At 39.4% G+C, this 143,515-nt stretch overlaps 12 protein-coding genes across 16 annotated transcripts; 8 read left to right on the forward strand and 4 right to left on the reverse strand.

Annotated features, from left to right (window-relative positions):
• The first annotated feature begins 69 nt into the window (after positions 1–69).
• LOC144707110 (putative transcriptional regulator tpeD) lies at positions 70–756 on the forward strand. Its single transcript, XM_078580231.1, has one exon. The coding sequence runs from the start codon at positions 70–72 to the stop codon at positions 754–756; it is 687 nt and encodes a 228-aa protein (XP_078436357.1).
• A 3,453-nt stretch (positions 757–4,209) lies between these two features.
• On the forward strand, positions 4,210–5,425 carry LOC144706515 (protein RETICULATA-RELATED 3, chloroplastic-like). The gene has a single exon (XM_078579505.1). It carries the CDS (start codon positions 4,315–4,317, stop codon positions 5,272–5,274), a length of 960 nt encoding a protein of 319 aa, XP_078435631.1. The 5' UTR covers positions 4,210–4,314; the 3' UTR covers positions 5,275–5,425.
• A 19,588-nt stretch (positions 5,426–25,013) lies between these two features.
• Positions 25,014–29,156, forward strand: LOC144706456 (ADP-ribosylation factor 1-like). The gene is made up of 7 exons (XM_078579414.1): positions 25,014–25,116; positions 25,868–26,025; positions 26,751–26,821; positions 26,922–27,041; positions 28,524–28,642; positions 28,727–28,808; positions 28,878–29,156. The coding sequence occupies exons 2-7, from the start codon at positions 25,878–25,880 to the stop codon at positions 28,881–28,883; spliced, it is 546 nt and encodes a 181-aa protein (XP_078435540.1). The 5' UTR covers positions 25,014–25,116; positions 25,868–25,877; the 3' UTR covers positions 28,884–29,156.
• LOC144706454 (EAP30/Vps36 family protein) lies at positions 28,420–32,857 on the reverse strand. Its single transcript, XM_078579413.1, has 8 exons — positions 32,119–32,857; positions 31,344–31,547; positions 30,643–30,736; positions 30,474–30,531; positions 29,458–29,527; positions 29,246–29,381; positions 29,090–29,174; positions 28,420–29,010 (listed from the first exon to the last, which is right to left on the reverse strand). Exons 1-8 carry the CDS (start codon positions 32,722–32,724, stop codon positions 28,962–28,964), a joined length of 1,302 nt encoding a protein of 433 aa, XP_078435539.1. The 5' UTR covers positions 32,725–32,857; the 3' UTR covers positions 28,420–28,961.
• Positions 32,858–38,008: 5,151 nt separating this feature from the next.
• On the forward strand, positions 38,009–40,546 carry LOC144706444 (Cyclophilin-like peptidyl-prolyl cis-trans isomerase family protein). Its single transcript, XM_078579399.1, has 7 exons — positions 38,009–38,241; positions 38,830–38,853; positions 39,351–39,438; positions 39,543–39,635; positions 39,873–39,905; positions 40,196–40,252; positions 40,347–40,546. The coding sequence occupies exons 1-7, from the start codon at positions 38,063–38,065 to the stop codon at positions 40,455–40,457; spliced, it is 585 nt and encodes a 194-aa protein (XP_078435525.1). The 5' UTR covers positions 38,009–38,062; the 3' UTR covers positions 40,458–40,546.
• LOC144706443 (CDPK-related kinase 1-like) lies at positions 40,471–44,723 on the reverse strand. The gene is made up of 11 exons (XM_078579398.1): positions 44,049–44,723; positions 43,830–43,960; positions 43,276–43,317; positions 43,091–43,199; positions 42,925–43,003; positions 42,420–42,716; positions 41,871–41,983; positions 41,692–41,799; positions 41,549–41,611; positions 41,303–41,470; positions 40,471–40,710 (listed from the first exon to the last, which is right to left on the reverse strand). The coding sequence occupies exons 1-11, from the start codon at positions 44,484–44,486 to the stop codon at positions 40,579–40,581; spliced, it is 1,680 nt and encodes a 559-aa protein (XP_078435524.1). The 5' UTR covers positions 44,487–44,723; the 3' UTR covers positions 40,471–40,578.
• A 4,867-nt stretch (positions 44,724–49,590) lies between these two features.
• LOC144707017 (Holliday junction resolvase MOC1, chloroplastic-like) lies at positions 49,591–53,642 on the forward strand. 3 transcript variants are annotated; one of them, XR_013582384.1, is made up of 7 exons: positions 49,591–50,034; positions 50,185–50,290; positions 51,304–51,356; positions 51,759–51,890; positions 52,381–52,453; positions 52,555–53,030; positions 53,179–53,642. XR_013582384.1 is itself a non-coding variant. In XM_078580128.1 (6 exons), exons 1-6 carry the CDS (start codon positions 49,648–49,650, stop codon positions 52,611–52,613), a joined length of 810 nt encoding a protein of 269 aa, XP_078436254.1. In that variant the 5' UTR covers positions 49,591–49,647; the 3' UTR covers positions 52,614–53,642. The 3 variants fall into 3 exon arrangements, 2 of the variants coding, with proteins under 2 accessions (XP_078436254.1, XP_078436255.1); XM_078580128.1 differs by having other exon boundaries at positions 52,555–53,642; XM_078580129.1 differs by lacking the exon at positions 51,759–51,890 and having other exon boundaries at positions 52,555–53,642.
• A 17,879-nt stretch (positions 53,643–71,521) lies between these two features.
• Positions 71,522–76,668, forward strand: LOC144706999 (Putative methyltransferase family protein). The gene is made up of 8 exons (XM_078580112.1): positions 71,522–71,616; positions 71,686–71,753; positions 73,718–73,837; positions 73,906–73,979; positions 74,584–74,641; positions 74,966–75,067; positions 75,159–75,267; positions 76,444–76,668. Exons 1-8 carry the CDS (start codon positions 71,537–71,539, stop codon positions 76,562–76,564), a joined length of 732 nt encoding a protein of 243 aa, XP_078436238.1. The 5' UTR covers positions 71,522–71,536; the 3' UTR covers positions 76,565–76,668.
• A 16,311-nt stretch (positions 76,669–92,979) lies between these two features.
• LOC144706286 (pentatricopeptide repeat-containing protein At1g11290, chloroplastic-like) lies at positions 92,980–95,200 on the forward strand. The gene is made up of 2 exons (XM_078579162.1): positions 92,980–93,998; positions 94,074–95,200. The coding sequence occupies exons 1-2, from the start codon at positions 93,470–93,472 to the stop codon at positions 95,099–95,101; spliced, it is 1,557 nt and encodes a 518-aa protein (XP_078435288.1). The 5' UTR covers positions 92,980–93,469; the 3' UTR covers positions 95,102–95,200.
• Positions 95,201–95,215: 15 nt separating this feature from the next.
• LOC144706285 (pentatricopeptide repeat-containing protein At1g18485-like) lies at positions 95,216–98,471 on the reverse strand. The gene has a single exon (XM_078579161.1). The coding sequence runs from the start codon at positions 97,691–97,693 to the stop codon at positions 95,351–95,353; it is 2,343 nt and encodes a 780-aa protein (XP_078435287.1). The 5' UTR covers positions 97,694–98,471; the 3' UTR covers positions 95,216–95,350.
• A 17-nt stretch (positions 98,472–98,488) lies between these two features.
• LOC144706287 (transcription factor GAMYB-like) lies at positions 98,489–102,102 on the forward strand. Of its 3 annotated transcripts, none has more exons than XM_078579165.1 (4): positions 98,489–99,210; positions 100,134–100,505; positions 100,670–101,480; positions 101,704–102,102. In XM_078579165.1, exons 2-4 carry the CDS (start codon positions 100,137–100,139, stop codon positions 101,907–101,909), a joined length of 1,386 nt encoding a protein of 461 aa, XP_078435291.1. In that variant the 5' UTR covers positions 98,489–99,210; positions 100,134–100,136; the 3' UTR covers positions 101,910–102,102. The 3 variants fall into 3 exon arrangements, with proteins under 3 accessions (XP_078435291.1, XP_078435290.1, XP_078435289.1); XM_078579164.1 differs by lacking the exon at positions 98,489–99,210 and adding an exon at positions 99,234–99,560 and having other exon boundaries at positions 101,728–102,102; XM_078579163.1 differs by lacking the exon at positions 98,489–99,210 and adding an exon at positions 99,239–99,560.
• A 31,840-nt stretch (positions 102,103–133,942) lies between these two features.
• Positions 133,943–135,475, reverse strand: LOC144706798 (sphinganine C4-monooxygenase 1-like). The gene is made up of 2 exons (XM_078579854.1): positions 135,083–135,475; positions 133,943–134,581 (listed from the first exon to the last, which is right to left on the reverse strand). The coding sequence occupies exons 1-2, from the start codon at positions 135,287–135,289 to the stop codon at positions 134,039–134,041; spliced, it is 750 nt and encodes a 249-aa protein (XP_078435980.1). The 5' UTR covers positions 135,290–135,475; the 3' UTR covers positions 133,943–134,038.
• Positions 135,476–143,515: the final 8,040 nt, after the last annotated feature.

Below are 143,515 nucleotides of genomic sequence, written 5' to 3' on the forward strand. Positions count from 1 at the left end.
CCATCGGTGGCCAACATCTTCGATCGTCAAGGTACTGAAAAATTGTACTTCAGTGGTCGCTCGCTTGAGATGACAAAAGAAGAGCTTGTACGCTTCATCTGTCAGTCCGCCCCACCGTGGAACATAGTATGTAAGAAATATTTCATCCGACTGCTTCGATTCATCGCACAAGAGGAGATTTCCATTCCATCGACCAAAGCTGTGAAAGAAAAAGCTTTCAAGCTTTATGTAGAGTTGAAGAGCTGCATTCGTGACCGACTGCAGAGTGTTGATAGAGTGTCCATCACTTTGGATTGTTGGACTTCTGCGAATCGAATATCATTTATTGGACTCACCGTTCACTGGATCGACACAGATTGGAAATTGTGTGAATGTGTCCTCGCTATACGCCAGTTGGAGGGATCCCACACTGGGGAGTGCTTGAGCGAGATTGTCTTGGAGGTTTTGGCAGAATTTAAGCTGAGTGAGAAGCTTTGCGCTATTACGACAGACAATGCTTCGAATAACACAACAATGATGGCGATATTGGAACGAGAGTTGCGGCCAGTGAATGCCCGTTTCACCGCAAAGAGGCATGTCCTATGTATTGCACACGTGATCAATTTAGTTATGCAGGCTGGATTGAAGGCACTCAATGTCATCGATGATGGCCCCCAGTCAAGTTTCATTAACGAAGTAGATCTCACAAGCCTTGAAGATGTGATGGATATAGAGGAACATGAGCCTCCTGCTATTTCCTTGGGGGATGTTGTTTGACGCCTAAGGGAGGTGGTGATTGCTATACGAGGATCGACGAGGCAAGAGGCGAAGTACTTTACGTATTACATCCAACTGAATTTGTCTAACGCGAGGAGGATCCCGATAGATTGTCCTACAAGGTGGTGTTCCACTTATAAAATGCTATGGGGGTGCATGGAAGAAAACTGTGATCGATATGATGATGTCCACCACTCTTCGAAAACAAGCCTTACTTGATGCAGAATGGGATCTAGTGCAAAAATTTGTCGATTTACTCAAACCACTCCAGCTTGGTACTTCTATTGCTATCCAAAGCAAGGCACCAACGTCAAATGAGGCTATAGTCATTATTAAGGGATTGATGAGACATCTTGAGCGAATCAGGGTGGGCGTATCAAACTCCTCCATGCTTACAGTTGGTCATGCTATCTCCGCTAGGCAAAGGAACGCCTTATCTAGTGTGTGCTCTGCTATGCGGGCTAAGCTAGATAAGTATGTATCTGTACTATCACGTAATGAAGCTTTCACTATCGCCTCCCTACTTGATCCATCTATGAAGCTTCGCTTGGTTGATCCACAAGCTAAGAATGAGGTTCTATCCACCGTCCGCAGTATCATGGAGACACATTCCGTATCTAGGAACCCCGACAGCCGACGCACCGAACCAAGTGCTCTAACAACGACGAGTGATTACATACAAATGGAACTTGAAGAAATACTCGATATGTCTGAGCTACCACAAAGAGTTGACCCGATCGCAGAGCTCGACGTATATGCAACGGCCCCCCCAGCATTTGGTACGGCGGTATTGCATTGGTGGAAGACGACAGGTATCATACAATTCGCATTCTTTATATTAAACATCTCATGCTGCACTTATTGAATTTCTAAATAATTTTACCCCCAAAACAGGTCAGCTTTCTTACCCCACGTTAGCACTGGTGGCGAAAGAATTCCTAGCAGATCAAGCAACGAGTGCCGCGTGTGAGCACCTATTCTCAGAGGGTCGTCGAGTAATCAACTCCAGGCGATCGAGGCTAACGGCGGAGAGCATTGAAGTCTTAATGATGTTGAAGAGTTGGTACAGCAACGACGACCTGCAAACAGATGAGGACGAAGACGGTGATGAAGATGATGGGCCATTTAACATTCGTCTGAATGCACCGAAAAGTTAGACTCTGTCCTAGCTCATTGAGTGTTGTAGATAAAGTGATGACAAATTATTTTATTCTCCAATATGCAGATTAGTGGTCCACCATTAGCGAGGGGTTTTGCACTAGCGAGGTACGAACTTGTCCACTCTCTCCCTCTCCTTTTATCTTCCACTCACCCTCTCCCACCCTTCTCCATATCCCTCCCTCCTTGATTTATCTATCTATCGCTCTCAGTTCTCCCCCTCTAATTTTGACTTCGTCTCTCTCACTCACCCTCTCCCAATTCTTCACTCTTCCACTCACACACTCCTTCTCTCTTACTCTCCGTCTCACTATCTCACTGTCACTCTCCCTCTCGCCGTCTCCCTCACTCTCTACTTCTCCATTTTTTTTGTCTTCACACTCTTCCTTACGCTTCCACTCTCCCTCTCCTTCTCTCGTCCACCTACTCTCCCCTCTCCATATCCCTCCCTCCTTAAATTATCTATCTATCGCTCTCAGTTCTCCCCCTCTAATTTTGACTTCGTCTCTCTCACTCACCCTCTCCCAATTTTTCACTCTTCCACTCACACCCTCCCTCTCCCTTTCAATCTCCTTCTCTCTTACTCTCCGTCTCTCTATCTCACTGTCACTCTCCCTCTACTTTTCCATTTTTTTGTCTTCACACTCTTCCTTACGCTTCCACTCTCCCTCTCCTTCTCATTCACTCACTCTCCCCTCTCCATATCGCTCCCTCCTTAAATTATCTATCCACCGCTCTCAGTTCTCTCCCTCTAATTGTGACTTCCTCTCTCTCACTCACCCTCTCCCACTTCTTAAAACTCTTCGACTCACGCTCTCCCTCTCTCCTAAAATGCATATGTTCTATCATTCGCATCTCTCTGTATATGTGTTCTTCTATTTTTTACTCTATATCTACAGAGGAGTCGAAGACACTGACGTTTGGGGAAGCAGGGATAATAGCTTAGAGAGGAGACGAGGTGTGCGCAAAGATGGAAGAACTTGTCGAGGAATGGGATGCAGCCAGAGAGGTGGGCGCAAAGATGGAAGAGCTTGACCAAGCTGCTACAGTACCTGAGGATGAATTCGGTGGGGAGCTGGAACAGTTTATCTAGATCGCTTTCCATTTCTCTTTTTGCGTTGAACCCCTAATGTCTTTTGTTGAAAGTGGATCCTTGTCCTTTTCCCCAATTAGACATTTTGCGGCAAGAATTGTATTCTCTATCCTTGCAGTTGCCTCAAATTTTCCCATTCGTCGAACTCCAACTTGTAGAACTTAATTTGAAAAAAGCTGCCCCTTTATATATAATAGATTATTATGCTCGTTTCTTTATCATTTTAGACATTTAAACTCTCAATTTATATCTTTAATTGATTTATCTCTTATTTTAAAGGTATAATACCTTTCCTACTAAAATCTCTATTCATCTTATACTAACATTAATTAAAATTTCTCCTCGCTCATTTTATCTTTTCAAATTTGCCAACATCCTAGTCAACTATTTCATCAAGATAACAAACACAACCTAATAAGCTCTCCATTTAAATATATAATATTTTTTATTATTTTTAATATATAATTTTCTAAGGGCAGAGCAAAATTTTCCCAAAATTGTGTCATTTTACACAATTTACGACCAATAAATGCAATCTTTAACTTCATTTGCGAATTTTTGTTCATTTTGTGTGAATTTGTTCGGTTGTGCGAATTTGTTCGGTTTGTGCAAATTTGTTCGCTTTGTGCAAATTTGTTCAGTTGTGCGAATTTGTTCTGTTGGTGCGAATTTGTTCGGTTTGTGCGAATTGTTCGGATTGTGCAAATTTGTGCGATTTGTGCAAATTTGTGCAAATTGTGCGAAATGTTCGAACATTTGTTCAAATTTTCGCACATAAAGAGAACAGGACAACGAACAGTCCATTGTGCAGTTCGTTTGTGCGAATTTTTTGTTCGTTTTAAACGAACAGAACAGAACGACCATGTCTACTTGTAAGTCCTCTGCTGTGTGTGAATTAGGAAGTAGTGAAATTTTTTATGGCAACTATTTTGACAATGTATTTTGACAGCAAATATTTTCGACACAGCAGAATCACAGCAAACATTTTGACAGTGTGTATTTAAAATGACACAACAGAATTAGAAACTAGAAAGCAGTGAAATCTTTTTCTTCAACGAATGCTTATACCAATGCACACTATCTCTCTCTCTCTAGAAATCCACGCAGAAAATATCCTTGATCAGCAAATATTATATTAGGGAAGGAAAAATATAAAAATCGAAGAAATTCCAACCTATTTAAACCCCTTCTTAAAGCAACCGTCGACAGCGATCGTCCATTCACTGACGCAGGCGCCGGGTCGAAGCTCAGCCGAGAAGACGAGGAAGAAGAGGAAGAAGAAGGAGAAGAAGAAGAAGATCTCTGCCATGGCCGATCTTCTCCACCTTCGAAGCCTTCTTCCCCCGCCTCAACTCTTCCACCCTCTCCCCTCCCTCCGATCCACCTCCGCGATCTTCTCCCGCTTTCAAACGACCCCGATCGGCCACCTCCGATCCAAACCCCGATCCCCGATCCGATCCCTCGCTAGCGGCGGCGCCGGCGGCGGAGACGGCGGCGGAAGAAGCCTCGGCGGCGGTGGAAGCGGCGGAGACGGCGCGGACGAGGGCCGAGCTCCGGCATTCTCCCCGATCGCGGCCCTGATCGAGGGTTGGAAATCTAGGGTTTCCGCCGATCCCCAATTCCCCTTCAAGCTCCTAATGGAGGAGCTCGTCGGCGTCACGGCCTGCGTTCTCGGGGACATGACCTCTCGCCCCAACTTCGGCCTCAACGAGCTCGACTTCGTCTTCTCCACGCTGGTGGTTGGCTGCATCCTCAATTTCGCCCTCATGTACCTCCTCGCACCGACTGCCGCTTCGTCTTCCTCTGCCCTTCCTGGGTTCTTCGCCAATTCCCCTTCTGGGCACATGTTCGAGCCGGGGGCCTACTCCTTGATCGATCGGGCCGGGACTTTCGTCTACAAAGGCGTGGTCTTCGCCGGCGTCGGCTTCGCGGCGGGGCTGACCGGCACCGCCATCTCCAATGGCTTGATTGCTCTGCGCAAGAAGCTTGATCCGGCCTTTAAGACCCCCAACAAGCCCCCCCCCACGCTGCTGAATTCCCTCACTTGGGCTGCTCATATGGGAGTTAGCAGCAATCTGCGCTACCAGTCGTTGAATGGGCTCGAGTTCGTCTTGGACAAGGTGATGCCGGCGACGCTGTTCAAGGTGACTGTGCTGTCTCTTCGCAGCTTGAACAATGTTCTTGGTGGGTTTTCGTTTGGCGTTCTGGCGAGGTTGACTGGTGCCCAGAAACCTGGGAAGGAAGTGGAATCAAAGGCCGTTGAATGAGTTCGTCCGGGTCGGTGAGTAAATCCTAGATTAATTTGTTTTCTTTGTGTTCTTCTGATGTGGTCCATGTGTGGAAAGCGAGGGGGATGGTGATGTGGATGGATTTAAATGGTAGAAATCTCTTCGAATAATGGCTAATTGTTTTTCATGATGGGGTGATGTCTGATTATTTTTTTGTTCATGTAGTGGGTTGTGCTGAACTGATGTTTTTTAGAGATGAAATTCTGTTTTTAGTATTCAATAGCTAGTCAATTTATCAAAGAAGATCGACCAGGAAATGGTGGATGATTTCCAGCAAGTCAATCCCCCAATTCCCTCTCTCTTTTTTTTTTTTTTTGCTTTCGCTGGATTGCCATGTTTTTCTTGTTTCCTGGCTTTGTTGATGTTTTTCGATTTTTGAGTTGTTTTTTTTCATTGCTGGAGTATCTCAGCATCGTCTATTATGTTCTGATGATACAGTAAAACTGTGGAAATTGAGGCAGTGCCTGATTGGATTGTTCAGCTCAATTGATTTAATGGGCAGAATGGATTGATTCGGTCGATCATTTATTGGCCTTATTGATCTAATTGATCAGACTGGATCAGTTTGATCACAATCAGGGCTAAAGGTAATGTGGATGCATCTGAATCTTAGAAGTACTTCTCTCACTGTCTGTTTGTTTTTCATGCATGGTTGGGTAATATCTAATTCGATTTAATCGATTAAAATTTTTGGGTCAGATATGTTCTGATCCCAGACCCTTACTGATAATGTTGTTGCATTTGAATATATTTTTTTGAAAAAAGATTTAATCCATTAACTGTCTGTCTCTCATTGTCTGTTTTTCATGCATGGCTGGGTAATATCCAATTCGATTAATTGATGCTGAACAAATTCCGTGTCAATGAAAAATATTAGTCTGCGATGAATCTTTGTGTTATATTTTCCTACTTTCAAATATCACGAAGCTTCAAGTTATAAAGATGCTCCCACAAAAAACTAACATTGTACAATGTTGCAATTGAAGGTGCTCATTTAATATTATTTGCATAACCAACCTCTGCTAAATGACATTGATGTGTTTTGATGAATGATGGCTTACAGTTTCTTTCTACTAGTAAATGGATTAATTGATCACATATCTAGGTATTTGAATATCCAGTCAACTCAAGGATCAAGCGTGGAGGATTTAGTAAACTTTGTGAATGGATATAGATTGAAGATGAAGAATTAATAAATTAAGATTCTATACAAGGGCTGAACTTTACCAATTCTTTAATGGTCACAGTATATAAGTTTAACGTCACACTTAATGCATGAGAAAGTTACAATGTGACCCATTTAAGTTGTTTATTAATACTGTTAAAAACCTTCATCTTTCGAGTATTGGAATGGCTATACATTGAACGATTTGGGCCCTAATGGATTAATGTGTTTAACTTTATGAGCTCCAATATATGAGCTCCAATTTTAATCCTACATTAAAATTTATGAGCTCCAATGCTCTCTAGAAAATTCAAACTAATAACAAGATTGACAAATTTTATACTGCATTGGTGCTCTTGGGAATGAAGCTAAGTGTTTCATGGTGTAGTTTAAGCAAGACAACAGAAGAATAAGTTGATCGAAAGTCTGAAAAATTGAAACAGCCAAAAAATGTGGAAAAGAATGGTTACATCTATTTCCAGTTCTATCCAAAATTAAAGCTAAAAATTATGCCAAGTCAAAGAGAAATAATTTACCACATGTTGCTAGATAAATCATAAATGTTACAGATTTGTGGTTCTATATGTTGAACTCCAAACAACAAGCCCTTTCTGTTAAAGCATTATTCAATAGACAATTTCTTGCGCTCAACCGGTTTTTTTATCACAGCTCTCGAATAAGTAAAATCTCTTGCTCGGGCGTGGCATATAATTTTACGCATGGTTCGAAAAGCGAACAAGGTGTTTAGTATTTATAAAAATACGTTCCTCTGAATATAATTTAAATGGTCCAGGTTTGTGTTCTTGAGGTCAATGGTGATGTGGCTACAATTATTTATGGCTCGGTACCCCATGATTATACTCAGCTTTGGCTGAGTTAACTCAAGTGATTCTGCTCCTCGTTCAGCTTCTATGACCAGCTGTTAGACCCCTAACTAGGCGACTTCCTTGTCCAAAGGCCTGCGTGCTTATTGGGAGGGCTTGTTTGCGAATAGACTCACGATTTGTAATGACCGAGTCCTATTTAGTGTGCTACGATGCACTAAGGGTGGTGACACCCAACCTGACCTTCTAGGCCATTGGCCCCGTAGTGGTGATACACTTCGGATGATGCGTGTGCCTGTTTGCGCTTAGGCGGGATGGATCAGGCGAGGCCCGCGCGTGTTTGGCGCACGGGCTGACAAGGACGCGAGCGTGTGGGCACCAACGCCACGTGCGGGCGCCAAGCGCCACGCGCGAGCACGGGACCCGTAGGCCGAGCGGCAGTGCCGTGGCGCAGCGCGAAGAGATGTGCAGGAAGCCGCGCCCAGCAGCCGTGCGGGCATCGCGCGCATCGCGTGTGCGGGGCCTGGGGGGGAGATATCCCGCCAGGAGACTAAGGCATTGGCTCATAGTGAGCACGAGGTGGCATGGGCGTGTGGCGCCCCCGCGGGTAGCGCTGGGCAAGCTGTGCTCGGCTTGAGGCACCGAATGCGGCGGTGTCGTGCAGTCTGCGCATGATATGTGTCAACGTGGGTGCTGGTGGCGTGTGTGATCGCCATGCCCGCGGACGCGCGGCTCTTGGCACGGGGCACATTTAAAGCAACAGGGTTGGCGAGCGCATGCACGCGCAGTAGTAGGCCTCAAGGCATGAAGGCGATGCTACAAGGGCGCAAGGTACCTCATCTCGTTACTTCGGTATCAACCCTGGTCTTCCCCCATGTAATGTTCATGACTATGATGTAACTTTTACGATACGAATGCAATGAGACTGTTCCCCTCTAGGGGTTGCGTCCCCTCCCTTTCCTCTAACCCCTTCTATGCATACTTAAACTACTGCACGACAATTTCATCGCGAGAGATCAAGGCTGCTCAATCTTCTGCTCCAAGCACTAAGGCCGGCATGCATCAGATTTGAGCATTTGTCCTAGCTCGGGATTTGACCGCGTGACACCAGCTGTAAGGCCCCAAAGTATGCCGCATTCCTGCACAAAGGCCTGCATGCTAACTGGGGAGACACGTCCCTATATTGCACTCATGATTGGAGACTGTGTCCTTAAGTGCATTACTACAACACACCGCGCGTGGTGACACTCTACCATGATCTTTAATGCCATTGCCTTTATGGTGCGCGTGCTTGTCGACGCTCAAGCACGGCGAATCAAGGTAGGCCCACGCATGCGGGCGGCCGAGAGCGCGCGTAGGCACTTGGCGCCGCGTGCGCAATTGGGACATGCAGGCAAGGCAGCAGTGTCGCGGCGCTGCGCGTGGAGTTGTGGGGGAAGACCGCGCGGCTGCGCACGCACCGCTTGGGCTGAATGTGCGGGGTGCAAGGCAGGAAACATTCCACCTAGAGTAAGGTATTGGCGCACAGAGGGCGCTAAGACGTTGATGCCGAGCATCGTCAAAGCGTCGTCCGGTCGTCACCGAGGGTAGCGACTCGGTATCAATGAAAGAACTCTATCGGACCAGGGGGGAGAGCGTCGTCCGATACTGATGATAAACAGATATGATATATGACGGAATGCGAAAGATCTATATGTGGTACGTGCAAGTGCCGACTCGCAGGTGTGTGCCGTTCCCGGGGTTCAACGGGGTCGCCCAGGGAGGGATAGACCAGGCTTCGCGAACCTTGTCCGAGGGGTCGAGGATGACTACGTGGTCGAATGGGAATGTCCCGTAGTGATGCTCACATGGGACGGGTGAACTCGACTCACACTGAACAGGTAAGACTCTCAACTGGTTCTTCGTCATTTTCTCAATCTGTCCCTCTCACCTACGTTAACCCGAGCGCGGTGGAGGCAATTCGAAAGCGTACTGAAAAAGATAAGAGACGAAAAGAGCAGGTTGGGGGTACCTTTCGTCGCATCCGGCGACACCTATTTTGGTAGCACCACTAAGGGCAGTATCGGAGGGTGGTGGCAATGCGACGGTTAGGGCTGGTGCCGGTGAAGAGTTGACGAGCGCGGTTGGCGTAGTCGTGGCTGCGCGGGCCGGCATCACGGGCTTGGCGTCTCGGGTGCGGCGCGATGCTGTGGGGCACGGCGACGCGGGTTGCGGCGGCGTGGAGCGAGGCAACGAGGGGCGCGGTGAGACTACAAAGAAAATGAAAAGGAAAATGTTTTGGGCCCAACAAAAGGGAGGGAGGCGAAAGTATCCTCATACCGGAATTTCCCCTCGCTACGACGGGATTATGAAGAAGGGAATTATGAGAGAAAGCACGAAATGTAAAAACGCAAAACGGATAAAAATGGTAATCAAGACTGAAGATGGCGCGACATTACCCGGAGTATTTGAATCCGGGTGTGCGCGTCGTCACCTTAGCTTGCCGTGCGGGCTGGACATGAAGCAGTGGTAGAGTCGATGACGATGCAGACTCCTTGAGCGATGATCCTGCGGTCTCGGGCTGTGTCGCGCCATCAGACGGCTACAGGCGCTTGGCACTCCCACGGGTAGTGATGGGTGCGCTATGCCCTGTTTGAGGTGCCGAACACAGTGGCGTCGCGCGGACCAGGTGAGACAGGTGTCAGTGCAGGTGCTAGTGGTGCATGGGGCATCAAGGCTGGGATGACCCGGCAGATGGCCGGGCGCCATTCCCATGGGCATGGAGCACCCAAACCCGGGGGCGCGCGTACAGCGGCAAGACCGATGAGCGCAGGCAGAGCAGCGGGCCCCAAGGTGCAGGAGCAACACTACCAAGGCGCGTGATGCATCATCTTGTTACTTCAGTGTCTTCCCTCGTCTCATCCATGTACATCCATGTACATCCATGACTATGATGTAACCTCTTTAATATAGAATGCAATGTCCCTATTCTTGTATGGGGCTGCATCCTTACCTCTCCTAACCCCTTCTAAGCGTACTGAAGCTATTGTGAAGACTTCCGCTGCAATAAAGCAAGGCTGTTCAGTGTTCTTCTCCAAGCAATGAAGCCGGCACGAGATTTGAGCATTGTTCCTAGCTCGGGATTTGAGCGTGCGACACCAACTCCAAGATCCACTATGTCTCATGTTGTGCATGTGAGGGCTCATAAGTGGATACTAATTTGGTAATTTGGTAAGCCAGATATTTCTAAAATGATATTTTAATCTTTTATTTTTACATTCTATCTTTAATAAATCATTTCTTTACAAAATACATTGTGAAACATTTCAAAAACTTTCCTGGAAATCTAGGAAATCATAACAGCTCAATGGAAATACTAAAATAAATTTTACTTTTTATTTTTTATGCATGATATACTCATTGAACCATCTAGAAATATTACGAATTAATGTTTTTTATGCATGATATTGAAGTATCCAGATAGAATAACACTATCTAGTCATACTTCTTTAAAAAAAATTATCTTATTGTATTAATATGATGAATAGGGTTGATCTCGCAGCCATTAGTGTGCATAAATTGAGGGAAGATAGCGGATTATTCGTAATAGACAGAGTTTATTGAATGATATTATATCCTTACAAATCCTTGAGTCATATTATACATAACTATAAATCTTAGAAGTAGTCCTCATACAAAGAACACCAAATGCGTCATGTAGATGGAAAGTTGTACTTTGGCTATGACTTATGAGTTCTTATTCATAGAATTCCAAATCATCTTAGCTTGATTACAATAAGTTTAAAAAGATGATTGAGTGGTCAAGAGGGGATTTTTCCATGTTTAGATTAAGGGGAGACATCAATGAAGATGGTGCAATAAAGTCATTCGCAATACAAATGGAACATTCAAAAAGAGTTATTTCGTGATATATCTAAATGCATCAATAATAACTCGGATGGCCGAATGGGGTTTGAGAACCAACCATACCTAAGTCCCCTTAGGAGTGTCAAGAGGATGAAGGACTATATGTGTATGATAACCAATGACAATAAGGTTACGTGAGAGAGTTAATATACTCATTTATGCTTCTTGAGGATGAGGTGTATATTATGACATGGGCAAGCAACTCAACCTTTCAATTTGATTAAATCAATCCTTTGTAAGTTGATCTATATGTTGATATAGATAATTGATAATTTTGATCAATACATATTAGTGGGTCATTGGTGTTATTAAATATACACTTACACAGGCTTATAGGGTCAAACGTAATTTTTTGCAAAATATCAAAAGATGTACTAATCAACCTTAAGATTAAGCTAGATAGGAGAAACTCCCAAAAAACATTCAATTAAGCTAGATATATGTAAATTATGAGGAAATTAACGTAAATTTATGTGTATATCTAGTTAATAACACATTTGATATCTTGTTCCATATTCATTAATGGTACATATTCATCAATGCATGTGTGATGCTTATGATGAATTTTATGAATAGATGCAATGATTAAGTCAATTATGATGAGATCATAACATTGAGATCACGAGACTTGGCATGTGTTCTAAATATTTCTATTCAAAGGATACTCGAGATGGACTTAGAAGTATCTACATAGAATACCATTATTTAGCCTCATTTATGTGCTGATAATAGCTGATCACACAGCTATTAGTGTGGAGACATTAAGGACAGATAGCGGGTGCTCTTTAGTAGAAAGAGTCCACTAAATTCATACGTATGAATCCCAAAATTATATTTTACCAAGCTTTCAATCATGTTGATTCACATTATGATTCTTTTTGTAGTCCTTTGACATAAGACACCAAATACATCTTGTGGATGGAGATTTGTGCTTTGACTATGACCTACAACTTCCTATTCATATAAATCCAAAAAAATATTAGCTTGGATGTGATAATGATTGAATAGCCAAAATGGGATTGTCCGCCCTAGGTATGAGAGGAAACAAATCAAGAGATGATGTTATAAAGTCCTTAGATGACTTATTAGGGTTTGAGAGTTTACCAATCTATGTCATCCAATGAGATATTATATGTACATGATAATCGATGAAAGGATGGTTCCATGAGTATCAAATGCACTACTTGATATCTCCTACAGCATGAGGTGGAGCTTCACATCCCACAGTCCGATGACTCAACCTATTTATTAGGTTAAATTGAGCTTTAATTAATTAATCTACATGATAATCTAGATAATTTTTAATATATCAATTTATTAAGTTGTTGGAGTTGTTAACTAGACTGATGCATGGGCCTAGAGAGTCACATGTAAATAGTCTTCTAGGCATCAAAGATATAATAAAATTTTAGGTTTTTCTTGAAAATTTTCCATTAAGTAAAAGTAATAAAAGATTCTGAACGATATGCATCCAAGCCAGAATTATTTTGGTGGTCAACCCTTCTTCTCCCTTATTCCTTTAGCTCCACTCCACACGTGATGCAATCAGAATGATATAATCATGACGGAGCTGTGATAAGGGGGCTTGGTAAGATGGAGGAGGAGATTTGACATGCTTGGGAACACATGTATAGATTTAGAAGTTGGACACATGAATAACTCAACACGACTCACTCTAGGAACAATGAAATTGCATATTATATTTATGCATGTATGACTTGATCATTCGATTTGACAATGACTTTAAAATTCTATTCTCAGTCATCCAACACCTGAATTTTCAATGCTTTATCTCAATCACAGCCCTATAACCAAAAATCATTCCCTCCTGATGCAATCAAATGATAATGGTGGATAAATATTGGGTCTCATCAATATAAAGGAAGAGATTCTTCGTGCCAAGGATCATGCATATACATCTAGGGTCACGATAATTCAACATTTCTATTGTATAAAAAATCCAAAAAATCTCTCAAATTTTTAAATATTCTAGAAAATTAAAATGAATAATCTTGATTAATATTTGAATTAGTTTTCACTAATTTTTTTGTACTGGACCATGATTGGTGCTTAATAAAAAATATATATTTATATGTATATTTAGCAAATCAAAATCTGGTTTGTCATTCTTCAAAGCAACGAATGAAAGATAATCATGTAAAATTTGGGCATCCTAGTAGGGAATGGAAGGTTTTGTTGTTTAATACTTGTGTAGTAAAGAATTATTATTGTTTTGTTGGATGTGGTTCTTGATAATGTGTAAGAGCACAATGTTCCAAACATATTAAAGATAAAAATATTTGAAGGATATTTGTATAGTCTCAACATAAAGAAAGTGTAAAATATGTATAGTCTTTGTTTAACGAAACATAAAATACTTCTATTTGTGAGATCACTATTTTTTCTTATTATCAATATGATTAATAGTAACGCAAAATCTTACAGCATTTCATCATTCATGCAATGATAATACCCATCAATGACCTAACTATAAAAGATAATACATTTTTCTCCAATTTATTAACTGATAATATTCATAAAAGCAAAATCCAAGGTAATGAGTGGTACATGAAGTTTTACTCCTATATGATGGGGATTGGCTACATCAAGTGTGAGTTTGATTGTTGTGTTTACTCAAAGAGGCACGATGATGGGTTGTGCATTACTTTGATTCTCCATGTGGATGATATAGTCATTTCTTAAAAGAACTTACATTAGATTTAAAGGTTGAAAGCACTCCTAGGAAAGGATTTTTTTTGACATGAACCGTCTTGGAGCTACAAGAAAGATTCTTGGTATGGAGATCCATAGGGACCGAGAGAGGTCACTTATGGTTGACTCACAAGATCTATCTTGAGAACATTATTGACCTCTTTGTCTTGTCTCATACTAAAGTAGCAAGTAATCCTGCATATCATTTCAAGCAATCTAAACCTCTGTTTGCAAATAATGAAGATGATTTAGCTAAATTGAGGTGAATTCTTTATGCTAGTTTACTTGGATCTTTATGTATGATATGTTCTGTACAAGGCTAGATATTGCTCATGTAGTTGGAGTAGTGAGCAGATTTATGAGCAACTCTAGGAAGGAGCATTGGAATGTGGCGGAGTGGATTCCTTAATATCTAAAGGGCTTAGTGAGCATGGGAGTTCTCTTTGAGAACCAAAGCCCTGTATCAGCAATGGGCTTCATTGATTCTGATTTTTCAAGTGGTTTACATCATTTATCTATGAAAGGATATTTGAAAGGATATCTGATAGCTGGAAGTCAACATAATAATCTATTGTTGCTGTCTAGAACCAAGGCAAAGTACATGGCAGCTACAAAAGCACCAAAGGAGGCCTTGGGGTGGAAGTGATTGACGAAGATGCTAGGATCCTTCAAAATGAGGTTCCTTTATTGTATGACAGTTATAGTGCTATACACTAGCGAAGAGTCAGGTGTACCATGTGAGCTCAAAACATTTTGACGTGTAGTATCACTTGATTTGAGAGCTATTGAATTCAAGAGAGATTTCTCTTCAAAATGTGAAAATGGATTAGAATGCAGCAGAAATGTTGATGAGGTAGTCACAATGGAGAAGTTTCACCGGTGCTTTGTCATCGGTGCTTGCATTAAAGATACCTTGATGGAGTCAGAGAAACTACATGAAGATAGGGTGACGTGCACTTGGGCTGGTGTGTCTACCAAGGTGGAGATTGTTCGAATGTGTCAAACCCCCCAGTCCTATGTTACGAGGTTGAGAGGGCTGACATATCACTTGAAACATCTAGTTACAAATCCTAGAAAATATGTTTGTGCCTACTTTCTAGGATCACACCTAATTTTTAGGAGGCTACAAAGGCCATTGGTTGTGCCCATAGAAGGTAACCCATTTCTCTTGATTTAAAAAATATCTCCTTCTGTATTCCTTCCTCTCTATCTATCTATCTCTTTATTGGTGTGAAGGATGTTCTCTCGGTGGTAACAACATGGGAACATGACAAGGCTGACTATGATGTCTCAGGTGTTTTCCTCATATCAGTGTTTTGATAATCCTCGTTATATTGTGAATTCCTTCACATCTAAATATGCTGCTGTGAGTGTTTATTCCCAACACTAGGCTTTCACCATATGTCATAACTTCACCAAACTTCTATGCTCACCAGCATATATCCAGATCATCTCCGTCACAACAAGGGATGATAAATCTATGTCACTAGCCTCATTCAACACTCGGTGATGTGTGCCCACCACCATTTTTTACATCTAGTGGCAATATTTTCTTCATATGCTCTAATGCACTCGCGTCCCCACTAGATTTAAGTGTTGACTAAGGTATTTAAATAGAAATAATTAGGATGTCTTACTGTAAAGTTTGGATAAATTAGAATAATTTAAATAAATACTTTCTCAGCTTCCCATAATTATTTTAAATCAATTTTAATAGTTTTTTATTTCCTTAAATTATATTCAATTACTAAAATTAATGTATATATACATCTGAAAAAAATAAATACTTTCTCTACATGGATTTGACGCTTTCTCGCCTTATGCTTGTAAGAAAAATCTAGATATTATTACATATCTAAATTTAATAGTTTGCTTGCATAAAGCTGAAACCTAGAATGACATTTTTAACCCGCATTTATGGTTCATGAATGGTTTGATAGGCGATCACATGTTCTGCTAGGAGTGTCACACAATTGAGGGATTATAGATATCCATAAAATGAACACTGAAAAGGTGCATTAAAGGGTTATGAATCCGAAGTACCTTCTAGAGCATGTAGTATAGCTTGGCACCTCACATTTTGGTTACTCGACCTATTAATGGGGTTTGATCTATATAAATAAAAATTTATTTAGAAAATTTATATAGTTAATGAATTAGGTTAGCCAATATAGAGGTATTGGGCTTTGTGGCTCATTAACTAGACTTGTAAAGGGGTATAGTGGGTCACACACAAAGTTTATTGGATGTTCAAGAATATACTTATGTTATCAGATTTTTATGAAACAATCAACCTAAGTATAAAAGAATGGATGGCCCAAAAAAATGCCAATTTCTGTTATTGTTTATGCACCCTCTGTGATGGAAATATATGTGGCCGGCAAGCTAATCACACTTTCCACTCATCCATTATTCAACAATATGATGTATTTATTATGATATATGTGTGATGCTTTTAATGAAGTCCATGAATATATGATCCGACCAAATAAATTATGATGAGATTGTAATATGAAGATCACTAGTCTTTAAGCATTTTTTATAAATATTCCTATTCAAAGGATACTCAAGAAGGACATTCAAGTATCCAAACAGAATAACACTATCTAGTCTCATTCATATAATCAATATGGTCGGTCCCATAGCCATTAGTGTAGAAATATTAAGGATAGTTGTAGACCCTCTTTAGAATAAAGAGTCCACTAAATTGATCCATACAAATCCCTAAATGGTATTATTTTTTCCATAGAAACCAAATACATATTTTAGAAGAACTGTAATACTTTGATTGTGGCCTATGAGTTCCTAATCATGAAAGTCTAAACAGTCGTAGTTTGTGTGCAGTAACAAGTTCACAAAGACAATGGAGTGAATAAAATGGGATTGTCAGCCCTCTATATAAGAGGTGACAGCTTAAGGTAGTGGAGTATTAGAGAATAGTTCTCAGATGATTTAGGATGCATCAATACAAACTCAAATTACTGATTAGGGTTTGATAGTTGACCATATACTAAGTTTTCCTAAAAGCATCAAGTAGATTTGGAGATATACCTACATGTTAACTATATGATGATATAGTTAAAAACGTTTGAAGGTAAATGAAGGTTCCTTGACCATTGGAGTCATTAACTAGACTGATGCATGGGTGTAGAGGGTCACACGTAAATTGTCTTTAGAAAATTTATGAGTTTTTATGAAAAATACCCACTTAGTATTAAAAGGGAAGGCCCTGACCTAAATTTAACCAAACCAGAATTGTTAAGGCTCTTCCTCATGTTATCCCTTCTCCCCATATCTCCTATCGGTTCTCTATGTAATCGAATGGCGTAAAGAGGACAAGGAAGTGTGAAAAACACTCGTCAAGGTGAAGGAGGAGATTTGATGTGTTGAGGATTGTGTGGATATGTCTAGAGACTGCACACTTAAGCAGTTGAACACATCTCACTCAAGGATCCAAGAAATCATGGACACAATCTGTGTCGAGGTGATTTGATCAATATTTTTGTTGATGTCATTTTGATTACGTTCAAAGTCTTTTGCTGCAGGAATCCACTTTGTTCCATCCTAATCAAGGTCATATAACTTAATAATTTTCATTCTTTTTTGTAAACCCTTATCTCCTTGTCTTATTCTAACAATGAGAAGATCACCACGTAGTGATGCCACACTCATACAATAGAGAAGATGAGGAGATTCAATGTGTCAAGGACCTCATGGATATGTTCACGGGCTGGAGCCTTGTGTGTCTCATGATGGCTCATGAGAGGAACCATAAGGACACATTAAACTAGGATTATGTTTTTTGTTTAGTTCCAAAAGTCCACTATTATTTATTTCAAATTATTCTACATATATCATCTTCGGAAAGTCCACCTGTGAGTCTAGATACTAGATGAATGGAAGAGGTTCCCTAAAGAATCCATTAGCACATACTAGATGAATGTTAGTCTATCACCGCTCCACATGATAAGACATATTTATAATTCAGATAAATTGTAATCATGGATATGGATAACACTTATTTATTAAGTTATATTACACATGATATAATTAAATTAGTTTTAAAATATTTTTATTTATATATTTAACTCTTTTAATGAAAAATGAAATGTAAAATGTCACATAAAACATTAATTTTAATTAGTAGTCCAAAAAAATATTCCACTAAGCTTCATGATACTTCACATAAAAAATGTAGCTTGAATTTCAAATGTCAAGTGGGGTAAAGGGATCTTCAATATGTTGAATTTCAACACGTATGACTTCTCATAGACTTTTTAACCATAACCATATATTATTTATGCATCATTAAATATTTAATACATTTGGCCCTGGAAAATATAATACAACGAGAATAGATAATAATTGGGTTAATTCTGAATTTATGCACTTTTCTTGGGTAATTTCCAATAAAAAATGAGGAATAATGAGAAAACTAATCACAAAAGAGTCAAAAGATTGATTTTTAATTCACTTCCTTTGAGCCAATGAAAAATTCAAGGCTACATAAATTCAGTAATAGCCTCAAAACCATGAAAACTTAGCTTCGCTAACATTTAATAAACTTGATATATTTGTTAAGATATAGATACTATATCATAGAAGGTTCATGATGATAGAAGGGCATTTTTTAAGCTTTACTTAAGAGTACAGTGAAAATTTGATTGCTTTGGATAAAAATATTTTTGATACAAAATCAAAAGAATACTGCATATGAAAAAAATCAGCAAATAGATCAACATGGATGAAAAATAACATAATTTATTGTCCTCTAATTCATTACACCTCCTCCTTGATGTCTTTGTAATTGATGACACCTCTTCCCTTTTAAAATGTGGAGAGTAGGAAAGATATGAGCATTTATAGGAAATTTGATTAGTCATTGCATTTAAATATTTGCCAATTTAGAATCCTGCTACATGTTGCAAATTACTCCAAAAGATATATTTTCACATGAGAGGAAATAAAGCTTCGTAATCAAATTTGAGTGATGATACTAAAATGATATTAAGGTGCAAGATAAATGAAAAAAAATTGATAAGGTAAAGACAATAACTAAAATCAAGAATATTCAGAATTTATTTCTCTTTAGAGAAGATTAAATTTATCAATTATGATCTAGTGCTTGAAATAATATCCTATCAAATGAATATGTTACAACAGCTCTCATTCCTTTTTAATGCATATAGAATTTTCCAAAATACTATTTAATCTTTTCAATAAACCATGTAACTTCAGGAATATAGACTCATACATCAATGTTATAAAATTAAAATATATAAAACATATTCTAAAGTAGATGTGATAGTAAAATTAGTTCAAGTTAGTTTATATTTGTCTTTATTTTTTGCAAACATGAAGTGGAAAACTTTGATTAATGTAGCTTTAAGTTTATAAAATAATTATAGACTTATCCCATGTATGATTGTGTGTCTTGGAAACCTCTCTAGTTTGTATTAAAGAATGAGATAGCGTTTGTATTAAAGAATGAATTCCAAGAATGAGTGTGCTTCCCTTTAGCTATACGGTTCGCCTAATCAAATACTAGTTAAGAGAATGGACCGATAATGGTGCTGATAATATGGTTAACTAATAACGACACATCATTAATAATTTAATAGGCCGATATTTATATATTTATTTGCATTATTTTTTTTATATACACATGTTATTTGCCTAAAATGATTACATCTATTTTTAGAATGATTATTTGAATTTTTGAAATTTTAAATATTTTAGGGATTTTTCTGATGGATATTATGTGGTCGTCAAGCCAATCACACTACCATGTTTATTTAAGTTCATTGAATAAAATATTTACGTTCATTATTATTTCATGTGATGTTTATAATGAAGTCCATGAATATGTGCAACGACTTAGTGAATTATGATGAGATCATAATACAGTGATCACTAGTCTTTAAACATGTACTCTAAATATTCCTATTCGATGGATAGTCGAGACGGACATTGAATTATCCAGATAGAATAGCACTAGCTGATCCTACTTATACGATAAGTATAGCTGATCATGTGGCTATTAATGTGGTGACACTAATGATAGATAGTGGGTGCTCTTTGGAGAAAGAGTTCACTGAATTGATCCGTATGAATCCCAGAATGGTATTATACCTAAACGTCAATCAGGTTGATTCAAGTCACGGTTGTATAAGTAATCCACTGACATGAGACACCAAGGACATCTCGTGAGTGGACGACTACATTTTGACTATGACTTACGAGCCTCTAATCATGGGATTCAAATAAGTTATAGATCAGATGTAGTAAGAAGCTTAAAGAGATGATTTAGTGGTCAAGATGGAATCATTCGCACTCGGTATACGAGGAGATTGACTCGAGGAAGACGATGCAAAAAAAATCCCTGGCCAGGGTAGTGAGGATATTGGAGAAGGCGTTCTCCAATGATCCACGTTACGCATTAGTACTAATCGAATGACGAATTAGGGTTTGACGATAAACCATACCCTAATTCATTCGAGAGTCTCATGCTGATAATGGATTATGCATATACGGTAACCGATGACGGAGGTGTAGCTTGGCACCCCACGGGCTGGAAACTTAACCTATCGATTGGGTTAAATAGATCTTTATTTAATTAATCTATATGTTGATACAGTTAATTAATAAGGTTGGTCAATAAATGTTATTGGGCCACTAAAGTTATTAACTAGAATGATACATGGGCCTTGAGGGTCACACACACAAGGTCATAAGGGCATTGGTAGATATATTTTACTTTGTAGGGTTTTTTGAGAAAAACCTTAAGTGAAATATAAAGAGGGAAAGGGGTCTCATTTTTAAGCACCCATGCAAACCTGATTTGAGAGCCCCTCCCATTCTCCACTCATCCAAGGAAGAGTGTCTTCATGGTGAGGAGATCTTCAAGATTTTCAAGAAGAGATGAAGAAGAAGACGTGGAGATCCAAGCCCCGAGTGATCACATGGATACTTCTAGAGGCCAGACACATGAAGGCCTTCAGAATGATCTCAGAATGACAAAGTCAAGGGTGGAACGAGTTCCCCAAAAGGTACTTTCAATGTTTTGTTTTAAAGATCGATTGTGAATCGATCGACACCCTTCCGCATCCATGGAAACTTGTTTTCCATGGACGAACTAAGGCACCAACCCAACATTTTCAACATCATAATTTTTGAGTCAGAATAAGGTTTCCCTAATTTTTTTACATTCATTTGTGAAGATTTAGTTTTGAAGTCAGAATATATACTTATTCATATTTTTTGGCTTCATATTTAATTTTATATGAATTGCTAATTGATGGTGGATGTTGTCTAGGACGTCGTCCGGTCGGCACTGAGTATGATGGCTCGGTACCGATAATGGATGATGGTATCGAACGTGGACATTGTCGTTGTCTCGACAGGTCAACCCTAATGGGTTGATGTGGCTACAATGTAATGAATGAATATCCTACGTGTCGTACGTGCAGGCTCCGACTCGAGGGAGGCGCCGAGCTCCAAGCTTGGACAGGGTCCCCGAGTGATGGCGACTGTGGCCTCTCGAACCTCGTCGGAGCGATGAAGGCGCCTACGGCCAAACGGAGTCAATCCGTGGGGCTTGCATGTAACAGACGGTCTCGTCTTTACCAGTAAGACACTCAAATATGCCGTAGTTTTCTCTCAAAACCTCTCTTGCCTACCTAGCCCGAGCGCAGTGGAGTCAAGACAAAATTTTACAGCAAGAGATAATTAAACGAGCGACAGGAGAGGTCACCGTACCTCGTCGGCATGGCTTGTGGTGCAGAGTTTGTCAACGATCGGCGGCAGTCGAAGCGGGTGGGACAAAGAGGCACTAGAGAGCGGATGGCGGCTAGATGAGCAAATGATGATGTTGGAGCGATGGTAAAGGTCGGAGGAGGAGAGGACGACGAGAGCGGCAGCGGTCACGGCTCCAACCAGAACTGGTCGTGATCGGCGTTGTGGTGGTTGCATGACGCCAGCACGATGGATAGTTACAACGAGCGAGCGGCAACGAGATGATTTTGCCTTCATAGCAGAATACCTGCCCGTTAGCGCGACGGCTGGCGGGGTGGTGTGGTCAACCGACATGCCCGCACAATGCTCGGGAAGGTTAGCCCCAACTGTAATGGGTTGACCGGTGTAGTGCGAACAGGTAGGAAGGCCCAATTTCAAGAGGGTTGGGTCAAACACCTAGCGGAGGAGTTCACTGAGGCAGAACTCAACAACTCAGGTGACCTCAACATCAGTGGGTGTGCCAATCACGGTGGTGTCCCACGAGGCAGGCGATAACGGGCGGCCAATCGACTGAGAAGGGGGCTGGGTTGAAGGCCCATCAGAATTCACCAGCGTTGTCGTAGGAGGGATGTTGCTGGCACAGCAATTCTTTATCCTTGTCTCGGCCGATTGAGTTACTGTGCAGTGGAGATAAGGACCCAGCTTCCAATTATGGCTTCTTGCCTGGTCGACTGATCCCGAACACTCCTTTTTGGAGTAATCCTGGCACAGGAGCTTGGTGCCTGAAATTCTCCGGCAGAATCTAAAGTTGTCATCCGCAATTCTATCGCTTGGCCACCGAGCGTGGTTAAACGACGTCTGATTTTCCCGACGTCCGTTGACTCTGCTGAATCAAAGGGGGGTTGTGGGGGCCGCAGTCGATCTTGAACCAGCGATGGGGCTTGGTGGTGGGAAGCAAGCCACTAGGGAGACCTGCTGATTCCCATTCTGTTCGATCTCACACTATACAGAGGAATTTCCATTTCACCAATGTGAGGTTCGTTGATCTACTGTAACTCGAATTGCTTGCCCATCGAGGGGCCAATGCTTCCACCCTGCGTTTGAGAGGCAAGACAACCTACAGGCAGATCGAATTTTGCTCCCAATCCTTCTCGTTTCCTCTTCTCCCCTCCCTTTCTGATATCTCTTCTCTGAAGAAGGGGGAGACCAGAAATCAAACGAACGACGATTCTTCTTCTTCTTGTTCCTGGTCTGAGGACCTAGGGCGCCCCCCTCTTCCCTTATAAAGGGGACGAGGTCAAATGGGCCCCTGAGTGGGTCAACAAGGGGGAAAGTCTGATCCATTAGAGGGCCCTTATAGAATGGGCCCCCATTACAAAGAAAAAAGGGGAAATCAAAATTATAAAAACAAAAGGGAAAGGGGAATGGACTAGGGGGCCCCTTCCCGTGACGACGAGCGCGTCACGAATGCGACGAAAAAAAAATGACGAATATGATAAAAACACTAAATACGACTAAGAAACGACAAAAATCAAAAGGCGATAACAAGCATCTTCATCCGATCTTCAATGACGTTGACGGGCTGCGCGGACGGCCTTGTCGATGAACCTTGATGGCGTGCACCATCACTAATGTATTAACGGGTTTTATTTCTACTGAGCCATGTGTTGCCATCTATCAAGGCATGACGCAAGTCATCTATTGATGATAGGATGTGTGAATCAAAGCCAATCATTGCATTTTGTGCAATGCTAAAAGACAAAAATCTGAAAAGTGAATTGACAGCGCTGGAGAGGATGAGGAGAGAGAGAGATCTTTATTTTCAATGAACGACAAGGAATTGTCTAATTTTGGGGCTTGATATCTGACAATCCAAAAGGTCGATCAAGCTGCAATCTTGAGGGTAGCTTTACCTTTATCTCATCTATCCATATGTATAGTTGGATCTATAAATTTAACCCCAGATATATGTAAAAATATATATAAACTCACTTCCACCCATAGAGGCAAATTGAAAGAAATGAAGTTTTGAAGGTCCATCAAGGGCTTTTTTGGTGTGTTGAGTGCTTGGAGAAAGCCAACAGACAAGAGGAGAGCCTTATCTATATCAGGAAATTTCCCTAATCCTGGCAGAATGTAGGGACCTAAGGTTAGTCCCTTGCCTTTCAGTGATTTGTCTCCATCACATGCACTAGTTAGATCAATACCAAATTCTCATCACCATCCAAGATCATACGTCATCACCCATTATTGTCTATCATCTACGTTACACATCATCTACGTCGCAACGATCTCATCTTGAGTTTTATCCTCCATTTACCTCATAAACCCAAAACCACTAGCTTCATCCATCTCATTTATCACTCATCTCTAATATCCACCATCTTCCCCTTATGTCTTTGCCTCTCTTACTCCATCACTTCCACTCATTTTATTCATGTCATCTCACCTATGTTTCTTCTTACGTATCATTGTACCGTAGAGAAATATTTCCATCTCAGCTCACCATTTGCATCGCATCACTATCTCTTACCTTATATGTACCAGTTCTAGTCATATCTGAATCACTATCTAGATATAGATAAGTCCCTAATATCTGTTGCCCGTGGAGATGACCCATACTCATCACTAGCTAGGATTCTTTTGTGAGTAGTGGTTTATAATTTTTTATTGATTAAACTAAAATCAACGACGACATAATTTTTACCCTAAATTTGAGTTTTCATTAACACAAACTAGTCAAACCGTCATCCATTATTGATATCTGTTACTTGATAAAATCATATCAACACTCTCAAATACTTCTCCAAATACTAATAATGATAAATATATGAATAAAGGTACTGATAATATGTAAACACAAGCCAATCAATCCGTTATCAATATCTGATACATAATAAAATCACATCACCACTGTTAAATAATGATAGCAATAATAGACAGATAAGGGCGCTGATAATATGGTAAACAGAAGCCAGTCAAACCATTATGTGTATTTGATATAGAATCAAATCGTATCAGCACTGTCATCCTACTCTGCCTCATAAATGATATGGAAGTGAGGATGTTATCATAATTCGTAAGATTATGATAACAAAATTATTGGTAACAAAATCAATTTTTGGATGATGGATAGATACATTAGGATGACCGTGATTGATAGATACATTCACAAAATACAATTTTAGGGCCAATTTTCTCTTAAGCAGAAATTTCTGACGTCATTTTTATCTTTTTTCATCGCCAAATATATCGATTTGTATGTGATCACTTATGCCACGTGTCAAGTTTTTGTTGGGTGCCGTCATGCCACGTGGTCCACATTTTTGTAACCGCCTACTCTATAAAAGCCGACCCTCTCCTTTTGAAATGGTCTTTACAGTTTCTGATCTATTTTTCGAGTTTTTGGGCTTTTGCCGCTCTGTTCGTCGATCGGTCTTCCTCTCTCTGCGCGTCAAGCAACGGCGTTCCATCGATACGGTAACTGACATTGTTTATTAGATGCATTTTGATGGTTGAAAATGTGATCCACATCTCACGGTCTGCAGGCTGGTCTTCATTCACGAAATTTTAGATCTTGAATGTTTATTGGTGAATCCGTATCATATGTAACACTCTGAATGGTCGGCGTGATTATTTCTTTGGAGATCCTATTTCTTATCTAGTTTTTCGGCCTCTAACTTGGTTTGGATCCGTTATTGAATTACTATCTCTTTTGTTGGATTTTGACTAAATTCTTATTAATCTTGCCGGCATATTTTATTCTTAGTTGCGTCGGATGATCGAATCTGTCGTCCGTATCTCGTAGGGTAGTAAGTTGATATTTACGGTGGAGCTTATTCTTAGTTGTCTTTGATGATCGAATCTGTAGTCAACAACTCGCGGCATTGTAGTTGTCTTTGATTGATACTGCCATCGTAGTTTATTCTCTGTGGTCCACATCTCACGGTGAGCGATCGGGCATGCATTCGTGAGTTTTTAGATCTTGGATGTTTATTGGTGAATCCGCAACCGATCTAGCGCTTTTACAGATCTGTGTGATAACTTTTACAGATCTTGGTAAAGCCTCTCACTAGGTTTGGATTATTTTCTCATCTGTTGGATTTTGATGGAAATTAGGATTAGTATCATCATTTATGTGGATTGTTATATTTGCTTTACCTTACGCTGCCGAAACAAGAATTGTTAGTCTCGCCGGTGACGAATTTGATTTTTTGATGTATATTCATAGGTCAAAAAAGATGGGACTGACGTTCACAAAGCTCTTCAGTCGGCTTTTTGCCAAGAAGGAGATGAGGATTCTGATGGTTGGCCTGGATGCCGCCGGGAAGACGACCATTCTTTACAAGCTCAAGCTTGGAGAGATAGTCACCACTATTCCCACCATTGGTCAGTTCTCTTCATCTGATGATCGATTTTAATCTTGATTGGTAACTTCGATTTTTACAACTTCTGATCTGCATCGTGGGAAGAGAAGTTGAACGTCGTGTTAATGATATATGGTGCTCTTATTGTCCTTCAACCAGATCCGTCATTTCCGTTTAAAGATAATATAAAGCCCTTGAACTTGAAACACCTTAATAAGTGATATTCTGGGGAAAGAAGGCAGAAGCTATGTTTGCAACTCCATTCTAGAACGTGTTTCATCCTCCCATTATGCTTTTATAATCTCTACCTTTTAAGATATAGCTAATATTTTGCATGTCCAGACCACAGGAGATTATGATGGATCTATCTTATTCAGAGAGTCCCATCATAAACAGAAAACAGTTATAACCGTTTCTCGGATCAGTGAGGGTCCCATCAAGGAATCCACTGGTGGTAGGTTTTCCTTTAAGACAGGAGCCATTGGTTATTTCTCTCTTCCTACTTCCTGCTACTCTTTCTTCTGGAACCCTCCTCAATTTCAACAGATATCTTTTGGGTATCATATCAGATACATGCTCATTAAAACCATGTTGTTGTATATCAAATCTATTGGCATACCAGTCGTTTGTAATGAGGGTAGAATTCTCGTTATTTAAGTTGTGATGGTGGATGTTATAAATATGATTTCAGATTCAGGAGTCATGTCTATTTCTTTATTATGAGGGTGGTTGATTTGTGGCCTCCAGGTTTTAATGTCGAGACAGTGGAATACAAGAACATCAGCTTCACCGTGTGGGACGTTGGGGGCCAGGACAAGGTGCTTTTCCCTATCAATTTTTAATATAAATTTCTTATCCTGGACTTTATTCTCTTGAGCACAATGACAAAGGCATGTTGGTTTCTCTGTAAATTGGCAGATCCGCCCACTCTGGAGGCACTACTTTCAGAACACACAGGGTCTTATCTTTGTGGTGGACAGCAATGACAGGGAGCGTGTAGTTGAGGCGAAGGAGGAGCTTCACCGCATGCTCAATGAGGTGATCCAATCTTGTCCTCTCTTCTCTGTCCATTGCTACTTAGTAGTAGTAGTAATAGTGTTTGGCACAGGTCTTGGTCGGGTTTCTAGTAGACCCAAAGGAAAGTAGATTAGACCCTTGATCTGGCTTTTTGGTCAGTTTTAATTAGTCGAATGGACCCTCTTTAGACAGACGCGACCTGTGGTCTATCCATCTTTCAACATGTTCCCTTGGTCAGATGGGCTAAGTATGGGGTTAGGCATGTCCGGAAAGAGATAATGTGCAGCATTGACGATGGTGTTGACAAGTGGTTGACATTTTATTGATGATGGTGTCAACAAGTACGATCCTAATCATTGTCATCATCAGTGACAGTTGACGACTTCGACATTTACGGGTTGATAATTTTTTTACTTAAAATTAGCACCAACAACAGTTGACTTTGTCAGTATCAACCTCCGTTGATATTGACAATGATGGGGTACCATGGACGGCATCAAATGTCCGTTGTACCCCGTCATTGTCAAATTCAACCATCATTTTGTTCGCATCAAGTGCAAATCAACTCTCTATCATTCAAAATAGGGTCTTTGATGTTGACATCGATGCTATAGTTAGACGTGTTGAATCCTAGGTCAGTGATCCTATCCCTATTCTTATCATCCTGCTTATAGAGCTGGGACGCGCACGGGACGGTTTTTTCGTCCCCGAACGAAAAAACCGTCCTGTCCGGGGGCAAAGACGAATTCTGGGACAAAAATTCGCCCTGGGGACCACCTGACGGGACAGTTTTCGTCCCGTGGGACGAAAAAATCGTCCGTCCGGAGGTCTCCCGACGACAGACGGATGAATCTGGACGGAAAACCACGGGATTCACATCCGACGGTTGAGATGTTGCCACGTGGCTCACGAGGAGAATTTATAATATATTATAATATATTATAATATATTAAAAATATATAATGTATTTTTTCGTCCGGGACAAATTTCGGGACGAAAATTCGTCTGGGAGGACTGGACGGGACGAAAAATTGTCCCGGGATTATTGGACGGGACGGTTTTTTTGTCCGCGGAAGAAAAACCCTCCCATCCTTCGTCCCTACGCTAACATGGGACGTAGGACGGGATGAATTTCGTCCCGAACCGTCCACGTCCCGTCCCGTCCACGTCCCTGCAGTATATTCCTGCTCTTTTAAAAAGATTCCCAAAAATTTCCTCTATATGCTACACCAGGTCCCCAATATTCCATCTGACAGGGTTGGAGCATTCAGTTGACCAAATCTGGTCCACAATCATCGAAGCCCATTATCTGAATAGGACTGCTGTCCAACCATTGGGTCAAATCAATCTTCTTGTTTGATCTGATCAGATAATTTGATCAGATTTAAGACAACTTGGCTGACTAAAAAACAATTGACCCCCAAAGTCTATACTAGACAAGATTTTCGTCACTCATGTCAATAAATAAAAATTCCCCTCAATATTCCAACCACATCAAATCAGGACGAGCTTCGAGATGCAGTACTGCTCGTATTCGCCAACAAGCAAGATCTCCCCAACGCCATGAACGCGGCCGAGATCACGGACAAGCTCGGCCTCCATTCACTGCGCCAGCGACACTGGTAAGAGCAACCCCTTCTCTCGTGGCCTTCCACGATGCCAGCGCATCTAGACGTTGACTCGTCCATTCCGTTGGCTTTTGTCAGGTACATCCAGAGCACGTGCGCCACGTCCGGGGAGGGCCTCTACGAGGGTCTGGACTGGCTCTCTAGCAACATTGCCAGCAAGGTAACTTATCTCACCCAGAAACCCACTTTGAGAAGGCTGTCTCTGATGTTTACTGTTTCTTATTTTCAGGCTTAGAACAGGAGAGAATATCAGAGACAATGCTGCCCCAGATATGATAAGCCCAAATTTATCATCATCATAGTTCTCTAGTCATCAATTAACTGCTGAGGCCCAAATCTTCATCAGCCCCTGCCCCTCAGTCCTGCAAAACAACCATCATCATCATCATTATCATTGTCATCATCATCATCATCATCATCATTATCAGCATTGTAGTTCACGTGAACATGCAGCTGGGATCGATCTCTCTGAATAGGTTGACGTAGAAGCGGAACCCCTCGGGGCTGACGTCCCGGCACAAAAGCCCTGCCAAATAACAGATTAAGTGGAACATAATTACGTTGCGGTTAATCATACGTGATTGATTGGCGATGTACCCTCGTTTTCGGCGGCGAGAAGGTACTCATTGGCGAGTGCCGGAGCCACGCCCAGCGTCATGGCCGCATCGCTCGGGCTCAAGCCGCGCCGCAGGGCATCGGCACTCAGCGCCAGAGATTTAATCCTCTCAAAAACCTGGGCAAATCTTCTTAGTAATTGAAAATGTTTGAAGACAGAAAAAAGGGAAAAAAAATATGTGAAAATAATATACCTCCTTGTCGCTGTGGAACTTATCCTGTATCACCATCACATCGCTGTCAAACTTTCTCAGCATTACAGGGCTGTTCAGAATCAGAATTAACCCATGGTTTTTTAGAATACATGCGATCATAAATAGGAAATAACAAAAGAATTTATGGCTAAAAGAATAGAGAGACAGGATTAGTAAAGAATTAATGCCCAAAAGTAGAGAGAGAGGCTCTTTAAAGAATTATGGCCAAAAGTAGAGAAAGAGAGACTTTGTAAAGAATTATAGTCAAAATTAGAGAGAAAGTCGGACAGACTGACAGAGGGAGAGAGAGAGAGAGAGAGGCTTAGTATAGAGTTTACAGCCAAATGAAGGGAGAAAGACAGAGAGAGAGAGAGATAGGCTTAGTAGTGAGAGAAAGAGGCTTAGTAAAGAGAGAGAGAGAGAGAGATAGGCTTAGTAGTGAGAGAAAGAGGCTTAGAAAAGAGAGAGAGAGAGATAGGCTTAGTAATGAGAGAGAGAAGCTTAGTAGAGCTTAGTAAAGAGAGAGAGAGAGATAGGCTTAGTAATGAGAGAGAGAGAAGCTTAGTAGAGCTTAGTAAAGAGAGAGAGAGAGAGAGAGAGAGAGAGAGATAGGCTTAGCAGAGAGAGACAGAGAGAGGCTTAGTACAGAGTGAGAGAGAGGCTTAATAGAGAGACAGAGGCTTAGTACAGAGCGAAAGAGGCTTAATGGAGAGAGCAAGGATTAGTCGAGAGAGATAGAAGCTTAATAGAGAGAGAAAAGCTCTGTAGAGAGAGAGGCTTAATAAAGAGAGAAAGGCTTAGTAGAGAGAGAGGCTTAGTAAAGGGAGAAAGGCTTAGTAGAGAGAGAGGCTTAAAGAGATTGAAAAGTTTAATAGAGAGAAAAAGGCTTAGTAGAGAGATAGTGAGAGGGAGGGAGGGATAGGGAGGGAAAGGCTTAGTACTGAGAGAGAGGCTTAGTAGAGAGAGATAGACTTGGTAGAGAGAGAGAGAAATAGAAGGCTTTTGGCGAGGCATACACATCAATCTTTTCCCAAAGCCTACAAGCTTGAAGAAGATCCTCTGGGGAGATGAGCTCTGCTCGCAAAAGGCAGAAAAAAAACAAAGATTTGGATAAATAATAAGTTGACATCTTGAACGCAGATTGAGATGTAAGCTAATGATTAAAGTTCTTTAGGAAATAATTACCCGTTCCCCTGGCACGATTGAACAGACAGTAAACGTCTATTAGAGCAATCATCCCTCCAGATTTCTTTAAAGGGAGCTGTACAAAGTCTGCCAACTGCAAGCAGGGTGTGAATTTCTAACTCTCAAAGTAAATGGAGAAAAAATCTCCCGAGTAGAAAGTTAGGGCTAAACTAAATCAGAAACAGGGTTTGAAGAGCTTAAATGCTATATAAACCTCATTGATCCTCTCAAAAAGTTAAATTTTACTTCTCAAAAAAGCCTAGGAATATGATTCACATCGATGCAGGATTTAATAATGCATGTTTTGATTTACATTCTTCTTCATCTGAATCTGAAATGACTCTGTTGCAAGAATCTGAAGATGAACTGAATTTCATCTGAAGATGACTTGACTTTGTAAAATTTAAGAAGGTGAATTAAATTCTTGAAATTCATCCGAAATTGAATTTAATTTGTAAAATTTTTCTAAAGATGAATCGACATCTTAACCAAGAGTCATATATGGGTGAAAATTAGTAAGATAAAGAATCATGAAGTTACGGTTCTGTGGTCATTATTTGTTTGCATAGTAAGTTTAGAAAGAAGAAGATAAATCACCTCCACGCTAAAGCACAGAGGAAATCATCGAAGATCAAAACAAAATCTAATAGAAATTGGTTCGCCACCTGAATTTTCTTTCTTTAAGAAGAGATAAGTTTTACCTGCCGAGACAGTTCTTGGTGATATAAAGCACCAGCTGTTTCTTTTGTCACGGGTGACACGATTCCGACGCTCAAAAACCAGTCTTGAATTTCTTGTTTAGAGCCAAACTCATCATCATTCACTGGGTTTGCCTGAGTATTTGCGCCCATCAAGAGTGTTGATCTCATTCTCCCAGCCAATTCTACCATCTCCTTTGCCTTTCTCTGTAAAAATAACTCTTATGTCTAATAACTGACAAAGAAGAACCATTTCACGAACCTTGACAGGTGGTATGCTATCAGATTACAGAAAATAGATAAATGCGTTTCAATAAATTTGAACCTTTTCCTGCAACAAAGTGTCACCGAAAACTAATGACTTCAACAGGATATTTCAAAACTCAAGTCGACCAATTTATATATTTATCCATCAACCATATCTATCCGCTCTGCTAACTATCCCTCTAGCTACTATTTATCTTCGTTGAATGCCCATATCCATCGACGAGTAAATCATTTAATATATTTTTTACTACACCAATCGATCTATCTCTCTATCCATCAACCAATCTATATACCTACATATCAACTAATCTATCTGCACATTATTCCATAATATTCATCTATCTCTCCATCAGTCAATCCATCAAATACACCAATGTAGATCATAATTAGCACAAACAAATACAACCAACAAAAATTCCACCATTTCAATTCCTGTCCTACCTCCACTTCCACAATTCTAAAAACCCACCAAATTTAACAGCGGATGACTAAGAAAAACACCAAAATGTACCATCAAAGCGTTCAAGTCCTGGAAAGCCTCCTGCAAGCTCTTGTCTGTACTCTCCCACTTCTCCTGTTCCTTTCTAATAATCCCAGAAACACCCACAACACGATTCGTAGTCCCCAAAGAATTCGAATTCCCCCCTCCCCTGCCATCCCCCAAATCTTTATCTCCACGCTTGGGCACAATCTCCCAAGATCTTGATCTCAGCACCTCCATTAGCCTTCCGTAGAAGGAATCAGACTCGTTTTTATCCCTTAAAACGATGATAATCGTCTCAGTCCTGGGACCGGCCTCCCCAATTCTTCCTGCAGCCGAGGCTTTAACCAGAACGATGATTCTCTGGCTGTGAAACATACTTCTGATGGATTTCTTCGCGGGATAAGCTTCAATTATGGAATCGAGGGGGAGATAGCAGCCGTAGATTGATGATCCGTCGACCCAGATGAGACGGTGGGTGGTGAGAGAGAGGAGGCCTGAACGGAGCGGCGCGAGGTCTGGCTTCTCTTCTACTTCGAGATCTACTTTGCGGACGAGGGCTCGTTCGATCTCGCCATGGATTAAGGTTGGGCGGCCGGAACTGGTCAGGGAGGCCGCCGGCAGCCACGATTCCATCGTCTTTCTGATTCAAAGAGAGAATTTTTCCAACGCAGAGCAAGTTTTCTTCCGAATTGAAGAAGACCCAGATGGAAACTTGGTCAATTCATAGGTTTCTCTTGAGAGGAGAAGATCGATCGATTCCGCTTTAAGTTTCTTAGCTGGTTTGCTAAGTTTCTTCACTACATATTAATAGTGCACGATCGTCCGGGACGTGGACGAAGGACGGGACGGGACTAATACCGTCCCGTCCTACGTCACCATTTTCAGAAGTTTGTCCAAATCATTCCGTCCAGAGTTCCTACCGTCCCGAAAATTTTCATCTACGTCCTGTCCAAGACATGCCCGTCACATCCCAAATATTTTCGTCCACGTCCCGTCCCGTCCAAGACATTCTCGCCCCATCCCATCCCAAATATTTGCGGCCACGTCTGTCCTGTCCAAAAACCGTCCCGTCCTAGACATTCTCGCCCCGTCCCACATCCGAGACGAGGCAGTGCATTAGGCCACTCAGAATTTGACACGTGGCACAGCCACATGTCAAATTCCAGATGGAGCTCTCAGGTGGATACATGACTCCCGCAGGATGCAGAAACCGTCCCATCTGCCGTCCAAGGCCTCGGACAGGACAGTTACTTCGTCCATGGATGAAACAATCGTCCCGTCGGGGGACGGGGACAAAGAACTGAGCGAACGGTTCTTCGTCCCATCAATTGTCCGAACTCCTGGACAGGACGATTTTTTTGTCCACCATCCTGTCCACTTCTGTGCAATATAACTACATAAATTCACAGGTTGATAGTTCATACCAAACATGATTACTTGTTTAAATCAAAGGTTGCTCTTCCAAGCAGAGAGTTACTCTACTCTTGCCACTAGAAAAGCAGTTCACTTGTTTTATATTTGTTATCTTTTTGCATAGCTTTAGTTTTAGATTTGCTATGATTAGAAGCAGATGATCCTAATTTTAGTCAAGTTTAGTTTATGTTGGGAAAAACCTCAAAGGAAACTTGGTCTATTCATTAGTCCAGTTGGGAAGAGAATCATTCTAATCTTTGTATACCTTTAGTTTTAGATTTGTTATGATTAGATGCATATGATACAAATTTTAGTTAAGTTTGGTTCATGTTGGGAAAAACCTCAGTGGAAACTTGGTCCGTTCATTAATCCAATTGGAAAGAGAAAATCACTCAAATCTGCCCTGATCTCCAGATATGCTTACTGTGATGAGAATTTTTATCATCAAATGAGTTCCCTAGTGTCAGCACTCAGAAGATAATCTATTGAAGTTTGGTTTTGTTATGCTAATTACTTAAACATTTTTGTAAAGTCTTAGAATCCATGAAGCATTGTTGTCGCTTTGGAACATTAATATCTAAATTGGCCTCAGACCATCAAAGTAATTTTAAACTCATAATTTATTAATATGAAATTTCTTGTATATGTGATTCCGAGGTTACTAACAAGAAATTCCAGCTACAAATTTTTACTGTCTTTATGTAACTTTTTGGGTGGAGTGGATTCTGGGTCTGTTATGGTCAGGATCGAAAAGATATAGAATAAATTATTAAATTTCCCTAAATCACCCACATATTGAAATTCTTGGAATGGCATAAATGTAGAAAATTTGTCTTTAATCTCGTTTGTCTAATTGGTTATATAGTTGAGCTATGATTCTAAGTGTGTGATATGATTAGAAATATTCAATTTATCTGGTTTCCATTAGTAAAAAAAAACAAAACTTTTGTCAGATATCTTACTCCACATCGATTCTTCTCTGTGTTCAAGGCATTGGATCTAACCAGACTTTCTTCCTTACATTTACAACATATGTGGACATGCATTTACTTAAATGATTTTGATCTCAGCTTCCCAACGAGAAAAAAACATGCTCTTAATATTCCCTTTCAAAAGAAACAAATCTTCATCAGAGTGTACCATCAGGTCAGAAAGTTGGAAAGGATTATACTAAAAGACATGAATTTCTCATGCTCTTGAAGTAAATGGGCCATCATGGTCATCTCAACTCAATGGAAGATATTATAAGTTCCTTTAGGGTAGTCTGGAATGTATAAGACTTTTATTTTAGAAACATAACAGATTGAAATATGTTGCGCTTATATTAGCAACACATGCATACAGATTAGTGTCCTGAAATCATACATAATTAACCAACGAAATATCTATCTTGTCACATAATTTTACAAGCCCCCAAAAAATGATCAATCATGACATAATTATGTTTCTCTAACATACTTTTGTCATAATTCCAAAATAAATAATATAAGGATGCATTTTTAATGTTAGGTTAGACACATATCATCAACCATAATGCCTTAATAAATCTGAGCCGTAAAAAATCCTCGAAGAAATCATCCCCGAATGCACATCATGCAGTAAAATCAATCACATAAACCTTGCGGGCAATGTAGAACATGAAAGCTTCAAAAACCTGCGCAATAATAGGTGCACTGTATTTTCATAATGTACTGTTAATATAAAAGTGGCATGTAAAAATCAGTTTAAAACATGCACTTGGTAAGGTTCTATCCAATCAATGAGAGAAAATCATCACGCCTCTCATATAAAATATTAGTCAATAGAACATATTTATCAAGAACCATTTTTAAAATATTTTTATTTAAACCCCCTTTCATCTTGGCTTATAATTGGACCATAATATGGCTCAATTATAAGCCAAATTTTGGGTTTAATTATTCCATTTGAGGCTGTAATATAGGAAAAAAATATAATTTGTTATTTATTCGTAGATTTTCAATAAGGGTCAAATCCACATGATTTATGTATTTTACAGGAAGCAAATTCACGAAAAATAAAGGCAAACTAGTGAGAACTAATTTAACTGGTAAATACATATTTTATTATTTGAAAAAAATATCTTATTAATTAAATAGAATTTTAGGAAGTTTAAAGAAATATTTTTGATCAGAATATCTTAATGACAGATATGAATGGTGTTCCAGGACTCAACAAACTATAGAGTAATGGAGTTAGCCATTGCATGAGACAAAGTAGAATCATTGTAAATTTTCCAGCAGGAAGAATCTTTGGATGTGTCTGATTAGTGAATTATGATGATACCATAATGGTAAGAAATTATATTTAAAATTTTATAATAAACATTCCTACTAATAGGTTATTAAGAAAGGACACAGAAATATCTGAATAAAATATCACTATCTATTCCCGCACATCTCATGAGGATGGTTGATCATGTAACCATTTATATGGATGCATTATGGCTAAATAGGGAAGGATATTTACAAAAAGATTTAACTGAATTTATTCAGACGAGCTCTGGATAATATTATTTCAAACTCTCGATCAGGACAACTCACATCCCGGTTGTGTAAGTTATCCTTGGATTTGAGACAATAAAGACGGTTGTGTTTTGACTATGACCTAAAAGTCTATAACCGTGGGACTAAAAAAGCATGGCTTTTATGCAACAACAAGCCCACAAAGGTAGTTGAATAACTACTTTATACGGAATAATAATTAGCTTATAACATGAACGTAGATATTCAAGGAAAAAAATAGAATTGAATAGCTAATGGATACAACCTAATAATATGCTTACACCACAGGCGTAGATATTCAAGGAAAAAGGTAGAATTAAATATCTAATTTATAAGACCTAATAATAAGCTTATACTGTAAATACTGTTCACCTGGAAGATATTCCTCCTATATCCAATATCTGGATAAAATCGGGGTGGATTCAGATACCAGAAATCGGATATTGACAGATGTCAAATATCCAACCAATACTGGATATCGGGAAGGATATCATAGACATCCGGATATGGCAGATGCCAGGACTGGATATTGAATCACATGTTCAGATATTGGATATCGAAATCTGAACCAAAATAGGTATGTGGATAACGATATCTGATACCCAGATAGTGGTTTTTTAAAAAGTGCACATATTATCCCATATGGAAAGCATATTAATTTTACAAAGTATAAATACCTCTGAAAATATTTGTGTTGAAAAAAAACTTGCACTCTAGTTTTTGTGACCACTATATTTATGATGGGCCCATAATAGGCTGAGTGATTCGTATTGTTGGGCCCATTTTGTACTGGGCCAGAGTAAGTACAAAATATTAAGTAAAATATTAATTGAAAACCTTTAAGAAAATTAATAATTGCTCAAACATACTGTTTCTAGCTCCCAATATCTTAAATTCACATTATTAATTATTTAAATTAATTTATATTCATATAGAAAAAAACTGATATCCAATGCTAGTATTGGATATCAAGATGAATACCCGTATGAGATATTGGTACTGCAGCAACCGATATTCGACATTGTCATCCAGTATCCGGATATCAGATGTCATCTGTCCAGATATTGTCCTCCAATATCGGGATTGGGAGGAGCTAACACTAACCACAACATTAATTATCCACATTTTACTGATCTAAATTTATTTAAATAAAACTTTGTATTTCTTAGGAATTTGTGTTTGTATGTATAGTGCAGGGAAGCGGAGGGGACGGTTTTTTCATCTGAGGACGAATAAGTCATCATGTTTGCAAGGTTGGACGAAAAAAGGGACGGACATTCGTCCCAAAACAAATGGGCGGGATAGTTTTCCTCCGCTCGGACGAAATACCGTACCGCCCACATCCCTGCACTGATTTCGGACGTCGGACTGGACAATCTTCATCCCGTCAATACTAGTGCAGGGACGCAAACGGGGCAGTTTTTTCCTTCTAGGTTAAAAAAATCGTCCTGTCCGCAAGGTTGGACGAAAAAAGGGCAGAAATTCGTGCCGAGAGGTACGGACTTGACGGTTTTCGTCCACTCAGACGAAAAAAACTGTCCCATCCTTGTCCTTGCAGTGATTTAGGATGTCAGACGGGAGGATCTTCATCCCATCCATCGTCCACGTCCCGGACGATCCGGAACTATACTAGTGCAGGGATGCAGACGGGATGGTATTTTTCGTCGATTGACGAAAAAATCATCCCTTCTGCAAGGTTGGACGAAAACGGGGACGCAAATTTGTCCCGAGACTAAAAAACCGGATCGTTCAGTTTTTCGTCAACTCGGACAAAAAAATGTCACGTCCAGAGGTCTCGGACGAAAAAACCGTCCCGTCCGCGTCCCTGCACTGATTTTGGACGTCAGAAAAGACTATCATCGTCCCGTCCCGGCCGATCTGGAACTATATTAATGTGTATATTATTTGTATATACAAATAATAAATACAAATAATATACACATTATGTATTAATTGTAGGCTCAAGGAGGGTTCTTAATGTGTGGAAAGTTGGGTTTTTGAATGCTGACGTTCTTCTCCACTGTGGGTTTTTGCTGATGGCTGGAGCGAACAGCGCGAGCGCCCCCGCAGCGGCGACGATTGATTGGCATTTGCGGCCCCCAAATCCGAAGAACCCAATCGTGTTCTTCGACGTCACCATTGGATCCATTCCTGCTGGCAGGATCAAGATGGAGCTTTTCGCCGACATCACTCCCAAAACCGCCGAGAATTTCAGGTATAAACATGGACTTTTCCTGGGTTTCTTGTAAATTGAAGACTTCATTGTTTCGCTCTGATTGTGCTGTTACCATTGATTAGTGTGTTAAGAGAAAGTCGTTTCTTTTAGTGCTTTCTTGGGGTATTCCTGCAATCGTGTTCTTAGTGATATTGAACCCTAGAGTTCTTTCATTTTTATTTTATTTTATGTTTCTTCCCTGATATATGTCCTCGTTCATCTGCATGAATTGTGAAAATAAAGTTATGCCGAGAGCAAGAACTAAGGAAAAACTGATGGATTGCAAGTGATTTATAAGTCATGGTTTCGGCTCGATCAAAGTTTTCTGTTAAAATATTGTCTCCGATGATTCTTACGATTAGTTTTAGCCAGAGAATCACGGTGTACGGAGGGAAAGAAGTTAAAAAAGAAATGTTATATTAATTTGGTTTTTAAGTGAAGCCTAATTTCTAGTTTCTACTCGATCAAAGTTTTCAGTAAAAATGTTTTGATTTAGATAATTTATTGATTTTCCTACGCGGTTCCTGTTGTTTTGATATTGTATTATTTTATTTTTAATTGACACCCTTTTGGCTGCTTATTGCGCAGGCAGCTTTGCACAGGTGAATTCAGGTGAATGAGCGACCTTGATCTCGAATTCTGTTATTTTAATGCATATTCATCATATCTGTAATCATCAGTAGCTGTTTATTTTTTAGCAAAGGCAGTTATTGCTTGATGCGCGTTTGTTGTTTTCGATTAATTGTTTTTTGTTCATTTTTTCTATTTCATGGCTTCCTAACTCAATCGAAATTGTCAATGTTATTATCGCAAACATTCCCTCCACCCTTCTCCAAAGTGCAAATTTTGGTTTGGTTTCCCAAAATTCAAATGCTAAAACATAACGGTGAAAACCTTAAACCCTAAACCTTAAACCACAAACCCTGCATCCCAAACTGTGAAACTGAGACCAAAAAGTTTAAAAGCCTAAACACTGAACACTTGAAACGTGAACATAATCAAAATTAATTTTGTCCATATCTAGTATTTGTCCTTAATCATATATCACTATAAATTTATTCATATTTTTCTCCCAAATTAATTGTTATTGATCGATAATTTTCTTACAGAAAAGCTGGGGTGCCTGTAGGCTACAAAAATTGTCAATTTCATAGGGTGATCAAGGAGTTCATGATTCAGGGTGGGGACTTCGTCAAGGTTTGCATGCAATCTAAAATTTAAACCCAAATACAATCTCATTTCTCTTAAAAAGATAAACCAAATGATTGCTATTATGTATTTTTTTGGACGCTGATGTGCAGGGAGATGGCAGTGGCTGCGTCTGCATTTACGGAAGCAAGTTTGAAGATGAAAATTTCATCGCCAAGCACACTGGTCCTGGATTATTATCCATGGTAAACTAGTACCCTCCTGTCACATTGCTGAGCCTATACTGATGCGTAGTTTGCAGATTTACCGCATTTATTTCATAATAAAATTGGAAATTTCTTCCACGTGAGAACAATTTAACCCATATTTTCGTGTGAAATTTAACCTCAGAACCAGTTTTCTTTTGTTCTGTTGTTTTCTTGAATGGAAATGCTTTTTTGTTCTCTTATTAACCGGATATATACTTTGTATACGGTTTGCAGGCTAACAGTGGGCCAAATTCAAATGGATGCCAGGTACGATTTATCATTTCATCATCGATGTCGTTACTATCCTCACCATCTTCATTCATCATTGCCCTGTCTCTTCATCATCATCATCAAGATCATCATCCATTGTCAACATCATCCTCGATATGATCATATGTCACTATGACAATGATCATCATCATCATCATCCTCTTCATCATCATAATCATAGTAATTATGATGATAGTCTTCATCATGAGTTGTTTACTCACAATGATAAAGAATGCTATGACGATTTGATCGCAATGCGAGATTGATTCACTCCCCCCATTGCACAGTTCTTCATCTCCTGCGCCAAATGCGATTGGCTGGACAACAAACACGTAGTGTTCGGGGTGAGCATGCTCACTCAAACTTAGCCTCGTAATTTATTTCTTAATTTTAAGTCCTACAAACCGAGAAGAATTTGACGTGGCATTCATTCCACAGAGGGTGCTTGGGGACGGGCTGCTCGTCATGCGGAAAATCGAGAACGTCGCCACTGGGCCCAATAACCGGCCCAAACTCGCCTGCGTTATATCTGAATGTGGCGAAATGTAAGACCAGAAAAAGCTCAGTGCCAACTCTACTACTTTCTCTCTCTAGAATAAATTATTGACCGTTCCAGTAATTCATGAACATTTCCTGTACATTGTTGACCGCATGGAGCCCAAAGTCAACGCTAGACTTTCGGCCGGGCCGATAGTCCGTGGACCAATCGGACAAAGCCGAGGAAGCTGAGCTTCCCATCCGAGTGCCTGATCCAGTCTTGCAGGACGACGTGGACGGGCGCCGACGGGCTCAGGCCGAGCTCCTGCATGTCAATGGAGTAGATCACATAAGGCTCGTGCACAGCATTTTAGTTAGTCATCAAGTAGCAGTTATAGTGCAGGGACGCGGATGGGACGATTTTTTCGTCCCGGGACGAAAAATCGATCCGTCCCATGATATGGACGAATTTTGGGTCGAAAAACCATCCGTCAAGAGGTCTCAGACGATGGACGGAAACCCGCCATATTCACATCCGACGGATGAGATGTTACCATGTGACCTTGCTATGACAATTTGCATCAAAGTCCCTGTATTTTTATGTGCGTGCAAACGGACGCCGCCAAGAAATAACTGTAAATATGTATCAATGCTGACGAAAATTCATCCCGGGAGACTGGACGGGACGAAAATCCGTCCCGGTATGATTGGACGGGACGAAGGACAGGATGGTTTTTTGTCCAGCGATAAAAAAAAACATCCCGTCCATTGTCCACGTCTAGGACGATCCAGAACTATAGCAGCAGTTCAGTTGTAAACCCTAGAGTAAATCTCAATTGCTGTTCAGAGGTCAGGACGGATGACTGATGATGGATCGTCATCTGTTCATGAGTCTTTTGGGCAGTGTGGAGGCTTACCGAGGCGAGTTCTTCGATCATGATGGGCCGATTCCCATCTTTCTCGAAGAGATCGTACGCTTGCCGAGCCCGCTGATCCCAACCGTTGGATCCTTCCAACAAAAGAACACTGATAGCCGCGGCTGCAAACTCCTCAAAATGCATCTGTCTGTAGTGGAGTGCGCTGACCTGGCAGGAAGGCGTTGACCAAGAAATTACTAAGAAAATTAAAGTAATATTTTCGAGAGAAGGTGAAATACAAAATACCGTGTCTGCAAAATCGAGTACCCTCGAGTCCTTCATCGCCTCAGTAGAGTTCTTCATCATCGCCTGCGGAATAAGAATATTAAAAAATATACATACGACTGAAAATAATTTTTAAAAAGGAAAAAGAGATAAAAACGCCTCACGGATTTGAAACTCTGCATCGAAATGTATCCTTTTTTGTTGGGGCCGAGGATCGAAAATTGCTCCCGCAAGTAAGAAATCTCGTGCGGCATCAGGGTTTTTGCAAGAGCCTGCCAGACATTCAGGGAAGAACTTTATAAAATATCAAAATAAATAATTTTTTTTAAAAAAAGAATTGCACCCGCAAGGCAGCTTTCCGGAGGGCAGTTGTGCATATGAAAGACTTGACGAGCTTAAAAATGGAGATATCGAGCTGGACTATGGCGTCAGGGGAGCCGCAAATCCAAGGATGGCCTGGAATTATACAAGAACACGGTCAAATTCTGAAAAAGGAAAATTAATAAAACGACGGAGCTTATAGAGACCCTGGAATTATCACGATCAAATTCTAAAATAATTTTTTTGAAGAACAAAAAAGACAAAATAATAAAATGGGGGAGCTTACAGATAGCCCGGAATTATACAAGAACACGGTCAAATTCTAAAAAAGGATTTGTTTTTGAAGAATAAAAAAAAGAAAAATTAATAAAATGGAGGAGCTTACAGAGACCCTGGAATTATCACGATCAAATTCTAAAAAGAATTTTTTTTGAAGAACAAAGAAGAAAAATTAATAAAATGGGGGAGCTTACAGAGAGCCCGGAATTATACAAGAACACGGTCAAACTCCAAAAAAAAATTTGTTTTTGAAGAATAAAAAAAGAAAAATTAATAAAACGGAGGAGCTTACAGAGAGCCTGGGCTGCTGTCATTCTCTTGCGATAATCTTTGTTAAGCAATCTCTTCACAAAATCTCTGGCTTCAGGGGAGAGAGTAGGCCAGGGCTCCTCATCAAAGCTGGGATCCGCCTTGAGAACAACACGGAAGATTGCGGATTCGGTTCGGGCCCAAAAGGGGCGGCTCCCACAAAGAAGAATGTACGCGATCACGCCGATGCTCCACATGTCAGCTTCTGTGCCGTAGGATCGGTGGAGCACCTCCGGCGCCACGTAATAAGCGCTCCCCACTATGTCGTTCAGTCTCTCGTCTGCGCCAACCATTCACCCGAAAATAAGTCAAACTGGTCTCGGTCTCTCCAGACCCGAAAACCAAAGAGCGGGAGCAGAGGACGAGCAAAAGGCACGAGTTTACGAGCGGGCGCGAGGAGCAGTAGCATTGCAAAGATGAATCAAACGATGAAAGGTTACGAAGTAAACAATGGTGCTCAAAGTCAACAAATCAGAAAATTGACCAACCGGGCCGCACGTAGTCTGACAAGCCAAAGTCGATGACTTTCAGAGGCGCCTTCTCATCCTTGTTTGTGAAAAGAAAATTCTGCAGACAGCGGGGAATTTTCTCAAATTTTTTTTTGAATTGATTTAAACCCTGTAAAAACCTAGAATTTTAATTAATAATTTTCACCTCAGGCTTTAGATCTCGGTGGACCACACCCTGAAGGTGACAGAATGATACCACGTTCAGGATTTGGATGATGACCGCCTTGGCATCTTCCTCGTTGTACTTTCCTCCCCTGAACGAAGAAGTTGGTGCAATCGTGGCCGTAGAAATCAATCTGAACGGTTCAGTGTAGAGAGAGAAGGGGGTACCTGGCGATGATCCTGTCCAAGAGCTCGCCTCCTTTACATAGCCTGAGGATGAGGAACAATTAACACGGATTTTGGGATCATGGTATAATTTGCAGATATGGGTTGATGAATAAGATGAACCGATTAAGGTTAATGTGATATGTCCAGAGTCGGCTAGCAGAAATTGTCAAGGTTTTGAGATTTAGATGAACGGATTAAGATTAAGATTAAGGTGGTATTTCCAGAGACGGCTAGAAGAAAATTGTCAAAGTTTTGAGATCAAATGAACCGACTAAGATTAAGATCACGGTAGAATCTCTAGAGACGGGTTGATAACAAAAATGCAAAGTTTTGGGATTCGATGAACAAAATAAGCTTACGGTAAGATATTTCAAAAGTGTCAAAGTTTTGAGACTAGATTAACAGATTAAGAAAAAAAAGTAAGAATTTCAGCAAAGAAAATTCAAAATTTTGAGGTCCGAATATCAAATTTAGCTCAAGAAGCAATTTTCTTCTGGATCACCGAAAGACCGAGCAGGTGAAAAGCACAGAAAAACGAAGAAGAAGAGGCTCACTCCATGACGATGTAGACGTTGTCCTCATCCTCGCATGCATCGTAGAACTCCACCAAATTCTTATGCCCGGAGAGAGCTCGAAGCATCTTCACTTCCCGCCTCACATCCTCGATAGCGATCGCCGTCGTCATCTGCCAATATCGATCAAGGGACAAGATCAGATCAAGAAAACCTTGAAAAATCGGGCAAATTCGCGACCTAGGGTTTCCGATTCCGCACCTTCGATTTGGGGATAACCTTGACGGCAACCTCCTTGCCCTTGATCTCCCCCTTCTTGGCCACAGCAGAGGAAGTATAGCCAAAATGCCCTCTCCCGACCTCTTCCCGGAGCTCGTACTTGGCGAAGAAGTTCTTCGAGAAGCCGAAGCTCTTGTCCAGCCCTACCGATCCCTCCGCAGCGCCATTCGGCTTAACCGAGACGTGGCGGCGAGCGATCAACGCCTTGATGTGCTTCGCCGGCGATGGCGGGGGGAATGGCCGCTTCAAGATCCGCAATGGCGTCGAGGTCGCGGGAGAGCTCTTCCGGGAGATCCAGAGAGGGCTCGGACTGTAGAACGGGAACTTGGATTGCTTCGGCGTGCTCGAAATCGGGGGCGCTTCCTCCGAATTAGGGTTCTCCGGCCGCTCCTCGCTAGGTTTTCCATGGCAAATCCCCATCGAAAATCTTCACAGAAGCTCGCCCCCGCCCCTCCAATCTCTCTACATCGACGGAATTTCTTCAAATCTTCCCCCTTGCGGAGACCGCCCTCGAAGAACACCAAGAACACGACGAACACGAAGAAGAAGAAGAAGCTATGGCGAGCGCACAGGAGTCGCGAGGAAGACGAAAGGGAAAAAGAGAAAGGCGCGCTCTTTCTACTCCTCTATAGCGTGGGTTAGAGAGAGAAAGCGATGGTCCTTCGCCCGCCTGCTGAAATTAAAAATGAGAGAGAGGCGCCAAGTACTTTCTCTCTCTAGCAAAGAGCGAGAAAGAAGAGAGAGAAACAAGAGAGAGAAAGAGAGGAGGGTTGACCAGCTGAGCCACCTCGCCTAGGCTTTCCTCAGCTGAAGAGAGAGAAACTCGAGGTGGACAGTTGACAGTGAGCAGGAGAGATAGAGAGAGAAAGAAGAGAAAGCGATGGTCCCTTCGCCCGCCAGCTGAAATTAAAAATGAGAGAGAGGCGCCAAGCACTTTCTCTCTCTAACGATGAGCTTCTCCTCTATTCACCGGCGAGATAGAGATAGAGCGAGAAATAAGAGAGAGAAACTAGAGAGAGAAAGAGAGGGGAGGGTTGACCAGCTCGGCTACCTTGCCTAGGCTTTCCTCCTCCTGCTAAAGAGAGAGAAACTCGAGGTGGAGTGGTGGACAGTGAGCAGAAGTTAGAGAGAGAGAGAGAGGAAAAGATAGAGAGAGAGAGAGAGAGAAAGAGGAGATAGAGAGAGAAAGAGCGTGGTTGTGATGGCTTCCCACTGTGCGAGCCTCATGGCTAATCAATTCCACGGAATCTCTGCAGCCGCTTTCAATGGAGTGGCCCCCGCCCGCTCCCGATCAGACGCTAGAGAGAGAATCTAGAGAGAGAATCTAGAGATAGAGAGAATGGCTGCAAAGCTGAGTGAGAGATTGGTGTTCCGAGCAACCTATCATCCTCGCTGCGTCGAAAGATACCAGGAGAGAGAAAATTTCCGTCTTTCTCGAGAGAACGACGAAACCCAGATCAGATTTTAGAGAGAAAAAACTAGAGATAGAGAGAGAATGGCTGCAAAGCCGAGAAAGAGATAGGAGTTCGGAACGACCTTTTGTACCCAGTGCATCGAAAGTTTTAAGAGAGAGAAAATTTCCCCGGATCAGATTTTAGGGAGAGAAACTAGAGATAGAGAGAGAACAAGCTGGACGACTCAGACTGAGATAGTGTTCGGAGCAACCTACTCCCCGGTGCGTCTGTCAAAGCTTTCAAGAGAGAGAAAATTTCCGTCCTTTCCGATGGAGTGATGAAACCCGGATTAGGTTTATAGAGAGAGAAACTAGAGATAGAGAGAGAATAGTCTGAGAGACTTAGATGTAGAAGGCTTTTAAAGAGAGAGAGAGAGAAGAGACTTGTCTTCCCCAGTTGAGCAAACCCGGATATGAGGCTAGTGAGAGAGAGAGAGAGAATAGTCCGAAAGACTTAGATATAGAAGGGTTTTTAGAGAGAGAGAGAATAGTCCGAAAGAGTTAGATATAGAAAGGTTTTTAGAGAGAGAGAGAATAGTCCGAAAGACTTAGATATAGAAGGGTTTTTAGAGAGAGAGAGAGGAGACTTCTGCCTTTCCCTGTTGAGCAAACCCAGATCAGAGGCTAGAGAGAGAGAGAGAAGGCTTCTGTCTTGCCCTATTGGGCAAACTCGGATCGGAGGCTAGAGAGAGAGAATAGTCCGAGAGACTTAGATATGGAAGGGTTTTTAGAGAGAGAGAGGAGACTCCTCACTCCTGTCTTCCCTTGTTGAACAAACCTAGATCAGAGTCTAGAGAGAGAGATAGATAGTCCGAGAGACATAGATGTAGAAGGCTTTTTAGAGAGAGAGAGAGGAGACTTCTGTCTTCCCCTGTTGAAAAAACCCAGATCAGAGGCTAGAGAGAGAGAGAATAGTCGGAGAGACTTAGATATAGAAGGCTTTTTAGAGAGAGAGAGGAGACTTCTGTCTTCCCCTGTTGAAAAAACCCAGATCAGAGGCTAGAGAGAGAGAGAGAATAGTCGGAGAGACTTAGATATAGAAGGCTTTTTAGAGAGAGAGGAGACTTCTGCTTTCCCCTGTCGAGAAAACCCAGATCAGAGGCTAGAGAGAGAGAGAGAAGGCTTCTGTCTTGCCCTATTGAGCAAACCCAGATCAGAGGCTAGAGATAGAGAGAGAATAGTCTGCGAGACTTAGATATAGAAGGCTCTTTAGAGAGAGAGAGAGAGAGAGAGAGAGAGAGAGAGAGAGAGGAGAGAGACTTATGTCTTCCTTGTTGAGCAAACCCAGTTGAGAGGCTAGAGAGAGAAACTAGAGATAAAGAGAGAGAGAACAGGCTGCCAGATTCAGCAAGACCACTGTCCCTCGATGAGCGAGAAGGCGCCCGTATTCTCTGATTCGTCAGAGCTGAGAAGAAGATGAAGAAATGTCACACGTATGAATGACGCGTGGCAGCCAAATAGTGGCTACAAAAGTCAAAGTCTTGACGATAGCCGAACAACCCAAATATTATATTTTTCTTCAAATAAGACCCGTCTGGGTTGGGTTGTTAAAATTAATTAATGAGTTTTATCAGAAGAAGACAAAGTCCAGTTCCCTATGGACAGCCATTATTTATGGAAAGATAAGTTGAAGCTGAATAATGGGACCTTTATGAACCAAGGACATGATTTTGTACGAATACCGCTTTAAATTCTCCATGGTGCCAAATTAAAATTTTAAAAAATATTGGTCCCCTATTTACGGACGGTTGTCTATATATATCTACATATTTATATTTATAGGATTTTAACTTGACTACCATCTGATGATTTTCATTACTACAGTTTTTTGGAAAAATAATATCTCTTTCGTTTTCTCTGAGATCAGCTAGGGTTGGAGGAAAAAGACGTCATTACTGTGCCATCTATGTTTGGATTTGGATGGATGACAACGGAGACGACCATGAAGGGTTTAAGGGTTGATGATTGTCCTATGATGATAACGTACATAGAGAGTCTGATAATTATGACGTGATCATGTCTTTCCTCTATATCTATGTCTCTTAAGATCTCTCTAACTGTCTATGTCCATCTCTACACTATTTATCTTTTTATATCCCTCTATGCCTAGATATCTATCTAGCAGTACCTAATCTCTTTATATAAAACCTCTAATGTGCTGTCTCCATGTCTATATCTTCTACATCTATTATATCACTATGTCATGTATACTGCTAGCGTTATAATGAAATTAGGTTGACTTTTTTTGTTGAGTAATTAACGTTGATTTTTACCTATCCATACTGTATCACCAAAATGATGGGTTTTCCCGGTCCAAACCAATCAGTTTTGATGTGATTATGAACCAACTTACCTGAAAAAATTATTTATAAACCGAGTTTGTCCCTCCTCACACGACATTAACTATGTTACCTCACCAAACCAAATTTTAGTTTAGGTTTAGAAAACCAATCTCAAAGTTTTGAATTGGCCCCTTTTATGCTCTTAATGGGGGTCCGCATCACTTTTGGCTGATGTTTGATCGGAACAAAGGCCCATTCAGTTTATGGTTATCGAGTGAGGATGATTTACTTTTTGTTTTCTAATTACTACTCTTCTCTGTTCGTTCACGCCCGTCCCAAAAATGGAATTTCCATGGACGCGGATGGGATGGTAATTTTGTCCATGGACGAAAAAATCGCCTTGTCAGGGAGTTTCAGACGAATGACGGGATGACTAATCATCCAGCAGTCTCTGAACATGATGATTTTTTCATCCATGGGTGAAATAACCATCCAGTCTCGAGCCTTGGACGGTGTACATGACAGTTTCAGTGTCTCGTGGGAATCAAGCATCCACCTGAGAGCTCCAGCTGGAATTTGATTGTGTCGTGCCAGGTGTCAAATTCCGAGTGGCCTAATGCTAACGCATGGTTTCATATGCAATGCTTCGTCCCGGACGTGGGATGGGCCGATTTTTGGACAGGACGGGACGTAGGCGAAAATATTTGAGACGTAACGAGAATGTCTTAGACGGGTGGTTTTCGGATGGGATGGGACGATTTGGACAAAGTTTTTAAAAATTGGGATATAGGATGGGACGATCTTCGTCCTGTCCCATCCTTCGTCTCTGTCCTGGATGATCGTGCACTATAGAAATAACCCCCATCGCCGATCTTCATCCGTCCCGTACTCGTCCTTGACGTGTCGTTCCCTACTCAGACCGTCCGAGGTTACGACGGGCTACGGACAAATATAGTGCAGGGACGCGGACAAGGCAGTGTTTTTGTCTCAGGACGACAAAATCATCCCGTCCCGGAGGTTGGATGAAAATCGGCACGGAAATTCGTCCCGAGACGAATAGACGGGACGGTTTTTGTCCACTCTGACAAAAAACCCATCCCATCAGCATTCCTGCACAGATTCGAGATGTCCGGGATGTGGACAATGTCAGACGGGATGCCTTCGTCCTGTCCCGTCCATCGTCCATGGACAATCTGGAACTATACTCGGTAGTGCAGGGACGCGGACGGGACGGTTTTTTTGTCCATGTATGAAAAAACCGTCCCGTCAGCGAGGTTGGACGAAAACCAGGACGGAAATTCATCCTGAGATGAACAGATGGGACGGTCTTTGTGCACTCGGACGAAAAAACCGCCCCGTCCATATCCCTGCACTGATTCTGAACGTCAGGCGGGACAATTTTCGTCCCGTCCCGTACATTTGTCCACATCCCGCACGATCCGGAACTATACTCGGTAGTGCAGCGAAGCAGACGGGACGGTTTTTTTCTCCCAGGATGAAAAATCGTCCTGTCCTGGACAAAAACCGGGACGGAAATTCGTCCCAAGACAAACAGACGGGACGGTTTTTTCGTCCACGGACGAAAAATCGTCCCGTCCGTGTCACAGATTCCGGACGTCGGACGGGACGGTATTCGTCCCGTTCCGTCAATCGTCCACGTCCCCGAACGATCCGGAACTAAGGGACAAAGTTGCTGCTCCGTCCCGTCCCGTCCATGATAAACATTTTTAAAACCATACTTTCTTATTGAAATATACATAAATAAGTGTAGATTCGTACTGTCCCTTGTTCTTCTTCTCGTTCAGAGGAGTTTGCTCTTCGACGGAGCTCGAGAAGGCTCTCTTCAATGGCGAATCTCCGAGTAGTGCCGGAGATGGTCCCTCTTCAGCAGAGCAGACGCTTGGTGAGCAGAGCGTCTTCCATCTTTCACCGCAGATTCATCGCGCCTTCTTCCGATTCATCGCGAGCGGCGATCCGTCCCTTTGCCCGACGCTCGATTGTGCCGAGATTGAGTCGTTCTGCGACGAGAGTCGCTCTATCTTCGGTTCAGCTCAAGGAGGATTGGCTGCGTTCTATGTCTTATCCGATCTCTGAGAAGGAATTCAAAGAAGGGAGCTTGATCGAATGTGAAGAAGCGGAGGAGCCCGGGAGCTGTTCCAGTTTGGGCTGTGTTATTGGGATTGATCCCGACGCCTCTGGAGCTCTGGCGATTTTAAGGGGCGACACTGCTCAGGTGTTATTCTTCTTGGAAACTCAGTTTTATTTCAGCTCTCCGCTTTATTTGCATCAGTGAAACGCAATGATTTGGATCGGATCCTCCGATTTAATCAGAGAATTTGTGCATTTTTCAAATTTTTTCTCACGATTTCTTGGAATGTTTCAGGTCTTTGATTCTCCTCATTTGAAAGTGTTGGTTGGAAAAACTCTTCGAAAGAGACTGGATGCTAGATCGATCGTTGAGTTGATTCAGAGTTTTAGAGCTCCACTTGGTAAAGGGTACTTAATTTTCATTTTTTTTTTACTGTTTTGTAGTGCTCGGTGGCAAATCTGTTCAAAATTTCTATTAAAAACTTTCCTGCTTTGAACCATGACTCTCATTCCTTTAATTTTCACGTTTTCTGAATTGGATAAACTTGGCAATTAGCGGGTAAATCTTTAAATTTCTTGGATTCAGTGGTACACTGCTTTTCCTCTAATGTTTTTAATTGGATTGTTGGGTTGTAAGCGTGCAATGCATCAACTTGGCTGTTGGAAATTGTCTTATCCTTACAAGTGAAAACCGGTTATGTAATATCGCATCAAAGTTAACAAGGGAGAGAACTGTTAGCCGTTGGATATTAGTATAATTTTGTCTTACAATTCATGTCCATTTGTAAGGATGAGAATCCTGGTTTAATTGAGTCTTGGTTCCTGATAGGTTTCCCGTGCCTCTCGAGGGCATTCTCGTCATAATTCCTTTGTGTTCCTTTAAATAGCACAGCCCTCCTTCGAGGGAGGGCAGACTTGGATTTGGTTATTAAGGATTAGTGGTTTCTCTTCCAGTCTCGTCTCTCCTACGTCCACGCGCCTTCTTCCCTCACGTTCCCCGTCCTCACGATCGTCTCTACCTCACCGCGTCTCCAGGCGGCTCGTCCCCCGGCCGATCCCTACCCCCGCTGCTCGGCCCGCCCTCTATCATTCCCGTTTCATCTCTTTACCCTGGGAACTTCTACGTTACCTCGTCCTCCAACCTCCTTCCGATACGAGCCTAGATCAAGGTTCATATCAGTTCCTTATGCCAACCTGCTCTATCCTGTCTTGTTTTTCTCTCTCTAGATTCCCTTCTCTATCTCCTTTTCCTAACGGTTCCTCATTATTAGTGGAAAAAAATATTTCTCATCGTCCTAGGCGATTTAACTCTTAGTGTGATCATTTTAAAGGATTTTATCTTCCCTCATTCATCTGCGCCGTTGATTGTACGAAACATATTTTGATGCTCAATCCCAACTTTTAATGCTTTCAGGAACCATTGCATACATTGAACAGTCAACGCCTTTCCCGCGGGATGGAAAGCAGGTTATACATTGTTACTTTATGAAGAATATCTCCTCCAATATATGTACATTTTCTGACTGTAACGGATTGTATTATCTAAATTTTAGAATGTTCTTATCTCCTTTTTTATATTAAAGGCCTTGGTAGCCAAAATTTTAGCATGTTCTTATCTCCCTTTTTATAGTAACGGATTCTCGTGTCAGTAGAATTTCCATTTTATCTTATTTCCTTTCCCTTGGCAGTTTAGTCATTGAGATCTTATATATTACCATATTTTAATTTGTTTCATATGTTTCTATCTTTTTAGAGAGTGATGGATCTAATTGCCTGGGATGCCATTATTAAAAATGATTAAACGCCCAAAAATACTCCATATTGTACTCATATCTCTGACAATACATTAGCCGTTTTACAATGTTTTAGGGTTGGTGGAGTGGTGGTTACCACTATGGGTTGTGGATTGGGATTCTTGTTGCATCAGGATTCTCTGTAATCCCTGTCCAATCTCGCGCTTGGAAGGATCACTTTCAACTCTGCGGTTGTCTGTCTAATAAAGTTAGTTTTTTGAATTGCCTTTATGGGTTTTTTTACATCGGTGGCTTGAGAAATTGCCTACCCAGCATTTTTATTTCTTTATACCTCATTTTAATCATGCTCAGATCCTCCCCTATTGATATTCTGGGTCGTTATATGCTGCCAAATCAACAGATAAAGGAAATCCCACTGAGACATGAAAGAGAACATGTATTTTAGTGTGGTCTAGGCGAAGTTCTAATCGTATTGCTGAAGACCATGTAATCTCTTTTCTAATGATCTGTTTGTTTTACCACATCAATCTAAGGCTACCTAAATAAAACTGATTATGAAAAAGCGGCCCCGGTATGGTAGCATCTAATTGCTATTCAACTTGCGCTATAGAAAATTAGGACGTGGATCTGGTTAAGAGGATTTAAATGACCCGTACCAAATTTCTAGATTTTTATTCATTCAATTATTTGAGCTCCAAACTAAACTGCCGCTCATCCACCTCTTTTTAATTTCTTAGGATGGAAGCAGGGAAGTGGCCGTCTCGCTGTTTCCGTCACTTGGCTCCCAACTCAAGAGGAAGAAGGATCATGGTTCGATATTTGTTTATCTCTGCTGAATACATATATATTCCCTTTTTTTTCATTATCCACAAAGCGAGCCCTTTTGTGAAGGTTTTCTTTTCCTGCTTCAGGCCGAGCAGAGGCTCTCCTCATTGCTGCTTATGGAAAGGGTCTAAGTCAAAACAAGTGATCTAGACTTGATCTTAGACGAACTGTCGGCCAACTCGTGCCATTTTCAGCAACCCAATGGAGAGATTGGCAGTGATTCTAAACCCTAACCCAGAAAAACCACCAGTTCTGGTTCCCGATTGCTTCCACGACATTCTTAGTTTTTGGTTGGGCCATGGAGGCTCTCTTCTTTAACCAGGAGGCTGGTTTAGACAATTTTAGGCTACCCATTGAAGTGATTGGTGGTGACTCTTAGCCCTGACCCAGGAAAGCCATTAGCTTTGGTTCTCTAGTGCCTCTGCATCATTCTTATTTCTGGGTTGAAATATAGAAGCTTTGCTTCTCTCATTTTTCCTCCGTGGAAAATTTTGACAATGTTGCCATTTTGATGATCAATATATTCGGCTGCTGTTCCATGTGGAAGCCCTCCAAAGTTTAGGTGAAAAATGGAAAGATGTTTGCAGAATCTTTGACGTAAACTTTTATGGAAGTTGTGATCGACCCTTGCTTTCTTTTAGTTGTTTCACCTTCATTGCTTTCTTTCATTTGTGTTAGACATAATGAGTGATGTGTTTGTTGGGTTTCAGCAATTGTACTTGGGGTGAAGGATGATGATGCCTACTATGAAGGACAAAGTTAATGAGCAGTAATTTTCAGGTTACACTGCAATGTTCCGATCTGGGATACGGTAAGGAATAACAGTTAGAGGTAGAATCTGTTTAAATCATTTGAAATTATAAAACTTCAAAGTAAGAGGAATATCAATTACGTTATCTGTCTATAATTTCATAGAATTATGGTAACATCTTAGTTTTGGAAGTTTCACGGAAAAGACTGGATGATCTGTTCATGAATCTGTCGCACTAGCCTTCAAAGTGAATGGCTTACCTTAAAGATGCTCTTCTCAGGCACCTTAACTGGTGGGTGGGTCAAAAGTTGATTAGATTCTTATATTATGAAATGAGTGTGGATGTTGAAAGCTAGTGTATTTGAATTAAAATGCCCGAGTGTTTTGATGAATCTTTTACTTAGTGCATTATTGTTTTGGATCTTCAGTGGACTAGTCAACCGTTTGTCAATAAATTAGAGTTTGGTCAAGCTCATGGTTAGCCATGTGAACATGTAGACACCATCTCAATATCTCAACAATGAATAAACAAATCACTAAAGAATAAAATATCATTTAGCACCTAATATCTTCATTTTTATGGAAAATGCTAACTTTTGGCAGTACAGACTACTTAGTTTTGGTCAAACAATTGTGTTTGGACTTAATAATTTCAGGACATAAACATTGATATATCCTTTGTCATTAGTTACAGTTTTATATCAATTTTACTTCATTTGGCCACTAAATGATCAGGATAAGCTCATAAATATGACAGTACACATTTAACAATTCAATTTGAAAGTTTTTGATGATGAGAATTGTTTTTGATGTTTCTAGCAAGAATCATTTTCAATCAGATACTGAGGTTATTTGCTTACCTGATAAGATTTATGGAGATTGTTTAAAAAGTTCTAATAAATAGATAAGAAAATATGGCGTTGACATCAGCTATTCGAAAGTTTTAAGTCCTGGACAAAATACCAAAATGGACATTAAAAAACTCATAAGTCTCTCTACTCTGTTGTATATGTCCACTATATCAAATCACTAGCTCATCTCTGTGTTTCACTCTCATCACAAAATCTTCTCAGGCTGATGTATCCCTGATCAGCTGAAATTTGTCTCAAACAACCTGGAAGGCCCAACTATATTGATTTGGATCCAAGAAATAGTCTCTTTCTAGTTTTTTTTTTTTTTGAATCATTCTTTAGATCAAAGAGGATTTTCGCCAACATGGCTCTACATATCAGAAGACACGAATATCTAGTCTTTATCTCTTTGTCTTTCTGCAATGGATGAACTGACACCAATATGTTGGAATGATTTTCATCATTTAAGTTCTATATATGCTTATAATTTGAAATAAAACACAAAGTTTATTTATGACACATGATCATGTATGTAGAGCCATGTTTCTATGCCCACATGGATTTATATATGACAAAGTTTACTGTTCGATATATTTTGCATGTGTGGGGGAGAGTCACATCCCAATAAACACATTGACCGACCAGCCCATGCCCACTATAAGAACATGCATATATATGTCATATCTTGTGGGTCATTACATGTGCAACCAGTCCAAGTTCAATCCCTTGTAACTCTTTCAAAAATCAACGAAAATATGCAATTCCAAGTTCTTTTGATTTGTATGAATGTTAGAAACCATTCATAAGTTGAAAAAAATCTCAAAACTAATCTAAAACTTTTGCCAAAGATGTCAAACTTATCACAAGGTCGAGGAAGTGCGAAATTGGGAGGCCAGCCTTCTTTCCAATGAATCTTGAATCACCGTGCACCAAAAATACAATTCTGGGTTTTTTGGACTTGGATTGATGTTACCAAAAAATATCATATTAAAGAAATGCTAAAAAACTGTTGGAAAATTGCCTCAAGGAGTGAAAGATCTCTCGAGATTTTTGACAGTGATTTTCAAAGAGCAAGGAGAAGGGGTGTTTGAAATTAGGGCTCAAAACTGTATAAATGGTCTTAGAAATTGGAAAGGGGAAGAGGGTAATTTATGAAAATTAGAACAGTCATATGGATTGATAATGATCAGACAATATGAAACTGTCATATGGATTAATATTTACTATTTTTCCATAAGCTCAAAATAGTGTTAAGAGTAAAAATTAGCCATTATGCCAATGATTTTAAATTTAAAATAATATAAGATTTCAGGTATGTGTACTACATTTTGTGCGAGATATCGCCATTGGAAGTAATATCTTCATGTCGTTAATCTTCATTCAACCATCAATAAATTCAGCCTCAAATACCCGAAGGTAGTAATTAGGAATTTGAAAAAGTTATTAAGACAGTTAAATGAGGTAAAATTTGTAAAAATATTGAATTTTTTTTAGAAAATATGTTTATATTCATGTCATAGAAAATTCAAGTCGTAAATCCATGATTTGACTAGTTCACCATATCGTCTAACTAAGAAGCCTTTTAATATAACTAAGGCCGCTATGGTCTTCACTTTATATCAGTCAACTAGTTTACTAGGGACCTATTGTGCTTGATCACAACCCTGATTAAGGCATGCTTTACTTTGAACATTCATCAAAACCCATATTAAAGCATTTTACTAAAATGTCATTACAACCTAATCTTCAACACTCAATGCATTTTAATACAATTCTTAAGGATGGGTTTTGAGAATTAATTTATTGCTAAAATCATTACGTATCCATAGGATTCAGAATTTTATTTTTTTGGTGCAGGTTTGAGTAAGTTACAATAATGAAAATATTGTCCGTACAATTTGTGCCGTTAGAGACCATGGTATGAAGATCATCATTGGGAAATGTCTTCTAAATATTTTTAAAATTTTACCATAGAATTTGGCGTAAAAATTTTAAAAGTTTTACATAAATGGTATTTATAGCATCCATTAAAACACAGAGGCTCTATAATCACATCTTTGGATGGAGAATTAAACACAGTACAAGGAGGATAATACTGTTACTTAAGATGGAGCTAATATTTTTGAATCTTTATTATGAATAATATTTATTTCTAACATTCAGGTGAATCCGTAACATCTAAAATCCTGACATTACACAGAGTAATGAATAACTTACAGGGGAACAAAGGAGAACATTGCAAAATCATGTGAAAAGGAGGCATCCAAATTGGGGGAAAATTTACAAAATATTTATTAAAAATATATAAAAATGAATTTCAAATTATATTTAGGCTCTTCTCATTCTGTGGATATTTTATACATAATTTTGTGTGTATTATTTCGAAAGTTAAAATCAAGAGAAGGAAACATCCATAAGCGCTCAGATGAGATCTCAAATGATGAATCTTGATTGTCACAAGTCTTGAACTGGTGGTGAACTGGATCCTGAGAAGCATTAAATATACATCAACATATGTAAGGAGATAGAGGTAAAAATAAAGAAAGAAAACAATCAGGAGATATGTAAAATTTAGGGTTATTGAAACATATTGTTAAACTTGATGGAATATTCAAAGTATTTTTCATTGAAATATATTTATTCATTTGTTATTTATTATTGTTGAATTTTTTTTGAAATTATCAGGATATTTGACTATTTTGAGTTGATAAATACACATATTTTAAGTGGATCCTTGTAGACTTTGGGGGGTCTAGAAGGTATAGAGTTTATGGGCTGAAGAAAAGAAGGCTTTGTTGGTTAAGTTGACAGAGGTCATGCATTATCGCTTTGTGGCAGACTTTAAGTGTTGAGGACAACAGAGCTTCACAAAAAAATTATTTTATTGATATCCTTGTCAAGAATTAGTTCCGATGACTATCCTAATCTGTACTAAAAATTTGACGAAGTCTGCTTTATCCTATAATTCATTACCTAGATATTTAGAATGTATTTCATGTAGTTAGTTAGATTAAAGTCAATACATTTCAAAGAACCTAATTCACTCCCCTTAGGTCATCCCATAGCTACTTAAACTAAAACTTAAAGGACCACATTCAATATATTAAATGCTTCTAACATAAATTAGATAAAACTGTGGAAAATCAGGCAATCAATACAATAATGTAACACATTAAAGCCATACAAGTTGGCAAGTCCATTTTAGGGACAAAATGCATTGTTTAAGATGTTATTATCTATTATACTTAAAGTTTCACCTTAAACAGAATAGACTGGGTGAGAAAGAGAGAGAGAGAGGGAACACAAGAGAAAGAATCTGGTGAGATTTGGACAAAAGATAATGAAGAAAAAATGAAAAAAGGGAATATCAGCAAGAGGTGGTAGAGACTAGAAATGAAAGCTTTGGAATTCTGATACAGCACAAAATTATAATTGAGATATAAGATGCTCGAACTGGAATTTAGCAGTCATAATGTTTCAAATCTAATAAATTTAGCATTTTAAAAACATAATTTCAGTATGAAATTGTCAAATTTCAGCATGTAATTGTACCTCAATTAAAATATGGAAATTGAAAATTTTAAGGCGTTCGTATTTAGAACTATGTTTCCCGATACCTAAGCCCATTTAACTTTAAACCTCACATTATAATAATCCTTTGAATTAAATCTCAACATGATAACTCATTCTTTATCAAATTATTCTTATCTTCATTGAGTTATCAGTCACTTATTTTCTTCTACTTCTGAATTTACCTCTTTTGCTTCACAGTCAATCTTAGTAAATGTTCACTCTTAATTTCTTAAACCCTGTCTATTTAAATTTGAACGGCAACATATTTATTTTTCAGTACTTTTTTAAAGTCTCCGTCTCAATATAATGATAAAGTTTTCATATTTATTCTAAATTGTTATATAAGTACAATTATAAAGTCAACAATCATAAAGTCAATTCAACGTTCTCATGCTATCTAATTTAAATAAACTAAGTTTTAAATTTATTCCAACTTGTATCTTAATTTGTCTATTTTTCAGCACATGTTTTAAAGTCTCCATCTCAATATAATGATAAAGTTCTCATTTTTATTCTAAATTATTATATGAGTGCAATTATCAAGTCTACCCACCGCCCTCATGCTATATACTTAAAATAAACTAACTTTTAGATTTATTTGAACCCACGAAGTTTTATCGTATCAAGTAATGTCCTAAGTTTTATCAATTTCAGTATCCATTCATCAAATTACCTGATTTTTTTATCATAAAAGCTTTACTTTTTATACATGGAATCGACAGAGTTGTAACTTTTGACATCTATCTTCCAATACTTTGCTAGCGTAAATTTATTGAACGACTCAAAAAATCCATATTTCTAAACTATGAGTACTCAGTGGAATAGTCTTGTTTCACTTTTAAGACACAGAGAAGATTCTACCAATTCACTAGGAATAGTGGGCAGTCTTTACTATAGAACTAGATCGGAGACATTGGATGTGGGCGCTCGTACCCCAGTCGTAAGGTAGACCAATAACATGTGCATCCATCCCTGACTTCTATAAAGTTTTTAAGGGTCGATCTCCTCGGCGATGTAGGTAAGAATATAACTTTGGCATTTAGCTGGATTTAATCGGATCATCACAAGACCACCTTCTTGGCATTTCTGAAAGGGATGATGCATATCGGATCGTTACGTGTAAATATCATTTTGTAATAAAGGTATATTTATAAAAGGTAATTTTATGAATATATTTTAAGATTTCCGGCGGTGGCATTGATGACAATGCCATCGTCACAACAACTCATTTAGCCGAACTGACCTGTTGTAGTGTACTTGCCAAGACGAGTTTGACTTTTCATCAATGGCGATACCTATGATAGAACTGTGTGTTTTAGGAGAAGCGAGAATAATAATAAAGAAACATACATTTCCAGGGCCAGAATGACTTATCGATGCCCTCTGCATGGTGTCACCCGACATAAAAATAACAACGAAATCGGAATATATTGGAGAGGCCCGAGGGCCTCGACCCTCAACGGTTTTACGAGTCACCAGGAGACAAATGGCTTGGTGTTGTAGCCCAAAAGACCATCTTCTGAGGCCCATTTGCAAGCTGTGGCCCAAGAAGGAGATTCTTCTAGAACTGATAGGATTATATTGACAGGATTTTCCCTGACCAGATCTTCTGACAGAATTATCTCTGACAGGATTTCCTCTGACAAGATCTTCTGACAGAATCCTCTACCAGATTCTTCTTCTGCCAAGATCTCTGCTCTAACTTGTCAAATCTGCATATCTTCTGTTTTGTCACATTAGGATCTTATTGAGCCACACAAATATCTTCTGACAGCTTCTATAGAGAATCTGCAGGATATCTCTGCTCAAGCCTGACATGCTGCTTATCCTTTGTTTTAGCTTGTCAGATTTGTTTTTCTCAATGTTTTGACTTGTCTTGTCATGGGTACAGTCATTATGGATGACCCTGCACTTCATGTGGCCTATATAAGGCCCCCATGTACCTCTGACTGAGGATTATTGAAATCTATTGTCTTGTTGAAACCGTTGTTTCTCCCCTCTGAGTGTTCTCTTTGTTAGAGAGTGCTTGTGTGCTTGTAGATTCAAGTACAACCCCTTATGGACTCAAGGGTTGGAGAAGCTAGTTCTGTGGATTCAGGACTTAGCTACTTCAAGTAGAGCAAGGCTTGTGGATTCAAGTCGTGTTCCTACATCGTTCGTGTACTAAGTCTGCGTCACTTGGGGCAAGGAGTGTCGTCTAGTAACGCCAACATTTCGTCGAGTTCTGTAAGCCCTCCTTCCGAGTGAATATTCACACTCTGAAAAATGCTATCTTCTGGTCTTGCATCTAAAAAAAATTTAAAAGATGATGAGAAGTATAGTGGTGCCCATGACGATGAAAATGATGATAAGAGAAAGAAGATTAAGAGGGCCATATACACACCCATCAAAGAAGGGACCGAGACGTCATTGACCCAACTCTGAGCAATGATGTCGTCCAAGTCTGCACTTACATAAATCACCTTCTTCCATTAGCGCGGCCTCGAGCGACTTCCAATCACTAGAATCATCTTCCGTTCCTACATCTAGCAAAATAAAAAAAGAAGACGATTGGTACATCGATGCCCGTCATGATGCAAGTGACGATGCAATAGAAAGAATCAATGCTAAAAGAGCGAGTGATGTGCGCTCCAGTCACTAGTGCAGTTGGAACACTTTCGATGCCATTTATCTGGGCAGAGGGTCCCCCAGCTGCTTCCTCAATGGGTGGCGCAGGTGTCAAGTCAACCGTCTCATGGACTCGAGTGGTTTCAATGGTCGGCGGGGGGCTTTGGACAGAAGAGAGCTCCATCTTGCCCATCTCTTGATTGGGGGGGGGGGATATGAGAAGGAGTCTCGCTGTGGCCATTCAAGGCCTTGCTCGGGCTTGGTTCATGTCACGCACCTGAGGTGAGCGTTGGGGGCACTAGTTCTGGAGAGTAGCTCACAGGTGGGGAGCTCAGAATGGTTGTTAAATCTAGGTCCCCCATCAAAAACTCTATGATTTGACGCGACAACAGCCGCCGATAAACCTCTAGAGTGTCCGGGTCATTCCGGAAGACGCTGCACGAGACAAAGGAACCATTAGCGCGATATAGAGGCACCTCGAGCTTGCGCCTCACCTTGCGTTAGAAAAATCAAAAGTTTTAAACCACTCTATAAATAAAACCCCATGCTCAGAATCAGATAGAGAGATCTAGAAAGGCATAGAAAGAGACGGCGAGATTGAGAGATACATAAAGAAAGAAAGAAACTGAGAGAAAGCGGGAAAAAAGAGATCGAGAGAGAGAAGGACAGCCACCGCGAGAGTAAGTAAACCGAGATAGAAAGATAAAACGAAAAGAGAGAAAGAGAGATTGCCTGAGAGAGAGAGCAAGGGAGACCGAGGGAGAAAAAGAGATATACGGAGTGTGGGAAAGTGCGAGAGAGCGAGAGAGCGAGAGAGTGATTGACAGAGAGAGGAAGAAAAAGAGACCGAGAGAGAGAGAAATAGAGCGAGAGAAAGAATAACAGAGAGAGAGGGAGAAAGACAGACCGCGAGAGAGAAAGATTGACCGCGGGAGGAGAAAAAGAGACCAAGAGAGAAAGGAGAGACCGGAAGAGAGAGAGAGACTTAGTAAACTGAGATAGAAAGAGAAAACGAGAAGAGAGAAAGAGAGGTTGCCTGAGAGAGAGAGAGCAAGCGAGAGCGAGAGAATGATTGACAGAGAGAGGAAGAAAGGCAGACTGAGAGAGAAAGAAATGGAGCGAGCGAAAGAATAAAAGAGAGAGGGAGAAAGACAGACCGCGAGAGGGTGAAAAGAGACCGAGAGAGAAAGGAGGGACCGGAAGAGAGAGAGAGTAAGTAAACCGAGATAGAAAGAGAAAACGAAAAGAGAAAGAGAGGTTGCCTGAGAGAGAGGGCGAACCATTGGCAAATAGTTGGGGGGGATTTTTTTTAGGGTTAATAGCACGGTATGTCCCAAACTTTTTCAAAAATCTGAGATATAACCTAAACTTTTTTTTGGCACGGTATATCCCAAACTCTCTAAGTCGACGCCGACATATCCCGGTGATGATGTGAAATCCATTGTGGCTACCAGGTGGATTTCCGGCAAGATTTTGACCTGGCGGAATCCACTTGGCAGCCACGATGGATTTCCACGTCATAATGGGGATTCCACTGCCAGGTGTTTTCCAGTAAGAGAGAGAGGCATTCTAGAGAGAGAAGGAGAGAGAGAGGCATTCTAGAGAGAGAAGGAGAGAGAGAGGCATTCTAGAGAGAGAAAGAGAGGCATTCTAGAGAGAGAGAAAGGGAGACGAAGCGGCCATGGCATCCATGGCGTCGGCCCATGAACGCTCACCCCAAGCTCGACCCAGTCACCAAGGAGCTCTTCTCCCTCGGATACGACGTCGTCTGCAAACCCTACCTCCGTTATTTCTGGTTCTCGCTTGACGGGAAGATGTCTACCAGCAGATCGTTTTTGAACTGAAAGAGATGGTCCGCGGCGGGTCCCCTGTCGTATTCAACAAGACGAAGGTCTCAAGATTTGGGATTCTCCCTCGTTACGCGGAGGATGCGTCCGAGCTGAAGTGGGTTGACGTTCCCGGATGCTTCTGCTTCCACGTTTGGAATGCTTGGGAGGAGGTTGAGACGGGGGAAATCATCGTAGTCGGGTCTTGTATGACCCCCCCGGTCTCGGTGTTCAACGAGGGCACGGAGGGCCTGAGCAGCGTTCTGTCCGAAATCAGGCTATGAAAGAGAGTGAGTATAACGCAAACTTTCTCTCCCTTTCTCTCTCTCTCTATAGAACACCTCTCTCTCTCTAGAATGCCTCTCTTTCTCTCTCTAGAATGCCTCTCTCTCTCTCTCTCTCCTTATCTCTCTCTAGAATGCCTCTCTCTCTCTCTCTTATCAGAAAACACCTGGTAGTGAAATCCATTGTGGCTGCCAGGTGGATTCCGCCAGGTCAAAATCTGGCCGGAAATCCACCTGGCAGCAACGATGGATTTCACGTCATCACCGGGATATGTCGGCGTCGACTTAAAGAGTTTGGGATATACCGTGCCTAAAAAAAATTTAGGTTATATCTTAGATTTTTGAAAAATTTTGGGACATACCGTGCTATTAACCCTTTTTTTATTTTAGTTTTACAGTACCCTCTCTCTCCCCGCCCTCCCCTCTCGCCCTTATGCCTCTCCCGCCACCACCCCACCACAAACCTTTAGCAATCTCCCCTTCGCTAATAATACAGGTCATTCAAAAAGTAGTATGTCGGCGAACGAACATGAGCGTACTAAACATTAACACCGACATAGATTTAACATGTTTGTTTGTCGGTAGGGTTGGACATTTAGGACCGAGGACCAGTTGGACCGAACCAAACTGAGACCATAGGTCATCCATTTTAGGGTGGACCGATTTGTCAAACAGGTTTAGGTCCAAGGGTCAAACCAGATTGAAATTGGAAGTATATTATTTAATTTTTTTATAAAATTCTAAAAATATCAAATCCATATGTGGGCACCCACTTGATGTAGAGGATATTTAACATTACTTTGAATATAAAACTTTCTACTCTGACTTTGACATTGACTAGTTAACCCAACCAGACTGGACTGGCACGGATTGGACCGGGACCGAACAAGAACGGACAAGAACAGGACTGAAGTTTAGGTAAGGTTTAGTTTGCTAAAGCGCCGGATCGAAACGTGACCGTCAAACCCTATGTGTCGGCAAATACGGTTCTCTATCGGGTCTAGAGAGCGGATCCGAGACCCGGAATGAGAACCGAAAACTACTTCAATGCACTATAATTCCATATCGTCCCAGACATGGATGGTGGATGGGACGGGACAAATTTCATCCTGTTCGACGTCTGTCTTCAGTGTAGGGACATGGATCGGACGATTTTTTTGTCCATCAATACAAACTGTCCTGTCCATTCTTCCCGGGATGAATTTCCATCTCATACGGGGAAAAACCGTCCCGTCCCACGTCCAGGACGAAAAAAGAATCCGTTTTATATATTTAATATATTAAAGGTATGTTAAATTTTTTAACATATCGTAGGGACATGTACAACTACATTTGACCGGGTAAAAATACAGGGACTTTAATGCAAAATGTCACGAGGCCAAGTGGCTAGATCTCAACCGGTGGATGTGAATCCGACTGTCCATCATCCGAGACCTCAGGACGGGACGGTTTTTTCGTCCCACGGGACGAAAAATGTCACGTCCGGTTGTCCCCGGGAAGAATTTTTGACCGGATTTTCGTGCATTCTCTTGGACTGGACAACTTTTCCGTCATGGGATGGAAAAATCGTCCCGTCCGCGTCCCTGCGCTATATGACTGCATTAGTGTTCGCCCAACCTGTATCCGTCCGTCATCCTGTATTGCACAACCGATATCGGATATCCGGGAAAAAGTGGGATGGTTCCGCATATCGGATATTAGACGATATCCGTCTTTGATGGTTAGATGGATATCGGTACCGGTTACTGTAGGTAAAGGGACGCGACGAACACCGGATATCGGATATCGGTTTCCAATATCCGGATATCGGAAACCGATATCCACTTATTTTTTCTCATTCCACCGCGATCCCATATGGGAAAATTTTAAATTCTTTTGAAGTTTATATTTGCCTTAGCCGTCATATATGTAAATCTCATTGCGCGCGCCCACAGATGGTACGTATTGAATAAATTAGATATGTCCTTTTCACGTATTGTTGTCATATGTCGAAATTCGTATGTCAAAAATGCAACATATATGTGGGCCATAACTAATGTTAGAACGAAATTAATATAATGTAATTTGAAGAAAATAAAATTGCATAATATAATTAATACATTTAATAGATAATAGAAATAGTTTGTAAGAGGAATAATAAATCTGACGGTTTAATAATAAGGGGAGAGTGTATGATATTAGTGGAAGGGTTAGTTTAGACTTACAATTAATGTTTTAACGAAATTAATCTAATGTAATTTCAAGAAAACAAAACTTCATAATATAGTTAATACTTTTCATAGATAATAGAAATAGTTAGTAAGAGGAATAATAAATCTGACCGTTTAATAGTAAGGGGAGAGTGTATGATATTAGTGGAAGGGTTAGTTTAGACTTACAATTAATGTTTTAACGAAATTAATCTAATGTAATTTCAAGAAAAAAAAACTTCATAATATAGTTAATACTTTTCATAGATAATAGAAATAGTTAGTAAGAGGAATAATAAATCTGATGGTTTAATAATAAGGGGAGAGTGTAAAATATTTGTGGAAGGGTTATTTTAGACTTAAAATTAATGTCTTAACGAAATTAATATTAATGTAATTTTAAGAAAATAAAAGTGCATAATATAAATAATACTCTTAATAGATAATAGAAATAGTTAGTAAGAGGAATAATTAATCTGACGGTTTAATAATAAGGGGAGAGTGTAAAATATTTATGGAAGGGTTATTTTAGACTTAAAATTAATGTCTTAACGAAATTAATATTAATGTAATTTTAAGAAAATAAAAGTGCATAATATAAATAATACTCTTAATAGATAATAGAAATAGCTAGTAAGAGGAATAATAAATCTGACAGTTTAATAGTAAGGGGAGAGTGTACGATAATAGTGGAGGGGTTATTTGAGATTTATAATTAAGATATAGGAGGAAGGATACTAAGCTTAGCATGATATTGAATGATAATGATTATTCATTTTGAGTGATAGTAAGATTATATATAGGATAGGGTAGAGAAATATAGTTATGACGGATATAAAGAATTGTTAATTTTGATAAATTTAACAATTATTTCAGGAGAATTAAGTTCTAATTAAGTTCTAACTAAAGTTTTAATTAAGTTCTTCTCCACCATTAGGTGCCTCAATAAGTTTATTTAACCAATATTTATAATAAGTAATGAAGTGCAGATTTGAATTAGTTATTTTACTTGGACGTTAAAATGTGATTTATTAATTTTTGAAAGTTCAAGAACTTTTTTGGAAAATTTTGGAAAAAAAATTAATAAATTCTCCCTCACTTTGTGGTGCTTTAACATGGTTCGTGGAACCAATATTTATAATACTAAATAAAGTGCACATTTGAACTAAGTACAATACTTGTTTGATTAGGTGAAAATGTTTAATTTAGTGAAATTCAACAAACTTTCATGAGAATGTTGCAAAAATAAAAAAATGTAAAATTATATACATGGAGAAGTCTTAATTTTTTACAAAATTCACTAAATATATAGGACGTAGGTGCAAAGTCTTAAACAAAGGAGGCTATGTCAAAAACACGCTCTTCCCCTAGGCATTAGACCACGGCTCTGTCAGAGGTTTGTACTTACTTGGTCGTCACCTGCGTAGCGAAAGTTAAGAAATAAAAAATAATGATTATGTAAAAAATGGGAAACATGTAGTTCATGAACTTGATGTGTACCTCTAGCACATGCGACCACACCATCTTACTCATCATCGCCATCTGAATCCAGCTCAATGTCAGTGTACCATCGTTTGTTGTCCGCATGGAGCCAACACTTCACAGTGATCTCTTGTACGTGACAATAGCATTGCCCACCAAGAACATGCGCTCGACATGAGCGTTAGTCGCACATACAAACAACAACTCCCTCGTAACGGCAGAAAGGGGAAACGCTTCGCCCCTGTGCTGGCCCACCATGATAGTGGAGTGAACACTCCCTCATTAGGCACAACCTCCGTTAGGTACTGGTTGAACTCGTCCCACGCCGACCTCGTTGCCGCACATGCCGATTGGACTTTTCGCATAATGCTCTAAAGCCAAGTGTCCAACTCTTTACCTCTTGCAGGTCCCTCTTCAACGTCCCCTCCCGGTCGATGCGACAGTGAGTCACATGGTAACAAGGACCGTACGTATGCAATGGTTGCCTCTCGAACGCCCGAACGGAGCATTGACCCTTTGTGGAATGGATCCATCAATGCCGCGGCGGTGATTGTCTCATTCGCCCACAAGATCTCTGCATACTGTGCAAGCTTCCAATGCATTGCCTTACACGCTTGCGCCATGTTTGAACGATCTGTTTCATGCAATCGTCGTACACCTGTGAAGAAATTTCCATCTTTGATTTGCTGGACCACTTTCTCCATGTGTTCTTTGAGGCCGTGTGTGAGGTATAGTACGTCACATATCGCCAGCGTCACTATCTTGCAAAAGTGGTCGATGGATACATCAAAACGATCAAGGATGCGAAAAAATTCTTTCACTAACTCCCACTCGTTCTTCAACATCTTTGTCGCCATCCCCTTCCGGCCAAAAGCCTTCGACACTTCATCAATTACATCCCGCTTCTTCACGGTGGCCGCTAGCATAGCTTAAGTGCTGCTCCATCAGGTCGGACAGTCTAAGATGACCATGATGGAGTCCTCAACTTCGGGGTCATCTTCGCATGCCTTCACATAAATTTCTCTCTATTGTGTAGAGCTTCGAATACTGTGCACTAGTGTACGCACCTTTGCAACTGCTTCACCCAAGCATAACGGTCAGCGTGCTCCGTCATGGTCATCGGATGTTGAGAAGATATCTCCAAGCTCGTTGTCCTGGTCGCTGTCGTAGTGCTATGCTGTCCTCGTCACGTCGCCCTCTTCGGGCTCCACAACTTGGGCTGAAGGAATACCAAAACTTTTTATTGCCGCTTGAACAAAAATGTTCAGAATGTGCGCGACACATGGGACGTGCCTTCTGGTGGTAAAGGTCGGGTTAATGTTCTTTATCTTCCTCGCCATCAAGGCCAACATCCTCTTATTCGCCGTGGCATTTTCAGTAGTCACGGCGTAGACCTGCATAAATATCGGTCACATGTAATTCACGAGTTTAGTTAGTAAGATAAAGTTTGCCGTTAAATGCTGACCTTCGGCCGTAGACAAAATTCTTCTAGAGCATGGAAAATGATGGCCGCCATGTTTTCCCCATCGTGCTTGCCGACGATTTCTCAGATGGCAAGTACCCGCTCTTGGTACACCCATTTATCATCCACCCAATGGATGGTGATGCCCAGTAGTCCGGTACCATTCTCAGCGGTCCACGCATCTATAGTGAGTGACACTCGGTCCACGTTCTCCCATAGATTCTTCACATCTTGTTTCATGCGACCATGCATTTGGATGGTCCACTGCTTAATGACCTTTGCACTTGGAGGATCCAAGTCGAGAAGTGTCGCGTAACGCCACATCTCCTTGAAGGCGACATTTTGAACAATGCTCCACAGTGAATCAGTCATGCATATCAACCGTGCAATGACATTCTTCGTTTCCTCCGGGCGTGTGCCCACTAATCGGCCCTTGTCGACCTGGCCTTCCCTGTTGTCTGCTTTACAATCTGTCCGATATACGTGGCTGATTAGGGTCTTCCGACACTTCGCCCTTGAGCTCCGCATGACAAGCTGGATGGCAAACTTTGAAATGCTGCCAAAAAATGTTGGTGCTTTTGTTGGCCTGCCGCTTTATCGCTTTTCTCTTATTATGCAAGTTCATCTCCCGACATAGTAAGCATGCGTAGTATCCATCTTCCATGTGTTCGAAGTAGTCAATAATTACTGACCGACTCGAACGAGGGTGACTCTGTACGGCATAACAAGTTCCCACATCCATACGTTTAGGACCTATGGCTCCCGACTCAGATCTGTCTTGGGTTGGGCCACTACCTCGAGGTGGGTTCATGTTTTTGGAGGCATAATTTGGTAAGCCGGATACTATGAATATAACCAATAAATTAAAAGAGCACTTAGGTAGAATGACAGAAGCGTGGAATTCACTGGGAGAGATTAACAGATGGGTGAATTCAAGAGGAGTTATGTAGAGTTAGTGAGTAAAAGAGAATTAGTAGGGAGGGAGAATTAGAGTGTAACAGAGGGTGAGAGAGATTTAGGGGTAATTAGAGAGTAGGAGATAATGTGAGGAATGAAGGACAATTAGAGAGTGGGGGAGAGTGAGAGGAGATAGGCAGAGTTAGTGAGTAAGGGAAAATGAGAGTAGGGAGGGAAATTAGTTGTTAAAAATTAAAAAGATGGGAGAGCAATAGAGACGGTAAACGAAGCAAAGGAGAAGTAGGGAGTGTGATAAAATGAGATGAATGAGGGAGAATTGGAGAGTGGGAGAGACTGAGAGGAGAGAGTCAGAATTTGATAGTGGGATAGAATGAGAGTGGGGATAGAGAATTAGAGGTAAAGAAGTTAAAAAGAAGAGAGAGTGATAGAGGAGAGTAGCGGAGAATGAGATGAGAGAGGAAGAAATAGAGAGTAGGAGAGGGTGAGGGAGAATGGGTGAGACTTAGAGAGAGGGAGAGAATGGGAGTAGAGGGTGGGAGACATTGCGAGGAGAGAGGGAGAAGAGAGAATTATAGAATAAGGGAGAATGAGAGAGAGAGAAGAGAGGAGAGAGTCAGAATTAGAGAGCAATAGAGGGTCAAAGAGAAGAGAGGGAGAGATGGAACTGTAAGTCAAAAAATTACAGAGCGTGAGGGAGAATGAGAGAGAGAGAGATAGAATTAGATTGTGAGAGAAAATGAGAGAGGGAGAGGGGGAATTATAGAGTAAGTTAGAATGAGGGAGAGAGAAGAGAGAATAATAGAGTAAGGGAGAATGAGAGAGAGAAGAGAGGAGAGAGGGAGAATTTGAGAGTAATAGAGGGTGAGAGAAAAGAGGGAGAGATGGAACTGCAAGTCAAAAAATTTCAGAGCGTGAGGGAGAATGAGAGAGAGAGAGAAAGAATTAGTGTAAGAGGAAATTAGAGAGGGAGAGGGAGAATTATAGATTACGGGAGAATGAGAGAGGGAGAAGAGATAATTATAGAGTAAGAGAGGGTGAGAGAGAATGATGGAGAATTTGAGGTAAAAATATGAAAATGTTACAGAGCTTGAGGGAGAATGAGAGAGAGAGAAAGAATTAGAGTGTAAGAGGAAATGAGAGAGGGAGAGGGAGAATTATAGAGTAAGTTAGAATGAGAGGGAGGGAGAATTATAGAGACTTATAGAGTAAGAGAGGGTGAGAGAGGAGGGAGAATTTGAGGTAAAAATATGAAAATGTTACAGAGCGTGAGGCAGAATGAGAGAGATAGAAGTAGATTGTAAGAGGAAATGAGAGAGGGAGAGGGAGAATAATAGAGTAAGTTAGAATGAGAGAGAGAGATTTATAGAGTAAGAGAGGGTGAGAGAGAATGAGGGAGAATTTGAGGTAAAGTATGAAAATGTTACAGAGCGTGAGGCAGAATGAGAGAGATAGATAGAATTGGATTGTAAGAGAAAATGAGAGAGGGAGATGGAGAATAACAGGGTAAGTTAGAATGAGAGAGAGAGAAGAGAGAATAATAAAGGGAGAATGAGAGAGGGAGAGGAGAGGAGAGAGGGAGAGGAGAGGAGAGAGGGAGAATTAGAGAGTAATAGAGGGTGAGAGAAGAGAGGGAGAGATGGAACTGTAAGTTAAAAAATTTCAGAGCTTGAGGGAGAATGAGAGAGAGAGGGAGAATTAGATAGTAAGAGAAAATGAAAGGAGGGGGAGAATTATAGAGTCAGTTAGAATGAGAGAGAGAGAAGCGAGGAGTGAGGGAGAATTAGAGAGTAATAAAGGGTGAGAGAAGAGAAGGAGAATGATTGAGATTGAGAGATAGAGTAAGGGAGAGAGAATGAGTGACAGAACATGAGAGATAATGAGTGATAGATGGAGAATTAGATTGTAAGAGAGAATGAGAGAAGGAAAGGGAGAATTATAGAGTAAGGGAGAATGATCAAGAGAGAAGAGAGGGGCGATGGACAATTGGAGACTGGAGAGTAAGAGAGAATGAGAGGAGAGGAGACTTAGAGGTAAAGCAGCGAAAAAGAATCAGAGAGTTAGAATAAGAGACAAAAAATCGTAGCAGAATCAGCGAATAAATGAAATAACTTCTTTAATTATCTCTGCAAATAACATCTTTTAATTTCACTATAGCATTGGGATGCAATGCTATAGTCATTTTAACTACAATTTGACTGCTGAGCGGATGAATTAGGAACATAAAACAAAGAAACGAGTCTTAAACGACATAGTCTAAGATTAAAACCGACGAAAAATACGAGTCTTAAACGGACGAAAACGCTGGAACGTACCCGTGTAGTGTTCGCCCAACGATTATGCTGATGCCACTGTCCGTCGACGCCGCCGTCCACCGTCCGCCTACCGCCGTCCACTTATTCTGCCGTCCGCTACCTTCAGCTGATCAGCTCTCTTTCCCTCTTTCGTATATTTTTGATTCAAAGTTTTGAATAAAAAATACACGAAAATTATTAACTAATTAATTTAATGAAATTCGATGTGGATAGCGAAAACCGATATCCACACCCGATATCCGGTACCGTCATCCTTCCCCCTCAGACAGAGATGGATGCCGACATCGAGACGGATGTTGGTATCGGATATCGGCACTGTAGCAACCGATATCCGATGTCCGGATATCGAGAAAAATGGATATCAATAATTCCCTTTCTGATATCCGATACAGCATCCGTCCCGATACCGGCATCCTGTACCGGTGTCGGTACGGGCGAACACTCAATGCACTCTCCTTTCGGCAGTTAGTGAGGGATGGGAGTTTTAATATATTAAAGGTATGTTAAAATTTTTAACATGTCGTAGGGACACGTGCAATTACATTTAACCTCGTAAAAATACAAGGACTTTAATGCAAAATGTCACGAGGCCAGGTGGCTAGATCTCAACCGGTGGATGTGAATCCGACCGTCCATCGTCCGGGACCTCAGGACGGGACGGTTTTCTCTTCCCACGGGTCGAAAACCGTCCCGTTCTGTCGTCCCCGGGACGAATTTTCCGTTCTGGGACGGAAAAATCGTCCCGTCCGCGTCCCTGCACTATATGAATGCACTCTCCTTTCGGCAGTTAGTGAGACGTTTGCCGAAGCAGGAATGGAGGTGGAGAAATCTCCCGCGGTGGAGGAAGACGAAGAAATTGTACAGTTGGATGAGTTTTTCTTCGTGAATCGCGAGTGCGTGAGTCTAATTTCTTGTTTATCTCGAACAATCTTCGCTGAAGCTGTGCGATTTTTGCTACGCAGCTACAAGATCACATCGTTCACGTTCGGATCCTACGTTATCGAGGTGCTCTGCCTGCATTCTGCTTCCAGTATGTGTCCGACTCTAGAACTATTTATATTATTCTGTCTTGCTCCTTATGCCTTTGGTTTCTCTCGATTTAAATTTTACTGCTTTTGCGTCGTCACTTTCGGATGATTTTCGTAAAAAATTGCCGAGCTGGTCGAAAGGCATGTACAGGCGTGAATAAGATATTAATTTTGTTCGATAATGCGGGTTCTGTTATCCTTCAGTTAATTCTGAATTTTGTCGAAAATTTTGTCAGTTGACCCTCGGTTGATAATACCGTATTTAGGTATACCATTAATCGGATGACCACAGCTTTTGCTATGAATAGATTTTTCTCGTAATGCGCCATTGTCCTTTTTAAAACGTGGATTCTTGAAATGAGTCGTATTATATGTACTGTTCTTGTAACATCAGTATCTACAAAAATTCTTCGCAGTTTAAGGTGTAGTATAACTACCATAGTCTGTTATGATGCTTGGTTGTAACTGGCAAAATGCGGATTAATCAAAATAATGATCAAGCAATGTAGAATTCCATAAAAAATGAGTAATCACTATCAATGTGTGGACGATTCAAGAAAAGAAGAACAGACAAATATGACCAATAGTTATAGCTGAGTAAGATACAAAAAATATTTCGTTGTGTGGATATGCTATTCTGCAAAGGCCCTCAGGCATTGAAAGCCAGTCGAGGATGACTCTTACCTCAAGATTTGAGTCTGGGATTTCTCTTCCTTTCCCCATTGATCTCTATCCACTTTATAGGGATGCACACACTTAATTATAACGGTACTATTGGGTTCACAGTTAAACATGTTCCACAGGTCAGTAGATTGTCATTGTAAGACCTCCCATAATTTGCAGCACAATTTTATCTTAGTTTTATCTCGAAATCTACCATTCTGTTTTAAGCATCATATTAAGGTGATATGCTGTGGCAACATAAAGGTATTTATTTTCAGAATTTTACATGTGCTTTTGTGAAGAAGAGTACATTAAAGTTTTGTTTTATTTCTACAAATTAACCTGCACAATTATTCTTGTGCTTTGAGACACTGGAGGAGAGGAGGCAGGCGATGAGAGGAGCCCGCTATCATGGGAGCCAAGAATCTGCCTTGAATAGTCTAATAAGCTATTATTTTACACAAAACATTGTATATGGAATGTGACTTTACTGCTGCTGTGTGACACCCCATCTATCTTCCAAAGAAGTAATCCATTGCCAGTTGGAGGTTTTGCACTGGTTGGAGGAAAACAACCTAGATAACATGTTGATGAACTGACACCCCTTCTGAACTGATATGGTTTGATGATGTGGCTCTCCTCTGGCACACAATTGGCCGTTCCTTGGCACAAATTAGGGGGAGTATTGATAAGATACCACGCCAGGTTTATGAGAAAGATTGTCCCGGTAAGTAATCCCTATTTCAGGCACTGATTTTGCACTGGTAAAGTCAGCCAAGACTAAAATCGTGAGTTTCTGTCTCCTCGACCCTTCTTCCTCCTTCACAGTTGCTTTACCTCTCTCCCACTTTGACAATCTGGATAATCTTACCTGCACATCACCACCATCTCCCCGGTACCTCGTGAAGCTCTTATAAGGGGCACCTTCTTCATCTTTTCTCTTATTTCCATAACTTCCTAAGCTCTCCTTCTCAGACAGTTGCTTAGGACTTCTTAGATTTTATTAAATTTTATTTTGTGAAATTCGTGGGAGCGTTGGTTAAATATCAATACAACCAGGGGGTCATATCAGAAACCCACCGCTCTGGGTGTCAGGCGATGAGTAGAAAACCGAATTTGCTTTGACAAATTGGTTCCCTGCCCTTATAGGACCAAGGATTCAAAAGACAAAATTACATTAGGAACCCTCATCTCCAAACATTATTTTAGGACATACCATTTTTTATTAAGTGGGCATTATAGACAACCAGAAATACTTTATTTATCCCTTTGTTGAGTATTCTAATATTTTCTTTATTGGCAGCCGATTATGACCTCACAGGCCAGTTGGTGTGGCCAGGAGCTGTTCTTCTAAACAACTATTTGTGCAAGAACGAAGGCATCCTAAATGAGCGTTCAGTAATTGAACTTGGCTCTGGCGTAGGCAAGTCAGGGTTGTCTGTTTTCAATTACGGCTTATCAGATAAGTTATCTTTTTGGCTTTTATTTCAGGAATTACTGGCATACTTTGTAGCAAATTCTGCAGGGAGATTGTATTAACTGACCACAATGATGAAGTTTTGGAGGCAAGTTACTGAGAATAACTCCTTTGTTATTTTTGCATTTTATACTTATCAATTAATAATGGTTTACGAAGTACGTTCTACTATAATGACCTATGCATTATAATTAAGATACTGATGTTCATGGAGAAGGCATATTTTTAACAGAGAAGAGAAGTAATAAAGGAGGAAGATGGCATTAAGGAAAGAAATAATTTTAAAAAATTCAATATAATCCTAATAAACGAAGTGAAACCAAGTCCAGTACACTTCTTCTCTATCATGGGCTCTTCTTCCCAACAATCAGTCCATTGTCATAAAAATTAAGTCACCTCGGGCAAGGGTGGAGGGGGTGCACGGTGGTTGGTTGGGGAATGGAATGGGGTGGCAGCAGGGAAGGCAGGCTCGTAGGGCAGGGCGGAGGACAAGTCTGTTATCCAAATTGGATATTGGAACCATTCACTGGTATCCATATCTGGAACAGTACCAGACAGTGACACCCAGGTTCCCCAAAATTTTGGTTCTTTTAATGGAAATTGTAATTTGATGAGTTGTTTTGTGTGATGTTCTATAATTCCCAAGGTTTACTGAGACGATCCCTGGTTCAATTTTTTTTTTGAAACTACAGATATTGAAGAAAAACATTGAGCTTCAGGAATCATCTTCGGGGCCTAATGCTGTATCTGGTAACGTCTCCTGAAAAATACTTGTAGCACTATTTTCTACTACAAAAAACTTTATGTTCGGCAACAAGGAGATTAAAGATGTTATCGCCATCTTATCGAATGAAAGAGTGTCAAATTTCTTCTATTCGAGGATGGATTAGTAAGAAATATATTTTTAACTCTGAAATCAAGTTAATATTTTCTTACTAAGCTGAATATCAGTGCAGCGATGACCAGATGTCTATGGTGCTTGTGGACTTGATTGTAAACAGAATTATTTTTCTTCCAAAGCTGAATATCAGTGCAGCAATCATCAAACTCTAAACCTGTCCTTTATCCTCGTAGTATTAAAGGCAGAGAAGTTGGAGTGGGGAAACTCTGAGCAAACTGCATTGATCCTCGAAAAATACGCAGCTGGTTTTGATTTAATCCTTGGAGCTGATATTTATATCCTTTTGTCTCAAATCCTATCTTTATTTCTCTTCTGATGTCAGTTTTTGTTGAAAGATGTTCCTTTGCATCCCCTGACTGTATGCAAGTTTTCAGCAGTTTAATATTCCTCTGCTTTTTTCAACTGTAAAAATGGTCCTCGAAAGAAGTCAACCAGAATGCAGATTCATCCTCGCATACATGTCCCGAGTTAAAAGGTTGGTTATGTTTCTCTTGCCCTATAAGGTTTAAATTAATTGTATTTTGCAAACCCAGTGTGTTGGGAAGAATCTGTTCCTCCAATCTAGCTTTTTTTTACGTTTGGAACTTTGTTTTGAAATTGTATCATTACTATTCATATGTTTATTATTTGCTTCCATTTCATGTGAACTTATTTTCATTCCACCTGATCCCACGCTGAAGTTACTGTCAGATGTGAGGATTTTAGCAGAAGTTTTTATGTCCTCAAACTTAAGGCGATTGCATGCTTGTTTCTGTCTTCTTTTACTTGCACAATCTTTTTTGTAATTACTCAATTTTTTTCCGGATCAGAGATTCCTTACTAGGCTTAGAGCACTTCCTTTAGTAAAGGCTTTTACTGTTGGTTGACCAAAACGAGGATCCCACATTGCATAAACAATGGGTCTTACATATAACTGGTCCTTTCCCTTAACTGAAAGTTTCCTGGACAAGCTACGTGAAACAAATTTCTGGACGTCCACAGAAAGATTACTGTTAACTGACCAAAGTGAGAAGCAAAAATGTTGTAATCTGCAAGCGCGGCCTTAACCAAACACTTTGAAAAGCACTTCAGCAGGTCCTATCAGAGGAGGAGGTTCAGGTATATGGGAAAAGAGACAGCACACACGGATTAGTGGGCTGCCTATGGTTATAAATGACACTGCGATAGAAAAAGTGGTTGTTAAGACACTGAATAGATCTTAAAGTTTCCGAGAATTGGAGTAGAAATCTCGGTCGAGTGCCGAATGATCGATGGTGAATCAACTCGAATTGGCAGTAACTAGTATGAATCTGAATAGTCCCACCGTAAGAATCAACAAGACTCAATCCTCACGATTGTCCATGATAGAACCAAGAGAGGGAAGGAACGAAGTAGAATAAACTGCCCCGGGTGTTGAGGACGCCAAGTTGATCGTTGACACCAAGGCTTTCATCCTTTCTTGATATTTTTTCAGTTTTAATCATAGTTTCTTACCATTAACCACTCAATTGTCAGAATAAATTTATTTCAGTTTAGTGATACTTAACAGGATGTACTGTTCAACTCGAAGAATTGCCAGAAGAACAAGATTCTTTAAATATAACTCAATATTTTTTGCGCACCTTGGAGATTACTGATTTTTAATGGGCTCGTTATATTCAATTTTGTGCAGCATTGACGAGATGGTAGTAAGTCAGGCTAGGAAGCTGGGAATGAAGGTGATCGAGGTACCTGAGACGAGAACAGTGATCAGTAATCTCCAAGGTGTCATCTTCGAGATCTCCCTTCCCTGAATGGAGCCAAATTTTGTAAGTCTAGGTTTTAAGATATTGACTCTTTCATGCAGTTGTCATCTCCTCACTTATTAAATTAATGTATTAGCAAGTATTTTAGAACCCAGATATAAGCACACAAAACAGTCATTTAATCCACTGTAAAGCATGATTGGGCCGGGTGAGGGTGAATATATATCTGCATATATCTGATCATTTTTATGATCTCAGGAGAGATTTCAAAATATGGGCTTTCCAATCAGATTTAATCAGGTATGTCTAAACATGCAGAGAAATAAAGTATTTTTTTACCTTGTCTAGCTTTCTTTATTCACCTACTCTCTATAGCTAAATAACCAAATTTTGTAGGAACAAATTATTGAATTTTGTCAAAATACAGAAACTAAAGAAAAAAAAGTTTACCCTTTACAATTCAGATTATGTCAATTGTAGTATGTACACTATTTTTACCAAGAGACATAGAAATCCACTAGAGATATTGAAATGTAGATAGGTGGGTATGTACATATATATATTAGTACATTGATATGAGTATCTATATTCTTTACATATATATTATACTGGGTCATAGGTAGGTAGATATATCAATAAATTGGTTCTTAATTAGATAGAAGTTTTCTCTAATAGATATGTCTATCTATTTATGTAAACTTGATGAAGACAGAAAGAAATGTACATACGGATCTATAGAGAAATATGGATATGTTTAAAATAAATAAATGTAGATATATCAGATCATTGCTACCATGATGGGTAGGTAAGTATGGTGACAGAGATGCAAAAAGGTTAGTATGTAGGATGTTAGCTAGATTATTTGGAACATACATAATGAAACATATAGCTAGGCTTGATAGGTATCTTTATTTATATTTATAGATGCATTGTTCAAATCATAGACAAATAGGTAGAAATGTGCATATTGATGCTTAAATAGATATTTATATAAAGCTACACTTATACATAGATATATCACCACATATTCGTACGTATATATATATATATATACATAAGATCAATCCATACGCGGACACATATATAGGATGTTAGATGACTAGAAAAAGTAGGTAGGAATCTAACTGTATACATATTAATATACCAGAATCAGGATAAAAATGTTATCTAAGATTCTTATGAGCAAGAAAATTTATAAATTTTCCTTAAAACAGAGTAGATCAATCCTCAAGGATCATGTAATGAGATAGTAAAATTTTAGTTACTAAATATAGTTGTAATTTTATATGGGATGAAATTTAAGTAAATCTAAGAAAAATATCCAGAACTTATAGATTATGTTTGAGAATATTACATATTTTGCTCTAGGCATACCAATTAAATTTAATTCCTTACACATTGTTCTAGTATTGCCAGATGATAGTAAGTAGAAGTGGGTAGTGGGTGTGGGCAGTCTGAACAGATTGGAGGGAAGGGGAACAGTTTGTGAATTGCAGTCATTCATTGCAGTAGAAATGGATTGTGGACATGCACCAGCAAGTGACAGAGATGGCAATCGTATGTATAAAGGTGAGGAACTACGATATCCATTTATAAGATAACTGATAATCTCAACTCTAAGGTTTTAATTCATCGTTGGTGATTGAGATTACTCAAAAAATATATATCAGTATTTACCTATGAATATTTAGCTAGTGACGAGTATGGATCTTCTATATAGGGAACGATAATAAAGGATTTAATATTCTTACTATACTGTTTATTGATATGAGAATAAATAAAGATAAGAATTTAATAGGCAAGATAGTGATATCGAGTAGAATAATGCGAAGTTTTATGTGAGTGTGGTATAAAATGTCCTGGAGATAAGAATCAGCGAGCAAATGAATGGCATGATGATAGAAAGACGAGATTATGGGGATGTAAGGAGGTGCTGTGATAGTGAAAGAAGGTGATACTAAAATTTTAGTAAGCTAACAGCGATGTCGGGAAAGAGCAATGTAAGGTGAAGATGCTTCCCTTAGATCCGTATGTTTGGCTAGGAGCATGGCCATTTACCAGTACCGGTAAGCTCTCCCTCTTCTTTAATGTTTCTTCCCACACATCCAAGACACTAAGAACACACTTGATGGATCTCAAAACTCACTATCTTTCAATCAGACCACATGAGTAGGAAGCAAGTTCAAAATGAATTTCACAATGATCTAGCCTCTATTTATATATCAGATGGTATGGATGGAAAGAGGATTGGGAGACAAAGCAACTCTAAAAATTTCAGCTCAATCGGAGTAGTGGATCGTCAGATACAGCAGTTTGAATTCTAAGCAATCCTAGCCCTTATTTTTTCTCTATCATCATCATTGGCGCTAACGCTTCCTCTTTTTTGTTTTTGGTTGAACTGTTAAATCTTTGAGATTCCTCGTCACATCGTCTTTCACGCTTAACACTTTTGGAGCTGCCAGGTGTACCTAGAGAGAAAAAAGGCAACATAGAGTCCCAAAGGAATAAAATTAAATAAATAATTAAAACCGCGTGTCATGTGGCAGCGCGTCAGCATGTGCCATGTCATCACTGTTAATCAGAAAATGACACATTCATGCCATGTGTACACATGCATGCCACATGTACACATGGTGACATGCGTCATATGACACGTTAGAGGAGCTGTCATTGTTGACCAGTCAAAAGAAAAAGGAAAAACCATTTGAATGTTTGCTTCTTGGTCTCCGTGCGCCTTGCGCTAGAAAAAAGGTGAGAAGTTATTCTTTAATTTTAAATGCCATTATGGCATCGCTTTTCGCAATGCCTTAATGGCGTAACTTAATGATTGGGTGACACAAATCAGTATCTCAACTTTGATTGGTAACTGTTCGACCAATGTAACGGCGAATTGTGGAGTTGCAAATATAGGTCCGAGACGCAGACGGGACGGTTTTTTCATCCCGGATGCAAAAACCGTCTCATCCGGGGGCACAGACAAATTCCGGGATGAAAATTTTTCAGAAGAACGGACGGACAGGATGTTTTTGGTCCCATAGGATGAAAAAACTGTCAGTCCGGAATACTCGGATTGCGGACGGACGAAAGGTGAACGAATTATTAATTAATATATTTGAGAAAATTCACATAAATTTATTTGATTACATTTGAAAAAGTGGAAAACTTGAAATTTAATCCCTCATTAATTAGGAATAAAATTATCTTTCATACATGCAGTTATAATCATATTGTAGTAGTTAGTTGCAATAAATGAGTACTTTAACAGGGTAAAATTTGATTTTCACATTCCCTTTATCCTTTGATTAATTTCCCGAAGAATGCAATAAATCTTTTGAGAGATGTAAAAAAATTATTATTTAAACCCCACCATTTCAAAACCCTATTTATTACAGTGGTGTCTTTTTACAAGTTAGTTATTGAAATGTTTGTAATACTTAATTTGCAAAAATTCAATTGATTTTTACATAGTAGAAATTTGAATATAAAAATCATTAGTTAAATTCCAGATGAATGTAGATAGTTCATTATTTGATCCCCAACTTTTTCAATCTAATGAAATAGTGTTTGAAGAAGTCCTTTACAATTTAGAAAGATGGGTATTCCATCATGGAATCCCATGCTTAAATATGTCACATGGTGTGCATAATTGATCAGATTTTTTAAGTACTCTTATATCCATCTTTAATTGAGATGGATATGTTACAATAGAAAAGTTCATATACTTCTTACAACCACCCTTTGAAATGTCCATTGGAGTTAAAAGGATAGCACATGAAACTAAAATGGAAAAAAAATTCAGAGTAGAGCCAGACGTGGGCATGTGACGTTCATCCATCACATCAAAGGTGAACCAACAAAGAAGGCAGCATTTTTTCAGAATCTGAGACAGAATACTGATGCAGATTTCATGCAGCCGTCCATCCAAATCGCTCAAAATCACCTTCACTTTGGTGTAGAATGATGGTGTTGAGATGGCTGTCTCACCTCTCGCCTTTTTAGGCAGTCCACACTGAAATCAGATCAATGTCAAAAGGAGAAAAACTAAAATTGTTAATGGAAAAATGAATTTTGAATGTCATCAATGGGTAAGTTACCCATTGATATATGCAAATTGCAACCATTGTAAATGGTTGACTTGCATTTTTTTTAATGTCTCAAAGAAACTGTTTATTTCCAGAGATACGGTCACATTTTCCGACATGAATCTGTCATCGACCAAAAGGAGAAAAAATTATCAAATCTGCAGCAATAACACAACATATGAATGGCATAAGAGGAAGAGAGTGGGGACTTGAGAAAGAAAGTTGGGGATACAAAAAACATTATTGAGACGGAAATTTCATACAAATGAGATGGTCTGAATAGCTTCAATAAAGAGTTGAAATGTTCAATTCTTTCAGTTAAAAAATGAGATGTTTGCTTCTGTTTTTTAGGGGGTGAGGCACCTGTATGAGGGGCATTTACGTCCTTTCCTTCTAAGGCATCATGCCAGCCTTGACAGGCATTTGAAGCTTGTTTCTCACAAGATGGTGAGTACCCACTAACTATATGATCTCGTTGCTTGCCAGAAAACATCAAAGATGAGCGGAATTAAAAAAGTAAATTAGGGGCCAATTCTTCATTAATGGGATGAAATTATTAGTCAATATTTCCTTTTTTCATGGGACTTTCAAGAAAAGCCTGTTTCACGCCACCAGCAGGAGATTTCCTTCTTGGAAAAAGTGATCATGAAGTGTGAGTTACATTCAGATTTCTTTTATAATGGTGATCCACAATTCGTTCCCAGCTCTTTCATCTTCTCCCTATTTCATTCCTCCTTGACCAGCCGCCAGAGCACTAAAGGCTATCACCCATACGGGGTGTTAGGTAGAGGCCCCACCAGAGCAAACAGATAAAGCTCCACTTGAGAGCTAACTTCCTCTTGCTGATATTAAATTTCATGAGAGAGTTTATAATGTAATCACATTGGGAGAAGTTGTTTGACAATCAGATCAGCGCACCGCACTTGTCACCGCACTCGGTGTCCTCTACGGTGAGGAGGGAGAGCAGGGTCCCCTAAAGGGATTCGATTAAAAATGTTCAATTTTTTCAGTTAAAAAATGAATGAATGGGTCTGTTAACACAACCACAACCAAAGGGGAGATATATTTAGAAATTGGAAAATAAATCTTTACCTCTGAAACTGGATACCTAGAGCATATGAAATCTTGGACTCAAGTTTGAAAAATTCTTAAAAGTGAGATTTAACAAGAAATTTGGCTTTGCATCATAAAAAATTATTTTCAAAATACAAAGCACAATGTAATTTTGACACTCCAGGTAAAAAGAAGGTGAGTCAACCATTTTCCGTCAAAGAGGTCTACAATAATTTTCAGATAAGAAAAGGAGTCCTATAATTTCATTTGGGAGACAATCATTTGACAAATGATTTCCTCAGAAAGAATCAAAATCTCAGAGCAAAAAAAAATTCTAAATTAGGGAAGTGAAGATAAGAGAAAAATTCAAAATTGCAGATTTTAAATAGAAATTTCTAAATTCACATTAGAAACAAAATTTTGAGAAATTAAGATCAGAGCTACGGAAAATAAATTCAAAGTAACACATCAGAGAGAGATTCTTTGCATTCCAGGTGGAAGACAAATATATGCATTCCCATATAGGGAAAGGTGGAAAAAAGCGGCAAGGATGGGGTACTAGCACAACTTACAGTAAGCATTACAACGTAGAAGCAATGTAAACCCATCCACCGCCTTCCTGCTTTTACCCTCTTACGATGTTACGTGGAAAGGAGAGAGTTAAGAAAAAGAAGCATGCTCAAGCAAAGGTCTGAAAGCGATATAACATAACTCACCATTTCAAAAGCTTGCGTCATCGACAGAGTCATCATTGGAGTCAGACGGGTACTGGTCTACGCGATGGAACCATGCATGAAGCATCATCAGCATCTCAATGCTCTCTAAATCTAGGCGTGATCTTCGATACGTGGTGATGCCTCGACCAACTGAAAGAAGCAGCTCACCCGGTGCACTGGTCGGGCTTACGGCAGGAAATTGGGACGCATTTTTTGCCAAGTTTGGAAGTATCAAGTTCCGACGTCCTTCCACCAGCTTAGTGGATTATCTTTCTCCTCACAACACAGGATGTTCAGATACTTATCGAGCTCCTATCTAGGCGTTGAGCGTGGTCGCTGACACTTGCACGGACGTGTATGTTGTCGCTTGGAGGATACATATTGTTGCGGTTGACGTCTTTCAGATGGTTTGCCCTGCTCCGAATCACATCCAGTTGCATTTGTATCACACACAGTCTAAAAGATCGCCAGGATAGGAAAGCACGTCTTGGCGATATGACGGACCCACAATGTCTATTTTGGAGAATGGATCCAATGTCGCTGCCGTCACCACAATATGATTGCCCCAAAGTACTGTTGCCTACTGCATCAACTTGTTATTCATAGCACTACAAGCCGAGCGCAACACATCCCTCTGCTCAGCATCCAAGGCTACCCCAGCACTGTACATAGCCTCCTCAAGTTGAGTCTTAAGCTCCACGATCAATGATGTTACCTCAGTTATTGGCAATTTCTTCGCCAAACACATAGTCAGAACCTTGGCATAGTGGGCCAAGGATACACAAATATTCATCAATCAACTCCTAGTCCTCCTGACTTAGGGCATAATCTTTAGTCGATGTCGAAAGGAACCTCACGGCCATATGGTCCAGTACCTCTCTCTTGGCAAGAGTGTGCTCTAACATAATGAACGTGGAGTTCCAACGCATTGGGCAGTCAACCTTTATCTTGATCGAGTTTGGGAGCTCAAAAATTTTGCACATATCAACATATTTCTCCATTTGTTGCGTGGATCCCTGAATAGCGTTGACGATGACTCTCACACGTGAAAAAACTATTCCCAAAGGAGCAGTTGTCGTTGTAGTATATTCGTTGACTTGTGATTCAGTTGGTTCATCCTTGTCTAATGCTGCATATGTGTGAAACTCTTGGACTTGTAGCGTACTACTTCCTGGTGCGTCAGGATTACAAATGATATTCAGTCCGACCTGGACTATGAGGTTGAGTACATGGACAACACATGGTGTGTGTCGATCCATAGTGAATTGTGGGTTTACGGTCTTCAGTTGATTTACAATAGAGGCCATCATCAATCTGTTGTTAGGCACATTGTCCGTGGTGATGGCACAAAGCTTCGACTTGATGCCATATTCATATGCAACTTCCACAATGATCCTCGCCAAGTTGGTGCCGCACTGGGATCCCTTGATCCGTCGAATAGCAAGGAGTAGCTCACAGAGCTTCCAGTAGGCGTCAATCAAGTGGGCAGTGACAACTAAAAGGGCGAGGTTATTTTGTAATGTCCAAGCATCCACGGTAAGAGAAACACTGTGAACGCCAGAAAACATCTCTATTAATTTCCCTTGGACTTCTCTATACATGTTAGAAGCCGTTGCTTTGACCGCATCGGACCAGGAATGTCCCCAACCACTTGTTTCCCGTAGAACCATAGTCTTCGAAACGACTTCTTCTTCACAAGTTGCCAAGGAAGATCGTTGTCACATATGACCCTGACAAACTCCCCCTTCGTACGCTCCACATTGATGCCGCGTAAGTACACCTTATGGGATAGTAAGTCGTAATGGGTTAGACTTCTCTGCTTCGTCTAGACTCCCTTGAGTTCATCATGAAATTTACGATGTACTTTCTCTAGATGCCTCCAAAATACATTTTTGCTCTTATCTTTATTCTGCTTGATGATGACCTTATGGGTGGGGTTTTGTGCTTGATAAAGCGTAAACTGGTACTCGTCTGGGCCAACTTCAACAAATCGATCAAAAACTTTAGACCGATTACGTCTTATGCTTTCGAGATGACACGTTGTCATCAACCTCAACGGGATAGCATTCCGCGGACAATGACGGCGTAGCCCTAGCTGTTGATTTTGGAGTTGTTGCAAATGTGGACTCCATATCTCTATCAAAATTGTTCACAATATGCATTCATTCTTACGAAATGTGTGACATGCAATTTGCACGATGTATTAAAGTGATATTCAAATATAAAATAGTTAATGGAGACTTAAATAGTTTTTTTTAACACTCTAGGTTCATAAAAGACAAAAATGCAGAAATTAATGCTGCTTTATTACAGCAAGTTAATGAGGGACACTTATACCAATCAGAACAAATAATCCATCAATCATATTTACTCCGTCAACTGATCGAATAGTAGTCCACTCAGTATAATGGACTGATGGATCCATTACAGTAGTGCATAGGCGAAGGAGGATGGGTGGAAAGAACCCATTTCTTCTTCTTCATATTGTCAAATCCTTTTGGAGATGACCATCGATTTTAATCACAAATCTTTAACTGATGGAACTAATAATAGATCGACAGATCGATAAATATTTTGGCCGACTCAAACACGATAATCACATAACACATGTGACAGAATGATATATACGCAACTAAAAATTTGTTATATACAATAAATTGTTATATATGTGACAAGTTGATATATAAACGTACCTCTTTTGGGTCGACATATGCCTACAATGAAGAAGCTCCAGAACAGATGTGTAGGAATTATCTGAAAAATACATAAAAAATAGCGAAATAAAATTATATTTGGGCCTACTAAGTATAAAATTAATGTTCTGTGAAAATAGTCCAGGCATGATTAAATATAAAATTACCCATATACTCTAGGACCTTGGGGTACATAAGCGGAAGGGGTGGATTCAACAGTGTTGGATTCAACAATGTTGATATTTCCAACATTCAGAATCAGCATAGGCATGGCTAATTTTACTATGGTACTACATACCGATACCATCAGAATACTTATCTGCTAAATATCATGTGAGATATGATATTATATGATATTTCCAGCACTAAAGATCATGGTAAGTGTGTAGAATAGCTTTGATAAACTGTGAGTGATAGGGGGACAAAATGCGAGCCCACTCACTGGGTGAGAAGGAAATGGCAGAGGAAAGGAAGCAACAAATCATGGAGCAGGCGGAGATCGATAGGAAGGGAACCCAAATGAGAGGGAGAGGTACAGAGAGATAAACATAAATTTAGAGAGAGAGAAAGAGAGAGGAGAGACATAGTGGGATAGACATATAGATAGTTATACAGAGAGATAGAGAGGTAGATAGCTAGACAGTGAGATAGATAGATAGATAGACATTAAGATAGATAGATAAATAGACAGTGAGATAGATAGGTAGACAATGAGATAGATAGGTAGACAGTGAGATAGATATATCGACAATGAGATAGATAGATCAACAGTGAGATAGATAGATATACATTGAGATAGATAGGTAGACGGTGAGATAGATAGATGGATAGATAGTGAGATGGATGGATAGACGGATAGATAGTGAGATAGATAGATAGTGAGATAGATAGACAGTGAGATAGATAGACAGTGAGATAGACAGATAGATAGTGATATAGATAGATAGATAGACATTGAGATAGATAGATATATAGACAGTGATATAGATAGGAAGACAGTGAGATAGATATGTAGACATTGAGATAGATAGATTGACAGTGAGATAGATAGGTAGACAGTGAGATAGATATATGGACAGACAGTGAGATCGATAGATAGATAGTGAGATAGATAGGTAGAGAGTGATAAAAGAGGGATAAAAACATCGACGGATGGATAGATGCTAAACCAGGTGGATAGATGGATGGCACATTGATAACTTGAAAATTAACATGATTAATTAATGAATTTTACATTATATTTATGTGTTTTAATGACTATATTTGCATGTTATCATATTAAAATAAAGATAGATCATTTAACCTTTCATTTTATTATTAATTCTGATTTTTTATCATTTTTTATGGAATTTAACTTCATTTCAGTGAAGAAATATTTTTTACAGGGCTTTAAATACTTGGCTAAAGGTTGGTAAGTGTTTCCATGATTTTTATGGAATTTTTCCATATTTTTATATAATTTTTTGACCATTATATAGCCAAGAATTGATTTTTACATATTTAAATAACACATATATTATTTATTTGGCATTTGTAATATATTTAAATATTTACTAAGGAGTATCCACGTCATTCGCCCAAAATTCGGGCGAATAAATGGATATATTTATTTAAATAAGAATAAAGAGAGAGAGAGAGAATGAGTGTTTATTATATAAAAGAGAGAAGAGAGAGAGAAGAATAGTCAACATAAGTGGCTATGATTTAAAATATTTAAAGAGAGAAGAGAGAGAAGAATAGCAGCTTATGATTTAAAATAAAAGAGAGAAGAGAGAGAGAAGAATGGTCAAAGATTGCGGCAAAGAGAATAAAAAAATATTTTGTTTTTTAAAAAAAGACCTTTTGTCCTTTTCTTTTGTTTTTATTATTTCAGGGTGACGTGGAGCATTCCTAGCCGTTCAAATGACGAAATCACTTGCCAATGATTGCGGGCTGAGGACGCGCACAACAGCGTGTCAGGGCGTGATCCGAGAAAGCGGAAAACGAGAAATAATCATGCTAGCCAATCAAAACGCGCCATTTCCAAGCTTATTGGAGGAGAGATAAATAAATCCAACGGCTCAGATGTTTTCTCACTAAAACCTTGATATCTTGAGATCTACATGTCCGATTGGGCTAAATTTAGAGGGTAGGTTCGTATTTTCCCCCTCTACAATCCAAACGGTTGGATATTTAAATGGAGGTCTGGAAAAGGGCGAAAATCACTTTTGGATGATCTCTCCCAAGCAATTGGCCAGGAAGGACACAGGAGGGATTATTGAAGTCGACAGATCTTGCTTCTGAACTCAAATTTGTCAGTCTCTGATTTGTATTTCAATCATCTTCTTGAATGATTCTAAAACGCCAAGGCATGGGCGAAATGTACATGCCTTAGAAGTTTGTTTTGAATGAGATTAGCACTTCGTTTTGATTCCGATTCAAGATCTGGTTTTTTATCCTTAATTCTACATCAATTTAAAACATTACTGCTTCATTAGATTTTTGATTTAGGGTTGTATTTCATCTTTTCCCCAATTTCTTCACTTTCTCTCTCTAGGTTGATTTGTTTAGTTTCTCTCTCTAGATTTCGATTTTTATAGAATTTAATTTAATATATAAAAAACCTAAAAATAAAATTTGAATCGAAAATTCATCTATCTTTAACTCCAATATAAAAATTTCTTTCTTGATTATTTAATTCCCAATTTTAATTCATAAAATTGTTTTAAAATTTATAATAATTGGGAAATTAATAATCTGAATTAATCTGAGCTTAAAATTATAATATTCCTATCTTGAATTTTCTGACCCAAATATTACAATCAAAATTAAGTTTTACTTAATTTTGATTAATTAAAGAATATTATTAAGGATAATTAAGATTTATAAATTGCAAAATTAATTCATTCTTGAATTAATTTATTCAAATTGGATAAAAATTCTCATTTGTTGCCTCCCTGTGGTTCTACTCCTTACTTGCTCTATATTCATATTTAGTGATTAAGGGAAATTATAAATTTTATTGCATAAGTCTAAAAGCCCAAACAACGACATATTTTACTTACATTTTTAGGCTTATCACACATACCTCGACATTGAGAAGCGGTCTTCGACAATGAGAATGGGCACGGAGGGCGACCGACCTGGTTGATCCAGGGGGGGCGAGGATCATCCTGCACCGGGAGGGGGATGTCTTCTTCTTCCGTTTTTGAAGGAAGCAGCTAGAGCTCGCCTGGTTCTTTCAAAAGGGACATATTGAAATAAAAAATTATTTAAATTATAAATTTTTGTCCAGGATGAGGGACGGGACAGTTTTTTCCCCGGACGCAATGAAAAATCATCCCAAAAATATTGGACGGGACAGTTTTTTAATCATCTGACGAAAAACCGTCCCATCCTTTGTCCCGGGGAAAATTCTGGACGTTATACAGTACAAAATTCATCCCATCCCATCCATCATCTCCATCCAGGACGATCCGGATCTATAGTTGCAAATTAAGGACTTAAAATATGTTCTAAAATTCATATTAAATAAAATAAAATCCCAAAAAATATAAATAAATATGTTTTTTGACTTAGAAAATTAGATATATATGAATTTTATGTTAAGAATTCCACAAAAATTATATTCTGACTAAAAAATTATATTCTTCCAGATTTTGATATCAGAAAATCTCCAAAAATATATAAAATGAAGAAAATTCAGAAAGTCATTATAAAAATAGATTTAATCATTTTAGGCATACATAATTAATTTAATGCAAATAAACATGTAAATATGGTCAAATTAAGGTACCCAAAAGGCATGTTATCAATAATTTTGTAACCTTGAGTGCAATCCTCCCTCTGCACCAATCATTTGTGGATTGGGCGGTTTCTAGGAAATGTCTACTAAGCATTATATATACATAGGTCTAATTTTCCATAACCTTCAGATCAGTTACGATGAAATCAACAAGAAAATAACAATCCTCCACTCTTACAATAACATCATCTAGCTTCCCTAACGGTTGTCTATGGATCTACCTGGCAGATGAAATTCTATGAAAAATAATCATAATTATGATAGCTAGATTATGGCATAATATCCACATTCATCCTCGAATCGAACTTTGCACTTAACTACTGGAGCTCATGGATAAACTATCGGTGCCCCAACTTTGCACTTAACCAATGGAGCTCATGGATAAATGTTCTTCCTAATTATTTGAGTCAGTAGAATGGATTGAATACTTTCAGATAATTCAATCATCTTCTGCTCCCTAAATGAAGTGCACAGATTATTCAAAAACTTTGAGTATGCATGAATATTCTGAATAGCATTTACCAAAGGAATAGTGATATTCATTTTCTTCAAAATTTTAAGCAAATGGTTATGATTAATAAGCAGTCTGCAAGTTTTGAAGGCTTAAATCATGATCAATGAAATAAATACTTTTTCTATTAATATTAGGTTGTGCTGGAATGTCAACTGGAGTTTTGGCTTGTGGATCCAAACTCATCTGTTTACCTTTGTTTTTGTAACCTCTAAAGTTTTCTTGAGAAATTTGCACTCCGTCCAACAGTTTTGCCACTCTGAATGCTCCATTTTACCTTAGTTATCATTTTCTCTAGAAGATCCATCATGTAATTAGATGAATCTTGAAAATTTGAAACAAAAAGAGGGGTGAGGGTGAGAAGCTAAATTTCCATGATTTTGATTGTAATGCTGAGAATATGAACATGTCTGTAAGTTGTTATAACATTCTCTGGTCCATCATTTCTTCATATTGTTGGGTCAGCTCCATCACTACCTTACCCAAATTGCCTTATCTTTCCACACTAAGTTCTATTATGCTAACATCAACCAGCCATCCACATTATAGTCATGAAACTCTCATGTTATGACTTAATCCCTGACGATGTGCTCAACTATCTGCCAATTCATCAATAATGCTGCAGTCTTCATTAATTGTTTTATCTATCAATGAACCAAACTTGCAGTATATAGTCTACCTATCTCATGATCATTAAGCCAAGCATAAAAATACATTATCTGCCAATCAGGAATGCCACAATGAGAGAATTTTTTAATAAGATCTTTGTGACTTTACGATGCTTCACTAAAATAATCATTTCCCAGGTTAAATCTCTAATCACTTTTCCAGATGCATTGGTCCTTACAACTGAAATTATTTTGTTAGCAAAATCCATTTATCCATCTCACTCCGAATCTAAAACATTTTTTCCAATGTTCTGAAACAATCTCTTGCCTTATCTTTTAGTATATGAGTGAATATATCCTCATTTGTATCTCTAGTCCCATGGACCATTGGTTGGATTTTAATTTGAACTGGATCATAAAGCCCTCTCAACATTATTCCTCCATTACCATCATTAGGACAAGGAACCATTTGAATCACTTCCCTGAATATATTTTCAAATTCTCCACAAAACTCCTATGTCTACTAAGATTTTACCACAGATCCTAAGGTTACTAGATGTGGGTTCTGAAATCTTCTGCCCCACATAGAACACTAAAACAGAAAAATAATGCAGAAAATGACTGAAGAGAAATGATGGGAGATCACCTAGTGCTTTTCTTCACTTCTAGTGTTTGTAAAATGTTTTAATATTAAAACTTCATTCCAACAAAAAGAAAAATAGGATGAAAAGAAACAATATACTTTCAAAAATACATCAATGAAACTTGTGTTCCCTCTCCCAAGCAATTATGCAAATGTCAATGCAAACAAAATAAGAGATTGAATGAAACTTCACAAAATTACATTATCCAAGTTAAACAACCTTGATGTTAGAGAATATCTTATCCTGCTGTCTAGCTACTTGATAGACCAGTTCCACGATGAGGAATTTTTTTAAAAGAGTATATATATGTGTGTGTACCCATTTGCATATACTAAAATACCCATTTGTAATTTTCTATTATATTTCTTGTAATTATACCTCTTTTTCTGATAGTTTGAAAGCTTCTCCTTCTAAATTGCATCTTACATCTTTTATGAATTATTTGATGGCTAAACAGGTAGGTAAGGTTGTGCCACATTATTCTCTGGTATTTCTTATAAAATCCTAAAAACCCAGGTGCACCATTTAACCCCATTTGCACAATATATCAAATATCAGAAAATTTTGGCCCACAAATAACTGCCATTTTATCATTATTGTATTTGTTGTGTAAATCCAACTATAAAGTATTCAGTAATAATAAAATTTCTTGAATTTTAAAAAGTCGATCATGTTTAGTTTAAAATATCCATAATTTGGGGAAACTGAAATTTAAGTGATGGATGCATATTTGGTTGACGTACATAATAACATGATAAATAAATTTAAGGGAAATAAAATCATAAAAATAACTGGGGCACTTATCATGTTATCAGGACATTGGGGCATAGTCAGCGCCACATGGGTTGATGAGACCTGATCTAGTTATGGATCACCCTTAAGGAACCCATACTTTTAGAAAATTTAGCTCAAGTCTAGAGATGGTCCTCGAAACAGGAAAAATGGGATGATAAATTGGAAGGGTAAGTGGATGGCTTTTCTAATGCAGCTCTAGCTATAGAAACTAGAGATAGGAATGGAGCTTAGAGAGAGAAAAAAATGAAATTTTATGATAATTTAAAATTTGATTTTTGATATGTACATATACTTGTAAACTTAAACATCAGAGCTGAAATTTAGATATCTTATTTGTAATTTAAGTATCTTAACCAACAATCTAAAGATCTTATCTACTAATTGAACATCTGTTGATAAGTGTTTTCCATCCTTGTAGTTATCATAAAATTGAAACAATTTCAATTATTCAATATAGTCTGTTTGTTAGTCTTCTTTCCTCTCTGATGATTATCCTTGGCATGACAATATATTTTTTACAAAAAAACATGAAAGTTTCATAAATAAATAGGGACAACTCTCAACATCACATCTATTGAATCATATATAATAGAAAAGAATTACTCATCAACAATAGTATACTTCATTATGACCTTGAGTGTCTTGATGATTTTCTTTAATCCATGACAAAACACAAACAAAAATATATTTTGAAAGATTTAGCTAGGTTTCTCTCACGTCACAACTCTCTCTCTCTCTCTCATCTCTATCTCCAACGTGTTCTCTCTCCCCCTTTCTTTCTCTTTATCCCTATTTTATGGGGAATGGCCTGCATAACTTGCATTTTAATGTCTATTTGGTATATTTTCCTCTGAATTTCCTCCAAAAGTTGCACAAGAAAAGATATAAAAGACCCTTCCCTTGATGTAGATAGTGGTCCATTTGAATGGAGACACGATCTTCATCTTTCATCATGGGACTTGCATCTGGATCACTACCACTGCATGTAGTTATCCCCACCATGCCACGACAGCCACCCGAATGTTGCCATCCAGCAGCAGGCTCATGTCTAACCATCACGCCACTTGCCTATAGTGAGTGCATCATCCAATCTCTGCGGCTTCTATGCAACAATCATGGCTCCCCAAATCTGCTATAATTGCAATCACAGCTGGCTCATGTGTCTATCTGGCACTTCGATCGTCTCTAGAGAGCACATCATCCAATCTCTAATCATTGCGGATTTTATGTAACTAGCGCAGCACTCGACATTTACTATCATCACCATCATCCATCCTTTGGCCACTTGTTGGCGGTTCGCATGACATATAACCGTCTGCGCTACATTCCCTCCATTCTGCAACCATTTTTGACGTCTTTGCCATCTCACTAGCGTCGATGTCACCATCCTCATTGTCACCCTCATCAAAGATTTCCATCCTACATCTCTATTTCTCCATCTGTCTCTCTCCCTCTCTCTCTCTCCTACCTCTTTCTTTCTCTCTCAGTCTCTTTCTCTCTTAAACACACAAGCTCTCTCCCCCACAGACTTTCCCTTCTCTCTCTCTCACACACACTTTCCCTTCTCTCTCTCTCTCTCACACACTTTCCCTTCTCTCTCTCTCTCTCACACACACACTTTCCCTTCTCTCTCTCTCTCACACACACACACTTTCCCTTCTCTCTCTCTCTCTCACACACACACTTTCCCTTCTCTCTCTCTCTCTCACACACACTTTCCCTTCTCTCTCCCTCTGTTTCTCTCTCTATCTCTCCCCCCCCTCTCTCCTGCCTCTTTCTCTTTTCCAGTCTCTCCTTTTCTCTCAGACACACACTCTCTCCCCCACACACACTTTTCCTTCTCTCTCTCTCTCTCCCCCTCCCTCTCCCTCTCCCTCTCTACTGACTCTTTCTTTCTCTCCCAGTCTCTCCTTTTCTCTTAAACAACTAATCTCTCTCTGCTACACACACTTTCCCTTCTCTCTCTCTCTCTCTCTCTCTCTCCCTTCATCCCTCACTCCCTCCTGACTCTTTCTTTCTCTTCCTGTCTCTCCTCTCTCTCTCTCTCCTCTCCTTCTCTCTCCAGCCATGGAAACAGTCCTCTGCGGCAAACCCAACTCAATCCCCCAACCGGGTTCCCAATTCCGACGGAACTCTCACACCTCAGCAGAGCAGAACCACGCCCAGCCGCTCAAATCCCCCCCAAATCTCATCCCCAACTCCCTCTCCCTCTCTCTCCACTCTCTCTCTCTCCACCCCCACACCTTCCCCCCTCTCTTCAAATCCTGCGCCTCCCCTCCCCTTCTCCCTATCGGACAGCAGCTTCACGCCCACACTCTCAAGCGCCGCCTCTCCGCCGACCCCTTCTGCGCCGCTTCCACACTGAACATGTACATGAAGAACGGCCATCCCTCCTGCGCACGGAAGGTGTTCGACGGAATGCCTGTTAGAGACGCCATCTCTTGGAACTCCCTCATTGCTGGGTACTCGTTCAACGGAATGCCGGAGGCCGCTCTGCTAGCCTTCCTCGCCATGCGGATCGACGGCGTGACCGCCGACCACGCCGTCGCCGCCGCCGCCTTCGCCGCCTGCGCCGAGACGGGGCAGCTCTCTCTGGGTACAATTCGAATAATTCTTGTGTTTTACTCTTAGAGGGGTGTTTGAAGAACCTGATTGCGGGGGGGGGGGGCAGGGAAGGGGCTGCATTGCTGGGCACTGAAGAGCGGGCTCTGCGGGGAGCCGATGGCGGCGACGGCACTCGTGGACATGTACGCTGCCGCCGGGGACACGGAGGCGGCGAAGAAGCTCTTCTGGCTGATGGAGGAGAAGGATACAGTGGCCTGGAACTGCATCATAAGGTGGGTGGCGGAGAATTGCCCGGCGGCGGAGGCTTTGGAGTTGTTTATGTTGATGCAAGAGATGGGTTTCAAGCCTGAGACGAGCACCTTCGCCGGGCTTCTCCCTGCCGTGGGCCGGTGCGGGTTGCTGCACCAAGTTAAGTCCTGCCATGGGTACCTGATTCGGCACTGCTTCGTCTCCGACGAGGTGGCGGCGACGGCGATCACGGACGCCTATGCCAAGTCCGGCGAGATCGCCGCAGCGAGGCGGGTCTTCGACGGAATGCCGAGCAAAGGCGTGGTCTCCTGGACTGCCATGGTTGCTGGGTATGGCGCCCACGGCCTGGCGGACCAAGCCATCGGCTTGTTCCAGGAGATGATCAGTGGGGGAGTCAGGCCGAATTCGGTCTCCTACCTCGGCGTGCTCTCTGCTTGTGTTCATGGCGGCCGGCTGGAAGAGGGGAGAAGCTACTTCCAACAGATGAGCAGAGAATTTGGCATTGCGCCGAGCATTAAACACTACACCTGCATGATTGATCTCCTAGGCCGAGCCGGTTTGCTGCAGGAAGCCATGGATTTAGCTCTTGCAATGAAGGAAGAGCCATCAATTCAGGTCTGGGGAGCTCTACTGGCAGCCTGCAAGGTCCATGGAAATATCGAAATCGGCGAACTCGTTGCAGAGAAGCTCTTCCAGCTGAACCCGGCCGACCCGGGTGTCTACGTTCTACTCTCCAACCTCTATGCCAGTGCACAGAGCTGGGAAGAGGTGGGGAGAGTGAGGAAGCTGATGAGAGACAAGGGACTGACCAAGCCAGCCGGGTGGAGCTCAGTGGAGATCGGTCCTAATGTCCACACCTTTCTTTCTGACCCTTCTGCAGAATAAGAGAGAAAGAGAGAGAGTTAAGATTAGCAAAGAGACTGCTGCTCAGTTCTCCAAACTACCGTTGTACAGTCAGGGACTCTGTGCCTCTTCATTTTTTCCTCTCAAAAAGGCCGACACAACAAGAGAAAAGGATATATAGCAAGAGGAAGAAACAGAGAGAGATGGGAGGAAATAAAGAGAAGGGTATACATAGAGAGGAGTATGGAGAGATGATATATGAATGACTAGGAACAAAGGTCAATTTTTTCCTTAGAATTCCAAGGGGAAGATATCTCCACTTCCAAGCCCATCCAAATTCTCACCACCCACAAGAAACCCACAAGTCCTCCCGCCAGCATCCACCCAACTGCAACCGGGATTCTTCTTCACCCTCTTTGATTTCATCCTCTTCCTCACTTCAATCGCTTCGTCCCATCTTCCAGCCTCTGCGTACATGTTAGAGAGCAGTGTATAATACCCAGAATGCCCTGGTTTGAGTTGGAACAGATGCTCAGCTGCCCACCTCCCCAGCTCAAGATCCCCATGAACCCGAGCAGCCCCAAGCAGAGCTCCCCAGATATCCGACCCCGGCTGAAAAGGCAGCTCCTTTACAAACTCCACCGCCTCCTCCATCAACCCAGCTCGGCCTAGAAGGTCAACCATGCAAGAGTAATGCATTTCAGTGGGCTTTATCTCGCGGGTCCCCAACATTTTGTCAAAGTACTTCTTCCCTCTCTCTACCAGCTTGCAGTGACTGCAAGCTGAGAGGACTGCCACATAGGAAACACCATCATATGCCACACTATCCTCCTCCATCTGATCGAAGAGCTCTATGGCAGTTTCATACTCCCCCTGCATCCCATAACCCAAGATCATCGCATTCCAGGATGCCACGTCCTTGCTTTGCATCCCGTCAAAAACTATTCTAGCAGTGTTAACATCACCTCTTTTGGTGTACAAATCCAAGAGAGAGTTGGCCACGAAGAGATGAACATGGAGCTGCCTCCTTATGGCCAGCCCATGCACCCCCCTCCCTGGCTTGGCAGAGGGCAGGCCTCCGCAAGCCGCCAGAGCTCCCATGAAAGAAACGGCGTCATAGTCCAGGCCCACTTGGCCCATTTCCACAAAAAGATCCAGAGCTTGATGAAACTGTGGACTCCTCGACAAGCCCATGATCATGGCATTGTAAGTCACTTTATCCTTCTGTGAAACATCAAACACAGATCTGGCCAGGCCAAGGCGCCCGCTCTTCGCATACACATCCACCAAGGCATTTGAAATGAATAAATCAGAAGAGAACCCTGCGCGTATAGCCCAGCCATGGATCTCCTTCCCCGGCCTTGACGCCGACACACGGGCACAAGCAGGAAGAACATTAGCCAGAGTCACTGAATTTGGTCTTTCTCCACTCTCATGCATCACTCTCACAAGGCCAATGGCTTCCTCCTCCCGCTTGTTCTGCGCGAGATTCGCGATCATGGCATTCCAAGAGACCTCATTTCTCCTCTGCATGGTGTGGAAAACACTGCTTGCTTCCGCAGCGCGGCCGCACTTGGCGTACATGTCTAGCAGAGTGTTGGCCACGAAGAGATCGGAGTCCCAGCCTCGTCTAACGCAGTGCCCATGCACTTCTCTCCCCATGCAGTAAAACCCCAGCTCAGCCAGCCCAGGAAGAAAGCTGGAGACAGTAACAGAGTTAATCAAAATTCCTGCACCCACCATAATTCTGAACAACCTCAGAGCCTCCGCCGCAAGCCCCCCATGAACCAGCCCACCAATCAGAGCATTCCAGGTGACATCATTCTTCTCTGCCATGCAGTTGAAGGCCTTGACTGAAGACTCCAAGTCCATCCACCTGGAGTACATGTCCACCAGAACATTGCCCACATTAACCTGAGAATCAAGCCCAAGCTTTAGAGCACTTCCATGGATTCCTCTCCCGGAGTTCTCCATGCCCGAACAGGCCGACAGCGCGCTGACCACGCTGACAGAATTCACCGCCATCGTCGTCCTCGCCAGCCCTCGGAAGCACCTCACCGCCTCTCGGCAGCCCCCGGCATGGCAGTGCAAAGATATCAGTGTATTCCAAGAGACAACGTCTCTCTCAAGCATTTCATCAAACAGTTGCGTTGCATCTGATACCAGAGAGCAAGCTCCATAAAAGGCGACAAGGGTGTTCCCCACGAACACATCGCTAGAAAATCCAGTCTTCACAACTGAACCGTGAAGCTCCTTTCCTTTGCTAATGGCGCAATTGCTGGAGCAGGTGGTGAGGACGAAGGGGAAAGTTCTGTCGTCTGGCCGCACCCCTTCTCTTACCATGCGATTGTAAGTCCTCAAAGCTTCGCCATGGAGCCCGAGCTTTGTCAGAGCTCGGACGAAGGAGTTCCACAAGAAAGCCCCTTCTCCCCTTCGCGGGCTCTCCTCGAACAACGCTTGAGTTGAGCTCCGATCGTTGAAGTCGGCGTAGGTTAAGATTAAGGAGGAGCAGAGGGGAAGGTTGAGGCGAAGAACACCAAGAACAGCGGCTCTACAGTGGGTTAACCTGAGTTTGCGGAGAGTTTCTGATTGTAGAACCGCATCGCAGAGGGCTGAGCTGCAGTCTCTATGCATATCCTAACTCTGGTTAGGAGCGACCTCGACCGAACTCCATGCCACTAGCTTGCTCGGCTTCTCACTCTTCATACAGGTTGGAGAGCAGAACGTAGAGTTTTGATTGAATTCTGCTCGATCTATAGCCACTATACTACAAAGATCATGCGTATTTATGCTTAAATATCTCAAAAAATGAATCACCTGCATCTTGGAGCCCTGATTTCGTCGATTTCGATACGACAACGGAGTTTACTCGTTTGATTTCCGCTTCAGCGGAACTGGATTAACCGAAACTGAATCAAAATTCAAATCCGAAATCGCCGCATCTGTTTTCGACATCAAGCGTCTTCGTTCTGAACAACAATACGGTTTTGACGATTTCATCCTCGTGCTACTTCCGGCGATTTTCATACGGCAACGGAGTTGTCCAATTGACTCCGCTTGATCGGAAACGGATTAACCGAAAACGAATCAAAATTCAGATGCTAAACCATCGGAATTCGGAGTCCTCGCATCAGTTTCCGAAATCAAGCTTCTTCGATCTGAACAACAACAACAACAACGAGTCAACGACACTGTTTCGAGGATTTCATCCTCGTGCTACTTCCCGCGATTTTGATACGACACCTGAGTTGACTGATTGACTTCCGCTTCAGCAGCAACTGATTAACCGAAAACGAATCAAAATTCAGATCCTAAATCATCGGAATCACACACATCACTTTCCGAAATCAAGCTTCTTCGATCTGAACAACAACAGCGACAACGGCACTGTTTCGAAGATTTCCTCGTGCAACTTCCGACGAATTGGGGAAGATCTGTTCGCAAAAACGGTATTTATATTCTCTAATTCTCGCTCAGCGTAAATATCCTTTTTGAAAACAAAAATATCAAAAAAAGTTTACGACAGCGTGGAGATATCAACGGCTGAGATTGAAAGCTCGTCTTCCTCTTCATCGGACGGCGGTCCATCCATCTTTCCCTCCCCAAGCGTACGGACGAGACTCTCACGCCGCCCGTGTGAACCCCCACTGACGTTTTTACACGAAAACCCTGACTCCAACTCAAAAACACTTCCAAACCCCCACACTTATTATATATCCCCTTCAAGACATGCCGGCGTAATTAATCTAATCATTCGGCGAAGATTACCGGTTAATGCCGTTTTAGGAAAATGTTTAAATTCGGTGTTATTTATCCGCGAGAGGAAAAACTGAAAACTGTAGAAATTAGGCGCGGAAGATAGGGAGTAGTGAAGAGGAGTTCTCTCTCTCTTCCTCTCGAGGAGAGAGAAGAGAGAGAATTTAGAGCGAGAGAGAGGGAGATTTATAGAGAGAGAGAGAGATTTAGAGAGAGGATTGAGAGGGAAGGTATTTGATCTCGCTATACCTCCCTATATTCGCGGTCTGATCGCCAAGTTTCAGGTTCTTGGGTTCTTGCGGTGAGGATCGGAATCCGAATTAGGGTTCCTCGCAACTCGCCAGCTCGTCTACAAGTTCTCAATTTCTTTTACCGCCGCAATTGCTCGTTTCTTGGTGAGTAGTAGTTTTTTTTATAATTCTGTGTCGCCCTTTCTGTCGGTGCTGCTTGTCATTACTGTTACTAGAGTGATCTTTTCTGGTAATGCCTGTTTGCTTGCCTGATGTGACACTGCTGTAGTGATATAATTGGGTTCTGGTTGATATTAGTGCGGTTTCTTTCATGTGGCTTTGATTTCTTGCTTTTCGAGAGTTGTTTTGTGATGGTTGTGCGCGATCCGAGTGGGTATTTTGATTTTCTTGGAGTCGGGATCAATGATTCTGTTCGTTTTGGCTATAGTGCTGATGGAAATACGGTTACGATTCCGCGGCTTTTGTCGTCTTCTTGCCTCGGTGGATCTTCAATTGTTCGTTTTGCGTTATCTTGATTCCTCAACGATTTTTTTTTGGGTTTTGGATTCAGATACTTCTTTCTGTGACGACCACAACTACCTTTTTTTCTTGCTCCGATAATCGTTGCATATTATGTGCGATCTAGTTCTTTATCATTGTCTTTTACAAGAACTTATAATCGTTGGAGAGGAACAGTCATGGTAATTTCGAGATGGGTCGTAAACAATTGCCGAGTTGTAATTCTTTATTTCTACATTGTGAAATTGATTTTGGATTGAATCGGCATCCTGTATCGATTGTACCCCACTGTGCTTTGCTTTCCTCTCCAGCAGTTCCTTCTTGAAAGATAAAATTATATGAACAGCCTAGACAACTGTGGAACTTTCTGAGGATTCCCCAGTTCATTTCCTGTTCAATATGCCTGAAATGCTATTCTTTTTTTCAAAAACATCCTCTCACCTTTAGTTTCTTACGTGGGGAAGTAATTTTTTAAAATTTTTTCAATCCATCAATTTGTTTTTACTTAACCTAGTGGCGAATTTCTCTGTCATCACACTGTTAAAATGAAAAATTCATCGTCATCGCAGGAAATGAGTCACACGTCAACGGATAGTGATAGTGTCAGTATGAGTTTCAAACGTAGATCTGCTTCACAATGCATGGATGAAGGCAACTCTAGGAGTTCAATTTCAAGAGGAAAAATTGGTCTGAAGAAGGGGCCTTGGACAAGTGCTGAAGATGACCTTTTGAAGGAGTACGTTAAGAAGCACGGTGAGGGAAACTGGAATGCCGTCCAAAAGCACTCTGGGCTTCTTCGCTGCGGCAAGAGTTGCCGGTTACGCTGGACCAATCATCTTAGACCGAATTTAAAGAAATGCGCTTTCTCTGATGAGGAAGAAAATCTGATTATTCGACTTCATGCGCAAATGGGTAATAAATGGGCCAGAATGGCTACACATGTAAGTCATTTCTTTTACTACTTCCATTGTTATCTAATTCTTTTGGGAGACAAAAAAAAAATTGGAAAAAACAGCCAAACACTAATTTTCTTGCGCCATGCATGTTTTTTCTTGAATTTTCAAATTGGTGCGCTCCATTAAGTCGCTAGATTTTGCGCTTGCAGCTCCCGGGAAGAACAGACAACGAGATTAAAAACTTTTGGAACACTCGAGCGAAGAGGCTTGCAAGGTGTGGTCAACCCGTTTACCCTGACTACGTCACCGATTCTCAGCTGGGCAATAAGCAGGAAGTTCTGCCCCTACGACAGCAAATGAACGAGTTTAGCAGCCCTATAGTTGAGGAATTCAAACCCTTTGCCGGCCAATTATCGTACTCTCAGTTATCTGAGATGTCCTTTGAAAGCTTGCTGTGCCAGGATGTGGGGTTTCAAACCAACAACTTGATATCTGCAGCAGCGGATGGCTTCAAGCCTCTCCAAGATTCTGATGGTCTACTTCCGTATTTGGACAGTCACAACGCTTTCAGGCCGCCCCTTCTCGGCCAGTTTCCTCATTCAGAAAGAACCTACGGCTCATTTTCATGGGACTGCAGCGGCGGCCTTGCTGCCGTCCCTTTGTCTTCAATGGTCGACTACTCTACCTTTCAGGCACTACCCGTACCTGCAAAGCTGGAGCTCCCTTCACTCCAATATACAGAGACTTGTCTTGGTGACTGGCCTGGCCCTTCTACGCCGTCCGTCGAGGCAGCGGATGGCTTCGTCGATTCTCCCCAGACGGTTTCGGCGGCTTCTGACTGCGTCTCGTCTTACAACGACGGTCTCTTGGGTTCTCTCTTTCTTGACAGAAAGACCCTATTATCCGAGATGGATTACGTAGTCAGTGGCCCAGACCCTGGTGCCTTTGGTGGCCCGATCTCGCCTTTGGCCGGCTCTGTCACTTCGGTGGATGAACTTTCATCTGGGAAAAAGTCAACGGGTGAGTTTTTCGTAATTATTCCCCCTTTTTTTTGTCATTCATTTCTTGCCATTCATTCCTTGTCCATGTATAGGTTTCATTCCCTTTTTGTTGATTCTTTTGAGCTGAAATTTTTAATAATGCTGTGGGCGATCACTTGGATCTGAATCTGAATTATGTTGGAACTTTCGTCTTCGCCTGATTGGGAATCTGAATTGACTTTGTAACATTCCTTGGAATCCAGAATCAAATTCTGATCATGGTGCAGTCAATCACGAGGCTATGGGAGATGAAACGGAGAATGATACATGTGATGGAGATCGACTGCTTGCCATGGTCTGGTGTGGTGGTGGTGGCGATAGTGGCGCAGAGGACTACGCATCGATGAATATTCTCGACTTTTTGGAGGACACGAGCCTCCCGCTACCCGAGGACCGAGGTCCGTGCTGAAGATATCTCGGGCCGCTTACGAACTATGGTCTTCTAATGGGGGCAGGCTTTGACATTTTCCCTTTGTGTTTGGCGTCATGGTTGGTGCTTCTGGACTTGGTCTCTGCTTTCGCTTGGTATCCGTCTTTGGTGGTCTTGGATGTAAAATAGTATTCTGTGGTAATAAGCGAGCATTACTTGCATTGACTGTTAAGGATTTGAGTAAGTCATCCCTCTCTCTCTCACTCCTCTCTCTCTCTCTCATTTTCCCTCTTCCCCATCAAATTCTCTCTCTATCTCTATTTCTCTACCCCTTATCTTCCCCATCAAATTCTCTCTGTATCTCCATTTCTCTACCCTTATCTTCCCTCTTCTCCTTTTCTTCATTCTTTCTCTCTCTATCTTTACCAAGTTCTCTCTCACTTTATGCCCTTTTACCCCTTATCTTCCCTCTTCCCCTTCTTTTCTTCTTCTCTCTTTCTCTCTCTATCTCTCTCCTTTTCCCTCTCTCTCTCTACACCTTATCCTCCCTCTTCCCTTTCTTTTCTTCTCTCTTTCTCTCTCTCTCTCTCTCTACACCCTTATCTCTCTCCATCTCTTTCTATTCTCTCCTGTTCCCTCTCTCTCTCTACACCCTTATCTCCCTCTATCTCTTTCTATTCTCTCCTGTTCCCTCTCGCTCTCTCTCGCTTTCTTTTCCTCTCCCTCTTCACACTCTCATCTCTTTTTATCTCTTTCTACTGTCTCCTGTTCTCTCTCTCTCTCTCTCTCTCTTCACACCCTCATCTCTTTCTATTCTCTTCTGTTCCCCCTCTCTCTCTCTATCTCGCTTTCTTTCCCTCTCCCTCTTCACACCCTCATCTCTTTCTATCTCTTTCTATTCTCTTCTGTTCCCTCTCTCTCTCTCTATCTCGCTTTCTTTCCCTCTCCCTCTTCACACCCTCATCTCTTTCAATCTCTTTCTATTCTCTTCTGCTCCCTCTCTCTCTCTATCTTTCTTTTCCTTCCCCTCCACACCCTCATCTCTCTCTATTTCTCTCTATCTCTTTCTATTCTCTTCTGTTCCCTCTCGTTCTCTCTCTTGCTTTCTTTCCCTCTCCCTCTCTACACCCTCCTCTCTCTCTATCTCTTTCTATTCTCTCCTGTTCGCTCTCTTTCTCTTTCTCGCTTTCCTTCCCTCTCTCTTTCTGCATATGACCAGAATTACATAGAAATAGTATTGATAAATAAAATTCACGGTCTACTTCCTAATGATCCCCCCCAGAAGAATTTGTATATCGAAAGAATCGCGTTGATGGAGATCTTTATTCACATATTGTGATCATTCCCCTTGGAATACCGCCCTGCCTTAATTTGAAAAAAATGTCTTAATTGGCAGAAGAACACGTTATTGATTAAAAAAAACAAGTAATTTTTGCAAAATATTTCCCTCTCTCTCTACGCCCTTATCTTCCCTCCTCCCCTCTCTTTCTCTCTCTCCATCTCTAAACATAATCTTCCCTCTTCCCTTCTCTCTCTCTCCATCTCTAAATATAATCTTCTCTCTTCCCCTTCTCTTCTTTCTCTCCCTCTTTCTCTCTCCTGTTCCATCCTTCTCTCTTTCTTTCCCTCGCTCTCTATACCCTTATCTTCCCTCTTCCCCTTCTTTTTCTTCTTTCTTTCTTTCTTTCTTTTTTTCTTTCTCTCTCTCTACACCATTATCGTCCCTATTCGCCTTCTTTTCTTCTTCTTTTTCTTCTTCTTCTTCTCTCTCTCTACACTTGTATATACATAATATATATAGATATCTAGATGTCTATCTTTATCTCTCTCTTTTTCCCTCTCTCTCGCTTTCTTTTCCTCTCTCTCTACACCCTTATCTTCCCTCTTCCCTTTCTTTTTCTTCTTCTTCATCTTCACTCTCTCTCTCTGTCCATTTCTATCTCTATCTCTCTCACGTTCCCTCTCTCTCTCTCTCTCTCTCGCTTTCTTTCCCTCTTTCTATCGCTACACGCTTATCTTCCCTCTTCCCCTTCTTTTTTCTTCCTCTTTCTCTCTAATCTCTCTTCTCTCCCCTCTCTCTCTAGCTTTCTTTTCCTCTCTGTTTCTCCCTCTCTCTCATTTCATTCTCTCTCTCTACACCCTTATCTTCCTTCCCCTTTTTCTTCTTCTTCTTCTTCTTCTCTCTCTCTCTACACCCTGATCTTCCCTCCTTTTTCTATATCTCTCTACGTCCTTATCTTCTCTCTTCCCTTTCTTCTTTTTCCCCTCTCTCTCTCTCGCTCTCATTCTCTCTCTCTCTCTCTCTCTCTCTCTCTCTCTCTCCGTTAAATACCCACTATCTCTTCTCTCTGTCTCATAATGTGTAAGACCGACCCCTCTTTAGGAACCTACCAATCAATCAATCTATTCACCAGCTAATGTCCTTTTAACTGCCTTTGTATCCACGTAACCAAATTTGAAATGCATTTGTTCATTCATTTATCTGCCAATCTAATACAGAAGTTTATAGAATGTCTTATAATGTGCTTTGGTTTATATCAGAAGGAAACTTTGACAAAGGGGTAGCAGGTTCAGTCTGCATTAGAATTTCTTATCTTCCAAACATTAAGATTTTCTACTATTTATCATCTTTCTTCAAGTGGGTACTCTATATAAGAAAGAGTATGCCATCCATAGTACAATATAAGACTGAGACAATAGATCTGATTTATTAATACCATGTTAATTGGTTAACTACAATATTCCAGGGTTTCCGTCCTTCATCGTATCATATACGAGAGCAGATTCATATCTTAAACTTGACGTGTTTGATATCAGGAAAAAGTCATTGACACATTAGAAAAGGTAGATTGTCAATGATTCCATGGCAAAGTCGCTTGGTAGTTTATTACTCATGCTTTTATCCCTTGTGCTGACTTTTAGTGTGCCCACTTGTTTAAAATGGACCACAAATGCATGGGTGAGGGTGTGAGTAATAGCACTCTTAAAGTGAGAGGCTACTACGAACCTAAAATTAGGGTTCCAAGAATTCTGTGCGGTTCCTCTGCTTAAAGTTATTCGCATGAAAAATGTTCTTAAATAAGGATATGAGTAAAAATAAGTGGCATTAAAGTGGTTTATGCTAGTTTTCTTATTGATTGATCTGAGTCCCATTATTTAAAATAAGGATACAAATATAATTTACATTGAATTTTGTCAAATCTTAAATTTTGGCACCATGGTGGGCCATCAATCAATGGGGGATATTTCTTTCATTTTCATATTAGGTTGTGCTACCTCATGAGATAGTTGGGGGAAATATATGTGGCCAGCAAGCCAATTATAGATTCCATATTTGGTTCAATTTTTGTTAATACACAATATTCATTATAATATATGTGTGATGCTTATAATGAAGTCCATGAATATGATTCGACTAAGTAAATTATGATGAGATAATAATATAGAGATCATTAGTCTTTAAATTTATATTTTTATTATTCATATTCAAATGATAATTAAGAAGGATATCCAAATATTTAGATAGAATAATTATTCTCACTCATATGAGTATTATTCATCCATAGCCATTAACGTGGAGACACTAATGACAGATAGCGGGTGCTTTTTAAGGAAAAGAGAGCATTGAATTGATCTGTATGAATCTCTGAATACTATTATGTCAAACTCTTGATAAAGTTGATTCATGTCATGATTGTGTAAGTGGTTCTTAGAGTTGAGACTCCAAATTTGTGAATGGACGATTTATTTTTACTATGATCTACACGTTCTTATTCATGGAAAAACCATCTTAACTCAGATGCAACAAGAAGTTCACAAAATTCATTAAGTAGTCAAGATAAGATCATCCATCCTAGGTCTAACAAGAGCCAGCTCACAGAAGACGAGTATATGAATTCCTTAGACAGGGTGGTGGAATATCAGATAAGAGTTCCCTTATGATTTTCCCACGCATTAGTACTAAATGAAATGACCCATTAGGGATTGACACTTGAACATACTGTAAGTTATCCTATGAGCATCAAGTGGATGAAGGACTCCACGTACATGATAGCTAATGATAGAAAGTTTCAATGAGAGAGACAATATAATCCTTCGTATCTTCTAAAGAACAAGGTGTAAACTCCACGTACATGATATCTTGGCACCCCACAGCTTGGAAACTCAACCCCCAGATTGGATATAATCAACTTAATTTATATAAATATTTAAGTAGATGATTAATTAGGTTGGTGAATATTTTTTATTGGGGAATTAGGGTCACACATAATACATGGGCCTAGAGGGTTACAAACAAGTCTTTGGATATCAGAAAATATACTAAAAGTTTAGGGGTTTTATGAAAATTTCCTGTTAAATATAAATTAGATAAATCACTGAATAAATTCACTTATTCTCTCCTTGATTTCTGTCACTTCCTGATGCCACCACATCGGTGAAATGACAATGTCACAAATGTGTTATGAATGCACTATGATATGGATCAATTTATTGAAATATTCTTCCAAAGAGCACCCTATATTTATCATTAATGTCTCAGCACAAAAGGCTATGGGATCAGCCATATTATATGAGCTGGACTAGACTGTGCTACTACATTTATATATTTTGATGTCCATCTCAAGTATCCTTAATAAATAAATATATGTAATACATATTTAAAGAAAAAAATTTACCACAATATGATCCGATTTTAATTCACTTATTCTTTGCATGTATTTATATAGTTGATTTATAAATTGCACACTCATTATCCTGAATATATTATATAAATGAATAATGAAAATTATTTTGGATATGTGATTAGCTTACATGTCACATATATTTATTAGCCCATTCCCATTAGAATCCAATTTTTTGTCTGTTTTATCTTCCATTGTAGCTTTGGTTCTTGTCACTAAAAATCAATGAAAAAAGACCTAAATTATTTATCATGTTTTTTGCCATAAAAGTATTTGGAAACATTTAATGAAAATTTTTATTTTTTAGAGGTTTTGTGTTTTTGGATTTTATATAACTTTGTTGCATAATTATAATTATAATGAGTACATAACTATGAAAATTATTATTTTGTAATTTATAAAGCATAAAAAATATTTTTTTGGGTTTGAAAAAATGATAGTGGTCTAATTAATATATGTAACTATAAATTAGGCAAGCATATAATGTGGAAATTATATGAGATGGAAGATTCATATTGAGTATATATTGGACCTTCAGCTAATGAATTTTTATTAAGAGAAATATTTTTTTTTGAATAGTTTAGAAGAGGCTATAGATACGTTGTGGTTTATAAATGTGGACTAACATTTTTAATGAACATTTAAATTATAATTTATCATAAAAAACTAACATACCATCATCCAGGCGTGCTATTGAGGATTCACTTAAAAAATCTTCTTCCATACAAAAATCACTTAATTAAAAGTACCAGTTTATGTTCACTTTACTGATGGTTGTTCAGACACTACTGGAATATGACCACACACTTTTAGGGGAGAAAAATATAGGGGGATCATTTTAATCAAAATTCAATAAATTTATGTAATATTGGATTTCCTTGTATGTAGTTGGCCTGAAATTTTAAAACTCTTGACGAATGAAGGGTATATAGGGAGGCAAACATATACCGGAAATAAGAGAAAAAGATAGTTGTATTGAACTGATCAGCTTTCATGTTACATATTTTAAGAGATATGGAGATCTAAAAAAGGTCTAATTAGCAAGAGGTAATAGGCGAATGTAAATATTAGTTACATGAAGCCTTAGCTGTTAAACCATGAGGTCTGACAGATAAAGCATAGGCAACATAAAATAACTAATAAAATAGATTGATGGGGATGGAGAAATAATGATAGTGATGATCATTTACTATTCACATCATCTATATCTCCATGATTTTACAATTATGTTTCCTGAATGGAATGCAACAACAAAGAAGATGTCTATATTTGCACACCGCTGCATCATTTTCTGACTTTTAGTGTCCCACCTAATTTATCTCTTCATCCTGCCAATCTATTTGATTTACTTTATTTTTATGCATTTTATAGGCCTATTTATGCTTTGAATTATGATGCTGATCAGAGTGGCTCTAAATTACATTTCTTGGGATAACATAGAGTGGATTTTTAATTCACCCCATATGGCTGAAATTTAGGAGTTTAATAGGATACTTGGATAATCATAAGCATGAAATTCCATCCCTTGACTTAATTTTTTTGAATAAATTAATTATTAAAGCATTAGAGATATAACCCATTCTTTAAAAATTGATAATAGGGCCTTTGAAATTTAGTGAGATATGAGAAATGACTTAATAATGATAAAGGTATACGAGTGTAATAAAAATCCCTTTATACAATCGTTCTCCTCTCTCTCTATTATCTTAGTATTTTCCCATTCGTCTATAGAAAATATGATTTAATGTTACTAAATATTTAGTAATGATAAAAATATTGAGTATTATTGGTTTAGTCAGATAGGATCACTTGCAGATGCAAAGAGACTGGTCCGGACATTCATGCCCAAGTTTTTACTTTACATTGTTAAATTTACAAAATGAGTGAACTAAGAGAGGACTCTTGATAACCATATTAAAAAATAAGGAAATTTAAAATAAATTATATAAAATGTCATAAAATATAAATTCATAAATAAATTCTCTTATTTTTCTGCCATCCTAAATTTTGGAAGTACATCCACCAGTATAAATCCTTCTTTATTTAATCCATTATTCTATTTTATAGTGGGATGATTACTCAACTACATATACCTCTTGATTCAAATGAACTGACATTTGGTGGTGTTAAAATTGAGGTTCATTCAGGGATCTGTCATGTAGATGAATCAGATGTATTTTGATATCTAGAGTCAATTCATTAGATTTTCATGCTGCATCATATATCATGTTATTTTCACCTTCCAACTCTCATACCATCAAGTTGATCATAGTTTAAAGGACTAACAACTTAGAACAATTAATACCTTAAAATCCATATATCTCTTGTTTCTATCCATTCATATTTCAGGGTATTAATGATCCTGAATAACTGAATTTTTATAATAATTTGTTCATATATGTTCCTAGCACACATCTCATTATTCCCCTCTAAAATGACTGGATCATAAATGATGGATATTATGTGAGCGTCAAGCCAATCACACTACCATATTTATTTAAGTTCATTGAATAAAATATTTGTGTTCATTATTATTCCATGTGATGTTTATAATGAAGTCCATGAATATGTGCGATGACTTAGTGAATTATGATGAGATCATAATACAGTGATCACTAATCTTTAGACATGTATTCTAAATATTCCTATTTGATGGATAGTCGAGACAGACATCGAATTATCCGGATAGAATAGCACTAGCTGATCATACTTATACAATAAGTATAGCTGATCATGTGGCTATTAGTGTGGCAACACTAAGGATAGATAGTGGGTGGTCTTTGGAGAAAGAGTTCAATGAATTGATACATATGAATCCCTGAATGGTATTATACCTAAATGTCAATCAGGTTGATTCAAGTCCCAGTTGTATAAGTGATCCACTAACCTGAGACACCAGGGACATTGTGTGAGTGGACGATGTTATTTTGACCATGACTCATGAGCCTCTAATCATGGGATTCAAATAAGTTATAGATCGGATGTAGTAAGAAGCTTACGGAGGTGATTGAGTGGTCAAGATGGGATCATCCGCCCTCGGTATAAGAGGAGATTGACTCGAGGAAGACGATGCAGAAAAATCCCTGGCCAGGGTAGTGAGAATATTGGAGAAGGCATTCTCCAATGATCCCTGTTACACATCAGTACTAATCAAATGATAGATTAGGGTTTGATGATAAACCATACCCTAAGTCCTTCGATAGTCTCGTGCGGATAATGGATTATACATATATGGTAACCGATGAGGGTAAAGGTTCCATGAGAGAGTTCGAGACAACTCGGTATCTTCTAGAGCACGAGGTGTAGCTTGGCACCCCACGGGCTGGAAACTTAACCTATAGATTGGGTTAAATCGATCCTTATTTAATTAATCTGTATGTTGATATAGTTAATTAACAAGGTTGGTCAATAAATGTTATTGGGTCATTAAAGTTATTATATAGAATGATACATGGCCCTAGAGGGTCATAAGGGCATTGGTATATATATTTTACTTTGTATGGTTTTTGAGAGAAACCTTAAGTAAAATATAAAGAGGGAAAGGGGTCTCATTTTTAAGCACCCATGCAAGCCTAATTTGAGAGCCCCCTCCATTTCTTCATTCTCCACATCAACCAAGGAGAGAGTCTCCAAGAAGAGTTGAAGAGGAAGAGGTGGATATCCAAGCATCGAGTGATCGCGTGGAAACTTCTAGAGGCCTGACGAGTGAACGGCTTCAGAACGATCTCAAAGTGAGCATGTCAAGGGTGGAATAAGTTCCCCAAAAAGGTACACTCAATATTTTGTTTTAAAGATCGATTGTGAATTGCTCGACATGCTTTTGCATCCATGGAACGTGTTTTCCATGGACGAACCCAGGCACCGAACCCTATAGTAAATGGTTTATAATTTTTCATATATCCCTACTGATAAATTCATTTCACCATTCTAAAAAGCCAGATTTTTTCCTGTTAAATTGCGTTATAAATTTTGAGGTACACATTAAATAATACATTAAAATGATTTTCATGCTGATATAATTTATCAGATGAGATCCATTCTGAAATCAGCCACTTCATGGGTTGTTACCTATTTCCCATGCATAATTGAACATCCATCTTAATATTTTCCTTGTTTATGAAAATAAATGTAATATAATTATGTATTAGATGGCTATAGGATATAATTATTGCTTATTTTTTTCATATTTTTCAAATCCCAATTCTTAGTTCTCTCAGTTTTCACACCAATTACGACATACAAACTATAATTTCACTTGGTCTCAAAACACTTATCAAAACATTAAAATCCAAAGATTACTCAAGTTTTTTATAAACATTTATACCTTATCTTCCATAATTAAAATTTTATTTATTTATTATATTATTCCTTTTATATTCATTATTATGATTTTATCTATACAAAAATCAAGCATTTATCTGAGAATAATAAAGTATGATAATACAAATATCAATAAATAATCATTATTTTATGTTTTTACCTTATCTTGGCGATCAAACTATTATATTTTCATCCATTTAAATTGTTTCATGATTACAATTTATGGTCTTGATGTTTCAGGAATCTACTGTTTTTATGAGTTTCAAATATTCAATATAGATTTTAATGAAAGTGAAATCAAACTCTACAAAAAGTAAAAATAATTTCAATTGATATTTGGGTTACTTTTGTTCTTCTTAAACCCCTATATTTTAATAATGGATAAAGTTTCTATAATTGTTTTTATTTTTTTATTTCTTGGTCTATGACTTGAGAATAAAAAAATCAGTTCTATATCAAGATAATTAATCATTTGTGTCATCTTAATTTGTTTAAATGCAAATGTGGCTGTTATCTTCAATTCATGCACATTGATTGTATGATAGGAATGTTAATTTAAATTAAAACTATTTATTTATGTCTCATGGTATAATAATGGATAAAGTTTCTATAATTTTTTTCTTTTTTTTTCTTGGTCTTAGTTATGTCAAGGTATGCTCCAAAAAAATGAACAAAAGGTTTGGATATATGTGTTAAGGGATGAAAAACTTGACTTGAAATAAAAAAATTAGTGAGGTAACAAAAACCATAAAATAGCCATGGTTAAGTGTAACACTCATGGGGACTCAACTTATCTTTCATGAATAAGCTCTATTTTTTTGGATGGGCCATGACCTATCGAATCCACTCCACGAACTGAAGAATCACATCTGAGGGCCATAACTTTTTATATAAATCAATTCATATCACCTTACTCGTGCACATAGTGGCATGTAATTAAACAGTTATGTAAATACAAAAAATTTAACTTCCAAATGGAAAAGTTGTCAATGATGTCTATGGAATGATAGAAGAGTTTATTGACACTGAAAATTCATACATGTTCAGGCACTCTTGTCATATGGCAGGATAAATCGCTTGTGAGACTAAATATTGCATTGTTGCATTTGAAAGCATGTAAGACACCAAATCAAGGAGATAAAACACAAAAGAAGGTAACACAGTAATCAGCACCTTGGGAAAATCATATTCACATTCATAAAAATTAAAGTTTAATAAATTAGTTGAACTTCATTTTTCTCTCATTCCAGACATAAATTCCTTGTGCAGGGCCAAGATCATCTAAAAAATGGTTTAATTTCTTTAGAAAGAAGAAATTAGATTTTTTTTCTACGTTCAAATCTTTCACATCTCGCTAGATGTTAATGAATGTGATGTTTTCATTACACTGTACATGTAATTCTTATAATGAAGTCCGTCAATACATGAACAAACTTAATGAATTATCTAAGATCATAATACGGAGATCACTTATTTTTAGCATGTGTTCTGAATATTCTTATTTGAAGGATACTACAATGAAATGAAATTTTTTTGATAGGCTTTTACTATCTAATCTCACTATATGATGAGTATGGCTGATCCTGTAGCCAATAGTGTGGAGATACTAAGGATAGATGGTGGAGTAGATAAGTTGACTAAACTGATCTATATGAATCACCAAACGGAATTTTCATTTGACAGTTGTGTAAGTGTCACTTAGACATGATACACCAAAGACATCTCATGGACGTACGGTTGTAATTTATCTATGATCTATAAGTTCCTATTCATGGAATTCCAAATTGTGTTGGCTCAAATGTTGTGATGACACACTCTAAAAAAATTGAATTCACAGTGCTTTTCTAATTTTTGTGAATTTATTGGTACTTTTATGGTTTTTAATATCATTTTATTAATGAATTGTGTACGTTATATAATGGATATCTTATTTTTTATAAATAAAAAGTTATATTTATTTTATTTTATGACTTAGAGCTTATTTTATAGAGATTATTTAATTTTTTAAATATTATTTTACGGCATTGTCTCCTGTTGCCTTTTTATCGAATCGAATGGCAGCCAATCGCGACCTATGACGAAAATATAATTTTTTAATCAGAAAAGTGACATGGATGAATAGAAAATAATGAGTAATTAAAAAGGCGGTAAATGTGTGTGAAGACCGAGAAAATAAATAACTATTTTTTATGTATTTTTTGAAGTTGAAAGGTCAATAAAAATGGTGTGCATACGTGGGGTGACACCTGATTGGTAGAAAATGGTGAAGATGCGATGTGGATCACTTATATATGGGATGGCATCCTTGCCATGTTTGAGATATTATTTCTCTATATACATTAATTATGTGTAGTGATGGTAGCAAAATTGTGTTGTTAATTTTACTGTCCTTGTGGTTTTAATTTGCCTAAATCAAATAAATTTGAAAATTTGAAAATACATTCAGGTTTGTATAATGGGAGTGAGGTCATCTCTGTAGGGACTGACCTTTATAAGTTGATCTAGTAGTTGAGTTAGGCGATAGGGAGTTTAGGATTATTATAAGGCTAGTTAAAGAGATTAGTTAAATGACGAGTAGGAGAATTCTTAATAACAATAATGATAGTGGAAAGGTGAAGATAAGTAAGTAGAAAGAGGTAGCTCGGGAAGTGGGGAAATTAGAGAAGGGAGAGGTGCTACGGTTGAGTTATAGTTTAGCGAGAACTAGGATATTATAGATATAATAATAATTAATAATAAGTAGTGACTGGAAAAAGCAGTGAAAGGGAGAGTTGGGATAGTGATGAGATAAGAAAATTATATCACATATTATTATTATTAATATTTTCCAGATATTCAAAATAGTAACCAATTAAGATGATGAAATGGATTTGTAGTTTTATATGTATTAAGATATGTAGTGGAAGATTTATATATACATATAAGCTAGATAGGATGAAAATATAATATTCTTAGGAGATGGTAGGAGAGTTATTTATTTAATTAATTGACATTTATGTATAAGATAAGAGATAGATATAGTAATGTAAGAAGGATTAAGATGTAATGGGTTAATTACTAGGAGTATTTATTTTAGTAGAAACAAGAGACAACATGAAGAAGAAAGGGGATAAGAATTTTAATGATTTTAAGGAAGGAATTATTTAATTAGACATAGATTAATGACATAGTGAAATATTTATCTATACACTAAGATTTTAAGATTATGAGAGATAGGTTGGAGCATAGGTGTCTAATTTATAAGAGTTTATTAGATATGGAGGGGAAGGCTGAGAGAGTTTGGATAGGATTAATAAGATTGAGATCAATATCTAGATTTCATATGGTTAGGGTAGTTTATAGTAATAGGTTGCGGTTTATACAGGTGTATATATTTAATAAATAATTATAAGTATTTTTTCTACTATAAATTCAGCAGGAAATAGTGGAAATCATGAAGAATACTTGCTGTCCGCTAGATGTGTGTCGAAATGCCTCAAAGAGGCTAAACTATGAACTTTTGAAGAAATCAAACTCGGCAGGTAATTGTAACTCAATCCATGAATCCGAGCTTAATAAAATGTATTAATCTACCAAATGGAATGCATCAGCTTACCTGAATCACCCTGATTCAGGTGGGCAGAGATTAGGGGTGCTGATCGCCACCCCTTAATGTTGGTATGCATCTCTGCCCACCTTTCTCTGTCCTGGTGCAAACCAAGATGATGTGGAGCTCCATCTCAGCGTCATCTTGAGCTTTCCAAGCGTCTAAGGAACTATCACTGCCTTCAGATGGCAACAGAACCTCAAGATGGGTCTCCCACCACTGTTGAATGTTCTGGTTGTAAGAGGCAAAATAGGGGGCATTTGAGTTCCTTTGAAGGATGATAATATTAAGTTGGATCAGTAAAAGTATGCTTTTATACTTCTTTTTACCATTTATTTTTATATTTTGACTTGCATTATTCACCATTTAAGGGTTGAATGAGAAATTTATGATTTATTTCCTAAGCTCTATTTTTATCGTTTTATTACTTTTCTAGACTAACTCCACTTGTCTCCTTAGAGTCAAGTGGATTTCTCACATCTTCTTAAATTTTACTTGAAAAACATGACTTAGGTAAATAAAATGGTGAATTTGGGATGTAAATGCGAGGAATGAATAACCCAATCCATCTCCTAGATAATAAAAAGAGTCCCAAGATACAAGAATTACACCTAGAAGCCCATTCAAATTTCTTTAATAAGTGGGTCAACAAAAGCCAAGAATCATGCAACTAACCCACAATTTGGATTTGAAAGGTCTGTCTTTAAATCTGGGAAGGAGGGACTGGAAATCAATTAATGCGAGCCTTCCAAACTCGTGGAATTAACTACAATGACTAAGAGAGTTAGGGCACTTTTATCTAATTTCTTCTTCCCTCTCTTTATATCTCATCTTGGATTTCTGCTCCTAACTTGTTGTTGGAGGACTATTAAATCATATTTCTTTGATCCATTCTTGTTCTACAAGAGTGTGGGAGAGAGAGTTCGAGGGTGATCAAGATTCTTGGAGAAAGAGCACCACTTGACCCTTTGGGAAAGCGGCTACAAGGTTTGTACCATCTCCAAAATGTTTGATTTGTTTTTTCTCTTGATCTCCTTCGTCTGGTTGGTCGAGACTCAGACTAAACCATTACATTACGGAGAAGTCCATTCTCTTCATCATCGATCCACGTCCTACCATAATGCCCGAAGAACCAGGCTTGCTTAGCTTACCAAGCTAGCTTACAAAACTCGCGCAAAGGAATTGGGATAAGATTGCACAGCCAGAAGGTAGCTTGCTTGTGGAATCTTCTATAGTGATCCACTTGATCGGGTGAAGCCTCCCTGTTGCCATGCCACTGTTCTGCTTGCACGATATTCAACAACCGAACGAAGCTAATGGTAGTCCCATCCCAGGGGGATGGCATCCTCCTATAATAGTTAACAGTACTGAACAACCGAGTTGTCGGTCTGGGGAAAGCACTTTGATAATTTAAAAAAAAGGTTCCGAAGGCGCGACTCGAGGAGCGAAGTCACGGTTTTCTTTTAGAATGTGTGTTTTCTCTCCTGGTCGGGTCAGAGGCGAAGAATGGCAAAGTGAATCATTCAGCGTTAGTTCATAGAAAGGAAGGCGTCGCCCAGTGGCGTTGATGGACTTGGATGCTGGGGAGATCCATAGATTTGGATAGAGTCTCGCTCATAGAAGAAGAGTACGCGCGCTAGCTTCAATACAGGTTACGAAGTAACTGCCAGAACTCTGGTTTTTCTGCACGCATGGAGGCTTTTCAGCGCACGCGGAGGCTTCCGTAGTGAATCGGATCAGTTCGGGTCCGTGTCCCTACCAATTCCGATCAACAACTTGGAGGAATGGCTGAGTGGCTTAAGGTATTGGTTTGCTAAATTGACGTACAAGAAGATTGTATCATGGGTTCAATTCCAATGGATAGCCCAGACTTCAAGCTTTCCAATGCACCAAATGACACTAAAAAATTCCTCATGTAGCGAAATTTACAGCACTTTTTGTTCACTACGTATTTCTCACGTAACGGACAGGCTCGGCTCGTACCTAGGGAAGACGATCATTGGACGCTCTCGTAGCTGTTTATACTCTCACCTATTCTATCCCGAGCGCGGTGGAGTGCAATTGAAAGATATATGAAAAAAAGATAAATTAACTCAGCGAGCTAGGGGGAGTAAGGTACCTCTCTGGTCACGTCGTCTGATTGTCATGAACTAACTGGTGTGGGCAGCAAAGGCCGAGTCGGCAGCGTGGGTGGTGATGACAACGGCACGAGCGGTGGTGACGGCGGCGGCGCGGGCAGCGGCGACGGCAGTGTGAGCGACGGTGTGAATGATGGCGCGTCGAGGTGGCGCGACGATGGCACAAGCAGCAGCGCGGGCGGCAGCGCGGTGGGGCGGCGCGCCAGCGGCGCAGGCTGCAGCGCAGGCGGCGGTGTGGTGAGGCATCACTGACGGCACAGTGTCAAGGCGGTGCTAGTGGTGGTGTGATGAGGCGACGCGGGCAACGGCGCGGCGAGACAACGTATCGGCGGCGTGGGCAGCGGCGCGGCAAGGCGGCACGGCAACGACACGGTGGTAGCACGACATGGAGGTGAAGTGCAAGAAGAAGGGTGGCCAAAGGTTCTATTTGTTCTGAAATTTATTTATTTCCCTAAAAAATCATAATAAATTATTATAAAAATAAATGAATAATAAATTATTTCATTTATTTTAAAATAGTTTTTCTTCATTTCATTGATTTGGTCTTCAAAAAATAGTTAAAAATTCAGAAAAATATAAAATCACCTAAAAATATTTTAAAATATATTTTAATTTTAATTTAATCTCTCATTACCTGCTCCTCATATATTTAACCTTTACTCTATTCTAATTAAGGAAGACTTTATGCATATTGTTGCATAAGTCAGATCCTTAAAATTACTTATTTAACCCCAATTCTTGTTTATCAAAGGACCATGAAAGAGACCTCCCATAGCTGTGGATAATCTTGTGGTCTGCCCTTGGAGCCCTTTGAGGGCTGTTGATTGGTTTACAGTCCCCCCTTCTGGCCGATAACCACCGTCCGAGCATGGGAGGCGATGACCAAGGGTGGAGATGGACAGATATGCCACTGGTCATCAAATCTCCTTCAGAGAGGATCCAGTGGTAGAGATTATCACAGACATGGACTGTAAGTAATGGTGCACCCCTCTTGCCATGTCATCCATCCTCATGAGCATGCTCCATTAGTAGTCACCTACTTGATTTGTTTCTCAAAGGGTCCCTCCGTCCTCATCAACTAACGCACCTAATAAGAGACTTGGAAAAGAAAAAAGGAAAGGATTAAAGATAATAACACAGTGTCACCATCTGATATTCCTTAAGAAGATTGGATGACTGAGATTATACCGGTGTACTTATAGAAGCTTGTTATGGTGCGGGCTTTGGGCCAGGTAGCTCGAAGCCTAGTCTTAATGTCTTTCTATTTTTCATAACATCGCGGTCCATTGGGCCTCAATCATTCTCATATATTTTGTCAATAAAGTCCCCCTACGGTTTGCGAAGGAGAAAATGAAGCTCTATATAAATGTCGAGCGGAGCTTACAAATGAATCAAATAAACCATTTCCGTGCATGTATGCATCGGTCTTTGACTCCAACCGGCTGCGTGGACCAACTTGTGTTTGGTCTTGTGCTATGGTTGGAGTCACCATGCACGAAGGGCTCTACTTCTAGCACTCTTTAGAAACTAAATTTTTATTTTTCTTCTTCCATATCTCTCATTTTATTTCTTTCCCTAAATTTGACTTCAACCCTAAAGAATATAAAGTAACATAATAAGAGAGAAGTTGAACTCCTTAAAATTAATGTAAAAATTAGGTTAAGAAGGTGTTGTTTTGTCCCAATACTTATTTTAATGCATGAAATGAGAATCCAAATATAAATGAACATAACATCAGTTAAAATGATTCAAAAAATGGACTTAATACATGTATGTTTTCATGAATTATTTTGGGTTTAGCATGAACTCAAAAAATGGAGTGCTCTTAGCAAAACATAGGAATCAACTATAAGCATCTTATCCTTACATTATTTCTTTCCATCATGCGTGCATTCAAATTCTTAGCCAAAATAGTGGAAACAGAGAATATTTATTTAATAATTTTAAAATGCATCGTTAATACACAAAGATGTAGAATAATAAGTACATCATAACCAATGACAGAAATGTTCTATCACTAACTCAATATGATCACTTGTATCATCTAGAGCATGAGGGGTAGCTTGGCATCCCACAGCGGGAACTCGACCAATGGAGTAAGTTAAATCAGTTGTGATTTAGTAGTAATAAAAGTTATTGAGCCATTGGAATCATTAAGTAAATTGATGCATGGGACTAGAGGGTGACACACAAATGGACTTTTATACATTAGAAGATATACATAAATCTTAGGAGGTTTTATGAAAAATTCCCACTCGGTATACATAGAGGAAGTCCCTGAACAAAACACACCAAAGACAGAATTGTTCAAGAGCCCACCCTTCTTCTCCCTTCTTCCTGTCACTCATCTCCTTGATTGGAGTGGTGTAATGATGACCATGGAGTGATAACAGGCTTGTCAAGATGAACGACTTTTGACATGCCAGGAATTGTGTGGATATCTCTAGAGGCAGGACAAATGAATAGCTCAACACTTCTCACTTGAAAAACCAATACAATACAGTTACGATATGTGAATAACTGATTCTACCATCAAGTTTTGAATGCCATTAGTTGCTTGAATCATCATGTTTTCATCTAAATCAATGCCATAGAACCCAAAACAATTCCATTTTCATAAATGCACTTTCCGCACTCTTATAATGCATTTTCATGATGACAGGCCTCCCACTATTTACACTCCAATATTCATAGGTATGCATAGCCAAAATAGCCCTCCCCGGTAACCCATATGAAAACTCCACTTTTTCCATGTACGCTCAGTCGTTTTCAGACACAATGCAAGCCTACTTTCAGCGATGGTCTGTTCTTCTCAAATATTTTTGTGCAAACTATTAAACTTATCATTATACATAATAGTGATATCTTCATTATAATTTTCTACATTTCACCATCAAAATGAAAATATATTAAATTTAGTGTAAATATCTTCGTATAATCCTTGTTATCTAATCCTACTTATGGCATTATGGTCTCTTAAGATAAAACTCTTAAAATGGTTAGAGTGAACTAAATACTTTGGAAAAAACCTACTATAACCCAATACCAGGTCAGTCCCATAGCAGTGAGAACTTTTTAGAGATTGAAGTTCAAGGTCCTTAATGTTCTAGACCTGTTCAGATTATTATAAATGGACATAGTAAGAAGTTAATTTTAAGATATTATAGTTATGAACCTCATTATAGTTCTAGAAAAAACGAAAATGGTTCCATGATCATCCATATAGTAACCTACACCATCTAGACATTATCATGAGAGTGACTTTTTGCCAGAAAATGTCCTTTTCCTACATATTCTACCTCCAATAGCTACCTCCTTGTGACAGAAAACACATAATGCTTTCTCAGACCATCCAGAAAATGAAGATGATGGTAATGGAGAACCATAATGTGGGATTTCAACTTGAAAGAATTCAAAATTCTCATGAAGCCAGTTAAGAGTAGAAATCTGACAATCAGAGGGGAAGAAGGTAAACTGATAAACAAGTTCCATCTCAACTGACAGCTAACGTGATAAACATCAGATCAATTTGATAACTATTTTATGATGAGAATGATATTCATATCAATATGTATGTAATCAAATATCTACATGTCATCTCAAGACTAAGAAATGACAAGGTTGGAATTGGTACATACAATGTTCAATTGATGGCATCATATTGACAAGAAGAAGATGAAGATCATATTGGTCATCATAAAGAGCTTCAGATTAGGAGAATTCCAGAAGAATTAGAGTGATAGTTGTGAAATAGACCCAACACATACATCTTTCCCATTTCATTTCATTATGTTATGGAGAAATACAAAATCAAAAACACACATGGGGTGTCAACTAGTGTCAAATCTTTCACTGGTTGATACCATCAATCATATATCGTCAATGCTAACTCATTTAAGGGTATATCATACCTTTAGTGGGAGAAAATTAAGATTCAAATGAATCAAATGATCAGCTTCATTTTATTGAATAAATTTTTGAGTTAGCATATAAAACTGATAATCACGTGCAAAATCACAGGGATGGTCATTCACTCAAAACCTACAATGCCAACTAGGTGTGAACATCATTCCTGAGCTTATTTATGTCAACTGAGGGCTGTAAATTTACATAACCGCCCTATTTTTTCTAGATCTAATGTAAAAATGTATAATTTAGGAAACTTCTCAGTATCATGGAAGATGTGACAGTGATGTGTCTGACATGGAATTGTCCAACTAAATCAAGATTCTAACATATTGAGGCAATCATTTCTTTTCACCACTTAAACTAAAATTTGCTAGGTGCAAGGGTTATTTGAGTTAATAGTATAAAATTATACGGTGAATATCAACATAGCAAACAGACAGATATATTTAAAGAAAGTACATGGTAAGTAGATTTTTTTTTTAATGGTGGTAAGTAGGTGTTATTGTTGTATGTTTGAGGGTTTAAACTTTGTTATGTGTACAGATGAGAAGATGGAGCTAGAACATGACTTTATTATAGGTAAATATACTTATTGATATGTAATCACTTATGAGCCTCTACTTGATTTGAAGCGTGTACCTTCCATGTTGAAATGTGTGTACTTAGGTCAAATCAAGCAGAATCTGTGATCATTTCATTTGTTTTAATATAAGGAAAATAGGGTGGATCAGATTTTCCTTGAAGTACCTTCGAAGGTTTGAATTCATCTTTGACCCAGATAATCCTAGACATGATTGGGAAACCTAGCGGCTGCTAAAGACTAAGGTATGGGATGTGGTAAAAGAATACAATTAAAAGCCTAAGTGCTAAAATTATTTATCCAACATCATAAAATTTATGGGTTAGCCCTAGTAACATGATTCAAAATACATCTTTATTTACTATCACAAAGAATGATAAGGATGAAGTGATGCAAACTCATTTACTTACCAACTGGCAAGTGTGCATCAATTTTTAAATTTAAAATAACTCCATTAATCTGGATCAATTATACCTCTCCCTTATTGATAAAATTTTAGGATGACGGGACAGCAGAAGTCCTTTCAGTTTTAAGATGTACATTATGGGTATGCAATGATAAAGATATATCCAAAGTCCACGAAAAGGAAACCATCAAGGGAACCCTTGGCACATTTTCAGTTGATGAATGTCATTTGGGTTATGAAGTGCCCTAAAATATTTCAAAAGTGCAGGAGAACCATACTCTCCAAGCACATTGGTTATTGTTTAGAGGTCTTCGTATCTTTGGAAATACCTTTGGCAAGTGTATTTCCCCACTTGACAAATATCTTCACAAAATGTATCAAGAAGAGCTTAGGTCTCAGCTGGGAGTAAATTCACTTTTTTATATAGGAAGGTGTTATGTCCTGATACTTAGTCTCCACTAAAGGGCCCCAGATGGATAAGGTCTAAAATTATGTTATTCATAACCTAGAAGAATTATCTGGTTTTATTTTCCACATTAGTTTACACAGATATTTTTTTATACATTTTGTTAAAATACTTCTGCCTTTGACCTTACTGATAAGAAAGAAAATGATATTTATTATTTATGAAGCAGATAAACTAGCACTGCATGCATTCAACAAACATTGAATTAAGGAATCAATCTGCATATCCTAACTGAGACTTCCCATTTTTTAAATAGAAGAAATAGTATTATATTTACTGATCATTCTGCAGTAAAATCATTTTTTGAATACAAAATGATAAAAATTCAGACACATCAGGATGGTTTTGTGCTTCATGAGTGATAACTCAAAGAATGTGCAAATAAATTCATTTTCATGATAAGTTTTTGGGTCTTCCAATGATGAATAAATCATGTCACTAAAAACATTCATCTCAATTAGTAAATACAATTGATTGGGAATCTGATTTGTTTGATTATCAGTAAACATGATATTATCTATACAGAGAGATTACTATGTATCTTTATGCATGAATAATAGCAGGCACATCGCCTTTGTGCCCTACGGGTATTGGCATGTTCAAGGATTACTATGTATGTCTAATGGGGATTTAAAGATTCAAGCTTATTATGATTCTGGTTATGATGGCAACTAAGGTGATTAAAAGTATATTCATGTTATTGCACATATCTCGGGGTAACCTCATCACTTGGTGAAACAAGAAATATATGTGGTATAGTAGTCAATTGCACAGGTCAAAAACCTTACCCTGGTTACATTTCATGTGAGATGATGTGGATCTGATGTCATCTTGGAGATCTAAATATTATACTGGACTCCTTTAGGAATGAGTATTGCCACAACCAGGAAGTTAAATTCATTTCAAGCAGCATACTTTTCAGGCAACTCCATTGTGTAGGGGACAAGGTACTCAAAGTCCCAATTACTACACAACCCGTCACTTCATCAGAGAAAATTTCCAACATATTCACAATGGGCTTGAGTGGATCATCATGCGGCTTGTCGTGTACCAAGATAAGTATGTTTTATATCCATTATCCAGCTAACTGGGGAGTATGATCTGGGATCCACATTTTTTTGTTCATAATTGGTGACAGTATACTCATGCTTAGACTAGCAGCATTTATATTTTTTATCTATTTTCATCTAGCACGTCCTATATGACGTATCAAGGCCTTTGATAATCTTTTTTTACAACTGAATTCAGGTTAAATATTTATTATTTCACATAAATTAAATACATAAAATTTGTGTTATGATAACATATAAAAATTTTCATGCATCATTACATATCTCTGGGCCCACATCAAAATGGCTCTGCAACTAGTGATATCATTATGATTGTTTTTAGCAACCCCATCTGGTTTCTTAGAAACCAAGTGGTTGATTTTTTATCATATCTTGATTTGTAATGATTTCCAGGACTTTTTGGGAATAGGGAGAAATGGAAGGTGGAATGCCTGCATCACCTATAGAGTTGAATACATAATTCTGGAGTTGCTCGCCCATTGGAGTACGGGTTTAATGGACTAGAAATGATGGGCTTCTGGAGTTGCTGGTCCATCCCAATTTACTTTTGACATAATACGTCTTATACCTATCCAATTCTTCCCCAGAAAAAGCATAAATGTTGGCCCTCCATCAAGAATAAAAAATTTGATCCAATCGACAAAAACTAAATGAGCTCAAACTTAAAAACTGAAAATGGCCAAAAACTTGCGGCGGTATGATAATCCCTTATTTTAGTGTTCTAAATAATGATTTTTAGGACTTTATCTAATTCATAAATATGTGAGGTTTAGAGATTATTCAACAAATAATTTACCTCACTAACCTAGGGTGAGTAAGGGTCAAACCACAAGGAGCAGGTTTATTCAATTTGATTTTAATATTTTCTATTCTGTTTTCTTGATTCAATATTTAACTTAAACAGATTTAAGATTCAAATATCAGATCAATACTTAAGATTTAATTATTTAACTTAGAGTATTAATTATTAATTTAATTCAAGATTTATCAATCTTAAATTTAATATTTAAATTAAAAAATCAGACAGATCTGGACTAAGTCTCAGATCTGTCTGCGTTTGTGATGGATGTGCGCTATCGCGCGCAACAATGTGCGGCAGAAATCCGCTGCTGCGCACAGTGTGTGCGATGGCGGCGTGCAGGTGTGCGCTACGCCTGCGCACACTTGTGCGGCGGCTGTGCGCTGTGCGTGCGATGGCGCACAACTGCGCACAGCGTGTGCGGTAGTGGCTGCAGCTTCGGCCACTACTGTGCACACTTGTGCGGTGGCTGTATGCTGTGCATGCTATGGCCCACAACTGCGCACAGCGTGTGCGGCAGTGGCTGCGGCTACTGCTGCACACACTTGTGCAGCTGATGTGCGCTGTGCGTGCGATGGTGCACAATTGTGCATAATTTGTGTAGTCGCGGCTGTGGGGCTGTGCACTGCGCTTGCGGCAGCAGTGCACTCACACACAGTCGTGTATAAAAATACAAATTTAAGAACAGAACAATAGGAGATGTTGGATATGTTGGAAAGTAATAACTTGATACTTTCCAATCCAACTTACCCTTTCTAAAAGTGATTGTAACAACTTCTGTATTCTAAGAAATCACACATACCTTGTGTCATGCCCCTTCACGGCTAGGAAGTGATCCTTCTCCTTAGAATCTTCTCAGCTTTGTTTCTTCACTTGGCTCAATTGCTCATCAATAACAGAGGGTCTAAAGAACTTTGATTTCAAACAACACTCCACTCTTCCAACGAAAATTCTAGACAACTTAAACATTGTTCTTGAGATAGTATTTATAGGATTTCTTTCTCTAAACTGCTTGGATCTTTTGAATGGTCCAGATTGATCCATAACCGCCATTTGACTTGGTTCATATTGATCCATAACCGCCATTTGACTTTGTCCATATTGATCCATAACCGCTATTTGACTTGGTCCAGGCGCCCTCCTTGATTCATTTTCACCCATGTGCATTATCTCCAACTAAGTATCTGTGCTTCTTTAAACAAAGATGAGATCTAATCCACTTGATTCTATGAATCAAGTGGGGTTAGTCAAAAGAAACATATATTGAGTAGTAAAATATAAAAGCTCATCATTATATATGCTTAAATGATGATATAATTTATCACAAAATTATGTTTATCACGGTACACATGGCGCGCACATTTCAAAATATACTCATTCATCCACACAATGTCTATGGTGTCTCAAGTCTATCGACCACTTGTACAACTGTGACATGAATCAACACAATTTTACATTTGGATATAATATCATTTTGGATTCGGTAGACTCTGTCCCTAAAGTGCACCTTGATAAGTTCATAGTTAAATTTTTATATCATTATTTCAATATGGACTTAAGAAGAAATAATTATAATTATTTTTCACTTAATAATATATAGTAATAGTAGGTAAGGCGATGATCTACTAGGAAGCAGTAATTCAGTTTCAGTTTTTTTTTCTAGGCTTGGAAATGAAATAAATAAGCTCACAAGTCAAAAATTATATTTTTACATTTGTTTGGTTTTTATATAATTTATGTTAAGAAGAAAGTTAAGAAAATGATTAAAATAATTAAATATGGTTTATCATAAATTCATTTAATTTTCATAAAGAACATTTTTTTTGGAATTCATATTTTTTTAGGATTAAATTCAGAGGCAAAAATAACTTAAAATCATAAATAATAATTTTAAGTAGTTTTCTACAATTTATTTTAATGCTAAAATACCTAGAAATAATAAATATGATTCTACATTTTTTTTATTTAACTTCAGCCAGAACCATACAAGTGAGATCCGGCCCAAAGGGATTCCTGAGAGAGACGTAGAAAGTCAAATTTTGGCTAATTTTGTATGATGGAATGAGCTGGGAACCCCCTAAAGTAGACTAAAAATAGACCCGGATTTGAATATGTATGAAATAAAATGCAATATTGGAAAGTTAAAGGGATTCAATTTTAATGAAACTGTGAGTGAAGGAACTAGAGATAGCATGCAAGGTTTATATAGAGAAGATTATAGAAAATGGGTGTGTTGAGAGATATAGTCGTGTAAAATTAAGGAACGGTAGGGGAAATGGATGGGGATGATGATAAAACTTAGGATATAGGTTCCTAATTTTTTATGCATTTGTATTGAGACTCCAATGCCTCTTCCTAAAATTGGATCATTATGTTTCACTATGATCAGGTGTTTTAATAAACAATAAAATGATGAGCGAAGGATGAACACTTCAACCAGGTTTGAACGACCAGGATCTTGGAGAGCCTTGTCCTGCTGGATAGCCACCGCTATAGCACATCTAGAATGAGGTATAGAGAGAGCGAAAGATTAATCGAATATTTATACATTGGGATGATGTAAAGTCCCTTATATTTTTTTCATTGTTTCTTGCCTTGCCATTCATTCCTCTTTTCTCAGTGGTTGAATTTGAATTTCTGGGACTCTTTCATTTGAAAGTCTTTCTCCTTATAAAAAGGGAAGTTAGAAAGGATTTTAGAGTGATCCAGGATGTGGCCCACACCTCCCTAACTGCTCCTTTGAAGCCCATAACCAAAATTTCTCCAATTTGACCCAATAGCACAAATAAATAGCTTGAAAAATCACATGGAATGCTCTAACCCATTGATCCTCATACAATTTAATTTGTATAAATTTCTGGACACAGAGAACTTGAAAATATGGATTAGTATTAAAAACCTTGTTGAAATTAAATTCAAGCAAGGTTAGTGAAACTACCCAAAATGTGCATAAATTATTTATGATGAAACTCAGAAGTACTCGGATAAACTAGTCAATAACATGATAAGATCAAATAAAAAGCATATAACTATCTACACATTTATCATGTTATCACACCCACCATCCATCCTTAGAGTCTCTACATACTTATCTTATAAGTAGGATCATGTAGTGTTATTATTTATTGATAGCTTGATGTACATCTGGACTATCCTCTGAACATAAATATTTAGAATTCATGTTTAAAAATGATTGATCACTAAATTATGGTATCATCATAGTTCACTAATCTGTTCCACATAAACAATAACTTCATTATAAACATCAAAATAAAAGGAATAAAATGTATGAATGAATTTAAATATGGCATGTAAGTATGATTGGCATGAGGTTTACATAAATTCTGTGAGTCATATAGCATGGGGAAAATGTAGCCCTTTAATGAATGAGTTAGACACAGACACCACTAAAGGAGGTTTTGGTCACCCTAAAAATTCATAAACATTAGTATTAATATTTTCTCCTTAGTCCTGACAATTTCTTCCTCCATACAATCATTTGAAATATCAAACATGTCCCTGGTTCCTAAACATCTTCATCTTAGGAAGAAAACCAAAAATCTACTTGACCATCTCCACTTCCTCCTATTTTCATCACGAATCATACTCTTTCCTTCTACCTCACTTCTTCCCTCCTGTTCTAAAATTAATATTAAGATCTATAAATATTTGTTTTCGTAATTTGACCCCTTACTGTAAGCTTAGATAATGACATGAAAATAATTCCTTCAGTCACCCGCCCTGGCCTTCAAACTTTGATGCCAGCTTCTGCAAGGACAGATGATGGCCGGTCATCTGTGATTAACAACTCTAGATTGACCAGAATGGATCGATCAGATCGCGATCCGAGCCGTCCGTTCTCCATGGCACCCGCAAAAATAGCGTCAAACAGTTTCCGCTTACGTCTCTTGTCGTTGGATCCCGGATTACTCGCTCCTGGTTTGCTGGCTCTCATGGTATCAACATAATCTCCCTCTCTTCCACTATCTTCGCTCCTCTTCTTTGAGGCTCTCCACTTCTTCCAGCACTGCCTTTCTCTGCGGCTTGCCATGGATTGCCATGGATGCAAACACTGAGCATTGTCCAACCCTTACACCGACTTGGTAAGGATCTTGATCCTTTTCTTTTCTCTTTTGGATTTTCCGCAAGGCTTTAGCGTGCAACCATTGAAGATTCTGCCTCTTTCGCTTCATTTTCACATTGTTTGTCATAATTTTTATATGTTCACGTTTGTGATTGTTCGTGAACAGAAACAGAATGAATATTGATAAAAATGACTAAATTCTTATCTTTTCACTCTTTCATGTTTGCATTTTTTTAAAAATTTTAAAATTTTAATGTTTTAATTTATTACATTTAATTTTATTTACTTTTCTATTTACTTGTTTTTGTAAAGGGAAAGTAAATTAAAAAATAAAAAATTCTGCCCAACTGTTCACAAATGGTTAGCCTAGTCACGAACATTGTTTGGCATGCTTTTTATATGTTCATGTTCATTTTTGTTCGTGTTCGTTCACGAATGCAATATTGTCCCCATCCCAAACAGAAACAGCATGAATATTGATCAAAGTGCCTAACTTCTTATATTTTCACTCTTTAATGTTTGCATGTTTGTTTTTTAATTTCTTAATTTTTATCTTTTGTTTTAATTATATTTTCAAGTTTCGTTTATTTTCAAAGGGGAGACAAATTGAAAAAAAATAAAAAGTCCCCCCAACTGTTCATTAACATTGTTTGGCATGGTTTTGGTACATTCATGTTCATGTTCATTCATGAATGAACACAATATTTTTCCCATCCCTAACAGAAACAGAATGAATACATATCAAATTGACTGACTTATTATCTTTTCACTCTTTTATGTTTGCATAGTTTTTTATTTATTTTATTTTTTAATTGTAGGTTAAAAGTAAGATCAGGACTTCCATATACTCAAGACAGGGTTTGACGGTCTCAGTCCGGTCCATACTTTTAGAAAGGACCTAAACCTTACCTAAGGATCGGTCCGGTTCCGGTCCGGTCTCGTCCGGTCCCTGTCCAGTCTCTGTCCAGTCATGTTGACAAGTCAAAGTCGAAGAACAAAAAGTCAATATAAAAAAATGGTATAGACTTCTCATCAAAGGGAAAATTTGTGGCAAAGTTACTTATGAAGCCCATCTTGAAAAATGAAAAGAAGAATAAAATAAAAAAAGAAAAAGAAAACAAGATTGAAAGAAGAATAATTGAACAATAAAAGAAGAATTAAAAAAGAAGAAAGGAAGATGAAAATGAAGAAGGTAAAGAAACATAATGAGACATAAGAAAATCAGGAGAAAGAGGAAGAAGGAAAATAGTAGGAAAAAGGTAAGGAAGAAGAAAAAGTAAAAGAAGAACAGAAAAGGAGAACAAGAAGAAGAATAAAATAAGAAGAAAAGAAAAATGAAAAAGAGGAGAAAAATAAAATTAAAGATGAACGGATGATGAAAAGAAGAATAAAATAAAAACAGGATGAGACTAAAAGAAATGGAGAAAACTTGACAGAGTAGAGTGTAGAGTGGAGAAACCTAACATAGCTTGAAATACAATGAACCAAACTTGACAGAGTTTGATGATAAAAAGAAACAAGGATAAACTAAACATTCTCAAGATTCAGATCAAGAAAGAGGGACTCAAATAATGTGCAAGAGAGATAACGCAAGAGGGAGAGCGAGCATGCATGCGTGTGCGCAAGAGAGAATGGGAGAGAGAGAAGAGAGAGTGCAAGAGATAGAGCGTGAGAGAGAGAGAGAGAGAGAGAGTGTGTGTGTGTGTGTGTGTGTGTGTGTGAGAGAGAGAGAGAGAGAGAGAGAGAGAGAGAGAGAGAGAGAGAGAGAGAGAGAGAGAGAGAGAGAGAGAGAGAGAGAGAGAGGGAGGGAGAGAGAGAGAGAGAGAGAGAGAGAGAGAGAGAGAGAGAGAGAGAGAGAGAGAGAGAGAGAGAGAGAGAGAGAGAGAGAGAGAGAGAGAGAGAGAGAGAGAGAGAGAGAGAGAGAGAGAGAGAGGGAGAGAGAGGGAAGGGAGAGCGAGAGCGTGAGAGAGAGAGAGAATGGGAGAGAGAGAGCATGAGAGAGAGAGAGGGAGAGAGAGGGAGAGAACGGAAGAGAGAGCGTGCGAGAGAGAGCATGAGAGAGAAAGCGAGAAACGAAGGGAGAGAGAAAGCGAGGAAGCCAGAGGGAGACTAGGGGGGACGCGACCATGCAGGGGTGGGAGGAGAGGGGAACACGATATTTTTTTAATTTTTTTTAATCCAATCCCCGTCCGGTTCGACCATCAGACCGGATCCGGTCGGATCAGCCGGTCCACTCTAAAATGGTGGACCGGGTCATGGTTTGGTCCGGTCCGACCCTAAAATGTCGAACACTACTCAAAGATCAAGATATTTTTAATTATTTATTCAAATATGAATTTATTATATTGCGAGAAAGTAATCAAATGATCAAGTGATAGGGATAACATCAAAATTATTCCCTTATTCCCTTATGGCAGGACATCGTGCGGTGCCGACCTCACACAATTAGCGTTCGTCATCAATTACAAGAAGGCAACCAGACAGCAGATGCCCTTGCCAACCACGCGGTACACACCCGCATCCCTTCTCTTTTCCTTTCTTGGCAGGCGCTCCCTCCGACAGCTAAGGGCTGCCATTGCGTCGACCGTCTCAGCTTGCTGACTGTCCGCACGCGTCGCATACTCTCGTCAGCAGGCCGGCGAGATTGGCGGATTGCGTGGAACACTCGAGGTGGGAGAGCTCATCCTTCCGCCTAATCCAAAGCCGTATCATTTCATACTAGCGGGGTGAACTAAGCCCACCTCGAATGGAGCCTCACCACGCACCCCATCATTGTCACTTGTCGGAGGCGAGGACAGCTCCAATACTGTTCCACCATCGCCACTAGGGGGGCTTCGGTGAGACGTCGATGCAAGCAATTCTCCGAGCACCTGCCAGGTATCACTTATGTATCGTTTTATTTTCTGCACATGGGCGTGGACGAGTGGGATCCGAGTGTAATTGGGATATTTATACTCGCTCCACGCCTATAAACGTTGATACACACTTCACTTTATAAATAAAATCCCCCTGGGTGGCGTCCAAGGCACGGATGGATCGGTCTACGGGCACAACCCCAGGGTTGGCCATACCCGGCACCGTGTTTTTTGCCAAAAAATAAAAAAATAAAAATATGTGGCAATAAATTATGATTAAATGGGGGGTGTCAGCAGTTGCGAAAGAAAACATGAGGACTTAGGCCATCCTCTAAGAAAACCTAAAAATAGGGCAAAGAAATCAAACTAAAAAAATGAAGATAAAAATAACATCACCAACACATACCCAACTGGGAAAATGGTGCTATTTTCTATACAGCTATTGATCAGGTTAACTTCTCATTCAATCATTCACTTTTAAAAATCAAGAATGGGCCCCAACACAAATCTCAATGAGTAAATATTTCTGATTAAACTAACTTAAAAAATCCAAGACTTCTGATTAAAGTCAAACCATTTAGTCGATCAGAAAGTTTACTTGTTCATATAGTGTGTACAGGCTTTATCCTCAAGGAGGAGATTTTCATAAAATTCCATTAGCGAAAAAATAGAGTTTTATATTTTTAATGTGTTTTAATATATTTTTGCAATATATACAGTATTTTAATAATTATATGCAATAAATAAAAGCCAACTAACTAATTTCTTAGATTATTTGTCGCACAATAAATTAAAAGGTATATAAAACATACATTTGAATAAGCTCCATTCGGCTTTGTTTGGTTCCGTTTGGTGTGGTGTTATTCAATAGAATTATAAATTTATAATTCCTTCAGACTATTGCAGAATTTCATATGGTGAGGTGTACGGGCACATAATCTGGAAGCAACATTAGTGATGGCCACAAAGCAGATGTACTAGTGTTGTGTGGTGCCCTAAATCACTTATAAATTTTGCTACATGGTTTAGCATGGTTTGAGGTTTTGGAAAACTCCATACCATGGCTATGTTTCCAGACGTATCCTAGCTAAAATGAGGGGAATCAGATAACGAAGAAGGGAAGATCATACTAACCTTATTGTCACAACTGATTAAGGTTGATTTGGTACTTTTATCAAAGTTATTGATTGTACATCCTGCAATTTTTATGTCACACTCTTAAGATGATTGTTGTTACACTTTGAAACCGAAATTGGGGCACAAATCTAAACTTCAGCTACAAGGAGCAGGGAGAGAAGTTTAAATAGATGAACCCTAATGTCCTCAGTCCTTAGATATAACTCATGAAAATCAAGGGCCTGATATTTCTAGAAATCCAGCTTTCATCAGCATTAGCATTCATCCTCCAATAGGCTATGAAATTTGAATTATAGAGTTAGGTGAATAGATCATGCTTCCAATTTATGTGGTCTCTTGATGTTATGTTGAACGTTTTTTTCATTAGTCCTTGAATATTGGGCCTTCTATTCTAATCCAAGTTGTGGTTTGGGGTCTCCCTCCTCTCTATCTTCATTAAAAACTACATTTAACTAATTCTGTTTCAATACACCTAAAAAACTATATGACGACTAATCCTTGAGCCCTAAGAAATTAAGTGAGGTTAGTCTTATTAATTCAACACATATAAAATAAAAAAATCAGGACGATGGATATTTTATAATTTCTGTGTGATAACATATAAATAGTGAATATTAATACTTATTTAATTAGTATAATAAAAAATACTTATTCAAGTTTAACATATAATTAGTAAATATTATTACTCATTTAATATTACCAATAGTAAAGCGGATTGATGTTATTTTTTGAATCACATACCCAAAATTTGATGAAAGAGATCTAGATACTTTTCTCTCTGACTATTGGATTTATGTAAATAAATATCAGGAACACTGATTACCTTTTAAGTGCCTGACCAATGGATGGGCATGGTTGATGAAGAAAAAATATGTTTATACTTTTTAGGAACCTTGAATATGTATCCTAAATCATGCTGACCATGTCGCACAGTTTCGTTGTTTTGTTTTGTTTGATCACGGCCTGTCTTTTTAAGTCCTCTCTATGATGATTTATAGATCTTTTTCTGTGATAGAATGAATATATGAAGAAATATATTGGGGATAATTATGAGTTTGGGCTTGAAAGGAGAGAAAGACATGATGTGATATGAGTTTGGGAGGTCCATTATTGTGACATAAGATATTGCGAGTTGACTGGATGACAATGGCTTGACGGATGTTGAGGGGTCTGAATAGGCCATATGGCAGAACCAGGCGTCCTGATGACGGTGATGATGAATTAAAAAAGAAATGATCTCAGTCTCTTGCTCTCTCTCCCCCTTTTGCTCTCATCTTTTTCCTCGCTCTCGATCTTGCTCTTGCTATCCTATCTCCTTTTATCTTTCTCTCTCAAGCTCCCTAGTGTCTTCCTTATATCTTTCTTATATCTTCTTTCTCTCCCTTGTGAACATATGACGAGAATTTTGTGGTTGTGGTGAGAATGAGAGCAAGAGACTGGGAAAGTGCTACTGTGAAAGAACGAGAGAGATACTGAGAGAGAATGAGAGCAATGGGCTGAGAGAGAGTTAAGGAGACACTGAGTCAAAGAGAGAGAGAATTGGGATGAGAGAGTAACAGAGTGGGAGAGATAGAGACATAGGGAGCCCTAGATGGGTTCAGCAAGAAGGCCAGGTCCAGAGGGAAAGACAGAGAGAGATACTTAGATCTTACAAGACCAAAATTAAAGTTCTTTTTTATTCCCTAGTATGCAATTAAATGAAGTTGTTGACGCCTCCCCATCATATGGTGATGATGTGACATGAGGTAATATGATGCGTGACAGACTGTGATGGAATTTTCTAAAAACTAGGAGACTTTTTCCAACTATCAACCATTAATGTGTGACACCTTAGCCATCATCTTCTTCTCTATCTTCACCGTTGACTCGCCTATTCAGTTTTCCTTCTTTCCCGCATTGAACCATCTCCCAGAACTCGCCTACCAAGTCCTACAATCTTCATATTTTGGAAGAAATAAATATGACACGCATCCATCGTTTTACAGATCACAGCGAATATGCTGTCGACTTCATTTAATTTCAGAACCGAAACGATAACAATGTGTAAAGACGCTTCGTATATTCAAATTTGAAACCGGGTTTTAATAAACAACAGGTACAAAGTATCGATATAGGGGAGGAGATTTTACCTAAGACTTAATCATCCTTCCATGTCTGGATTACGAACCCAGCTCCCTCCTTCTCTACCGTGACGGGCCGGTAAGTTCCCAAGAGCATATCCCAGGTCACAAGGAAATGACTCGAATAGTTGCACTTGAAGCCGTGGATTTGGTGGTGGAGGGTGTGGAATGCAGTGTTATTATGCAGAAACCGGTGGAATGGATGCCTGCTAGGAAACCACTTGCAGCAGTGATCGTCTATTGTCTTAAGAGTCAGCAAACAGAAGAAGAGCGCTGAAGTGACTGGTGACATCCCTGATATAGCCATGGCGATGGCACTGCCGATAAGCTGGCCCCCAAACGCCTCTCCTACGTGGTTGTACTGAGCGCCGTAGGCGTAGGGAACTATTAGCCTGTGGTGCATCGCATGAAAGTTTCTGAAAAGAAATTTGTTCTCGTGCAGCAGTCTGTGCCAGAAGTATTCCCATGCGTCCAAGGACAGCATAGCGGTAGAAACTTGACCGGCGATTTGAAACCACCCCTTCGGCTCTTTAGGTTTTTCTTTCCCGTTCCCTAGAAGCTGCGCTGAAGCATCTGAGTTTAGTGAGATGGATCATGTGAATAAAGAAGAAAAACACGTATCAAGATTTTTATGGGTTACTATCATTATATAGATTACAGCTAATATGGTGTTGTAAACTGCATAAAACCTATGGAGTTTTATCTAAATTCAGAACAGTTTGTGTTGATTCTTCGTCCATTTGATTTTGAAACCGGGTTTGAATGAACGACAGGTAACGAGTATCATGATTAGGTGTAATCGATCATGTAAATACCAAAGAAGGAAATCGGGAAAATATCAAAGAAGAACAAAATGTACCAAAATGTACCCATCAACAGAACCTTTGGCCTTTTATCATAATTCAGAACAGTTTACGTTGATTCTTCGTCCATTCGATTTTGATACTGGGTTTGAAAAAACAATAGGTAAAGAGTATCGTGATTAGGTGTAAACTATCATGTAAATACCACACAAGGAAATTGGGAAAACATTAAAGGAATAAAAAACGTAGGCAATCACCACGAAGTAGAACAAAGCAAGGGCCATCTGCATGCTCTGGTTTAACAAGGTTCCCAGAATGACTTGCTTTGGAGTAGGGACATTCTTGGCCTCTTCTTCTTCAAAAAAAAGCTGGTTTTCTTCTCCAGGGCAGAGAATGAACTCGTAGATCGCTGATAAAATCCAATAAACGACAACCGGCAAGAAGACGGGTAGCAGATCCTCCATCGTTGAGCTTTATCTTCGTCTCAATTCGCTTGTTTCGGAAAGGCAATCTGCATTTTAAAGACCCATCGTGAGTAATTGAAGTGTCGTCTCGTCAAATGTTTTGGGTCTACTGCAATAGAACGCCACCGTCCCTTCACAATTTATTTTGAGATGAAGCTTATGACACGTGCCCTTCTTCGGAAGAACCACTTGTTTCGGAGTAGGTATGTTATTGGCCTACGCTTAAGTTACTTTTAAGTTCTAACTGCTATGCCTCATGCAAATATTTATGAGAATGAGTCGTAGGCGGCTAACCAAACCTGTAGAACCGATTGGACAGTCAAATAAGTTTGTGGTTCTGCAATGCATGAATTAATGAGACTGGGTTTGGTCCCAGCTGTCATTTATCAAACCTCATCTAACCCAGAGATAGGTCCGAATCTAGGGATTGTGATATTTGATCTAACTTCATCTCGGTTGGTCAGGAGTCTATTTCGCATAAGTTCTGCGTCAAGGAGAGTGAATAAAAAACATAAAATAACTTGTGCCAGGATTCAGGTTAAAGACACGTTAACCCAAGCCTACTCGTCGGCAAAAAGAGTCATCGTCTGCCCAAGGTACGTCTAATAATGATGGCAAGTAAGGCAGCTCACCCGCCTAAAAGTCCAACTGTATAAATAAACATCCACTATGCTGACACCATAGGGGTTTTCTCTGAATATACATCTCTCAAGTTTCCTCTCTGTATCTCCAATATTGATCTATCTCTTCACTACTTCTCTGCATTTTCATCAATTACAATGGAAGTAAAAATAAGGCCAGAATTGTTTGTTTGACATTGTCAGCTCTTGCTCGATTATTTATGCAGGACAATTCAAGGACAATCTAGAGTTTTACAAAACTTACCATATACCCACATGATCAATTCAGACATTTAAGGAAGGAGAAAATAATGGTTGTGCAGCCCCTTTCCTCAATTGATTAAAGATGAAATATTATTTAAGCCGACTATAGTCTCAGAATGGTTAATATAACCGTCTCCTAAATTCTCAAAATCTTCGATATGGGACTAACTTATTAATGTTTTAGTTTTCTGCAGGTGCAACATGGTAGGTTCACATTCGTTATATACGTTGATGTGAAATCTTCGGCGTTGAATTAATGAACATTGGGCAGCTGAGAACATTGGGATATGGTCGAAGCTCAGCCACCGGATTGGTAACGGATGGCGGCGATCAACTTCAGCCGTGGTGGGAACCACCACATTCGCATCATGGCCCATCACATTGCAAAACGAGTCCTCCTCTCAAGTGTTTGATTTGACTTAAAAGGATTGGATGGCTGAGATCGCCAAAGTTCTTATCTTTTCTCTTCTTGCTATCTCTCTCTTGAGACAAAAAATATATAGTTGAATCCTCATAAAATCCCAACGTGAATTCATGTTCTTTGATAGGCTGAGCACCTCACTGCCCATGCACAACGACACAATTATCAGGGCTGCACTGTTATAGAGGACTAACACGAGTAGGATAGGCTAATTTAATCAGGGATGGATAAAATAGACTACAAATCAACACAACTGATTTCGAACATGTAATTCAGGTGAAAATGTTGATAGTGCAGCCCCTTTCTTCGGTCGAGCTCGAGAGGACTGTCTTACAACTACCACGATGAAAACAAAGCTCCCAATCCAATATCTCAAACGGTTGATCACGAAAAGATTCAAACATATTCAATTAAGTCTGAAGGGTGTGGAAAATAGAAGAGAAGCACTTGACAAGAAACACTGACACCAAAGAGGGAAGAATGTACCTTCGGCACAAGAGTAGTGCTAAGAGGCGATGCAAGAAATTCTCAACGCGTTGTTGGCGGGGGCGAGTGACGTGCGCTTCGACAGGGTGTCGCGGATCCAATTGCGCGGTCAGTTGGGAGAGGAGGTCAAGGGGGAGTCACCCCCTTGCGGGGTTTGAAGCAGTGCCTCGAAACCTAAATGGTAGGCACGATGACTGGTGGCTGTGCTGGCGACCATGGGGTTGGATGGCCGCGCGTGGCGACCATGGGGGCAGGAGGCACGTGGCTGTGCACAATGGGCGCGAGCGGCCATGCGCTCAGTGGGCACAGGTGGCCCTGCACACGACGGGCGCGGGCAGTTGTGCGTGTGGCAGGCGTGGACGACTTTATGCAAGGCGGGCGTGGGCAGCTATGTGCAAGGTGGGCTCTGGCAGCCATGCATGGTGACGTTGCACTGGTGGAGGTGACAACTTGTGGTGGTTCTCTCGACGGCGGTAGTGGCAGAAAGAGGCGGCGGCAACAGAGAGGAGACTATGGGAACTTTCTCTTAGAAGAAGAAATTTCAATTCTGAAAGCAAATCACCAAGTAGTCCATTAGAACATTGGCCTATGTATAGGCCTTGGAGGAAAGATAAAACATAAGATAACGGTAAAATTCAAATCTAATTTTAAATGATGCTCGAATCCAGTTCTGAAGTTGACATTGGTGATGTGTCATGACAAGGGACGTCTCGTGCGATAGTGGTGTCATGTCCGGCGATAGTGCATGGTTGTGTTCACCATCACGCGCTCTACCACTGAGCTAAAGGCCGTCGTGTGGGCCTCCCCTTGGGAGTCCTGCTATGACAAAAGGGAGAGAAGCCCATCCCTCTCGTTCCTTTTATGTCCCCATGTCGCCGCACGGGAGGGACATGTGGACGTAAAAAAAGTATCCTATAAACTTGTTTTGACCTAGGATAATAAGCTCATGAGCTTGGTCTTATTTCATGGTCAAAAGGTTTGGAAATACATATCTATAGAAATAGATCAAGGAGGTTGCTAGGATTGTCACAATCTTTGCACATGGACTCCATTGTCAAAAGGATTGGCATGGAGAACTCTAACAGAGGTCTCATACCGATGAGACATGGAGTTCAAATATTTAAGGAGCATTCACCTAAGACTCCTGGAGATAGAACGATGATGTCTAAAGTTCCATATGCTTCGGCTATTAGATCATCATGTACGCAATGCTATGTACTAGGCCTGATGTTGCTTTTGCTCTAAGTGTTACGAGCAGATTTTAGGCAGGCCCAGCAAAGGAACACTGGGTAGCAGTGAAATTCATCCTTAAGTACTTTAGAAGGACTAAGGATTTATTTCTAATTTATGGAGGATAAGAGCTGAAGAAATTCATAAAGTAACTTGGCATTCTTCCCTCCATCTCAGAACCTAATCCATTTTTGTGTGACAATAATAGTGCAATAGCACAAGCGAAATAGCCACGGTCTCATCAGAATTCAAAACACATTCTGAGGCTATTTCACATGATTAGGGAGGTCATTGCATGAGGAGATATTACGATGGAAAGAGTTCCATCCATCGACAACAAAGTAGAACCACTAACTAAGCCACTAGGTCATGAAGTCTTTGAGTGTCACTGTCAAACAATGGGATTGTCGAACAAGGGTGATTGGCTTTAGTCCTAGTGGGAGATTGATGAATATTATGTGGCCGTAAAGCCAATCACACTTCCATGTTTATTTAAGTTCATTGAATAAAATATTTATATTCATTATTATTCTGTGTGATGTTTATAATGAAGTCCATGAATACATGCAATGACTTAGTGAATTATGATGAGATCATAATACAATGATCGCTAGTCTTTAAAAATGTATTATAAATATTCCTATTAGATGAATAGTAGAGACAGACATTAAATTATCCAAATAGAATAACACTAGCTGATCCAACTCATACGATAAGTATAGCTGATCTTGTGGCTATTAGTGTGGCGACATTAAGGACAGATAGTGGTTGCTCTTTGGAGAAATTAGTGAATTGATCTGTATGAATCCGTGAATGGTATTATACCAAAAGATCAATCAGGTTAATTTAAATCATGGTTTTATAACTGATACACTAACTTGAGACACTAAGGACAACTCGTGAGTGGACGACTACATTTTGACTATGACTTGTGAGCCTCTAACCATGGGATTCAAATAAGTTGTAGATGGGATGTAGTAAGAAGCTTACGGAGATGATTGAGAGGTCAAGATGGGATCATCCGCCCTTGGTATAAGAGAATATTGACTCAAGGAAGATGACACAGAAAACATCCATGGTCGGGGTAGTGAAGATTTAGGAGAAGACATTCTCTAATGATTCCTGTTACACAATAGTAGTGATCGAATGATGGATTAGGGTTTGACGTAAACCATACCCTAAGTCGTTCAAAAGTCTCACGCGGATGAATGATTATACATAAACGGTAACCAATGACGGTAAATGTTTTATGAGAGAGTTCGGGACTACTGGGTATCTTCTAGAGCACGAGGTGTAGCTTGGCACCCCACGGGCTGGAAAGTTTACCTGTCGATTGGGTTAAATCAATCTTTATTTAACTAGAATGATATAGTTAATTATTAAGGTTGGTCAATACATGTTATTGGGCTGCTAAAGTTATTAACTAGAACGATACATGAGCCTAGATGGTCACATGCACAATGTCATTAGGGCATTGATGGATATATTTTACTTTGTAGAGTTTTTGAAAAAACCTTAGGTGAAAAAAGAGGGAAAGGGGTCTCATTTTAAGCACCCATGCAAGCCTGATTTGAGAGCCCCTCCCTTTCTCCATTATCTTATCCACTCTTCAAGGGAGAGTATCTTCATGGTAAGGAGATCTTGTATATTTTGAAAGAAGAATTGAAGAAGAAGACGTGGAGATCCAAGGGCCCAATGGATACTTCTAGAGGTCATACGCATGAATGACTTCAGAACGATCTCAGAGTGGCAAAGTGAAGAGTGGAATGAGTTACCCACAAGGTATATTCAATGTTTCATTTTAACGATCGATTGTGAATCGATTGACACACTTCCGCATCCATGGAAATGTGTTTTCCATGGACAAACCAAGGTACATAACCCAACAATTAGCAAATGTTTAAAAAACACGGAGTGTGAAAGAGAAAATAATATGTGGCATGGCACAACCGTGACATGATGGGGGAAACACATCAAGAAGTCGAGACAATGAGGTAGGACATGGTGGTGCGATAGGGTGTGACAACACGATAGGATGATGATGGCATGACGTGGTGGCATGGTGCCATGGCGTGGGCCATGACGATAAGATGTTGGTGATGTGGCTGAATGGCGGCAATGAGTGGTGAAAAGGGTGGTAGAGAGGAAGTTAGGGCATGTTTTGAGGAGAAGAAACTCAATTCCAACAAATACTAAATGATCCATTACAACAATGGTGTTTTAAAGGCCTTGGGGGGGAGAGAAAATAACTTTATATTTAGAGAGTATAGAAATAACAATCTAATGAAATGTAAAATTTGGATACCTGGTCTAAGGTTGATAATGGCACTGTGTCATGACCTAGGCTATCTCCTTCAAGGTTGGTGTCATGACGTCCAATGGTATGGTTTAGATGTGTGCATCACCACTCGAATGAGAGAAAGAGGTAGGAGGTGGAGTGAGAGGAGGAACATATCACCCAAGGAATTGGTTAAAACTCTAGGAAACAAATAGAATTGCAATGTGTCATTAAAATTATATCGACGTTAAATAGCTACATAAACTACTACACTTTTCTATGAAACTTCCTAATAAATTAAGGAGTGTAATTAACCATGCAATCTAAAACCCCCTCAAGATAGTAATGACATTCTTGATTGCTAGCTTGGAGGTTGAGTGCTCGAGCTAGAAAAATGTTCCAATCACATGGCACCTTCAATGGTAAGCCAGTTACTATAAATGTGGTAGTGGTTTCTGCCATCACACTCCCTACTACTTTGGCTTTCATGACAACATTTACTGTATGATGACATGACCTCCCTGAGTTGCTTCTCTACATGAAGTGGCTTCTCAACTTACATATATCTTCTATTAACACAACTTTTTTGCTCATAGCCATCCCATTGACGTGATGCACTTTGTAGCATCATTCGCACACCGCCACATATTCACAAATACACTCTTTGCCTTTACATGTGCTCTCCAAAACATCAACAACACATGCTGCAGTTTAACCGATCCAATCATATGGCACCAGCGTATCCTGCACCTATATCGACACACCATGCACCGACACTGATGTGCTCCATGCCATCCCTAGGATACTGTATTTGATGCACTTCAAGCCTGTACTAGTGTCTGCAATGCTATGAACAGCATATGCCACACTATCACCTACATTGTCATGAACGATTGGAGGATGCAACCCCTCTAGGTTGTGTCCTTTCATGTTCTGTTGCAATCTATCCATGATCTTGCCAGAGTCTAACCATTGTTGTTATACAATCATGTCACAATCTTGAGGCAGTATGATCTGCTATCAACACCAGGTCAATGCCAAGTAATCTAGTTTTTGACTCTTCGTCAATACCAAGCTCTTTTGTCATGATCAACCCATTGTCAACGCTCAACCATCACCAAATTACTCACTCCCTATCAGTTGTGTCCTTCCATATTCTTTTGAAGGTCCTTCCATGGTCATGTCATAGTCCATCCACTATGGTCCCATAGTCTTGTCACAATCCAGGTGCAGTCTGACTCACTACCAAAACCCCAATCAACCCAAATAATCTAGTGGTCAAGACATGGTCAATCCCATGTTCTTCTGACATGCTCTAGCTGTAGTCAACGCTTGATCCATTTTGAGTTTCTCATGATAGTCAACCTGTGATGTAGTACTCCATGTAGTTAGGCCCATAGTCAACTCTATAAAGTTGTATCTTCCATGAACCCACAAAAAACACCCTTATTAGCTCCCTAACACATTTCTTCAGAAGTCAGCTCCACGATTTTCTGCCATGGTCCCCTTTGACTGTCAACTCATGGCACACATCAATGTTATATATCTAAATATTATGGTCAAGGCCAAGGTCTTACGGTGAAATCTTCTCACATTCAAGGTTAGACAACCATACTTATGGTCAAATCACCTATATCATTTTCATTGAGCTTAAGGATTAGATGGCCAGCTGAAGGTGACTTCTCTTTCCATTGGGTGAGCCTCTAAAAATTGAAGCTCAAACTCAAAGTTACATAAGCTTAAAAGGCCAAAGAGACAATCTTCTGTCTAAAGAGAGGAAAAATCACATTGAACAACTAGAATATTTCATTGCATAGATGTTGAACCAAGGCAATGATGGTATCCCCATCTGTTGGGATCCCACTTAGAGTATGCATTACGAAGATCTCTGAAGCACCGAGTCTTGTTTTTGGTACGATTTATGGTAATGGTGAGGTATTTCGATGTTTGCCTGGATGAGATATCTGTGATGTCCTTTCTATCAGCTCAATCCTTCCATCAAGCCTTGGTCCGAGGGTGTAAGATTTACTTCTGCTTTGCTTCTGCGTTTTCTTTTTGATCTTCTTGTTCTTCTTACTCTTCTTCTTATTCTTCATCTTCTTCAGCTTCTTACTTTATTTATTCTTCTCCTCCTCTTCCATCATCTTAATAAAATATTCTCTGATATCAGCTTCTCCCTTATAGCCGATATCAAGGAAGTATGTTTAATCTTTATTCTTTAATATTCCTCCACAACAGTTAGTGTGTAGCATGTGGACTTTGAATGTGCCACCTGGATCCGATAGTATGTCAGATATTGACTGATTGAAGGAGAAAAAAAGTTAGGTGTGAGGGAAATGGGAGAAACCCACAAGCCTAGGAGCAAGAAATAGAATCCAAGATCATAAGTATGATTGTTATATCATTTATCATTTTATCTAGCTTAAATAGGAAGATACACTATTAATGTTTTAAGTAAACTACTTAATAAGACAGCGATTGGAACTTTAACCATGAAATATAATGAACATCAATCTACTGAAATGTTATTGGGCTTCGGAGGGAGATGAAGAAAATGGTATTTAGTAAGAGGGAATGAGGATGAGGGCAATAGAGCTATAGATATAAGATATTATCTTTATGAAGGAAATAGTAAATATTTTGAGTTGTAATTGATGATTTGTTTTATTTTTATGAAAGTCATAATTAAATTAAACTCATAGGAAACTCATAGAAATGGTTATCAGGTATAGAGAATGTATGCCTTATTTGCATCTTGCACTGCCACCAATAAACATCATACTAGAACAGATATTTGTATCAGGTAAACGTAAGCATAGAAATGATATCCTGTTAACCAATGCTGATTTAGTTGAAGATGATGAGTTGTGAGTCTGAAACCATGTTAGTTTAAGTGGATAAGGAATAACATAAAAGGGGGTGGGTTG

The sequence above is a fragment of the Wolffia australiana genome, chromosome 8 (assembly GCF_029677425.1).
Source record: "Wolffia australiana isolate 7733 chromosome 8, ASM2967742v1".
NCBI lineage: Eukaryota > Viridiplantae > Streptophyta > Magnoliopsida > Alismatales > Araceae > Wolffia > Wolffia australiana.

Coding starts and splice junctions, on each gene's coding strand:
- LOC144706285 (XM_078579161.1), bottom strand. CDS start 97,693: ATGCATAGAGACTGCAGCTCAGCCCTCTGCGATGCGGTTCTACAATCA.
- LOC144706286 (XM_078579162.1), top strand. CDS start 93,470: ATGGAAACAGTCCTCTGCGGCAAACCCAACTCAATCCCCCAACCGGGT. Junction 93,999..94,073: donor GACGGGGCAGCTCTCTCTGG/GTACAATTCGAA, acceptor GGGGGGGGGCAG/GGAAGGGGCTGCATTGCTGG.
- LOC144707017 (XM_078580128.1), top strand. CDS start 49,648: ATGGCGAATCTCCGAGTAGTGCCGGAGATGGTCCCTCTTCAGCAGAGC. Junction 51,357..51,758: donor TCCCGCGGGATGGAAAGCAG/GTTATACATTGT, acceptor ACAATGTTTTAG/GGTTGGTGGAGTGGTGGTTA. Junction 51,891..52,380: donor GCGGTTGTCTGTCTAATAAA/GTTAGTTTTTTG, acceptor TTAATTTCTTAG/GATGGAAGCAGGGAAGTGGC.
- LOC144706444 (XM_078579399.1), top strand. CDS start 38,063: ATGGCTGGAGCGAACAGCGCGAGCGCCCCCGCAGCGGCGACGATTGAT. Junction 38,242..38,829: donor AAAACCGCCGAGAATTTCAG/GTATAAACATGG, acceptor CTTATTGCGCAG/GCAGCTTTGCACAGGTGAAT. Junction 39,636..39,872: donor GTCCTGGATTATTATCCATG/GTAAACTAGTAC, acceptor TACGGTTTGCAG/GCTAACAGTGGGCCAAATTC.
- LOC144707110 (XM_078580231.1), top strand. CDS start 70: ATGACAAAAGAAGAGCTTGTACGCTTCATCTGTCAGTCCGCCCCACCG.
- LOC144706456 (XM_078579414.1), top strand. CDS start 25,878: ATGGGACTGACGTTCACAAAGCTCTTCAGTCGGCTTTTTGCCAAGAAG. Junction 26,822..26,921: donor ACGTTGGGGGCCAGGACAAG/GTGCTTTTCCCT, acceptor GTAAATTGGCAG/ATCCGCCCACTCTGGAGGCA. Junction 28,643..28,726: donor TCACTGCGCCAGCGACACTG/GTAAGAGCAACC, acceptor GGCTTTTGTCAG/GTACATCCAGAGCACGTGCG.
- LOC144706515 (XM_078579505.1), top strand. CDS start 4,315: ATGGCCGATCTTCTCCACCTTCGAAGCCTTCTTCCCCCGCCTCAACTC.
- LOC144706454 (XM_078579413.1), bottom strand. CDS start 32,724: ATGGAATCGTGGCTGCCGGCGGCCTCCCTGACCAGTTCCGGCCGCCCA. Junction 30,532..30,642: donor CAATCGTGCCAGGGGAACGG/GTAATTATTTCC, acceptor TTTTGCGAGCAG/AGCTCATCTCCCCAGAGGAT. Junction 29,528..30,473: donor CTTTGGGAAAAGATTGATGT/GTATGCCTCGCC, acceptor GATTCTGAACAG/CCCTGTAATGCTGAGAAAGT.
- LOC144706287 (XM_078579163.1), top strand. CDS start 99,417: ATGGTTGTGCGCGATCCGAGTGGGTATTTTGATTTTCTTGGAGTCGGG. Junction 100,506..100,669: donor GGGCCAGAATGGCTACACAT/GTAAGTCATTTC, acceptor TTGCGCTTGCAG/CTCCCGGGAAGAACAGACAA. Junction 101,481..101,703: donor ATCTGGGAAAAAGTCAACGG/GTGAGTTTTTCG, acceptor CTTGGAATCCAG/AATCAAATTCTGATCATGGT.
- LOC144706443 (XM_078579398.1), bottom strand. CDS start 44,486: ATGGGGATTTGCCATGGAAAACCTAGCGAGGAGCGGCCGGAGAACCCT. Junction 43,004..43,090: donor ACCGAGATCTAAAGCCTGAG/GTGAAAATTATT, acceptor CGCTGTCTGCAG/AATTTTCTTTTCACAAACAA. Junction 42,717..42,924: donor GTCAGACTACGTGCGGCCCG/GTTGGTCAATTT, acceptor TGGTTGGCGCAG/ACGAGAGACTGAACGACATA.
- LOC144706999 (XM_078580112.1), top strand. CDS start 71,537: ATGGAGGTGGAGAAATCTCCCGCGGTGGAGGAAGACGAAGAAATTGTA. Junction 71,754..73,717: donor CTGCCTGCATTCTGCTTCCA/GTATGTGTCCGA, acceptor CTTTATTGGCAG/CCGATTATGACCTCACAGGC. Junction 75,068..75,158: donor AATCCTTGGAGCTGATATTT/ATATCCTTTTGT, acceptor GACTGTATGCAA/GTTTTCAGCAGTTTAATATT.
- LOC144706798 (XM_078579854.1), bottom strand. CDS start 135,289: ATGGAGGATCTGCTACCCGTCTTCTTGCCGGTTGTCGTTTATTGGATT. Junction 134,582..135,082: donor TTGCTTTGTTCTACTTCGTG/GTGATTGCCTAC, acceptor GCTTCAGCGCAG/CTTCTAGGGAACGGGAAAGA.